This window comes from Lacerta agilis, chromosome 8, assembly GCF_009819535.1.
Source record: "Lacerta agilis isolate rLacAgi1 chromosome 8, rLacAgi1.pri, whole genome shotgun sequence".
NCBI classification, from domain to species: domain Eukaryota; kingdom Metazoa; phylum Chordata; class Lepidosauria; order Squamata; family Lacertidae; genus Lacerta; species Lacerta agilis.
The window spans coordinates 1,067,941-1,188,609 of record NC_046319.1 but is presented as its reverse complement, the minus strand read 5'-3'; the positions used below and the strand labels follow the sequence as shown (position 1 = coordinate 1,188,609).

The 120,669-nt window shown below is 45.0% G+C and overlaps 3 protein-coding genes across 7 annotated transcripts; 2 read left to right on the top strand and 1 right to left on the bottom strand.

Annotated features, from left to right (window-relative positions):
• Positions 1-35,807: 35,807 nt before the first annotated feature.
• LOC117052213 (S-adenosylmethionine synthase) lies at positions 35,808-43,871 on the top strand. Its single transcript, XM_033158997.1, has 8 exons — positions 35,808-35,976; positions 39,156-39,233; positions 39,347-39,469; positions 39,568-39,680; positions 39,791-39,934; positions 40,097-40,315; positions 40,746-40,928; positions 42,056-43,871. The coding sequence occupies exons 1-8, from the start codon at positions 35,895-35,897 to the stop codon at positions 42,191-42,193; spliced, it is 1,080 nt and encodes a 359-aa protein (XP_033014888.1). The 5' UTR covers positions 35,808-35,894; the 3' UTR covers positions 42,194-43,871.
• Positions 43,872-55,023: 11,152 nt separating this feature from the next.
• On the top strand, positions 55,024-80,696 carry VDAC3 (voltage dependent anion channel 3). Of its 2 annotated transcripts, XM_033158994.1 has the most exons (11): positions 55,024-55,052; positions 69,957-70,080; positions 70,998-71,069; positions 72,209-72,258; positions 72,744-72,746; positions 76,285-76,437; positions 77,200-77,252; positions 77,548-77,775; positions 78,631-78,781; positions 79,723-79,780; positions 80,167-80,696. In XM_033158994.1, the coding sequence occupies exons 2-11, from the start codon at positions 70,050-70,052 to the stop codon at positions 80,256-80,258; spliced, it is 891 nt and encodes a 296-aa protein (XP_033014885.1). In that variant the 5' UTR covers positions 55,024-55,052; positions 69,957-70,049; the 3' UTR covers positions 80,259-80,696. The 2 variants fall into 2 exon arrangements, with proteins under 2 accessions (XP_033014885.1, XP_033014886.1); XM_033158995.1 differs by lacking the exon at positions 72,744-72,746 and having other exon boundaries at positions 55,027-55,052.
• Positions 80,697-83,165: 2,469 nt separating this feature from the next.
• On the bottom strand, positions 83,166-110,271 carry IKBKB (inhibitor of nuclear factor kappa B kinase subunit beta). 4 transcript variants are annotated; one of them, XM_033158990.1, is made up of 21 exons: positions 110,166-110,271; positions 108,717-108,811; positions 107,522-107,639; positions 106,600-106,669; positions 105,612-105,700; positions 104,841-104,930; positions 103,923-104,047; positions 102,155-102,262; positions 101,077-101,206; positions 98,345-98,539; positions 97,685-97,799; positions 96,051-96,174; positions 95,022-95,173; positions 94,072-94,133; positions 91,589-91,698; positions 87,907-87,956; positions 87,084-87,183; positions 86,746-86,893; positions 85,796-85,923; positions 83,708-83,798; positions 83,166-83,412 (listed from the first exon to the last, which is right to left on the bottom strand). In XM_033158990.1, exons 1-21 carry the CDS (start codon positions 110,265-110,267, stop codon positions 83,341-83,343), a joined length of 2,274 nt encoding a protein of 757 aa, XP_033014881.1. In that variant the 5' UTR covers positions 110,268-110,271; the 3' UTR covers positions 83,166-83,340. The 4 variants fall into 4 exon arrangements, with proteins under 4 accessions (XP_033014881.1, XP_033014882.1, XP_033014883.1 ...); XM_033158991.1 differs by having other exon boundaries at positions 85,796-85,839; XM_033158992.1 differs by lacking the exon at positions 107,522-107,639 and having other exon boundaries at positions 110,166-110,267.
• Positions 110,272-120,669: the final 10,398 nt, after the last annotated feature.

The following is a 120,669-nucleotide window of genomic DNA, read 5'->3' as shown; positions in this document are numbered from 1 at the left end:
AGCTTCGGCCAGCCTAGCAGTTCAAAAGCACGTCAAAGTGCAAGTAGATAAAGAGATTGGTATTCTTGTCCACTTCCCCCCCCCACTTCTTTTCTTTTTCTTTTCTCTCTTTTCTTCCTTTGTTTCTTTGCTATCTTTCCCTCTTAGATTAGCTTGGCTTTTGTTGTATTTTATGTTGAAAACGTTCAGTAAAAATTGATTCTTCAGAAAAAAACATTGTCCATCCCCAGAAGATTATGCAAGGCACAGAGGTTCTTCCATAGACAGTTTTCTGGGGAAAGGAGAAGGGTCCTGAGGGAAGAATATATCTAATGCACTGCTATAGAGCAACTCTAGCAGATACTTGTTTAGTCCTTTTTGGACACAACTACCCAGGGCCAAGGAACGCGGGTGGTGCTGTGGGTTAAACCACAGAGCTTAGGGCTTGCTGATCAGAAGGTTGGTGGTTCAAATTCCCGAGACTGGGTGAGCTCCCGTTGTACAGTCCCTGCTCCTGCCAACCTAGCAGTTCAAAAGCATGTCAAAGTGCAAGTAGATAAATAGGTCCCGCTCCGGTGGGAAGGTAAACGGCGTTTCCGTGCGCTGCTCTGGTTCGCCAGAAGCGGCTTAGTCATGCTGGCCACATGACCTGGAAGCTGTACGCTGGCTCCCTCGGCCAGTAACGCGAGATGAGCGCCGCAACCCCAGAGTCATCCGTGAATGGACTTAACGGACAGGGGCCCCTTTACCTTTACCTCCATCTTCTCAGGCAGCAAAATGTCTTGAAGCAGCCCTGCAGAGTGGCAGGTGTTGGGCCCGCTGACCAGCGCTGCTTCCATGTCTTGCCCCTTTCCTGAACCTTTGATCTCTTTACCACCCAGAAACTTGCCTACCTTTGACCTATTTCCAGCTGAAAAGAGGCCCAAACAAATGATTCACGCAGCTGGCTATCAAAAGGAAAAAGGAGAGAAAGAGAAAGAGAGAGAGAGAGAGAGAGAGAGAGAGAGAGAGAGAGAGAGAGACTGCATGTACAGGGTCATAAGAGTTCCTGCGTGAGAAACAGCAGCACACAGGAGTGCAATAAGGCCTAATTATACAATGCCTGTCTTGCCTGCCTGCAGAGGGAGGAACCACAATAAGTTGGTGCTCCTGGGCATGTGCTAATTTTGCAAGCGTCTTACAGTATTTGTTACACACCAAGGAACAATCATGTGTTATAGTGCGGGAGGAGCTCTGCTCTGGAACACCCTGTCTGCTCCAGATAATATTGGATTGGAACTTTTGTTGCATTGTTTTAGGTGCCTGCTAAAATTAATTGTGTAGGCAAGCCTGCCCAGACATGCAATTTTATGATGTAGGCCTATATTTGTTCTTAAGCTCTGTAGATTTTATCTCTGTTTTGATCATTTTAATAAGTCTACATATTGTTAAAGCCTGTTGATTTTATCAGTGCTTTCCATATGAACAAAGCACTTAGAGGTTTATTGAGATTTTGATTATAGAATTGTAGAGTTGGAAGGGACCCTGAGGATCATCTAGTCCAACCCCCTGCAATGCAGGAATATGCAGCTGTCCCATACGGGGAACGAACTCACAACTTTGCCATTATCAGCACCATGCTCTAACCAACTGAGCTATCCAGGCTCACTAAACAGGCTATTATTATTATTATTATTATTATTATTATTATTATTATTTAAAAAAACAAATTTCATCAATGCCTGGTTTCTAGAAAATGAACCACCAAATGGCGGCTCATCATCTGATCAGTAAGCACAGGAAAACTGGTCTAGGACTAACATTATCTACAAACATTTGTCAAATTGCTTTAGCTGAAAAGTTGTCAGAAAGAGTGAAGGCTATGAAAGTGGCGGGGGGGGAATCACTTTGGCACAGTTTGGTTTTATTTCATACACTAACAGCTCTAGTCATGGCGAACTGTGGTGGAGACTCTTTCAGGTATACAGGGATGGACTTGGGTTCTATGGCACTCTGTGCAAGGTCAAAATTTGGTGTGCCCCCAGCCCCCAGTCCTCTCACTGCCTTCATAAAGGTGGGAAGGAGGTGCCTAGCTTTGGGAAGGAGGTGCAAGGCTCTGGCAGGGTCCTAGAGCCCCAAAAACTCATTCCCCAAGCTGAGGAAGTGCTAACTACGCTTTGGGGAGGAGGGAGGAGGACTCTAGGACCCTGTCAGAGCCTCACACCTCCTTTCCAAAGCTCACCCCCCTTTGAGACAAGCCCCCTTTCAGTTCAGCACCCAGAGGATGCACCCCACTGGCACAGCCCTAAATCCACCCGAGTTACTCTACTGGACATCACAATGAACACATGTGTGCTGTGATTCTGTTTTATGTTGATGTTTATTATTCGTATGTTCAGAAAACCAATATTTTAAAAAATGAACCACCAAGAGGAGTGACCAAGTCTCAAGATGCTGATGATGAATTTATTGTTATCAGTAGCCCAAAGTCCTTCTTCAGGGACTTTCAATCAAAACTAGACATCAAACGTATTTACAGTGTTTGTAGAACAGTAGTAATATGTTGGTTGTCTGTCTCTTATAGGAAGTTGCTGAAGAACGCCCTGGGGTCAAAAGGTGTTTGGCTGTTGATAAAAATCCCTCAGCATCTTGAAATGTGGCCTCATTGATGCTCATCCTGGTGTTTTTTGTGTGATCTGTAGGTGGGTGGGGACACAGGAATTGGGGCATTTGCCTTCCGTGGTAGAGTTGGTACACTCTCCTTGTGCATAGAGAGACAGTGCTCGGTAAAGCTTTACCTGTTGAATTTCTGCTTATCGTAGAGCTCCTAACAGCACAGGATAGCAACACTATTCCCTTGAAAATGCTGCACTTTGAAGGCTGGTGCATGGAGGCATGCTGGGGCGATACAGTATGAAGGGGAGGGCCCTCCAGGCATGTTCAGAGGCTCATCATCTGCATCCAGATGGCAGAACATGAATCAGAGTTGTATCCTGACAAGGGAGCTGCTCACTGAGCAGAGGCAGGCCTGTTCAGCTTATAACTGACCAGGATGAATGCAAGGTCACCATGTGGGGAGGCCCACCAGGGATCTAAGAAACCACCTGTTTCTTTGCTGACTGCTCAAGACTGCAAAAACGGGGCAGCGTGGAGGAGGCTTCTTAATGTTCAGCTGCCTTTGGTTCCCCCCCCCCCCCGTGTCACAAGGAGGCCCAGCGTGAGGGTGAAGACTGACCTGCAACATGAATCTGGAGGCTGGACACCAAACGGCCCTGCATCTGACGCAGGTGTCGGTTTCACAGCCTCCCCGCTCACACCTCCCAGATCTGTCCTCTGAGCTGCTGGTGCTCCTGGAACGAGAGGGTACAGTAGCAGACGTCACTTTGCCAAGGCTGGCAGATTCCTGGACACGTGCCTTTGTCCTCTCTCCAGGAACTCAGCCTGAACTCTTTTCGCCCTGAGTTGCTTGTACCGTAAGTGGATCCCAGGAATGTGTGTGTGTGTGTGTGTGTGTGTGTGTGACACCCAATGCAGAATATAGCTTCCTGCCACTTCCAGAGTATACCAGTATGTACATTTGAAATGCCAGTGTTCCAGTCCACCCAGGCATTATCCAATAACTTTGCAAGAGCTTGGAGGCTGTAATCAGATTTCCATGTGTTTTTTCCCCCCTTTAGAGCCCCCACAGATGCTCTCTTTGATCAGAGCAGTAGCGCTGAAGGGGTGCATCCTTAACCCTTTACGGAGTTTGTGGGCACAAGGCACCCATAATTTATGGATTTAGTAAGTGTTAGAATTTAATCAAGGTTTGGGGAGTTAAACTGCCAGCACTGAACTCCCAGATCCAGCAAGGATTCAAGGTGGAAATAACTGAGGCCAGCTTCCTCACGAGGTGGTCACCCGATGATGGTCAGGTTCTTAACCTAACAAAAGATGAGCCATCAGAACATTCAGTGCTGGACAGCAAGAAGAAGAGTTTGGATTTGATATCCCACTTTATCACTACCCGAAGGAGTCTCAAAGCGGCTCACATTCTCCTTTCCCTTCCTCCCCCACAACAAACACTCTGTGAGGTGAGTGGGGCTGAGAGACTTCAAAGAAGTGTGGCTAGCCCAAGGTCACCCAGTAGCTGCAAATGGAGGAGCGGAGACGCGAACCCAGTTCCCCAGATTACGAGTCTACCGCTCTTAACCACTACACCACACTGGCAAGGGGAGTGAACCCCACTTTCAGCTGTGTGTTGATGGGCAGAGACAAAAAGGGGTTAGGATTTCAGTTGTGGATGGTGTAGGCTGGGGAGAAATCTTTTTCAGTCTGTAAATGGTGACAAGGAAGAAGAGGGGCAAAGAGCACCACATGGGCCAACTGTGACAGAGAGGGGGGGGGAACACGCACATGGCTGAATTATCTGTTCTGAAACCTAAGCCTGCTGCGTCTATGGGAGAAGCCAGAGACCCTTTTGGAATGTGAATGCTCTGAACTGTCTGCATTTAGACGCAGGTTGTATATAAGTGTAAATAAACCATATATAATAAAGACACCACTGTCTCCACTAGGCTTCATTTCCAAAGGAAACACAGACTCTGGGTAAAGCACGCCTGCAGCCCTTGGAATCTTATGGAGATTGGGAAGGCGTGTAACACTATTTTAATGATCTAAATGCTTTTTAATATCTACATGAAGCTGCTGGGAATGTCACCAGGAGATTTGTCATTAATATGCGGGTGACTCTCTAGCTCTCTGTCCCAACTGAATCAGGAGAGGCGGTTCAGGTGCTAGATCAGTGTCTGGAGGTGGTAGTGAGCTGGAACTAAATGTAGACATTATGTGTTTTGAGTTCTTGGGTCCAAGAGGTGGGGTGGCAGCCTGCTCTAGATGAGGTTTGCACCCCTGGAAGGGGCGAGTGCACAGCCTGGGGTTACTCCTGGATCCAACATGGTCACTGACTGGAGGCTCTGATTGGCCTCTGTAGCTAACAGTGCCTATTTCCAGCTATGACTGTTTCACCAGCTACAGACTCTTTTAGAAAGAGATGACGTAGTCACAGTACTCCATACTGTAGTTACTTGCAGATTAGAAGATTGCCTGTGCTCTTCTGTCCTTGAAAACTGGTGCGGAATGCAGCAGCCAGGTTTTGTTGGGGACAGCTGCTCAAACACATTTAAAACATGTTGTACAGCAGCTGCATTGGTGGCCTCTTAGCTTCCAAGCCCAATTCAAGGGGCTCATATTAGTGTTTAAAATCCTAAATGACTTGGAAAGTAAGGTCATGGATTCAGAATATATGCAAGTTAACCAGTTAGTCATTTCTCACAAAGGTCATGTCCTTTCAACTTCAAACTGGGCAAGGTGAACAAAATAGCAAAAAGACAGGAACCCGCAGGAAATAAACAATGAAGCAAAGGAATAAAGTTGTTATGACACTCATCCAGGAAACCTCCCTCTCCCATCACCATAAATTAATATTAGTCCAAAATAGTACTTAAACCCCATATTTTTAATTGTTGGGTAGTTCAGAAGCTCCAACAGGACCCCCTTTTTGCTGCACACTCTCAAGAACCAGTTTCATACTGCACTGGACAAGGGACCGAGAAGCAGGTGGGAGAGATGCTGTAACCTTCCTGGAGCACAGGCTATTGAAGGGGAGAGATTACTCTCAGCATGGAAGGCACACACACATCGCTGACCCCTGACTTGGATTCCATTTACTCCAGGACAGGTATACCACCCCACTCCCTCTTTAGTGTGGGTCTGTGGCAAGTTGCTGTGCCTACTCTTCAGGCTTTGGGGCAGTTAGGAATTCTTTTGCTCTTAAAAAATCCAGGCATGTATGATTTGCTGCCCACATATCTGTGATGCTGTCTGAAGCAGCACCTGTCATTTTCATTTCAAGCAATAAACCAATCTTTCTTTAGTTCCTAATGTGGGCATAAGGTTAAAGGCTGAAACTCTTGGAAGCAAGTTCTACCGAGTTCCGTGGGATTTGCTCACAACACAAGTAAGTGCACATTGGATTACAGTCCTAGAGTCACAAAGCAAAATTCGCATCCCCTGGAGGCAATGAAATATTTTTACATAACAGGTCCTTTTCTTGTGCACCAGACCGCACCAGATGCCTTAAAACAGCTGCTGGGCCTAAATCAGATGCTCCATGAGCTTGTCTGCAAAGGAGAGGAGGGAGGTTGCTGTGCTGATAGAACAGACTCCTACATTAAATAGGGCCCGAAGTCTGGAATGTGGGAGCTTTCCCTCCCACTGAACATCACCTATGGCGTTGCTGTGTGCAATTGGTTGGCTATGACTCAGCAGAAAATAGGCTTAAACCTGTGTGTGTGTGTGTGTGTGTGTGTGTGTGTGCAGGGAGGAGTTTCCAATCATGATGACTCAAGACGCTGTGCTTTCACTCTCTATCCACTTTCTTCATTTTCACACAGTTCATAATTCTATTACCTCTGTCACGTTTCACCTCTTAGTTCTCTTTTGTCTGAGCTAAAGAGCCCCAGATACTTTAAGCACGATGAAAGGGCTTGTGACACGCTAAAGACAACAGAAAGCTTTTAGCACCAGTCTTCCTTATTAGGAAAGATGCTCCAATCGCTTTATCATTTCCTGTGTGTTTTTTGCTCTCCAAGGTCCTTTCTAAGATGCAGTGGTCAAAACTGTACCCAGTGTTCCGAAAGGGGCTGCACCTTGTAATAACCTTGTACCAACATTATAAGCTCAAGCCCAGCAGCCAGCTTTCTTCTTAAGCAAAGCCAAATGTGCCCTTGCATTCATTATTATGATAATATTTTTTTTTATTTGTATCTCACATTTTCCCCAGACTGGGAAACAAGGTGGCTTTTAGATGAATATGCAGCTAAATTAGAGAAAGCTAAAAACATAAGAATATAAAAATTTAAAAGTAAATCAACAATAATAGAATTAAAATTAAAAGGATCTATTAAAAATAAAAATAATACCAAGAATAAAATCATCACAGCATTAAAAGGGTGTTGGAATAAAAAGGTCTTCACCTGCTGGCAGAAGGAACAAGGAGGCAGCCAGTCTAACTTCTCTAGGAAGGGAGTTTCAAAGTTTGGGAGCAGCCACCAAAAAGGCCCCCTCCCACTTACCTGTGAGGGTGGCAGGACTGAGAGAAGGGCCTCCTCTGATCTCAGAGCCTGGGCAGGTTCATATGAGAAACTATGGCCTTCCAAATAGTCTGGACCTAAGCCACACAGGGCTTTGTTGGTCTGTGTCCGGAACCAGACCATTAGCCACTGGAGCTGTTATAACAAGGCAGGCCTATTTATTCCTATTTAATTGCTTGTGACAGCAGACTGACAGTGTGTAGAATCTCTGGGTCATCTAGAAATATAGTTGGCCCTCTGGCCCTTTGGCGAAAGCCCATAGCCCTGCAGCAGATCACATGTTCTGTATCCAAACATGTCCCATGTTCCATCCCTGCATATCCAGGTAGAATGGGGAAGGATTCTGGCCTCAGATCCTGGAGAACTGCGACCACCAGTGTCACCAATATTGAACTAGATGGACTAATGTTTTGCAACAGTAGAACACATCTTCTTGTGTTTCTATGTGTAATCACATGTGACCTGAAACCAGGCTGAGAAGGAAGAATGGCCACATGCCTGGTACAGTTTTGACCACATGCAAAAGTTTGTGCCACTGATATGAGGGGCTGGTTTACATCATAGAGGCCCTCCCCTGCTTCCTAAAGCAGGGTTGCCATAATTCAAAAAGTGAAAATCCAGACACAAAAGTTGTTGAGGTTTTTTTGGCAAAGTTATTGAGCTTTTTTCCCCCTTCAATATCTCAAAAAAGTAGTTTTCAGTTTTTACCATTTTTGTAGGGAAATCGCAAAAGAAAAAAACCTACACTTCTCATATGGGCTGCCATACACATGAGTTTCCCTGGACATTTTTCGTTAATTCCGCCCAGATGTCATTTTCGACAGATGAATCCTGGCTATGTCAGGGAAATTCCAGACATATGGCAGCCCTACCTGGATTCTTTGTTATCCTGCAGTGTCTGCACTGCAGCATTTCCACCATCTTCTCCATACTGTTACATGGCTATTTTAGAGCCTCTTTCCAGGGCTGGAGGAGAATCTCCTTGCTGCACCCGCCCAGCTTCCCTGTTCAGGCACGGGGCACGGCTGCTGCCAGACTCTGCAATTGTCCCCTTGCAGTGGCCTCCATTGGGAAAGCCTCCCTATCTTATTATGCTGAGCAGGCAAGAAGGAGGACCAGTCGGTGGGAGACAAAGGCATTAACCGCAAGGGGCAGAAAAGAATCACTGGAATGGAAACTGCCACACATGTTCTTTAGGGAGGTGAGGGCCCTGTTTGTGCAACCTCTGCCCTGTGGTTAATCAGAAGTCCAGTTTATTCAGCAAATTCTCAACTGGTCCAACTCTAGTTAGTTGGGCCCACTGAGCTGAGAGCTGCATGTTACTTTTGCAGAGGTTTGCAGCACAATGTTGCAGTGTATCCTTACTCTAGTCAGCTTCAAGCTCCTTTTTGAGGTCCTACAGACATTACCTGGAATTAAGGCAGCTGGAGCAGAGGGAAGCAATATGACGGGGGGTGTACACAACTGGCTGGGTGAACTACCATGATGGTAATTTTGCTTTGTAGGCACAACACAAAGTGCTGGAAAGGCAGTGTTTCTCAAAGTTTTTGAACGGAGGTGTGAGGGCTTCTAAACATCCAAACGGTTAATATTTTACTGGAGAGACACAATTGCAAACTATAAATGTAGGTTTGCACAATTGAAGTTGATTATATAAAAAGCCCAGATTTTCTTGCAATTAGAAGAATGCTCAAAAATGTGGGATGAACAACTGGTTGTCCTTGGGACAAAAATTTCATTTCCCCCTATGTTAAGCACCATGTACTTGGGCTTTTTGTTGTTGTTGTTCAGTCGTTGAGTCGTGTCTGACTCTTCGTGACCCCATAGACCAGGCACGCCTATCCTTCACTGCCTCCCGCAGTTAGGCCAAACTCATGTTAGTAGCTGTACTTGGGCTATATACCGGTAAATAAACAATAGCACCCGTCTCTTATACTTTCCAGTCTATCTCTGAAGGAAAAAGTGGTGGTGAGAAATGTCAGCATCAGTATGTGGGAACTGAGCTCCTAGGAATAAAATAACTGCCAGGCTGTTAAATGCATACCAGCAAATTCAGGTTGCACAGTTACAGTTGATTGGAAGGTAAGGGGGGGGGAGAGAGAAGATTGAAACAATTTGCATTTAAAGGTGAATTTACCTAATTTGCATTCTCTGAAACAATATGAGAACCAAGGCTAGATCTAAACACATTAAAAAAGTGTTTAAGGGAAACGCATTGTAAACCTCGAAGTGGGAAAACACGTTGGCAAACGACGGAACTCCACAGCGCCATCTGCTGTCCCAGCGTTAAACGTATATAAAATGCTTTTTCATTACTAATGCAGCTGAGTCCCCAAGCACAGCCATCCCTTTGCAATGCAACTCTCCAGCCAAGTAATCCGTACATGGATATCCTGGGGTAAATTGTGCCCCCCCCCCCGGGCATATATTAGTGAAAATAATATAGAAAAATGCATAAAAACATAAAAACATAAAAACAACTGAAATTTCAGTCCTGTGTGGAGACAGGCTGCGCTTCCAGACTGCTTCTACTTTCGGGCAGGATTCAGTCACTGTCAAATTCCAGAAGCAAAATTATTGTTTTGCAACAAACCAGGTTCCCCCAAAGATTGGACTTTCCTCAGTAAAGAACAGGGCAGGGAAATGCGCTGGAAAGGGGGGGGGAGAATAAGCCTGGCTTTGGTGCAGCATCTAACCTCCTCACACACAAATCAGGATGAATGCTCAGAAAACAGTTTGGCTGGAAGTGCCCTGAATTATTAACTCAGGTATCTGAAGGTATCCGAAGAAGTGTGCGTGCACACAAAAGCTCACACCAAGAACAAACTTAGTTGGTCTCTAAGGTGCTACTGGAAGGAATTTTTTTGTTTCTTATTTTGTTTCAGGAGGAGAAGTAACAAAACGCTTGCGATCCTATGTATTGTGCAAGGCCTCAATCAGAAGAGCAATTATACCTCTTTGCCCAGATAATTTGTGGAGCAGTAAAAGTGATAGCAAGAAGGAGGGATGGGGACTGGGGAGGGGGCAGATATTCCTAGGAACTGTCTGGGATAGATTGGGCTGAATGCCAAGTCTTAATACCACCTTGTTCTGCCTTTTATTGTGCTGCAAAGAAAACATGTCAGCAAAATTAGGACTTTCTCCCCTCTCTCTAATGTGATTTATTTTACAGTTTTGAATAGGATTAGCCGCAGCCCTTCTGCAAGAGATTAGAATGATCTGCACTGTCAACAGAAGAGAGAGCTCACTGCAACCCCCCCCCTCTTTCCCCCCACCTAGGCTGGCGGCCTCCTTCCTTTTCAGCCCTGCTTCCATAGGCACACTCCAAGAGGCCTTTCAAATCCTCAGTTGCCATGGCAACGGAGATGTTCCAAAGCCTGAGGCTGCTGGCAATGAGGAAGGCAAGCTGGAACCCATGCTGGGGTAGCAAGACGGACATGCAGCAATAAACCTGAGGAGGAGGAGAGAGCTGCTCCCCTGAGTGGACCTGTGATTTGGAAAATGTAAAAGGTGGGGCAATCAGCTAGATGCCCCCTTGGCCTCATCCCGCAGACTCTTCTTATATACCACTTAGTTGTGGCATAAGAGCATAAGAAGGGCCTGCAGGATCAGGCCAAGGGGGCACCTAGCCCAGCATCCTGTTCTCACAGGAGCCAACCAGATGCCTCAGCAGAAAACGCACAAGCAGGACTGAGCTCAATAGCACTCACCTGTCCCACAGTTTCCATCAACTCATATTCAGAACAAAATAAAAAAATAAAAAAATTCCTTCCAGTAGCACCTTAGAGACCAGCTAAGTTTGTTCTTGGTATGAGCTTTCATGTGCATGCACACTTCTTCAGGTGGTGCATGCACAGATTCTTCAGATATCTGAAGAAGTGTGCATGCACACGAAAGCTCATACCAAGAACAAACTTAGTTGGTCTCTAAGGTGCTACTGGAAGGATTTTTTTAATTTTTAATTTTGTTTTGACTATGGCAGACCAACACGGCTACCTACCTGTAACTCATATTCAGAAGTTGAGGTAGAACATGTGAGTTATCCAACCTCATATATCTCACATGCTTAAGTCGAATTAATGCAAGAAGGGGTTAAGACCATAGAGTAAGCTGTTCTGCCAGGCTTAGCTCCCCTTGGGAGCAACAAGGGAATCAGGCCTATTGTTCTCTTCCAGTCTACCAGAGACTTTCAATCTGTGAAAAGCTTTTGAGCTGGTTGCTGCAAGCCAGTAATACCAATAATTTAGGAACCTTCACCACTGTCATGACTGTTAAAATAGTATATGCTTTAAATATGTGCTGTGGAGATGACTTGGGAGCTAACATTTTGAGTGGAGGCCACAGCTCAGTGGTAGAGCATCTGCAGTGCATGCAGAAGGTCCGAGGTTCAATTCCTGGCATCGCCAGGTAGGGATGGGAGAGACCCCCTGTCTGAAATCCTGGAGAGTTTCAGCCAGTCAGCACAGACTGTATTGAGCTAGATGGACCCAGGGTCTGACTATAAGAGTTTCCTGTGTTACCATAAAAAGGTAAAGGTAAAGGACCCCTGACGGTAAAGTCCAGTTGCAGACGACTCGGGGGTTGTGGCTCTCATCTTGCTTTACAGGCTGAGGGAGCCGGTGTTTGTTTGCAGACAGTTTTTCTGGGTCATGTGGCCAGCATGACTAAGCCGTACCTGGCGCAATGGAACACCGAAACCAGAGCAGTGCACGGAAATGCCGTTTACCTTCCCACCAGAGCGGTACCTGTTTATCTACTTGCACTTTTTGGCATGCTTTCGAACTGCTAGGTTGGCAGGAGCTGGGACCGAGTAATGGGAGCTCACCCCATTGCGGAGATTCGAACTGCCTACCTTCTGATCGGCAAGCCCAAGAGGCTAGGTGGTTTATACCACAGCGCCAGTAAAATAGGAAAATAATTAGTAGCCTCCATTAATGGGTAATAAGTATGAATTTTATGAGAAAAGAAATTAATTTTTAAAAGAAATTACGGGGTAGCTTTAGACACATCTTTTGCTTGTTACCATCTTACACTCACAAAAATTGTTGATGGGTAGAAGTGTACCATGACATTATCCAGTGGGAAGATTTATGTGAAACAGAAACTGAAATACAATTTATTTTTGTATGTTATTTTCACTAATACATGCACTTTTATGCATACTTTACCGCAGTATATGCATATAAATTCGCTGGGGAGCTGCACTGCAAAATTCTGAGGGTATACCAGAATGGCTTATGGTTCGCATATTGTTTCGGATATTGCAAATTATGTAGATTTAAATGCCTTTAAATGTGAACTGAATCAATGTTCTTCTCACTATCTGCTCATGAAATGTTGCAGTGCACCAGTGGTACTAAGGTTTGTCTCATGAGCCGAGCAACAGATTCACAATGTCTACTGGAGAGCCTGGCCTCAGCTGGCTGCCTCCTTTCCTCCTCGCTCCGTCAGGGGCCTTTTCCAACCACACTGTGCCTTAGGAGAAAGTGCCTAGGCCAACACCCAGTGGCAAGCAAGTGTCACTGCCAGAATGACACCTGGAGACACCCAAAGTTTTTTAATGTTTGATGTTATATTATGTTTTTATGTGTGTTAGAAGCTGCACAGAGTGGCTAGGGCAGGGGGTCCTCAAACTTTTTAAACAGGCGGCCAGTTCACTGTCCCTCAGACACTGTTGGGGCCGGACTATAGTTTGAAAAAAAGGGTCCCTTCATTATACACCTTTAGGCGTCAGGCAAAAACATTCCATTTTAGCCAGGCTTTTGCTTGATTTGATTGACATCCTATGCCCTTTAAAAATGTGGTTCTTTGGTGGGGGGGGGAGATGTTATTGGGTTGTTATTATTTTGGTTATTTATATATTGTGGTTTTAAATTTAGATTTTGTTCTGTGAACCACCCTGAGACCTCCGAGTATAGGGCATATATAAATTCAATTTGTTGTTGTTGTTGTTGTTCAGTCGTTCAGTCGTGTCCGACTCTTCGTGACCCCATGGACCAGAGCACGCCAGGCACGCCTATCCTTCACTGCCTCTCGCAGTTTGGCCAAACTCATGTTAGTAGCTTCGAGAACACTGTCCAACCATCTCATCCTCTGTTGTCCCCTTCTCCTTGTGCCCTCCATCTTTCCCAACATCAGGGTCTTTTCTAGGGAGTCTTCTCTTCTCATGAGGTGGCCAAAGTACTGGAGCCTCAACTTCAGGATCTGTCCTTCTAGTGAGCACTCAGGGCTGATTTACTTGAGAATGGATAGTGTTAAGTACTCAGCGAAGACAAGAGGCAGAGGCTGTGTTGGTTCCAAGGGTCCTTTATTAGTCAAAACAGAACTAGACTCCAAGTCTAACCCATGCTGCCTGTGAGCCTGCCCGAGCCAGACTGACTAGCTGCTGCTAAACTCTGTTAGTTAACTTGTTTCTGATAGGAGTGTTCGCCCACCAAGCTCGTCTGTAATTGGCTAGGTCGCGCCAGGAGGCGGACCCTGTAAGGTGGTTGAACAGCTCCTATTGGTTCCCATACATAACAGATAGGTTTGATCTTCTTGCAGTCCATGGGACTCTCAAGAGTCTCCTCCAGCACCATAATTCAAAAGCATCAATTCTTCGGCGATCAGCCTTCTTCATGGTCCAGCTCTCACTTCCGTACATTACTACTGGGAAAACCATAGCTTTAACTATACGGACCTTTGTCGGCAAGGTGATGTCTCTGCTTTTTAAGATGCTGTCTGTCTAGGTTTGTCATTGCTTTTCTCCCAAGAAGCAGGCGTCTTCTAATTTCGTGACTGCTGTCACCATCTGCAGTGATCATGGAACCCAAGAAAGTGAAATCTCTCACTGCCTCCATTTCTTCCCCTTCTATTTGCCAGGAGGTGATGGGACCAGTGGCCATGATCTTAGTTTTTTTGATGTTGAGCTTCAGACCATATTTTGCGCTCTCCTCTTTCACCCTCATTAAAAGGTTCTTTAATTCCTCCTCACTTTCTGCCAGAAAGTGAGCAGGAATTAAAGAATTTGAATTTATACAAAGACAACAGGCATAAAATCAATTAATAATTAATAATAATAACTCCGTGGCAGTCCCAAATTCAACCCCTGGCATCCCCAGGTGGCGTTGGGAGAGCCTCCTGCATGAAACCCTAGAGTGCTACTGCCAGCCAGGATAGGCAATATTGAGCAATGGTCTGGCTCGGTATAAGGCAGGTCCCCGTGCCTCCTCCTCCTCCTCCTCCTCCTCCTCCTCCTCCTCCTCCTCCTCCTCCTCCTCCTGCTGTTCACTGGTCTGTTGCAAGAGCTGGTGGCTTGTTGGGCAGGGCTACCCATTTTCTCCGGCTTTGCCTCCAGCCCATGGGATCCCACCCTGCAGAGAGGTAAGCGTTCTCGAGCTGCCATGGCAACCCAGGCACCACGCGGCCTCCACCTCTCTGCACCTGCGACAAGGCGGGTGGAACAGAGAGTGCGGAGCCAAAGGGTTTGCAGTACCATAGCCCGGCTGGCGCCTTTGCCTTAGCGGGGAGCGGGCAACTACGGGGAGGTGGAGGGGTCAAGAGCAAAGTTTCGCGGAATGCTCGAAACGCAGGAGGAGGGAGGGAGAGACGCCGAGACACCCCTCTGCCTTAGCAGGAAACTATGAATCCCAGCATGCAATGCGGCCGCAGAGAGTATGATTAGGCCGAGTGCAGAGTTGTTGCCAAATGTTTTCGTTGCGTTCAGTCAGAACGCTTTGCCACTCACTGTAGGCCGCCCTCCCACGCCCCCCTTCATTCGCCCCTGCCGGGTGGACCGCGTTCAGGACCCTGGAGGGCCGGATCTGGCCCGCGGACTGTAGTTTGAGGACCCATGGGCTAGGGCAACCCAGCCAGATGGGCTGGATATAAATATTATTATTATTATTATTATTATTATTATTATTATTATTATTATTAGGAACAGCTGGGCTCCCCACCTGCAGCATCTGCTGCAGCTGCTCCTTTTGCCTCCTGGTAAGGCCAGCCCTGTCAGGCAGAAAGAATCATCATCATCTACCTCACATCTCCTCTTTAATGAACGGTGTAGTATAGTAATGCTTTGTGTTCTGATTTCAAGATCCACTGAAATTGGTTATTTATGCCAATCACCTGTTCTTACACCTTCTGAGGCAAAGCTTTGTCCATTTCTGGTACTTCTGCTTCTGCAGCCTTTCCATTCCCTTGAGCTAAGAAAGCGAAAAGTGCCATGTTAGCAGAAAGAATCTGAATGGCTGACAATCTGGGTGGATACAAAGGTTCTTCCTTCTACCTCTGTTGATGAATTCCGCTATAAAAATAGCTTTATAGATCAGCAGAACACTTAAAGGGATGGGAGCAAGTATCCATCTCAGCAAGCTGCCCTTTGTACTTCTTGGTGTTGCTGCATTTGATAAACATAAGGTTGGATAGGATATGGTGGTTTACTGAGTGAAATTGTCTGCCAATAATTGCCAGGGCTGCTACTCAACAGGTTTTTTTTTAATAGGTCCACTTAGAGTTTTGTGCAATGGCAATTTCCAGAGGGATTGCTGTGTAAGTTTTTTGCCGCAAAAACAATGAAGATACAATAAAAAAGAGACTAAAAGCACCTTAAAAGGTAATACATTTTTATTGTTGCGTAAACCAGGGGTATCCAGCTTTTTTTTAAGACAGTGGGCCTATCTGAAAAAGCGCTGCGGTGACCAATCACAAAACAACTGTGGAGGTGGATGGCTTAACATTAAAAGGCTTCTGTGGGTGACATGGGCATAGCCAGGGGGGGAGGGGGACAACTGCCCCCTAAATCAATACAAATCAGTGCAAATCTGAGGTTCTGCCCCTACTAACAAAAGCCTACATAACACATAAGACTTCTACATTTTAAGGAGCAGAAAAAGAGATGGTGCCACAAAATGTTGTGGGCATCATGCTCTTGCATGTTGTGGGCATCAACAGGGAAAAGGACACCAACACCAGCTGCCACTGTGCTCACTCACTCTGCCTGCCCTTCTCCTCTGTTCAGAATGGAAAGGGGAGTGCAAGCCGGAACTGAGCAGGAAAAGCAAACTGTATCGAGTGCATTGTGAATTTCTAAGGGGATATTTATCTGATTCAATTCTCCCAATTGAAGAACAGAGTGTTTGAGAACCGGGACATTTGCAGGGACACAAAAATGCTTGTTTACAAAGCTATTGTACTACCAGCTTTACTGTACGCTTGTGAAACATGGACCACTTATAAACACCTCAAAAATAAGTCATGCCAGACCAATCTGATTTCATTTTTTGATGGAATTACAAACTTGGTGGATCAGGGAAATGCTGTGGACATAGTGTATCTTGATCTCTGTAAGGCTTTTGACAAAGTCCCCCACGATATTCTTGTGAGGAAGCTAGTAAATGTGGGTTGAATGAGATAGCTGTTAGGTGGATTTGTAGCTGGTTGACTGACTGAACCCAAAGAGTACTGATTAATGGTTCCTCGGCATCCTGGAAAAAAGTGCCACAAGGTTCTGTCCTGGGCCCATTGTTGTTCAACATTATAAATGACTTGGATGAAAGAATTGAGGGGATGCTCATCAAATTTGCAGATGACATCAAACTGGGAGGGGTAGCTAATGCCGCAGAAGACAGAATCAGAATTCAGAATGAGCTTAACAGACTGGAGAACAGGGCGCAAGCTAACAAAAAGAATTTCATTAGGGACAAATGTAAGGTTCTGCACTTAGGTAGAAAGAAGCAGATGCACAAATATAGGATGGGGGACACCTGGCTTACTAGCAGTGCCTGTGAAAAGGATCTAGGGGTCTTGGTGGACCACAAGCTGAACATGAGTCAACTGTGTGATGCAGCAGCAATAAAAATGAATGCTATTCTAGGCTGCATCAACAGAAGTGCTTTCCAGGTCTTTGTTTACTTTGCATTTTTGCTTTTCTAGCCATGGGGGGTCCCTCCTGGATTGTTAGCAGGCTCTGCATAATTAGCTGAGCTGTAAGTGGAAAGATACCTGTGAAGCTGAAAGCATTTGCTGGTTTGTGTGAGGGCTTATCTTCATTTCTTATTGGTTAGGAGGGAGGGTGGAGAGAGCAAATAAAGCTGGAGACACTGTGCCTGAAAATTATTTGCAAAATTTGTATTCAGCTGACCTACCCCCTGGGAAGCTGTTATGTCTCCACTGGTTGACTGGTATATTCAACAATATGATGATTTATTGCACAGCCCTACAAGTCATGCTGTGCGGATGCCTGATTATTGTCTTCCAAAGCAACTACGCTATTCCCAACTTAAGAATGGAAAGTGAAATACTGGTGGACAACAAAAGAGGTTTAAAGACACTCTCAAGGCTAATCTAAAAAATGTATTATAAGCACTGATAACTGGAAAACACTGCCCTGCGACTGCTCCAATTGGAGAACAAAGGTGTCATGTACTTTGAAGAAGCACGAATTCAGGGCGAAAAGGAGAAACAAGCTAAGAGGAAAGCACATTTAGCAAACTCTCACCATAATCAACTCCACTGTGGAAGGACGTGAGGATCCAGAATTGGCCTCCACAGACACCTATGGACACAATGTTAAGACCATATACATGGAAGACAATCCTACTTGGCTACAAGCGATTGCCAGAGAAGAAGAAGATTTACTAAGAGCCTTCATGAATGCCACAGGAGGTACTGGTTAGGACACTGCCCCCCCCCCAGGGCACCACATTGGCAATTCCTGCTTTTGTGGATTAGAGTCCGCATCTGGTCAGCAGCTACTGTTGTTGGATGTTCCATTCACCCATGATGGATTAAGCAGGGACAGAGTTGGCTTGCATCAGCTTTCCTGAGTGGCTGTTCCAAAGAGTGACCTTTTCCTCTAAAGGAAAAAAAAGTACAAAGTCTTGCGGCATCTTAAAAACTAACCAATTTATTATGGCATCAGCTTTCATGTCTAAATGACTCAAGATTGTATCATATAACCATGAGTTCAAAAGAAGGGGGGAAGAGACATAATTTAGATGAAACAAAATAAAAAAATTAAAAAATTCCTTCCAGTAGCACCTTAGAGACCAACTAAGTTTGTCCTTGGTATGAGCTTTCGTGTGCATTCACACTTATTCAGATATCTGAAGAATCTGTGCATGCACTATCTGAAGAAGTGTGCTTGAACACAAAAGCTCATACCAAGAACAAACTTAGTTGATCTCTAAGGTGCCACTGGAAGGAATTTTTTTATTTTTTATTTTGTTTTGACTCTGGCAGACCAACACGGCTTTGTTGTTGTTGTTCAGTCATTCAGTCGTGTCCGACTCTTCATGACCCCATGGACCAGAGCACGCCAGGCACGCCTATCCTTCACTGCCTCTCGCAGTTTGGCCAAACTCATGCCAGTCGCTTCGAGAACACTGTCCAACCATCTCATCCAACACGGCTACCTACCTGTAACTGGAATAATTTAGATGAGAACATGTTCAGAAGACAGCAGTAAATGACAGAATAGCCTTGGCGAAAGTGTTTGGTGCCATACAAAGTGAGAAGGTAGCCTAAATAAGCTTGCTTCATGAACCTTGCTGGCCCTTGGAAATGTGCCCTACTTTAAAGGGCAGTTTTGTGTTTGAAGACACCCTCTTGTTTTAAGGACTGATCAGTCTAGTTCAGATTAAAGATAAAGAACCTCAGGAAGGGAGAGCAGAGGGGTGGGCCCATCAACAATGAGCAGGTGGCTGCAGGCACACAGCTCACCTGGCCACAGTTTCTTCCCAACTATGGGAAATGTGTTGCACCTCTGTGTACATTATAGTAACTCTATCTAAATGTGAATCTGTATGCTTAAATAATATGCAAACCTGTGTCCTACTTTGCTTGCAGAAGATCTCAAGTTTGATCCCTACATTGATCTCCACATAGGGCTGGGAGATATTCCAAAGAGTTGCTGCCAGTCAGTGTTGACAGCACTGAGCTTGGTGGACCAAGGGTTGGACACAGTGGTGGGAGAAGGCAAGAAAAGACGGAGAAAAGAGACAGCTTGAATTTGTTCAGAAAGAGAAAGGAATCTGAGGTTTTCAGGTAGCATTCTTGGGAGGCTTTAAGTGTGTGCAGTTGTGGCAGTGATGGGTGGGCGGGTGGAAAGACCAGCGCTGAGAAATGAATTAAATAGACAAATACCACAGAGGACACCCTAAGCCCCCAGAATTCTCTTCTTGCATAGAAAATGACCCTGCAGAACGCTTTCTGAAACCACCTACCTACTAGGGAAGGTGAGGGAAATAATATCCCTGGTTGATGGACGCCTCATTTAATAATAATAATAATAATAATAATATTTATTATTTGTACCCCGCCCATCTGGCTGGATTTCCCCAGCCACTCTGGGCGGCTTCCAACAGAAACCAAATACAACAATATCAAACATTAAAAACTTCCCTAAAAAGGGCTGCCTTCAGGTTTTTTCTGAATGTCAGGTAGTTGTTTATTTCCCTGACCTGTGATGGGAGGGCGTTCCACAGGGCGGGCGCCACTACCGAGAAGGCCCTCTGCCTGGTTCCCTGTAGTTTTGCTTCTCGCAGTGAGGGAACAGACAGAAGGCCCTCGGCGCTGGATCTCAGTGTCCGGGCTGAATGATGGGGGTGGAGACGCTCCTTCAGGTATACAGGACCGAGGCCGTTTAGGGCTTTAAAGGTCAGCACCAACACTTTGAATTGTGCTCGGAAACGTACTGGGAGCCAATGCAGATCTCTCAGGACCGGTGTTATGTGGTCTCGGCGGCCACTCCCAGTCACCAGTCTAGCTGCCGCATTTTGGATTAATTGCAGTTTCCGGGTCACCTTCAAAGGCAGCCCCACATAGAGCGCATTGCAGTAGTCCAAGCGGGAGATAACCAGAGCATGCACCACTTTGGTGAGACAGTCCGCGGGCAGGTAGGGTCTCAGCCTGCGTACCAGGTGGAGCTGGTAGACAGCTGCCCTGGATACAGAATTAACCTGCGCTTCCATGGACAGCTGTGAGTCCAAAATGACTCCCAGGCTGCGCACCTGGTCCTTCAGGGGCACAGTTACCCCATTCAGGACCAGGGAATCCTCCACACCTGCCCTCCTCCTGTCCCCCAAGAACAGTACTTCTGTCTTGTCAGGATTCAACCTCAATCTGTTAGCCGCCATCCATCCTCCAACCGCCTCCAGGCACTCACACAGGACCTTCACAGCCTTCACTGGTTCTGATTTGAAAGAGAGGTAGAGCTGGGTATCATCCGCATACTGATGAACACCCAGCCCAAACCCCCTGATGATCTCTCCCAGCGGCTTCATATAGATATTAAAAAGCATGGGGGAGAGGACAGAACCCTGAGGCACCCCACAAGTGAGAGCCCAGGGGTCTGAACACTCATCCCCCACCACCACTTTCTGAACACGGCCCAGGAGGAAGGAGCGGAACCACTGTATAACAGTGCCTCCAGCTCCCAACCCCTCTAGCCGGTCTAGAAGGATGTTATGGTCAATGGTGTCAAAGGCCGCTGAGAGATCCAGCAGAACTAGGAAACAGCTCTCACCTTTGTCCCTAGCCCGCCGGAGATCATCGACCAGCGCGACCAAGGCGGTTTCAGTCCCATGGTGAGGCCTGAATCCCGATTGGAAGGGATCCAAATGGTCCGCTTCTTCCAGGCGTGCCTGGAGTTGTTCAGCAACCACCCTCTCAATCACCTTGCCCAAGAATGGTAGATTTGAGACTGGGCGATAGTTGGCCATATTGGCCGGGTCTAAAGATGTTTTTTTAAGAAGCGGTTTAATGACCGCCTCTTTCAGCGGGGCTGGGAAGGCTCCCTCACAGAGGGAAGCATTCACCACCCCGCGCAGCCCATCGCCCAGCCCCTCCCGGCTAGCTTTTATAAGCCAGGATGGGCAAGGATCAAGGAGACAGGTGGTTGGTTTCACTCGTCCAAGCAGCCTGTCCACATCCTCGGAGGTAACAGACTGAAATTGATCCCACGCAACTGGACTAGACAGGACTCTGGCACTCTCCCGCCCTGGCCCTGCTCCCACGGTGGAGTCTATCTCTTTCCGAATCTGAGCGATTTTATCTGCAAAAAACTTTGCAAACGCATTGCAGGAGATCTTGGGGTCCCTACCAGGCCCCGATGACGAAGGTGGCTCCGATAGATTCCGAACCACCTGAAAGAGTCTCCTGCTGCTAATACCAATAGTCATGGGCCCACATGGGCCAAACAGACATTCTATCAGAATCTATGGGCTTTTTTTCATTCACACCTAGCGGAGAAGACCACTGTACTGTGGACAACTCATTAATTGCTCAATATTCCCGAGTGAAGCATGCACAGAGATAAGTTCTACTAAGGCAGCTTTTCCCAGCCTGGTGCCCTCCAAATGTGCTGGATCACAACTCCCATCAGCCCCAGCTATCACAGCTGGAGATTCAATCCAGCACATCTGGTGTCAAAGGATGACAAAGGTTGTTTTAAGGAATAATCACATGTGGTCTGAAATCTCTCTGCTTAGTATATTTTGACCTTTTGTGTCTGTTTTATGGGGTGTTTTCCAAAGCTTGCTGGAGTATGGGGCAGATTCTGAAAGGAATGTTGCTCCTTTAGAAACAAAGGCTGTCCAACAATTAAACTTCTGACCCTGTAAACTAAAGCACAAGCCATTTCTCTCCTTGAGTCACTTCCGGTCTGTGTGCAGCTGCTTCTCCCCATCTTCAACGTCAGCAATTATAACAAATGTGTTTGCTTGCATTTTGAAGCATGGAACCAAAGACAGTTGCGTATGTATCACACTATGAGATATTTATCTGTACGTACAGGCAGAATTACTTCTCTGATGCAACATGTGCCTGCCAAGAATTAATTTGAAGTATTTCTGTAGTTAAATATTACCTAATCCTTTTTAGTGATGTATACACTGAACAATTGTTATAGAAGCTTTGTTTAGGATGTAAAGAGCAACGCTTCAAAGTGTTGTTGGGTCAAACAAGTATGATTCTTTCCTCTGATGTCTATATATGTTATTTCTTTAGCATGGCCAAATTTCTTACTGCCAGGCTGTCTTTAACAGCAGCCTCACAGGCCAAAATCAAGCAGGATAATATTTTTCTGCCTTTTCATCCTCCACTCCCATGTTGCCAGTTTGTGACCCAGGTATTCCCTCTATTCACATGTGACAATGAACTGGAAAATGCATCCCCCCCCCAGGATCCTTTCTGCACTCTCTTCTGAGCAAGACACCAGGTGTGCCTGCCACACAGCAAATTGGCAACCTTGGAAGTGGAGGCAAAAAAACCCACAACCCATTAATCCAGTGCATTTCCCCATCACTTTCCTAACTGCATAAAGCTTTTTAAAAGTGAATTTGTTGCACCAGGACAACAGATCACTTTAATCAACTGTGACTGTGCTGACCAAAAGTTACGATATGAGTTTGAACCCCTCCCACAAAATACTGACAGTCTGATGACCTCAGTCAGTCAAGGTTTTTATTTATGACCAGTCAGCTAGGCCATTGGAAAACTCTGTAAAACTGTTTTAAACGGAAAAACAACAGAGTAATCATAAATCTAACTGACGTATCGCAATACCAACCTCTGTCAGATGGCAAAAGAGGAAGCCATAACACTACAATTAACGGCACCAATTGTTAGAAAGTATATTTTATAAAACAGGGCTCAGGAATCCATGGCCCTTTATATGTCATTGGACTGCAGCTCCCATCATCTCTGAGCATGGCCATGCAGGGCTGATGGAAGTTGGAGATCAGCAACTTCTGGAGGGCCACCAGTTCCCCTGCCCTGCATTCAAGCTACCTGAGCTACCACAGCAAACATTTGAGCTTGGTGCACTACAAATATGTCATGGTTAGATAGCACATGTGGACTATTCCGTCCATGGCAAAAACTGACCTTCAGACAGCAGGGATGGGGTGGGATCAGGCAATATATGAAGGCAGTACCAGTAATTGGTGCAGCATTTTGACATAGTATCGGGGAGTATCTGGGCTCTGCTTCACTCAAAAAATGTTTTGGACTGGCATTGCCACCTCGGCACCTTGTGTTGCTATATTTTATTTACTTATTTTTAATTTTTTAATAAAATTATAAATTAGTACCTTAGCAATTACTACTAAAAATATATGGTAAATAATAATACATCAATAGTGCAAGATACAGTATATAAATACAATACTCTCCTAAAAGATAAGAGATATCTATTTTCAAGATAAAAAAACTTTGTTTTCCTGAGTTTATAAAAGAGAAAAAGAGAATTGGACACATTGCATGGGTCTTTCAAGCCAACAATGCAATTACCTAATTTTTGCCTTCTTTCCTGACATATTTTAATAAGGTATCTCCAAAAGAAAAAGAAAATAGGGACTGTAATTAACCGGACAAAGTATGGATTGTGAATAGAAACTAATGAAGTATGAGGCCTTGTCCCAAAGCAGTTTATTTATCTGGAAATAGCATTAACACAGCGATCACTAATCTGGTGCTCTCCAGATGTTGTGGACCACAACTCCCATCACTCACAGCTAACATTGGAGGATCGGGAGGGCAAAACATCTATAGGACACCCGGTTGGTGAGTGTGGTATTAACCTGTTCCTGGCTAACGCATTTGGCTGCATGTGGTAGGTAGAATTGTCTCATCCCTGTCATGACCCCAGAGTCCAGAAACAACCAAGACTTGCTGTGAAGGTTGCAGAGTCTGCAGCTAAGGAGCCAGACCGGGTGAAGGGCTCTGCTCCTGGTGCTGGAGATCAGAAGACCTCCATAATTGTAGGGAGAGAGCCTGGACCTCTCCCAACCCAGCAGTGCAGGGAGTGCATTAGGTGAGAGGCTAGGGAAGTAGTACCTTTGAGGGTGTCGAGGAGAAAGGGTCTGTGGGCAGAGGCTTATAAAGGCTTGGAATTCTCTCAAACTTTGTTAGACCAAGTTGCTTGCTCAGAGGTATCCATGATTCTGTAATTTTAAATCCACCTTGCTATGCCACACAACCCACCCCAAAACTTTCCTCTGAGAACAAAAGATTGCATCCATCATGGTAGCTGTAATCTTTTCTTCTCTGAGGAAAGTGTCTGCTACTTTGGTGATTTAATGGATGCAAAAAGTGACAGCTCCATTTCTTGATAACTTATTTTTGGTTTGACCATATGTATGTCACACTGGGTTGAGAGTGCATGACCATTTTGCCAGAGTATAAAAGGTAGCTGCTCCCGACAATTTGTGGCAGAATTGTCACTCAGTGATAGAGCACAACCTTGGGTTGCTGAAAGACCCAGGTTCGTCCTCTGGTGTCTCCAGGCAGGACTGGAAAAAGGCCCGTGTCTGAAACCCTGGAGAGCTTATGTCACTAAGAGCTTATGCCAGTATAAGAGCCACCTCACATGATCCCTATGGTTTAAAAACTGGGCTTGGCAACCTGGCACCTGACAACCTGGCCCCTGAAATGCTACATATGTCAATATTTTGTTTTCTCCTCCGTTCACTGATCTCTGTAAGACCTGGGACCCTGATATGCCACACCCACAAGCATATAATAAAAAGGGGTCCCTTCCAAAGCATATCTGGTACCACTCCATATGATGAGAGTCCTGTTGCTCAAAGCTTAAGAACACAAGACGATAAGAATTAGTTTGAGGGCTCAGAGCAAGCAAGACCCAGCTAATCTGGTGCTCTGCTTCCAACTGCAGTCCACTGGGTGCCTCTAGGCCCCCTCAAGCAAGGCAGCGAAGGGAAGGCACTCCCCCTCTTGATCCTCAGCACCTGCTATTCCATATCGACTTCCTCTGTGCTTGTTTGCCTCACTCTTAAGCTGCTTACAGGGCTAATACGTATGCTTTCACCACACTAGACCTGCATGACAGTGTCCCACCTAACAGGGTCAGACTTTGGTCTTTCAAATTTCAGTGGAGCTCTGTGGGAGGACAAATCCCCCCCCCCAACTCTTGCCTTCCAGTCTGTACATGCGCTAGGTCATAGTTGTGACACCCTGTGGTGCCTCACTTGGCTTGGCATCCAGTGCAGACGAAACGGTCGTGCTGCCCTAAATCCGCCTCTACACCTAACCAAACTCCAGAGGCAGATTTAGGGCAGTGCAACCAGTTCTGCCACATTGGGCACTGAGCCTAGGGAGCGCTGCAGGGCACTGCAACTATGGTGTATTGAATTGAGCAGAACAGAATGTGAGAGGCAGGCGGAGGTGCCAAGTTTTGTCCTCGCACAGGGCACAGCTGAATGTTGAAAGTCTTCCCCTGTAAACACAGAGCACCAAACATATGTTGTGGGCCCTCTCAGATACTTGAGGCAAGGGCATTTCCTTTGCATGGAGAAGTTTGAGGTTCCATCTCCAGGTAGGGCTGGCAGAGGTCTCTGCCTGAAACTCTTGAGAGCCGCTGCCAGTCAGTGGATAATACAGACCTAGATGGTGGACCACTGCTCCGAGCTTCCTGGATGCCTGCTTTTCCCCTTTAAGGCAGCAAAAGCAGGAGGTCAGCTGTGTTTGGCTTGGCAGGGCACAAACAGTCCAGCCCTGTGCCAAGAGAATATACACAATGGTGTAAAATAAGATTTTGTGGAAGGTACCATAATCTTTATGGGCACACAGTGGTGCAGCTGGATAATTTTAGTTACAGAGGAGCCCTTTACATGGTAATGCCATTTAAAAAAGTCAGCAAACTAAGGTGCCTCCAGCCTGTCACTATTTTGCATGACAGATTTTTTAAACAAACAAACAAACAAACAAACAAACAAACATTTTTATTGATTTTCTTTTCTCATAACAAATATTCAATATCATCACTTAACATTCATTTTCCAGTTTCCCCCTCCCTGTTGACTTCCCCCAACTTCCATTTCTGGTTTGTTACACCAAATGTTACATTCTGCTGTTTGTACATAATGTTCTGTTGTCACCTGTTATATTTCTTGTTCTCTGTAAATAAAGTTGTAAATGTTTCTTTAAATCCTGCCAACGAGTCCATGTTTTTTTTCTTTTGCAAGTCAGTTGTAAAAGGTTCCCGTTCCTTTTCAAAGTCACTATTGTCCTTTTCATGCAGTTTGTCCGTTAATTTTGCTAGCTCTGCATAGTTCATCAGTTTTTCTTGCCATGCTATTTTGCACATGCTGGAAATGTTGGTTTGGGCAAGTAGTACTTGAGTACTTGAGTAAAGTAAAGTACTCCATTGTTCTGCAAAGCAAATCCACTTAAAAAAAACCAGAAACAGAATTTTTGTGAAAACAAAATAAAAAAATTCCTTCCAGTAGCACCTTACAGACCAACTAAGTTAGTTCGTGGTATGAGATTTTGTGGTTAGGAAAGAGATGAGAAAATACACTGAAAAGTATGGGACAAGCAAATGATTAACAGGAAAATGTGTAAGCACCCTGCAAGCAAATCGGGGTGAATGGTCATTGTCACATAACCTCCCTGCAAAATCAAAACAAATGTTCAATAAAGACTGGTCATAGTCTAACCACAGCGTAAGCTTTGTGCAAGCAAATCAGGATGAATAAGCAGGTCATGTGGAGCAGCCCTTTCTAGTTGCATATCCTATTGCTGGTTTGAAAACCTTTTGCCTCCCTGTGCTGGGCTCCTATTGCTCTTTACTCATTGCCTGCATATGGCAACAGTTATCCTGTCTTACATCAGCCCAGATGGACTACCTGCATTGCCTCAAGGTATCCTAACCTGCCTACCATGGCAAAGCAGGTCTGTCTGCTTCTTTGAGATCTTGCAGACGCTACCTGGAACTAAGGCAGCTGGATCAAAAGGAAACAATTTGTCCAGGGATGTATGCAACTGGATTGCCCTGACCTATTTTTGCTTTGTGGATGCAACAGAAAGTGCTGGGAAGGCAGAGGCAGTTCTTCTCAAGCTTCTCAAAGAGGTGGGGGGCGGGGGGGGGGGCTTCTAAACTTCCTCTGCTTTCTGCTTCCCAACCCGAACAACACAGCACCAATCATAGATGCTCCACAGGACAAAGTACAGTGGTACCTCGGGTTACATACGCTTCAGGTTACAGACTCCGCTAACCCAGAAATAATGCTTCAGGTTAAGAACTTTGCTTCAGGATAAGAACAGAAATCGTGCTCTTGCGGTGCAACGGCAGCGGGAAATCCCATTAGCTAAAGTGGTGCTTCAGGTTAAGAACAGTTTCAGGTTAAGAACGGACCTCCAGAATGAATTAAGTTCTTAACCCGAGGTACAGAGAACTTTATACTGTACACTGGGAAAAAGTGACAAGTGGGGTGCTGCAGGGTTCTTTCCTGGGTCTGTTGTTGTTCAACATCTTTATAAACAACTTGGACAAAGAAATTGAGGGGATGCTCATCAAATTTGCGGGTGACACCAGGGGCATTGCAAGGGGGCAGGGGGGTGGGCCACCCCGGGTTCCATAATGGAGGGGGTGACAAATGATCTAGGAACAAATTTTTTTGGGAAAAAAATGTTTTTTTGAATATTTTTTTTGAAAATGCCTGCTCCGAAGGTCTTATCTTACTCTACTAAGGATTATATAGCTATATATGAAATTTCATGCATATCGGTTAATATCTTGACCCTCCTCCACCAAAATAGCTGTTCACTTGGCTGTTTTCCTATGTCGTGAAGGCTGAAATTTCAGTTCAGAGAACACTTACTGTTGTTCCCAACCCTAACCCTGTGGAAAGCCATCTAATTAGACTTTAATTTGATTTTGAGATGTTTTTAGGAGGTAATTTAATTATTGTTTGATTTTATACCAATGTTATGTATCTGATGTTAGCCACCCTGAGCCCGACTTTGGCCGGAGAGGGTGGGATATAAATAAAAGTTTTATATTATTATCACTTGTTATTATTCCTTTGTAAGAAAATATGAAATAACGTAAAACCATTTTTGCGGGGGGGGGGGGAATCAATGGGGGGGTTGACAAGAAATTTTCTGCACCGGGTACCACCTGACCTTCCCATGCCTGGGGGGGGGGGCAAAAATTTTTTTTGCCCCCGGGTACCAATTTAGCTTGCTACGCCCTTGGGTGACACCAAACTGGGAGGGTTAGCTAATGCTGCAGAAGACAGAATTGGGATTCAAAATTACCTTAACAGAGTGGAGAATTGGGCCCAAACTGACAAAATGAATTTCAATAGAGACAAATGTACAGTTCTGCACTTAAGCAGGAAGAACCAGACGCACAAATATAGGATGGGGGACACCTGGCTTACTAGCAGTACGTGTGTCAGGAACTGGGCAGAAGAGGAATGATGGACACCGACCGCCTCCCCAGCCTGACCCTTCCAGAGAAGAAGACAGTTCAGAATTACATCAGGGGTTTGAGGGAAGTCACAGCTCAGAGGCAGATGAGGGGGGAAACTGGGAAAGTAGTGGAGCAAAGGGCCCTCAGTGCCACCTGTGGGGGAGATGATGACGAATGAGGAAGTGGGAGAAAAGGGGGGGGAGTACTTCAGGGCAAAGCTATTATTCCAAGAGGCTGCATTCCAAGCCTCTGTAAATATTGAATAAAAAGCAGACGGTAAGGACTTTTCCTTGTCTTATCCATTCCTGGCAACCTGCCATGGGGGTTCGCCTGACAACACATGAAAAGGATCTGGGGGTCTTGTAAGGTTACTAGATTTTTTTCAATGAATCTGGGGACACTTTTCAACTTCAATGGATTTTGTATGGGGACTGATTTGTAAATCCAGGGACTGTCCCCGGGAAACGGGGACATCTGGTAACCTTATCTTAGTGAACCACAAGCTTAACATGAGTCAACAGTGTGATGCAGCAGTAAAGAAGCTATTCTAGGCTGCATCAACAGAAGCATAGTGTCCAGATCAAGGGAAGTACGGTAATTGTTGTTGTTGTTCAGTTGTTCAGTCGTGTCCAACTCTTTGTAACCCCATGGACCAGAGCACGCCAGGCACCCCTATCCTCCACTGCCTCCCGCAGTTTGGCCAAACTCATGCCAGTCGCTTCGAGAACACTGTCCAACCATCTCATCCTCTGTCGTCCCCTTCTCCTTGTGCCCTCCATCTTTCCTAACATCAAGGTCTTTTCCAGGGAGTCTTCTCTTCTCATGAGGTGGCCAAAGTACTGGAGCCTCAACTTCAGGATCTGTGCTTCCAGTGAGCACTCAGGGCTGATTTCTTTAAGGATGGATAAATTTGATCTTTTTGCAGTCCATGGGACTCTCAAGAGTCTCCTCCAGCACCATAATTCAAAAGCATCAATTCTTCGGCGATCAGTCTTCTTTATGGTCCAGCTCTATGGTCCAGGGAAGTAATAGTCCCATTCTATTCTGCCTTGGTCAGGCCACACCTGGAATACTGTGTCCAGTTCTGGACACTACAATTTAAGAAGGCTGTTGACAAGCTGGAATGTGTGCAGAGGAGGACAACCAAGATGATCAAGGGTCTGGAAACAAAGCCTTTTGAGGAAGTTCAACAGTGGAAAAGACTCCCTCAGAAAGTTGCAGACTCTCCTTCCTTGGAGGTTTTCAAGCAGAGGTTGGATGGCCATCTGTCATTGATGCTTTAGCTGAGATCCCTGCATTGCAGGGGGTTGGCCTAGAACCTAGATGACCCTTGTGGTCCCTTCCAACTCTACAATTAGATGATTCTGTGATTCTAGGGTGCTTCCAAACTGCCAGTATTTTACAGGAGCAATTTAAGTGCTCACAGAAAAATTTAGGTTTGTGCAATAGAAATTGATTAAGGTCTTGGTCACCCTAGCACAGCAAATCCACTTAAAAAAAATCAGACTTTTTTGGCTATTTGAAAGTGACAGGAACATGCATTTAAATGTGTGGGATTAACAAATTGTTACCGGGAAGACACAGAAACACCCCACAAGCAAAGAGGATGAATTGCTTTTGTAAAATGGATGACTGCAAGATGAATGTTCATTGTCATATAACCTCCCTGTAAACAAATCAGAATAAATTCTGAATAAACACCAAATATAATTTAACCTCCACGGAAGCTTTGTGCAAGCAAATCAGAAGAAAGGTCAATAAACAGATTGACAGGAGACCACAGTGTTATGTACTGATTCTACAATGTTCAAGAGGCTGTCAACTGGCTGTTGCATTTCTAGATTGCTGCCATTTTCAGGTGGGATTCAATCACATATCAGCAAATTCAGGTTGCATATTTACAGTTGATCTGGCATCATTGCACAACAACCCTGATCCCACCCACCCATTATTGGAACTTTTTGCAATGAGAAAAGTCATGGAGAAATGTACTGGAAAGTATGGGATAACAATTGTATAACCTCCCTGAAAACAAATCAAAATGGATGCTCAATAAATAGTTCACATTGTCTAACCTCCCTGCAAACTTTGTGAAAACAAATCAGGATAAGTTCTTGATAAATAGGACTATGGAAGCAACCCAAAGCTGCATGCACACAACACATTTAAAGCACTGTCCTCACCAAGAATTGGAGAACTGCAGTTTATTGCTCACAGAGCTAGAATCCCCAGCACCCTTCATAAACTAAAGTTCCCAGGATTCTTTGGGGGTGTGTGTGTTTTTCTTAAGCTTGCTTCTTCACACATCATGTCAGGATGGTGGGAGCATAAGAATCCCATAATCACCATAAATCCCACTTCAGTGCACTGTCCAAGAGGCATTTGGTCTGTCCACTTTGGGCTGATAGGGAAGGAGGACCCTCCCTCCCTCAGGATCCTATCCGTCTTCAGGAACTAGACCCCTCCCTTCCAAATGCCCCTTGTCCAAGGTAGACCTGCCTCACAGTTGGAGAATAAGTGTGGTAAGGCAGAGGCTCTGTTGCATCATATGGGACAGCCTGACATGCCCCTGAGGCCACACCACCACATCTCATAAACAAGCATATGGGCAGTCCTTTCTCTGATCGGTTGGCCTTTCCTGTCACATGCCAGGCTGACTCTGTCATAAGTGGGTCTTCATTAATTTAAAAGAGGGAGCCAACCCACGCCTTGGGTTGTGCTTGCCAGAGGCAAGTTTAATGAAGGAGTGATGCTTCTGTCACTTGAAGAGTCTGTCTAAGAAAAGAACATTGGATCTGTGCTCCAACCAAGTGCCTGGCACTATCACAGCAGACAAGCAAGCAGGACTGCTTAGCTAGGGTAACTGCCTGCAAATGAGAAAAGCAGAACCCTCCTTATTTTTTGAAATGGTAGTGTAGGAGAGCAAGGTTCATTTGACACAGCTTTCCTTGCATGACAAGCTGTACCTCTTTAAGTCCTGGCTGTGTATGTATCACTAGCTTAAAATGCAGATAGGTTGTTCTTTTTCTCAGTTTGCATAAAATTTGGTTGCAGGGGGACACACACACGCACACACATCAAAATGCAGTATTTCCTAAGTCACAACAGGCTAGGAACATAAGAAGAGCCTTCTGTGTCCATTTGGTCCAGCATCCTGTTCTCACAGTGGCAGCAGCAGGACCCAAGCACAAGAGCACTCTTGCCTCCGGAGATTTCATTCTAGCAGCTGCCATTCAGAAGCATACTGCTTCAGATTGGGGAGGCAAAGTATAACTATTGCAGCCAGTAACCACGGATAGCCTTGACCTCCATGAATGTGTCTCTTTATAAAGCCATCCAAGTTGGTGGCCTCCTGTGCAAGTAGTTCCATCGCTCAGCTGTGCACTGTGAAGTTATTTCTTTTGTTTGACCTGCATTAGATGTCCACAAGTTCTCGTGTTCTGAGAAAGGAAATAAATATTCTCCCTATCCACTTTCTCCTTGCCATACATAATTCTACACCCCACTTTTATGTATCCTTGTACTTGCCTCTTCTCTAAACACAACAGCCCCCAATGCTACAATCTTTCCCTCTTGCTCTGCCCTTGCTTCCATCTGCCATGTGGCCCCTGACAAATTGTCTCTAAGGAATATATGAATTTATTTTGCTAAATTTAATTCCACTTTATTTTAATGAAATTTCCAGTTGATTTAAAAAAACACAAAAAACTCATTAGACATTAAAATTATAACAAAAGACAGGTATTTGAAAATATTCAAAACATACTTCAAATCAAAGGTAAGCTAAAAAGAGATTAAAGCACATGTCCACATTCTGCATGTCTGAGTAGGCTTGCCAAATAAAAATGTTTTAAGCAGGAGCTGGAAAGAGTGAAGCAAAGTCACCTGCCTGATCCAGTAGGCAGGGACTTCTAAAGTAGGTGCTGCAACTGCAACATTAAGAGATCAGCTTTTTACAGCTGACAGCTGTGCAGATTTGGTGGGCATACATGGGGTAAGGTGATACTACAATGTAGTGATAAGAAAATGTAGTCATAAGGGGGAGAAAGTTGCTCACCCTTGGCATAAATGAACAGATATATTTGACATTTTCAGCAGCTTTTTGGTATCTTAGCTTCAGACTACCTGATACCTCCAGCATCTATGGAAAAGCAATGGCTAGCTCACCCACAGCAGAAGACCCAGAGGGATCCACCATGGATGAGGTCACCGATTCTGCTGTGGCAGATTCTTCGCCTGCAGAATCAGAGGACATTGAATGAGCTCTCAACCCCATACATACAGCAATGGTGTCAGAAGGTGGAGGCAAAACTAGCTGTCACAGATCTTGGTTTACTGAATTCCAATGCAATGCTACCCAAACACACTTACGCAGGAGAACAATAATATAAATCACCACTACTGTATTTGAACCGCTGAATTTATGTTTTTCATTCACTTGCTAACATAGACAGAAGCACTCCTATTTAACTGTACTAAAAGCCTTCAGTTTTGATGAAGATGGGTGTAATATTGTTGAGATGGTTGTTAGGCAACATTTGTCAGACAAATATAGGCAGCCCTGGTTTCACATGACGCCAGCAAGGCTCTTGTCCAATATATTGTGCTGCCTGGGGTGGTGCAATAGGTCAGCCCAGAAGGTTAACCAGAAGGTGGGTGGTTCGAGCCCACCCAGGGGACGTTGTGGGCAGGATTCCTGCATTGTAAGGGGTTGGACTAAGTGGAGTCCCACCCAACTCTACAATTCAATGATTCAGTGAATAGAATCTGAACTGGCATTCTTCCTGCATCTCACCTCAAAACTGCATCTCACCTCAAAACAGTGTCCTCCAGTACACTTAAGAAAGCAGGCTATCCTAGGGCAGGATGTGTGGCATGCACAGAGCTTCATCCTGCAACAGCTTGCTTGCTGCCACTCATTCACCTCTCTACCTGGAGAATGGCTCCCACTGCTGCCCCCTCCTCACTCTGCCTAATGGCAGCTTTCACCTTCCCTAACAGTGGGTAGAGAGCCAGCTTCTTCTGCCAGTTCAAGCAGCTGGCAAGATCCATTACAGAATTCTGGAAGCTTTTATCTCTAAAATTGCATTTCTAGCCCATCTGGAAAACATTTGCTTTTAAACAAAGCCATGAAGGAAGCTCAAAAAGTTCTCCTGATACAAAACTCTTCTGTTTTCCTTAAAATTCCCCGGTTGCTTTGCTTGAGCAGCAACATCTAAATCCCACTGTTTTGTGGTGAAATTTGGTGTGACTCCATTAATTTTAGTGCCCAATGCTAACCTCATTCTCTTATTCCTGTTGCTGAGAGAAGCATCTGCTTAATAGAGAGGGATACAAATAGTTTAAACTTTAAACAAATTCAATGTGGCTCCAAGCCCAAGAGTCATTTTAAAAATGCATTTAAGAATTAAAGGATCCCTTGTCCCCAAATCAGCTTCTCATGTTACATCGTATGGAAGCTGTTTTCTGTGAACCACCCTGAGACCTATGGGTAGAGGGCGGTATAGAAATTCAATTAATAATCATAATCATAGTAATAGTTTCTAAGATATTTTTCTCTTTTAACCTGCCTCTTCAAGTGGCTAGGGCTGAGGCTACTGTAGCTAGGTATTGTCTGGGAAAGAAAAGGAGCCTGGGGTGTGATTGATGACCTTATGGATTGCGTATGCAGCAATTTGACACACATGTAATATAAAGGTGAGATTGATATAGTTTCCTGCATAACTAACATCTACTGCATTGTGGGCGTGGGGTAGGGTGAAGGCTAGTAGCTGAATCAATCCCATCTAATGCTGTGTGATGGGTAAATTTGGTTTTGTTAGCTTGGAAGCTGATATGCATGACTTCCATTTAGCCCAAAATGACTTTTCAATTTTGTTGGTTTGCTCAGAATTTGGTGTTCCAGGCCATTTTTTTCTGGAATATCATCAATGGGTCAGAATTGGCATCCGGGTGGGTTTTTCTTCTTCTTTGGTGACTTGCTGCATTAACATGATCTAGTGACTTGTGCATCTGCTGTTTGGCTAGCTCAGGAGTACAATAAATGTTTTCTATGGGTTCTGGGTGTGAAGGGGTCAATACAGCAGCATAGCATAGGTTGCCAGCACCCGGGACAGGCAAGTCGCTGATGCCACCAGAGCGCCCCCCCCCCAGCCAAGTGGTACTATGCTGTGCCGTCTGACCGTGCAGGGGGAGCCCGTCTGGTTGACGTGGCCCTTGGTGGAAGAATCCCCCCTCCGCAAAAGGGGGTTGTGCCTCCTCACAGGGGTGCCCACTTGAATAAAAGCCCCACCACACATAATCAATCATTTGAATGGCACTGTCCATCAGCTTGGGGGGCAGTCCTCTCAGATATTTTATTAGGCAGGGCAAAGACCCCCTTGGCTCCATGAGTTGGTTCCTATGCCACCTCAGAATTTTGTGCAATGTCCATATTTTCATTGGAGAAATGCTGGGAGGGTATGGAGTTACCTGACCCATGAGTAATCTGAAGGCAACCCTGTAAAGGGAAGGGTTTTAAAAAAAATGTTAAGTGCGTTGTGTGGGGTATAAATAGTAATACAGTATTATCCTTATGGAATGGGACGTCCCTATTTTCATCAGAGAAATGTTGGAGGGTATGCTGTATTGGAATGACTTCGGTTCTAAAATGCTGCTCTCCAAGGACTGTAAGGTATCTCACTGCTTCGGGCATCAGTTTTATTGAGAAAGGAGGCCTTCTGTTCCGGCCTTTCTGCCTGGCCCCCGCCGATCCGATGCTTGTTTCCTCTGAAGCCCCATAGAGTTCATACGACGGTGGCATCCTTTCAGCCTACGTCTCAAAACACCAAAGCGCTCTATACTTGTGGATCGAATGTCAAATTTAATTGAAAATGTGTTTGTCATGGAGGCGCACTCTCCAGTATGCTTGCTCCGAGAGAAGGAAGCGCCCTGTTTTGCGGGCAAATAAGTGGCCAACTGAGGCGAGCGAAACTGGGAGCGACGAGCCCCGTTCAAGATCGCCCTCGGGACAATGCGCTCGGCGAGCGCGGCGCCCTCAGCGCTGCCCTCGAAAAAGGCGAGGGAGGAAGGGACCCGCGCGGCTGAGCGGAGGGAGCCAACATGGCCGCCCTGCCCCTCCCCTCCCGCTGCAGGCCTCTCCTCCTCGTCCTCGTTGCCCGCGCCGGCTCCCTCGGGGGGGGGTGGGCTCTCTTTTCCGCGCAGGGGAAATGCCAAGCAGGCCGGCGCCGCCCTGAGGAGGTTCGGGGAAGGCGGGCGCCGCGCGGCAGGAAGAGGGGCTGCGCACGCGCACGGCTCGAGTCCCCGTGAAGGGCGGCGCCAGCGGGAGCCGCTTCGTCTGGAGGGAGGAGGGAGCAAGAGGGAGGCGGCACCCCTCCCCCCGGGCAGAGGAGCAGGAGGCGGCGCTTCGCCGGGAGGAGGGCGGGGCCAGGCGCTATAAATGCCCGCGCCGGAGGGCCGGCTCCTTCATTCCGGCGAGGGGCCAGAGCTGCTTCACCTTCGGGTCACCGGCATTCGCTTGCTCGCTTGCTTTGTGGGCTCTTCTGCCGCGGCGCGCTCCTACCACGCTTCCGCCTCGTTCTTCTCAGCGACTCTCCTCCGGCGCGATGATGAACGGTTTCCGCGACAGCAGGATCGATGAGGGCACCTTCCTCTTCACCTCAGAGTCGGTGGGGGAGGGGCACCCAGGTGAGCGCCCTCGCGGCAGGAGGGGGGCGCGCGAAAGACCCGGCTGTGGGGCATTGGGAGGAGCAGGGGGCGCGCGCGGGCGACCGCTCTCTCGCTGATTGGCTGCTGTGCTGTGGCGCGTGCCCCCCGGCTGCCTGCCTGCCTGGCTCGTGTCCGGCTCTCGGAGGCCCGTTTCGGCGGCTGAGGGAAGGGGAAGCGCCACGAGGGCGCGCGGGGGGGGGAGGGGGAGGTTGGAGTCTCGGGCGTCGCTTCCAGGCTCCGCTCGGCCGCCCCGGACAGGAGCGGGAGGTTCCCCGCTGCCCCCCTGGATTGCGGCAGTGATGGGGGGGCAGGGTAACAAAGGGAAAGTGCGCGATGGCGGCATGGGTGGCAGACGATGGAAGCGGGCTCGGAGCGCGCGCTCCCGCCCGGTGACGGGGACGCGCCCCGCATTGCAGGCGACCACGTGGTATCCGCATGGCGCGATCTTGGGAGGGACGATGGATGGTAGGAAGGGAGCAGCCCCTGAGAAAACGGATTTTGTGTGTGTGTGTGTGTGTGGAAATGGAAGAAAGAAGCCGGAAGCCCAAAACTGCAGCGTGGGTGCGTGTGTAAAAACGGGGGTGGGTGAGACAAGGGTCAAGCGCCTGCCTTTTAAATACAGAAGCAGGTACGCCATGTAAGTACGCACAATCACGTATCTGTCTACGTTACACAAAGTCAAAAAGCAATTCAAAACTACCCAGAGCGGAAGTATATTCGTTGTCGGCTCCAAACGGTCTAGATGCCCAACGATGCTGGAGAAGGAGGAGGAGACTTGCGCTTTCATTGTCCTTCTCCGCCATGATGTCTGGGCAGAGCCTGCAGCATGGATAGAGGGAGGGCTGGAGTTGAGAAGGCTGCCTCCGAACCTCGTGTGCTTTTTTGCACTGTTCTATGGAATGCCCTTCTAAAGATAGCCTTTGCCAGGAGGCTGCATGGAAACAAGGACGCTTTGATGCACGGGAATTCAGCTTTGGCCATTTCTTTTGCTGCAGGAAAGGGGGGGCCCCCATCACTGCCGCACCTCTGTTTCTGCCATGTGGTGGTTGAACCCATGTGGCTCCATTGAAGAATAGCACCTTGTAGTGTTTTCATTGTGGGTGGGGGACAACTGCTGGATAGCTGGCTTCTTTTTGCCTGAGTAGTATGCAGAGAACAGGGCAGAAAAGCATTGTTGGTGCTTTTTTATACTGTTTTCCAAGGCACAGTGAATGACACCTGTTCTTCTGACTTCGAAATCCACAATTCTAAGTGCCTGTTCTTCATACCATCTAGACCTTTGTTCCCTCTGTAACTCATTCCCTTGGGGAGCTGTTTTTGTTTCTTGTTCAAAAGTTGCCCACTATTTTTATGTGCTTAAATGTCTTTAAAATATTCTGATTTGGGCTTTCTGACCATGTTCAAGTTCTTTATACTGTGAAACTAGTCAAATGGGTACGCCATGCAACTGAACTTTATGTAGATTAGGCATTTGTATTGACAACCTAATACCTCTTGACAGAATAAACATTTGACTGACTTTAAGCACAATATTCACCTTTGGCAAGACTGCTAAATCTGCCGTTAGAGCTGCTTCTTTTCTGGCTTAGGTGAACTCCAAACTGGAGATACATTTTATAATATTGTAAAATGTTCATTTGGTACTAACGGTGTGTGCACTGATGTGGCAGCTGCATATCTTCTGTCTCAGACTTAGCCATATTTAGGAATACTGTGCTGGTGGTAATTTATCCTCACTGCCATCTTGTTCTCTCTGGATTAGATATAGGATGACACTAGTCTGCATTTATAGCCTGTAGCCATGTGTATACAGACAATGCTTCTGGCAGTAACTGGTTCTACACATTAAACAAATTGACGGCTTTTGAAGTACGCCTTAGAGTTTCTGCTAAATAAAGACTGGCATGTTGGGGCCTCAGAGGTACCGAGATGGCCAAATCCTTACCGTTGAATGAAATGATAGATCAGATCTGAAGAATGGCTGTGTCAGGCTGTGTTGATCCCTGAAGCATATATAAGTGGTTGTAAAGCGTTTTGGCATTCCAGACTTGAGTGCTCTATAATAAATTTCATTACAGTGTGGGTTGACAGTCCTGGTTGAAAGCAATTCTAATTTCAAAATGGCAAGTACAGTCGTACCTTGGAAGTCGAACGGAATCCGTTGTGGAAGTCCATTCAACTTCCAAAACATTTGGAAACCAAAGCACAGCTTCTGATTGGCTGACTTGGATGTTTGAGTTCCAAAGAACGTTCGCAAACTGGAAAACTCATTTCGAGGCTTGCTGCATTTAGGAGCCAAAACCTCTGAGTACCAAAGCATTCGGGATCCAAGGTATGACTGTATTACTGTAGATCAAATTTAGGGTTAGATTATATAGAGTTCTAGAGAACTGAGTGGGTGTTTTGTAACCAGGTGCTTTCGTTGTCCTTATAAAAACTCAGTCATCAATGCAGTATTGCAGCAATTGAATCTTTATGCCAGGATGCATGGTTGGGTGTGAGGCATCATTTGTAAAGGGCAAATATAAGGGCATCTTAAACAGTGCACTTTCCATGTGGAAACCAGCGGGTAGGAAATACAGAGAGCTGCAAGGTTTAGTCAACCAAAACTAGCTTGAGATCTGAGGGGCACCTGTGCAATTCTGAGGGTAATTTTGTTCGTGTGCCTAGAGGGAATGGGGAAAGCTTGAACTTGTGCTATCAAGCATTGGCAAGTTTTGCTTAATTATAATTTCCCCCACTTCATTCATCGCTGCCTAATTACTTCACAGGGTTTCTGCTGAACCATTAATTGTGAATGCTGGGTCTTTTTGTTGTATTGTTGGTAGAAGTCATTAATGTCAAAACTAGCAGTTGCAACAGGTCAGCACGAACCAGTGGCTGTTCCTAAACCAAGGTCTCCTATAAAGTCCTCTATCCATGTCTGTTACCAGAAAACAAGCAGATCAAGCTTTCCTGGGAAGGGAGTTCCATATTAACACAAACAGCTGTTTTTTAATTGGTTGGTGGTGCCAGGAAAAAAGTGGTAAAAGGCTAGCCTTAACCTGCATGTTGTATAAAAACATCAAACCTGCATGGGTGTTGGCTGAACACTTTAACACGTGAAATAGTGGCAACCTTGAGGTCTGAAAAGTAATGGAAGCTGTTTCTGATTTTAGATAAGATCTGTGACCAAATTAGTGATGCTGTCCTTGATGCACATCTTAAACAAGATCCAGATGCCAAAGTAGCATGTGGTAAGTTCCCTTGACAATTATGGGAAGAAATGGAATCTATTGGGAGTGTAGTCAAAGAACTGCAACTCCTCTGTACTTTGAGTTGACAGTGCTGGTTCTGTATTATTTTGCAGAAACTGCTGCAAAGACGGGAATGATCCTTCTGGCTGGGGAGATCACATCTAGAGCTGCGGTTGACTATCAGAAAATTGTTCGTGAAACAATAAAGCACATTGGCTATGATGATTCCTCAAAAGGTAAGCAGATTGGATTGCTTCTGGCTGTTTTAATTTTGAATAGAAATGTTGACTGTTAATAAGATTAAGGACTTACAAGCATTGTGTGTGTGTCCTAGGTTTTGACTACAAGACATGCAATGTATTGGTTGCCCTGGAGCAGCAGTCCCCTGACATTGCTCAGGGAGTTCATCTTGACAGAAAGGAAGAAGACATTGGTGCTGGGGATCAGGTTAGTGTTATAAGAGGCTGTGGATTACTCAAAATTTGTTTGTGATGTGCATTCTTAAAACTTCATCTTAGGAAGCTGAAATACATATCTTGGTTTGGTTACAAAAATAGGGCTTGATGTTTGGCTATGCTACGGATGAGACTGAAGAGTGCATGCCTCTGACTCTTCTCCTTGCACACCAGCTGAACGCCAAACTGGCAGAGCTTCGTCGTAACCATACCTTGCCCTGGCTACGACCAGATTCTAAAACTCAGGTAAATGTTTTCTTTCACTTACGTTGTCTTAACGTTGAAAGGTCTTGAAAATGGAAACCATAGTCAATCTTCTATTGAGGCCTTTTAAACTACAATCAAAGTGAATGAAGAACTTGGACATGAAATGATGCAAAATTTACGTTTTCCTTGATTCCCTTTTAGGTGACCGTGCAGTACAGACAAGACCGTGGTGCAGTCATCCCTATTAGAGTCCATACAATTGTTATTTCTGTTCAACATGATGACAAAATTGGGCTGGATGAGATGAGGGATGCCCTGAAAGAGAAAGTGGTCAGAACTGTTGTACCTGCAAAATACCTGGATGATGATACTGTCTACCACCTGCAGCCTAGTGGCCGTTTTGTAATTGGTGGCCCCCAGGTATGATGAAGGTTGGATTCTTGTCCCTTGCTTAATCTGTACAATTGTTGGTACCTTATTGGAAGATCTCAGCTACAGCATGACAGTTCAGAAGCATCATGCTTTTATGACAAATAAAATGCCTTTGCTGCATATGCCACCTAGAGTTCTAGTGTCTACAAACACAGCAGAGTCTTCTGTTTCTGGTAGCTTTGCCTTGCTATAGACTAGGGGTGGAGAGCCTCTGAGCTGCCACATGTTATTGGTCTAAAACTTCCATCCTCACCTGATCATGGGCCACGTTGGCTGGGGGCTGGTGCGATTTCACTATCTGGAGAGCTATGGGTTCCTCATTCCAGGCTTATAGACAGGTGGAACTGTGTCCAGTCAGATGTGATCGACTCTGCAGGAAGGTTGGCAAATAAATAATGAAAAAAATTACCAATTTCAGGGAGATGCTGGCTTGACTGGCCGGAAGATCATTGTTGATACCTATGGTGGCTGGGGAGCTCATGGAGGTGGTGCTTTCTCTGGTAAAGACTACACAAAAGTTGACCGTTCAGCATCTTACGCTGCCCGCTGGGTTGCAAAGTCCCTTGTGAAGTCTGGTCTCTGTCGGAGAGTGCTTGTTCAGGTATGTTCAGTCTATTGGTTCTGGGCAACGAGATGCATTTTCCCAAGATTTGCAACATTAGTGTTTTCTTTAAATAAGTATTTGGGGTTTAAGATGTTAGACTTTGATAGTGTAGTTGCACAATTTATTTGTTGTTTAGTCGGTCAGTCGTGTCCGAATCTTCGTGACCCCATGGACCAGAGCACGCCAGGCACGCCTATCTTTCACTGCCTCCCGCAGTTTGGCCAGACTCATGTTAGTAGCTTCGAGAATACTGTTCAACCATCTCATCCTTTGTCGTCCCCTTCTCCTTGTGCCCTCCATCTTTCCCAACATCAGGGTCTTTTCTAGGGAGTCTTCTCTTCTCATGAGGTGGCCAAAGTACTGGAGCCTCAACTTCAGGATCTGTCCTTCTAGTGAGCACTCAGGGCTGATTTCTTTGAGAATGGATAGGTTTGATCTTGCAGTCCATGGGACTCTCAAGAGTCTCCTCCAGCACCATAATTCACAATTTATTAGAAGCTGGGAAGTGTGTAGAGTTAGCACTTGCATGGTTTTTAGGCAGCTGCAGTGCAGCGGAGATGTAAATCAGGTGCTGGTAATGCTCAGCTGTGTAACAGCTGCTTCTGAAAAATGTGGTCCTTGTATTAATACACTCAGCATCTCCATGATTCTTGCACCTGTAATCAATGCCACAGTAAATCTCAAATGTGGCCTTGCAGTGGCCAATGCAATCCTTGCCAGGTTTATTAAGACTACAGCTCCCATCATCCTTGACCATTGGCCATGGTTGCTGGGACACATTTCCAACTCCTGCTCTAGCAAGAGTTACTTGGTTGCCATGTAGTATTTGCCAACTTGATGTGTGGCTGTACCATTAGGTGTCTTTCCAAAGCTTTGGTTCTAAAATAAACACAGTAGGAAAGGTAAATTGGATGAAATAAGCATTCATAATTCAGTCTGGAGATACAACTTAAGGATTAGTAGTAAAAACAATTTGCCCAGGGAGTGTGGGTTGAAAGGAAAGTTGAGAGGAAGATATTGGAATAATGGTGTGTGAAGAGGGAGAAGAGAAATGGGATACCCTACAAAGTAGCCGAAAGTACACATATTTTAATGCTTTTTGTTTATATTAACTTTGCTCTTAGGTCTCCTATGCCATTGGAGTGGCCCACCCACTGTCAGTCTCCATTTTTCATTACGGCACCTCCCAAAAGACTGAGCACGAGCTGCTAGACATTGTGAAGAAGAACTTTGATCTCCGCCCAGGGGTTATTGTCAGGTAAAACATGGTGGTGCATGCACATAATATTCAGACAGATAAAAAAGAGGTAATAAGGATGGGTCTAGGCATAAACAAGGCATTACCATTTGGCAGTCTGCCCTAAATGTACAAGATGTTGCACAATCTCCGACCATAGATGCTTGCCAAAACACCTAGTCTCCTGGGGAGTGGTGGTCACAAGTAGTGGAGACAGTTCCCCAGCACTGCTGTAGAAGAGCTTTGGGGTGGTTCATTTTTCTAGAGATAAGACAAAGTAGTGCTTGCTCTTTAATATGTAGTGGTTAAAGCAGAACGGTGTGCTAGTCTGTGCCTCTTTGTCACTGTATAGTAAGGCAAATTACAGTTTATGATGTGACATACCAGGGGAAGCCACAGAAAATGAAAAGTATCTTAGAAGAGCACATTTTGGGGCAAAGGTGGCTGATAACAAAGGAGCTGGTTGCTGTCTGGCCATGATCCCAGCCAGTTTGGGGAGTTGGGAGTTGCACCATTGGCATACATACCCAAGATTGAAAAGCTATTCTTTTTCAATGCAGCAAGTAATAGATACAGTAATATTAAATCCACCCTTGCAAAATGGCACAGCCCTTGTGGCTCTTGCACTGATTTGGATACCCCAAAGTATGGATAGTGCAGGGATATGAGGATTTCTGTGAGTTATTACAGACTTACCTTGGGCACTTCAGTCATGTGCTTTTGAGTATTAAAGCTCATTTTCCAGAGATCTTCTGGGTATTTTGGCCCAACCACTGACACTCAAGGCCAGCTACGTTGTACTGTCCTGGACTCAAAGTGTGAAGTTGTGGGTGCTTAGCTCTGCAAACATGGGTGTTCTGAGTGGTGCTGCTGCCTACATTGACTAACTGCTTCTAAAAGCTCCAAGCTGGAAGTAGGCAGGTTTGGTTGTAATATGAGCTGATTATTCAGATAGGGAATACCATTCCCAGTGGAGAAACTTGTGGTGATCTACAGTTGGATGTAGCCACTCATAATGGAGGGTAAGTATTCTGTAATGTCAGTTGAGCCCAGGGGCTTAGTTTCCTTGGGATGTATTTGCATTGGCACCCAGAATTGGGAGCAAATGGGTCCCATCTACTTCTGTGTACAAAGTAGCCGTTGGTCCATGTCTTGGTACTACATATAGCATTGAACATCAAGTGGCCCCTTCAGTGTAGCTGGTTTTTGCTTTGCTTGATAAATGCCTTGTATTGAGTTACGGACTTGTATATTCCAGGGATCTGGATCTGAAGAGGCCTATTTATCAGAAGACTGCAGCCTATGGGCACTTTGGTAGGGACAACTTCCCATGGGAAGTTCCCAAAAAGCTTAAATACTGAACATGTTGGGCTTCTTTCCCCAGACCTGTTGGTGTACATTACAGAGAAACCTCCAGGCTTTTCTGTGGGAAAGAGCCCCATTCCCTAAACTGGTCCTGTCCTCTGCTCTTAATTTGGCACATTCTGTCCATTGCCATGAATACTAGTCCTCCGGGGACCGCAATTGCACTGTGCTTTCTCCTCTTCCTGGTGTGCTTGACGTATGTGTAGAGCCAGTTGAGCATAGGCGCTATATGTAAAACAGAAGAACAGGCTGTAGTCAAAACAGTGCTTCAGTCTAATCCTTTGTCTTGCCCAAAGGCTAACGAGAATTTCCTTTCAACAATGAGCAAGATGTCCCCCCCCCCTAATGTGCACTGCGTGGTTTCATAGTCTCTGTCCAGATATGTAGAGCAGGATGGTGCAATGACTTGGGCTCCCCCCGCCCCCCGTTGATCTCTTGTGGGTGAGTCATCGCCGCCTTAGCAGATGTCCCTGCATGCTCCGCAAGTTCCATTTTGGAACTCGAGTCCCGTGTGGTTTTTTAATTGAGGCAATTTTGGTCCCACAACTCATGGTAGTATTCTCTTAAAATCAGTCAGCACCATACCTTAATCATTTTCTGCTCTTATCTTCTTGGGGGATGTACGTAATAAAGGTGTTTTTTTTTTAAATCCTATGCACAGTTTTAGCACTAGCCAAACCTCACCATCTTTTATTAAGCGGGCTCTTGGCCAGCCTTGTGATGTACTGCAGAGAAGTCACAGGGTTGTACCTGAGGTCTGTAGGCTGCATACTTTTGGCACCTGGAATTTTTTTCTGTAGAAGAGCCAAGAATTTCATGTTGCACAAAACTCCCAGGGTTTATTTTCAAAGCCAGGTCCAAACCATTCTGAAGTACTGGCGTAGCTACAGAGAAGCCAGTTCCCTTCAGAGTGTAAATGCATTTGGAAAGGACGTGGGGGGAAACCCTACATACTTGAAATTTTTTTAATACTTGCTTATTTATTGTGTTTGGGACAGGGTGTGAGTACAGAGAAGCCCTGGTCTCAAATGGCAGCTTTTTAACTTTATTTTGACACCATAAATTCCTTGACAGTACCCAGCATTCCCTGATAGGCCAAGGTGTCCTACAGAAAAGCCTTGGATCACAACCTGCAGGGGGTCTGGCTTGTGTAAAACAGGGGAGGGCAGTGCTCAGGATAACTGGCCTTGGGAGAGGCTGACTTGGCTGGTGTTGTACAGAGAAACCAGCTTGTTTACCTGCCCATTCCATGGCAAGTGTCCTAAGCAGGAAGTGCCTTTTGCGTTCCAATTTTTTTCTGGGCGTTTATTACGTATGTCTGGTTCTTGAAATTCCAAGTTGATTTTAAAGTTCTTAATAAAGTGCTAGGTTCTATCTTACTGTGTTGTGTGTCTCTGGTTTGAATGTCAAGGTTGAAGGTGTACTAAATCAGGAATAAGAGGCTCTTGCTATAACTTGCATTGTATGCAGAAGAGGGGAAACAAAAGTTGAGCAGGATGCATTTTGGAAGTTTCTTGAATGCACACCATTCTTTATGAATTCATTAATACTTGACTGAATCCACACATGCAGAATGCACACTGTGCTGTTGTCAACTTGTGCAAAATTGGTTATGTGGGTGGCAGCTTAAACAGCTGTGCAAGCAACAAACATAAAAAACTATGGCCAAGTAGTTATGCACATAGATCACCTGGAGCTGTAAGGGGGAGGAGCTAAGCTTCATGTACTGCCGGTAGCACCACCACCATTGTGGCAGCAACTACTGTACAGAGAAAGTAACGAAGGTGAGAAGAAAAAAGGGTGTCTGAACAGACCACTTGATTTGCAGGTACTAACCAACTTCCCAGATACCACCCACTTTGCTGGCCTATTCTGAGTGTTTGAAATGTTGCTATTCCATTCATATTTTTAGAGCGGGTTGACTTGGAGTTGACTTACTCAATATGGCACCAGCCTGCATATGGTGGGGTGTGCTGTCTAGCTGCTACTTTATTGAGCTCACTGATGCTACTCTCCAGATAGCCAGAAGCTTTCTCGGATTGAAGTTTTATTGCACTGTACAGCTTGTTCCCTCCTGCAAACCTGGTGCAATAAGGGGTGAACATTCTGAGGTGCATTTGGGTTGAACATTCAGCTCACTGCCCAAGCCCATTGGTTCTGTAACTGACTGGAAAGCACATGCAGATCTTTGCCAGTATTCTGCAATGCAGGAAGATGGTTGAGATCCCTGACACTTGCTGTCCTGCTCTATTTCGCCAAACTCTTTTCTTTTGTGAGCACTTAATGGGCTCCTATCCTGGCAGGAAGGTTCAGATTTGAGCAGGAACAGTTGCCAGATGTGTCTCCTTTGTCGCTGTAAGGCATCATTCAGCCCCACCTTCCTGTCATCTTAGATCTAGGGGTCCCCTCCAGGCTGGTGTTATTTTGTAAGTGTGTTTTGAACATGCAATAGTAATGCATTAAAGATTTGTTTTTGGACACGGTTGCATTTTCTTCTGCAGTCTTTCCCCAAATTGCAGCATTATTGCTGCTTGGAGGTTTTTTTTTTTACCATGTTCTAGACGCAAGTGGTACATTTGTAGTATAAAACATATTCCATTCAGAAGCTTCAGGACAAGCAGCATGTTTGTTGGGGATGGTGGGAGCTGTAGCCTCGCACCATCTGGGGACCCATGCTTGAGAAACACTGGACTGTTGGATTACAACTGATGCATTTGACTCCACTACTGGGTCACAGCCTCAGCTAAGGAGAGGTACAAAAGTGGTGTTGTAAAAGGCTAATTTTGGTCAAGGCAGTCTGCAAAGGCACTAGGGAGCATCCATGAAAGTAATGTGGCCCAAGGCCGACTGTTCAAAACTATTTGCCATCAGAACAGTAGTACAGGTCTTGAAATATGTATCGGGTGTCGAAGGCCCTGAAGAAGTGCATTTTCAGCACGTGTCAGATGCTATACATACAATAATCATTAGGTGCACCTTTGTGGGGAAGGATGTTTTCTCCAGTCCGCCATTCCCTGTGCTAGAGGGCTGTTAACATCTGAGAGTTTGTAGGGAAAGAGACATGGTATCTGAAAGGGCTTCTAGTATAGTTGCAAAAAGGCCAGTGTGACATCAATGCGGGGGGGGGGGCAAGTAATCCCTAGTTCCAGGAAGGCATCGTGGAGAACAAGGCTGTTGGCTGCAAGCCATGACTGTACTACCTCAGCTATATGGATGTGAGCCTCTTGAATTGGGCCTAGAAGCAAACGGGCAACCAGTGTTGCTGTTTTAAAAAAGGGCTCATTGTTGTGGGAGCCTGTCACATTGTCGGCTGAGCCCAGTCCCTGACCTACTGCCTGTGTAAACTGCTTCCTCAGCTAAAGCCTTTAAGCTGCTTCCCCACAGCTACCAGTCTGTGGTCCTAAAGTGTGTCAGGCAGGCCTGTGAGATACTTTCTAGGCCTTGGTGGCAGCTGTCAGTCTGAACAGCAGCTTTGTAGCTGTGGTGAGATTTTAGTGTGAGTGCAGGAACATGCAGAAATACTGTTTAAGCAAACTCCATTGAAGTATTTCCGCTTTGCCTGGCCTGTAAATTGATCCCTCCTGGTTCTAAACTGCTGGAGTGTGAACTAATGAGTGATCTAAATACATTTCTGTATCATGGGCTCCATACAGACCTGGGCTGAGTGCTCTCCTTCCTTCTGGTGGATTGTGGCCTGAAGCTGCAGTTCTGAAATAAGCTTCATTGTAAACTAATTTTGTAGTTAGCCTTTAAAATAGAATGTCGGTTATTCATTCACACACTTCAGTGCATTAAGTATTCATAGCATTCAATTTATTCTATTGTTTTTCAGACCTCATTTGCAGCATTTTAGTGAAACAAAATGCAGTTGCAGTGCTAGGCTGTTGCACTATAGAAAGGGCAAACTGCTCAGTTTTAGGACTAGTGTCTTACTGACAGATTCCTCCTCGCAGGTTATTTTAATATTTTCCGTTCCAATGTCTTGGGGATTAGTTATAATTTGCCCTTAACAGTTTCCTTCTGTCAGCACCCCCTTTCCCCCTTTTATAGCAGAATACCTCTTATTTTGCAATTAAGAAAAAATAATACTGAAAGGGAATCTAAGATTACACCTTGCCCAAGCAACAAAATTAAGCAGCAATTGATTGCTGTATCACAGCTATTCTCATCAGGGAGCAATAAGATGGGTTCAAGCTACAAGTAGGAAACTCGCCATTGCTGTAGACTTTGCTGAATAGGACTTAATTGTGAGCAAATGTAAGAGGATCTTGGCTGTGAGACTTGCTTGATAATACAGAGCTATTTTAAGTGCTGTCTAGAGCCTCCCTTGTTAATCCAACTTGCTATGAAAAAGCACTGCCGTGGCCACACTAGAAGAGAGCAGCAGTCGTGATGGAACGGGTTGCATGGGATACACTTGGTTGAAAACAATATAGGCACCTGCTGTTAAAAACTGAATGACTCTTTCAGTGACCTGGGAAATGCATTGACCTGTAGCTGTGTCAGAGTTAAGTCCCCTCTGCTCTGTAATCACTTGGTAGTCTTGGGCAAGACCCTCCAGCCTTGGCCTCTCATCTGCCATATAGAGGTAATGTTATGGCCTGTCTTACAGAGTTGGTATAAGGATTATAAGCTAATCAATATGAAACACTTTGAGCACACAAAAGCAGCAGAGAAATTCAACCGTGTGGATATTTATAGAACCACTGTTGCTTGGCAAATCTCTCCAGATAGGGAGTTCCATACATCAAGAGGCAGTGTTGATCAGCTCAGTTGCTCATTCACAGAAGGTACCGGTAGATCACTGGACAAGGCCTCTTCCACTGATTTTAAGGGAAGGAAACAAGAATTTTGCTTGCTTGCCTGTGTATTAAGTGGAGCTGGGAGCAGCATTTTAAAAAGCCAGAAGAAAGATTCAGCTCAGAGTATCTCCATTGGCAAGTCATTCCATAGAGTGGGTGCCATTCAAGCAATAAACCTGCTCCTTGTGGCTGCCCACCATTCTTCATGGTGTGTAGTGTTTCAGATGTGGAAATGAATGGACAGGGGTCCCAGGTCATTCAGGCTAACACCAGCATCTTGAATTGACCCTGCAAACTAGGAAGTGGTGTAGATGGAAAAAAAATGAGGCATAGCACTTTCCAGGTAAAAAAAACATAAACAAAACACAACCCCACAGCCACTTTGATTTGCTACTGTAGTTCCCACACTTTTCTCCTTCCACACTTGGTAGCCATCCACATGTTGGAATCCAGTTCCCATCAGCCCCCGGCAGCCAGCAGGAAGGATTGCCAGGAGCTGTGATCCCAGCACTGCCCTTCGGCTTCCTTCAGGAAAGTTTGCCAGCAGATGGTTTTTTTTGCGGCTTGATCTGAACCATATTAAACAAGAACACCTTGTTGCATTTAGTGGGGGTTATTTTTTAGTCTGCATAGGTTTGCAGTATTTATTATTTACTTGTGGATTTATATCCTGCCATTTAACAAAAATTCAAGCAATGAAACGGGTTGCTAAAAGGAGCAGCAAAAGTGAACCTGCTAAGACTATACACTCCTTTGGAAGAGGCACTGAATGGTACAGGCAGGCATAGCGTGTCGCCCAAAGTATTTTGTCCCCTTTCCCCAAGGTATTGCTGCCTGAGTGCTCTTGTCAAAACACTAATCTTGTTCTGCCCACTGAAAGTAGTGCACAGGTGAGTGCGGCGGCATGTCAAAGAGGCAATGCATATTGCGGGACCCCTGCACTGCCCCCTGGTGCTTAAAGGAATAAGTGTTCAAAAGATTCCTTTTTTTAGGGCACGGCAAACTCCCAACTAGCAAGCCCATTTACTATCAAAGCTCCAGCTTTGAGCCTGACTAGGGGCACAACAGGATAAGCGGAGCGCAGAGACTGGGGCTTACTGACAATGATTTCCTAAACCTGAGATCTGGTGGCAGCCCCACAGGGCCACAGGTCCTTGGGGCCAGAGAAGTGGTGTGAAAACTTCAGCTGAAATTCCACAAAACCTTCATACCGCAAATGTTCTGGGTCCCCCCAAGTCTTTTGCACTACAGCTTGTTCAGACAGCAATAATGTGGTAGTATCGGGGAAGTGTCACAGAACTAATACAACATAATAATTACCACCCATGCCTTATTAATATGCCAAGAACAGCAACAATAATTTATACCCCTTCCCTAAGAGGTCAGCCTTCAGGTGTCTTCTAAAATCATAGTTGTTTATTTCCTTGACATCTGATGGGAGGGCATTCCACAAGGAGGGTGCCACTACCAAGAAGGCCCTCTGCCCAGTTCCTTGCAACCTCACTTCTTGCAGTGAACCACCAGAAGGCCCTTGGAACTGGACCTCAGTGTCCAGGCTGAAGGATGGGGGTGGAGACCTGCATACCAGATGGAGCTGATAGACACAGAATTGACCTGCGCCTCCATGGACAGCTGTGAGTCCAAAATGATTCCCAGGCTGCACACTTGATCCTTCAGGGGCACAGTTACCCCATTCAGCACCAGGGAGTCCTCCATACCTCTGCCTGCCCCCTATCCCCCAGAAACAGTATTTCTGCCTTGTCAGGATTCTACCTCAATCTGTTAGCTGACATCCAACTCCAACCATCTCCACGCACTCACAGGACATTCCCCGCCTTCACTGGTTCTGATTAAAGGAGAGGTAGAGCTGGGTATCGTCTGCATACTAATGAACACCCAGCCCAAACCCACTGATTATCTCTCCAGCGGCTCCATATAGATGTTTAAAAGCATGGGGAAGAGGATGGAACCCTGAGGCACCCCACAAGTGAGAGCCCAGGGGTCCAAACACTCATCCCCCCAACACCACTTTCTGGACATGGTCCAGAGGAAGGAGCGGAACCACTGTATAACAGTGCCCCCAGCTCCCAGCCCCCTCTAGTTCTCCCTAACCTGCTGGAGATCACGACAGCGTGACAAAGGCAGTTTCAGCCCCATGATGAGGACTGAATCCCAGTGGAGGGATCCAAATGGTCTGCATCATCCCAGGCATGCTCAGTCGCCTTGCCCAATAATGGAAGATCTGAGACTGGGCAATAGTTGGCCATATTGGCCATGTCCAAATATGTTATTTTAAGAAGCGGTTTAATAACCGCCTCTTTCAGCGGGTCTAGGAAGGCTTCCTCACAGAGGGAAGCATTCACCACCCCGGCAGAGCCCATCACCCAGCACTCCTGGCTTGCATTTATGAGCCACGATGGGCAAGGATCAAGGAGACAGGTGGTCCGTTTCGCTCCTCCAAGCAGCCTGTTCCACATCCTTGGAGGTAACAGACTGGAATTGATCCCATGCAACTTTGACTAGACAGGACTCTAGTACTCTCCTGCTCTGGCTCTGGTCCCACCGGTGGAGTCTACCTCTTTCCGAATCTGAGCGACTTTATCTGCAAAAAAACGGCAAAATCATTGCAGGAGATCTTGGCGTCCTTACCAGACCCCACTGATGAAGGTGAACCACCTGAAAGAGTCTCCTGCTGTTTCTGCAGATGCAACAGAGGCGATGAAGAAGGTCGTCTTCGCCATCACCAGTGCCACTTGGTAGGCTTGACGTTGTCCAATCCGATTCAGAATGAGTTTTCCACCATCGGCGCTCTAGCTGTCTCAGCAATGTTTTCATTGCCCTCAGCTCCGGGGGAAACCACGGGGCTGTCCGGGCTCCATGCAATCAGAGAGGGTGCTTTGGAGCCAGGCAGTCGATAGCCCTGTTAACTCCACATTCCAGTGGGCCACCAGGGAATCAGCTGAAAGGCCATCGCATGGGATAAAACATCCCCTACCACTCTCTGGAAACCATTTGGATCCATTAAAGGTGGGCGCGTACCATCCAAATCAGTCCACCTCCCTCCTAGAGGGGAAGGTTTGCAGAGAAGTCCAGTTGCACCAGGAAGTGATCCGACCATGGCACTTCTTTTGTTTTGATTTTACTTAGGTCAGATCACCTACATCCAAAGAGGTGAACACCAGCTCTAAGGCATGTCTGCGACTATGAGTTGGGGTCAAACCTACTCAAGAACAGCCCCATGGAGGCCATGCTTTCCACGAAGTCCTGAGCGGCCCCTTGTAAGATTGTGTTGGCGTGGATGTAAAATCCCCTAGGACAACCAAACTAGTGTCTCCAGGAGAACATCTGCCATGACCTGAAGTAGCTCAGGCAGGGAATCCTTGTGTGCAGCAGGGAGGTTGGTACACCAAAACAGAATCCTGTACTGCCCCGATTGCCCAACTTCCAGAACATGCAATCAGAAAACTGGGTCTTCTCAATAGGATGCCTGGTGCAAGCTAATGACTTCCCTCAATAAATCACTGCAAACCCCTCCCCTGCCCATATGACTTGGGTTGCTTTGCGTAAGAGAAACCTGGTGGACAAGCAGTGCAAGGACAGGCCCATCTGCTTCATCCAACCAAGTCTCTGTTACACATGCCAGGTCAAGTCTTCCATCCACGATCAAGTCACCCCCACACACGAAGACACCAGTCTGGAGAGGCCCTGTCTATATACAAATATTTCAGAAGAGCAGAATATAATAGTGGGTATGGAGTTCAGATTGCTGAGTGTCTCAGCTTTCTATTATTAATAAACAAGTTTCTAGACCTCATAGCTGTGAAATTGCTTGAAAATATGGGTCATGCATGCTGAAAATCTCTGAAGCAACAGAGATGGTTTAAGATATGTTTATGTTCTTGCATTTCCCAGAACTAGCAATATCAAAATAAATTATGCGAAATAGTAAACATTGCAGAAGAAATTTCAAAGAATACATTGTGGAGGCTGGTCTGTTTGGGCAAATGGAACACAGCCCCAGAACCTCAGTCTGGGTGGGAGCGCTGTTGCACTCAGGTCCTGCTTGTGGGCTTCCCATTGGGGCATCTGGTGGGCTCCTGTGGGAATGGCATGCTGGAGGAGATGGGCCTGATGCACTCTTCTGCTCTTGCAATCTCCTGCCTCCTTATTAACAACCAGCCATGGGGTGGCCCTGGCTGCCATGTCCTCCTCCTCCTCCTCCTCCTCCTGTGTCAGTGTGGCCTTGTAGAGCTCAGCAGCAAGGAGCAGGGGCACAAAACTAATAGTTGGCTCTGCCTCTCCTTGGCTGATTCCATCTACCATTTCCCTGCCCCCTGAAATCTCCATTGTTTGCCCATAAAATCGTTGTTGTTCAGGAGTCTCAGGTGTGTCTGACTCTTCGTGGACCCCATGGACCAGAGCAACGCCAGGCACGCCTATCTTTCACTGCCTCCCGCACGCAGTTTGGCCAAACTCATGCTAGTTCCACTTCAAGAACACTGTCCAACCATCTATAAAATCATAGGACACAGTATATTCCTAAATGATGTTGACATGACAGACACACCTCTGCAAATACCCTTCGGATGCCTGTTCTATAAATGAGGTGATGGGGCTGAAGTGTTTGGTGGGCTATACCACTTCAAGACTGCTAAGATGGATTAGGCTGTGAAGATAGTTGGAGCCATTCCTGAATTGGGATAGTTTGACACAACTGTCCATGCACTAGTAATCTCAAGGTTGGATTACTGTACAGTAATGCGTTCTATATGGGGCTACTCCTTGAGGTTGGACAGGAGGCTTCAGCCAGGATATAAGGTAAGGTAAAGGTAAATGACCCCTGGACGGTTAGGTCCAGTCCACAGACAGCTTTCTGAGTTGTGACCAGCATGACTAAAGCGCTTCTGGCACAATGGGACACTGTGACAGAAACCAGAGCGCATGGAAATGCCATTTACCTTCCTGTCACAGCAGTACCTATTTATCTACTTGCACTGGTGTGCTTTTGAACTGCTAGGTTGGCAGCAGCTGGGACAGAGCAACGGGAGCTCACCCCATTGCATGGATTCAAATCAACCTTCCGATTGGCAAGCCCAAGAGGCTCAGTGGTTTAGACCACAGTGCTACCCGCTCCCTCCTGCCAGGATATTTATTAAACCATGCTTTCAGGATTTGCACTGCCTGCCAATCTGCTGCTGGCCCATGTACAGGGTGTTGGTACTAACATACAAAGCACTAGCAACTCAGGTAGTTTTGTCAAATGAAGAAAACAAAAACACAAAGTTAGACAAATCAAAGTAATAGGCCTTCTTAAAACTGACAGATCACTAGGTCTGGATGGCAAGCACCCAAGAATTCTTAAATAACACAAATGTGCAACTGCTGATCTTCTAACAAAAATATTTAACCTTTGCTAAGAACAGCCTCCATATCTGAGGACTGGAAAGCAGTCAAGGGAACATATTTTTTTTAAAAGCAATCCAGGGGCTTTTTGCCGGAAATTACAGGTTGGTTAATTTAATGTATGTTCCAAGAAAACTAGTGTAGAGTATTGTTAAAGATAGAACTACCAAGCATATGGTTAAACCACAGAGCCTAGGGCTTGCTGATCAGAAGGTCGGCGGTTCGAATCCCCGACAGGGTGAGCTCCCGCTGCTCGGTCCCAGCTCCTGCCCACCTAGCAGTTTGAAAGCACGTCAAGTGCAAGTAGGTAAATAGGTACCGCTCCGGCGGGAAGGTAAATGGCCTTTCCGTGCGCTGCTCAGGTTCACCAGAAGCGGCATAGTCATGCTGGCCACATGCCCTGGAAGCTGTACGCCGGCTCCCTCAGCCAGTAACGCGAGATGGGCAACGCAACCCCAGAGGCGGACACGACTGGACCTAATGGTCAGGGGTCCCTTTACCTTTACCAAGCATATAGAAGAAAAACTAGTATAACTTATGTAAGCGTTTACTATGTCTTGTTAACCTATTAGAGCTTTTTAAGAGTGTCAACATGTGTATAAAGGTGATCCAGTTGACACTGTGTACACAGACTCTCAATTTTTTTGGACAAAGTAACTCACCAAAAACTCCTAAGCAAGCTTAGAAGTCATGGAACAACAGTTCTCCTGTGACTCAGTAATTGGTTAAGAAACAAGACAATGCAGAGCAGGAATAAATGGACAAATGTTGTTATTGTTGGTATTATCTTTACTGTTCTCTTTTTTATCTCTAATTCATTTGTAACTGAAAATCAAAAACAAAAAACGGGGGGCCCAGTCTGTGCAGAGTGAGACTCTTAATCTCATGGTTGTGGGTTCGAGCCCCAAGATGAGCAAAAGCTTCCTGCATTGCAGGGGGTTGGACTAGATGATCCACGGGGTCCCTTCCCCTTCGACAATTCTTTGAAGCGCCGGCGGCAGCGCAGCAGCAGCAGCAGCAGCAGCAGGCGGCGAAGGAGCCCCTCCATTGCGCCTTGGAAGGAATCTATGCGCTTGCGCAGGGACTGAGGATGACGCGAGAGAAAGAGAGGCGGGGCAGAGGCTAGTGACGCGCCTGCGCCTTGAGACGCAAGCTCCGGCAAGGGAGGCGGGGCCAGAGCCGGTCCCCGAGCGTTACGCCTGCGCAGTGCGCGGAGACGGAGGCGAGACCTTCAGCTTGACAAGGAGGGACGGACTGACGGAGGAGGCGGAGGCGTCGGGCTGAGCGGCGGCGGCGGCGGCGGCGGCCCTTGAGGTGCGCGGCGAGGGAACGCGAGGGAAGCCGGCTCGCGGCTGGAGGAGCCCGGCGACGCCCTCGCAACGGTGGTGGCGGAGGCGGCGAGGGGGGCCGCCTGAGGCTTCGGGGTGGAGGGCGAGGCGAGGGCCCGGCTTGGCCTGGGGGCGCCGAGGGCCTGTGGGGGGCGACGCCCCGCTTCTGCCTCGCTTCTCCCTCGCCGCCTCCGCCCTTCCTGGGCTGCCGAGCGAGGGGCTCCTCTGAGGGAGGGCCTCCCGGCCCCCGCCCGCCTGAGGGCTGTTGCCAAGGCCGCGCTCGCAAGGGGAGGGGGCGGCGGCGGCGGGGAGACGCTGAGACACCCCCCCCCCCGCCCGCGCCCCAAAAGCAGGCCAATCTGGACCACCGCGGCGGCGTCTTATTATGTATTGGGTGTTGTGAACCGCCCTGCGATCTTCGGGTGAGGGTGGGGCGGCATACAAAATGAACAGAATAAAAACCAATAAAGAATTTGAGGCAGTGGATCCCAAGGGAGAGGCTGGCAAGCGGGGCGGGAAGGTTCAAGGGCAATCAAGGAAACATCTGAACATTTCAGTGTAGTATGGCATCAAAGTATTTTTAAAAAATTACTTGCGGAATATGAATAGTTTCCTCATGAGAGCAGAGTGTCAAGTGCTACCAAGGGCACTTCTAGTCTTGCTTTCCAATGTATTTCTCATCAATAAAAACATTGGTGTGGGGCCAGCAAATTTTTATTCTGCAAGTGTGTTCTAGAGAAAAAACTTTGAGAGCTGCTAGTGTTGCTTGGGGAAGCCACAGGTTCAGTTCTCTGCTCACTGGATGGCTTTGGGGATTCCTCCCCTCCTCCATCTCTCTGCGCATCCTGCTTCACAGGGTTGTTGTCAGGTTAAAGTGTGCAGGCTTGTCTGCCATCTCAAGCTATTAAGGTAGTGTCAGAAACCAAATGGCTCATTAAACCAGGTTATAGTCACCAAAACAGAACAGCTGGTTTCCATTTGGGGCAAGGCAGCTCTAAAGTCTTTATTTTTCAAATGATGGACTGATCATGATTGATTATCAGTTAAAACATCTGGCTAACAGATGACAACCTTGAGCTAGGTCCAGGCTTCCTCAACCTCGGCCCTCCAGATGTTTGAGATTACAATTCCCATCATCCCTGACCACTGGTCTTGCTAGCTAGGGATCATGGAGTTGTAAGCCAAAAAACCTGGAGGGCCGAGGTTGAGGAAGCCTGAGCTAGGTTAAGAACTTTGAGAACTTAAAGAAGGAAAGTTACTTTATCCAGGGACAGGTCCACATATATATTGGCCTATTTCTAGGGTGCCAGACTTCCAGATTTCCTGGACTACTGTAGTTGGAAGTACTGTCCCGGCGGAAACGGGCAAAATGTCTGGGAAAATCTGGATGTATGGCAAGCCATGTCGGCAGTGTCATTTTTGCTGATTTTCCAAAAAAAATAGCTCAAAAGTGACATTTTTTGTGTTTCCTGATTTTCACATTTTTGAAATATGGCAGCTGTAGCCTATTCCAACCTGTTTTCATAATGGTAACAGACTATTCGTAACATAATATATTATTCACAACTGTGAACCGTGGGTTGGGGTAAGTGAAGGCAAGCAACAATTCACTATAACATTGTTCACTGCTCCTTCTCAGGCTGCACAGAAAAAGCACATTGGTTCCTGAAATTCATTCTGATTGTGCAGATAAAATGTAACTGATAGAATTCTTCAAGGAGTGGCATTAGTGTGTGAAAACAGTTAAGACCCAAAGATTCCCAGGTATGCACTTCCAGATGGTGGTATGTCAGGCACCATCCTGGCAGCACTCAAGCAGCTTCACTTGGTCACAAGTGGCCAATAGTCTGGCACCTCGCTAATTTTGAACACTGTTTGAGAGCAGGTAGTGATGGTGGGGTGATAAAGATGCAATTAATAATTACATGCAGTTTATTGACAGGTGAGCTATGGGAATGTGTGAAATTGCTTTGTGTGGGATCGGGTTGTTTATCAGTCTAGTTTGGGGCTAGCCAATGTAGTGGCATCCGGATGTTGCTGGACTGAAAGTCCCATCAGCCCCAGCCAGCATGGCCCATAGCAAGGGGTGATGGAGCCTGATCTAGCTCATCATGGTCTCCTCTGACTCATAGCAATTCTCCAGAGCTTAACACTACCTGCTTCCTGATTCTCCTTTTTTGTTTAAATGGAGATACCAAGAAATTGAACCTAGGACCTTTGCTGTGCAAAGCACAAGGTATTATGGTTTCTTCCTCTTTGAGCAGTGTTCAAAGTTAGCCAGGCATCAGGCGCATTTTGTGAACTGTGCAGGTCCAATTGTGACCACATGGAGATCTCTGGATCCAGGTTGGCAACTGACATCCTCCATCTGGCTGGCCCCTCCAGCTTTCTATGCAGGTAGGCAGAATAATTAGTTATTGCATTTATCTCCCACCTTTCCCCCCACCCCCAATTAATCCCTACTATGACTCTGTGAGGTAAGTTAAGAGGCTGTGACTGACTCCCATGTTCACTCAGGGAGCTTCATGACTGAATGGGGATTTGATTTTTTTTTATAAGAATTTATTATTTCTATTAAGACAAAGAAAACATAACATAACACCAACATTTACAGTACAGAAATGCAATACATAAACACAACACAAAAACACAATCAAACAGTTACAATAAAAGAAACATATACAAACCTTTAAACTAACACTTATCCTCTTACTTTTCTTGTTGCTATCTTCTCTATTTTAGGGGACTTCCCCATTCCCTCCACTGTCTTCAAAAACATATATATCTTCTAGGTAGCTTTGTATCTTATTCTATTCACATTGCTCAATTTTTAATGTGCTTTACTTTACTTAATTATATCTTAACTTAAACACCAATCTTAACATATTTTCTAACAAATAAATCTTTCACACAAAAATATCTTGCTAACAATTTTATCTAACATATACCTGCTAAAGCCGCTGTTCTATTTAATTCTGCTCAAATATTCAATTTTACTGATTTAACTAGATAGTCTTTAAATTTCTTCCAGTCCCGTGAAACCATCTCCTCCCTCTGGTCTCGGATTCTGGCGGTCAGTTCTGCGAGTTCCATATACTCCATCATCTTCATCTGCCATTCTTCCACCGTTGGTATCTCTTCGCCTTTCCATGTTTTTGCCAATAAGATTCTAGCTCAGGGGTCTGCAACCTTTAAGACCAAAAGAGCCACTGGACCCGTTTCCGAAGGGGAAAAAAAATCTGGGGAGCCGCAAAACCACTGCGACATTTAAAACAAATATACACTGCATTTTATTTTAAAAAATCCAATTTAAATAAAAAAATATCCAAGTTAAAATAAAAAATCCTATTTAAATAAAAAAAATCCATTAAAAAAAAAATCATTCATTTTATCCACCCTGGGACCACTACCAGGTCACAGCTGATCCAAGGTGGGTTGCAACAGCATACAAATATTTGATTTGGTTTTTTTTTTTTAAATGAGTCCTCAACTGCACACTTGTGTTAAATGTTTGTCCCATGTCTAATTGAAGACTGCTGGCTTTTACAATAATCTTAGTGTCTTTTACTCTTAATATTTCAGACCAGAGGCTATGTTCACCTCTTCCAACCTCCTCTCTTGCTAAATAAGCACAGAATTGCACCAGAGAAGCCTGTGATGTTTGTGCTGACTTGCATACAGGGGGCTGTAGTAGTTCGTAGTGTTCAAACCTTTTTAGGGGAGTTCCCTGCCCCCTTAATGACAGTGGTGATAGATTTTGCACATGAACACAGATCCAAGTTAGGACTCCTCTCTCCACGCCAACAGGTGCTTTGTCAAGGCTCCCCTAACACACACTCAGGACAGAGGAAAAACTGCAAAACGTCCCGGCCTTGCTCCGGGGCGGAGAGAGACGCGCGCCCGGCGAGAGCGCGGTCTGATGCTGCGAGCGGAACCAGGAGCGAAGGAGGCAGCGGCAGGGAAACAGGCACCGCTTCCTCGACCATTTTTAAAAAGAGGGCTTCCCCCCTCGCCCTCGCCTGCCACCCCGCCGCCCCTGGCCCAGCCCACAGCTGCCTACCTCGTCGTCGCCTCAACGCAGCAGCCAGCAGCCTTCCGAGAGGAACGCGGCCAGCCCGCCCCCGCTGACCCACGACCCAGCCGAGGAGTCCTGGCCTCCAGTGCCCGTGCGGGCACGCGTCCAAAGGCCCCCTTCCTGCCCCCATCCTGTCCCGCCTCCCAGGTGCCTCTGGATGCCGCGGGGTCCCACATAGCTGCCGACCCCGGAGCTCCCTGTCTGCCCCAAGGCCGCCTCCCACGCTAGGAAGACTCCCGGAGCTGGGCAGGGTTGGTCCCGCCAGGCAGGCTTGGGGGGGGCGGCCTCTCCCATGGACGCCTGCTTTTGAGGCGGGGTCTTCAAAGTTCCCCCTCCCGTCGCCCAGCTCCACCTCTTCCCGAAGGAGTGCGCGCCAGAGCCCTCAGCTGAGCTGCGCCACCTCTACTGCGTCTCCACCGCCTCCGAGCCCCGCTGCCCCGCTGTTCAAGGCCATGTGATCCTGGGTACGCCCCTGAGTGCGCGCCGAAGGAGTCCCCGCCAGAGCCCTCAGCTGAGCTGCGCCACCTCCACTGCGTCTCCACCGCTCCGAGCCCCACTGCCCCCCGCTGTTCAAGGCCATGTGATCCTGGTACGCCCCTGAGCAGCGCCCTCAGCCTCCGGAGGGCGGGCCGCCGGCCAGCTGGAGGGCGGTCGCTTCCGCCTGGCCAGCTGGAGAAGTGGGCGGGCTTATCTGCCCCGGAGCCGCGGCAGCCGTGTAAAAGAGCCGCATGCGGCTCCGGAGCCGCAGGTTGCTGACCCCCGTTCTAGCTGCTGTTGTGGCATACATAAAAAACACTCTATCCTGACTGGTATCTCTCATTAGTTATGCTCAGAAGAAATGCCTCTGGTTTCTTACAAAAGGTAACCTTCATTACCTTCTTAAGTTCGTTATAAATCTTATCCCAGAAGCATTTACCGCTGGGCACAACCACCACATATGAAAAAAGGTACCTTTCGCATGTTTACATTTCCAACATACATCTGACATTTTGGTATTCATCTTAGCTATCTTAACTGGTGTCAAATACCATCTGTAAACCATTTCATTATATTTTCTCTTAAACTATGACAAGCAGTGAATTTAATACCTTTTTGCCACAATCTCTCCCAGTCATCCATCATGATATTATGTCCTACATCTTTCGCCCAGTCTATCATTGACGATTTAACCAGTTCATCTTTCGTATGCCACTCTAGCAAAAGATTATACATTTTGGAAAGGTTTTTAAAATTCGATTCTATCAGTTCTGTTTCCAGTTTTGATTTTTCTACTTGAAAACCAACTTTTTGTCCATTTTAAATGTTTCATATACCTGATGATAATGCAGCCAGTCGGGGACCTGGCTTTTCACTTGATCGTAGCTTTTTAGCTTAAAAGAGTCCCCTTCCTGCTGCAATATGTCCATATATCTTAACCAGTTTGCAGACATGTTCGGTCTCTTATAGGCTTTGGCCTCCACTGGAGAAATCCATCTAGGGGTCTTTCTCTCTAACAAGTCTTTATATCTAATCCAGACCTGATACAAGGATTTTCTAACTATATGAGACTTAAAGTTCTGTGGATCTTAACCTTGTCATACCAAAGGTATGCATGCCAGCCAAACATATTATCATATCCTTCCAAGTCCAATACATCAACGTTCTCTAGTTTGAACCAATCCTTTAGCCAGCAAAAGGCCGCTGCTTCAAAGTAAAGTCTTAAGTCCGGCAGGGCAAAGCCTCCTCTCTCTTTAGAGTCTGTTAAAATCTTAAACTTGATTCTTGGCTTTTTGCCCCTGCCATATAAACTTTGATAAGTCCTTTTGCCATTTCTTGAAACAATCCAGTTTGTCCAAAATTGGTATGGCTTGGAATAAAAACAGCATCCTTGGTAGGACATTCATTTTTATCACGGCAATTCTTCCCATTAACGACAATTTCAATCTTGTCCATATCTCCATGTCTTTCTTTATTTCCATCCATAGTTTTTCGTAGTTGTCCTTGTACAGGTTCAAATTCTTGGTTGTGAGATTGATACCTAGATATTTTACTGTTTTGACAAAATTGAGGCCAGTGCCTTCCTGTATTCTTTGAATTTGTTCTGCACTCAAATTTTTTCCTAAAACTTTGGTTTTCTGTTTGTTTAATTTGAAACCAGCTACAAGTCCAAATTGTTCAATTATTTCCAAGGCTCTGGGGACACTGCTTTCCGGTTCCTGCAGGGATAACATCAAATCGTCTGCAAAGGCGCGTAGTTTGTATTCTTTCTCTCCCACACGAATTCCTTTTATCTGTTTGTCCTTTCGTATCATATTTAGGAGGACTTCCAGGACCGTAATAAAAAGTAAAGGGGAGATAGGGCACCCTTGTCTTGTTCCCTTTTCAACTTCAAACTCCTCCGATATCACACTGTTTACTATTACTTTAGCTCTTTGTTCTGTATAGATGGCCTTAATGCCATTCAAAAATTTTTCTCCAACTCCCATCCTTTCCAGATTCTTTTTCATGAATATCCAAGAAACTTTATCAAATGCTTTCTCTGCATCAACAAACAGTAGTGCCGCATCTGTGTTTATGTTTCTCTCCAGTTTTTCTAATATATCCACAATAATTCTCGTGTTATTACTAATTTGTCTTCCTGGCAAGAAACCTGCTTGATCTCTGTGTATATAATCTTTCAACACTCTTTTCAGCCTTGTAGCCAATACATTTGCAAAAATTTTATAATCCACATTCAAAAGGGATATTGGACGATAATTTTTCATTTGGGTCTTGTCAGTATCTGGTTTTGGAATCAGTGTGATAAAGGCTTCTTTCCACGTCTCTGGTGCCCTATCTCCTTCTAGTATTTTGTTGCAAATTTCTCTTAGCGGCTGCGATAGCCAGTCTTTCAATGTCTTGTAATATTTTGCTGTTAATCCATCCGGTCCTGGAGCCTTCCCCAATTGCATGTTATTTATTGCATCTTCTATCTCCTGTGTCGATATTGGGTGGTTGAGAGTAACTAGTTTTTCCTCTGGGACTTTTTGCAATCCATTCTTTTCCAGAAATCGGTCTATTTCTACTTCATCTATCTTCTCCTCCTTGTACAGTTGCTTGTAGAATCTTTGAAAGCACCATCTGATTTCCTCCGGTTTCTCCACATTTTTTCCATTTACTACCAAATTATTGATGACATTTGCCTTTTGTCTTTTCTTCAATTGCCAAGCTAGTAGTTTTCCACACTTATTAGCCGATTCAAATGTTCTTTGTTTCATCATTTTCACTTTCCATTCGATGTCCTGATTCATTATATTAGCATATTGGGATTGCAAGTATTTAATTTCTTTTTGGATTTTAACACATCTGGGATGCCCTCTCAATTCTTTTTCCTTTTCTTTGATTGACTTCAACAATCTCTCCATTTCTGCATTTTGTTGTCTCTTCTTTTTTGCTTTTTCACTAATGAGGAATCCTCTCATTACAGCTTTACTTGCATCCCAAGCAATTCTTTTCTCCACTTCGGAACTCCAATTTATCTGAAAGTATTCTTTCATCTTTTTCGCCGCTCTTTCTACTAGCTTGGTGTCTCTCATCAGAGCGTCATCCATTCTCCATCTAAAAGAATCCTTGGAAATCATTTTTAAATTTAACTGTACCGGATTGTGGTCTGAAAGAGTTTTAGGGCCAATTTCTGCCTTTTGTATTTTTGGAGCCAATTCATTCGAAATCCAAATGTAATCTATTCTCGACCATGACTGCTGAGATTCACTAAAGTAAGTTGCCTCTGTATCTGTAGGGTTTTTTAATCTCCAAGAGTCCACCAAATTCAAATTATCCACCATTTCGAAAAAAGTCTTTGGGAGTTTCCCATCATTCGTTAATTTAGTTCTTTGAGATCTATCCATTAATGTGGAAACTGCACCATTAAAGTCTCCAAGGCAAACTAATTTGTAATCCAAATAGTCCAACAGCAGATCATGTATTTTCTTATAAAAAATTGACTTTCCATCATTTGGTGCATAAAGTCCCAGAATCAAAAGTTTTTCGCCTTGTATATTAATTTCAATTGCGATGTATCTCCCTTCTTCATCTTTAAAAAGCTGTCTTGGGCTATATTTCTCCTTTGCATATATCACTACTCCTCTCTTCTTGACCTTGTCCGATGATATAAACTCTTGGCCTAATTTTTTGTTCTGTAGTAATCTTCTATGACGTCGGGCTATGTGGGTTTCCTGTAGACATATTATATCCAAATTCTTCTTTTCTATGCTGTAAAACACTCTGCGTCTCTTTGGTCTCTGATTCAATCCCCGGACATTCCATGTCATTAGCTTGAGCGCCATTTTCCTTTCTTTATTCTTCTCCTCCAGTTGCTTCTCCTTTCTTGTCTTTCTCTGGATCCTGGCTTGAACCTGGTAAACTTAGTGGTCCCGGCGGTGGTGGAAATTCCGCTGGGAATCTGTATAATTGTGCTGGGTCGAGTGGTGTGCCTTTAAATTGTTCCTGATGCTTGTCCAAAAACTTTTGCTTCTCCGCCAAGGACCTTATTCTTATCTTCTTTCCTTCAAACGTAAATGCCAGGCCTTCTGGAAATTCCCAACTGAAGGGAATTTTTCTTTTCCTGAGCTCAGTCACCAAGTCGTTGTAAGGAACTCTTTTGTCCAGGAAAAATCTGGGGATGTCCTTATAAAAAATTACTTTATTCTGCTCTACCACCAGGTTGTTTCTATAGTGCAAATCCAGAAAAAAGTCTCTATCGTGTCGGTCGTGTAGCACAATCAAACAGTCACTGACTGTTTTGTTGCTTTTCTTTCCTCTGGAACCTCTTGGACCAAATCTGAAGGCCTTCACTATGCGCGCTGAGACGTTAACTTCTTCTAGCTCCCAATATCCTGAAAATAACTTCACAATATAAGCTTTTAGGTCTTCCCCTTCCAATTCTGGAAGACCCCTTAGACGGATGTTGCCCTCTCTCTGATGTAGTTGCAGAAAAGCGAGAGACTCTTCAACAGTTCTCTGTCGTGTTCCAATATTCTCTATCTGCTCCAAATCCAAATTGTCCAATTTTTCCTCCACCTTTTTTATTTTTTCTTTGACCACTTTAATTTCCTCAGAGTCCTTTTTCAAGGTGGTCACCTCCTGCCCAATTCTATTAATTTCTTCTCTGTTCTTCCTTACGTTCTCCTCAATTTGCCCAATTGATTTTTCCAGGGTCTGCGTAGAATTTTTAATATCAGCTTTTATGTCAGCTTGTAGTTTTTCTATTGCTGAGTTCACTGCTGTATTTCCTGATGAAACTTGATCTTGTGTTTGTTTCAACCCTTCAGTGACGCTTTTCAATCCTGCTGCAATTTCTGCCACGCTAACAACCAATTTCTCCATTTGTTCCTGTAGAGTTAGGGAAACAGAGCCTCTTTTTTGTGCAGAGCTAGAACCAGCTGTTTTTGATCTAGTGTCCATCTCCTGTGGGCTCTGCAATTGTAATCTCAAGGTCACTCCGGTTGCTGTGGTAACAATCTCAGACATTCACAGCAGAAGGCCAACAGTCCCAAAAGTAAACACCAGGTGGCCAGCAGCTCAATTCTGAGAACAAAGAGACTGCTGAGCCAGGAGCCCACACCAGTCCCAAAAATCCAGCTTTTAGGCAAAGAGTTTAAATTTTCCACAATATAAATTCCTTACAGCCAAGAAGGGTATGTTTTCATATAGCCCAAGTCAGTAACAGTTTCTAACTTGCAGTGTTACCACCAAAGTCCAAAAAGTAACTTGTATCTGGTTACAAAGAAGTCAAAATGTCTCCACTGGTAAACAGTCACTGAAACACCAACAAAGAAAAAATGGCAACAATATATCACAGCCCGCTACTGACCCGGAATCCTAATCCAGAGGGTGAGGGGCTTCTTCTTTTGCCATATCAACTGTTTTTAAGTCTTTAAACATCCTTTAAACAACTTTTAATCCACTTTTAAAAAGTTTGGCAGAGTTCGCAAAACTTTCCCGTTAGTCGCGGCTTTGATCTTTTAGCGCTACCAAGCTCGCGCAAACAGTTCAAAGGGAACAGGCTTCCTTTTGCAGTTTCCTCTGCAAGCAGTGCTCTTTAAACTTGTAAAATAATCCAATATTTTAACTTACAGAGTTTCTTTGGAAGTTTCTATGTAGGAAGTGCCGGGTGCTCAGGTCTGGCGGGATCGCTGCTTTGATCCTCCGCAGGCAGTCGCTTCTTCAGTCCCGTGCTGGGGCTCCGCTCGCCTGATTTTCCCCCTTACGAGGGTCAATCAGGAGCGGAGACAGCACGTCTGGGACCCACGAAGCCGTCGGTCCACGGGACGCTCTTCCCGTGGCTTTAAGGGACCCGTGGCGCAGGCACGGAGATCCCTATCGCCTAACGGAGGACGGAGCCGTCGGACTCCCGTCCGCCATTGACTCGGCACCTAACCGGAAGTCGACTGAATGGGGATTTGAACCCTGATCTCCCAGTTCCTAGTCTGACACTCTAAGCACTACCCCACATGGGCTTCCTAAAGTACTTCTGCTATGGGGCAGCTCTATAAATTAAGTAGGTAAATAAATAGGGGGAAAGCAAAATGTCACTTAGAGAAGAATCTGAAATATTTTTCTTGAGGCTTAAATTTGTTTTATTCTGGATTGTTTTATTTGATGTTTTAATGTGTTGTGTTGTAAATCATTTTGAGATTTTTCTTTAAAATGTAAAGCGGTATAGAAATAAAATTAATAATAATATTAAAAAACTGGGGGGGGGGGTAGTGCTTAGATATTTTGTTGTGGCAACCGTAACCCAGGTTTAAGGTGCCATTTGGCAATTAGTTTACATATCTGCGTTTCTAACTCTGCTTTTGAGTAACAGCAAAAGGGAATATGTGACAATAAAACCACAGTTAAAGGTGGTTGGTACTTGCATGGTGTCAGCAGTTGTCAGTAGGCTTATTGGAATTCAGTGGCTTGGTTTAAAAATGTGTTGACCTTCCTCTGAAAAACGTAGATTTTAAAATCTGCACAGAGAGAGTCTTGAGATGGTGATGCTCATTTGTACATGCATGGTATTTTCTGCTTTGATCTCTTTCAAAGAGCTCAGGATAGCTTGTATTGCCCCCTCATTTGGAGGGGCATGATTATCCAAAGAGCTTTGAGGCTGAGCAAGAATTTTAAACAAGGCCTCCACTATCTATGTCTGACAAACATGCTGGTAAGTTATGGATGTAAGAGAGAGCAATGTTTAACTGGATTCAAAAGTAAATCTTTGCAAGCTTAAGCCCGAGCAATAACTGAATTAGAGAATACACAGAATTCCTATTCATCCATCATTAAATAGACGCATGAGAGCTGTAGATAGTCATACAACTTTTGTGAAATCTCCTGAGGTGTCACATTCATGAAAATGTCAGTGGAATCGCTCAGAATCTCAGCAATTGGGCATTTTATTTTATTTTATTTTTAACTAAAAAAATATTACTATTCTGATGCAGAACTAAGGGTGGGAAGTTCCATACTGATAATTCCACAATAAGTGCTGTGGCCAAACGGCTTTTTTGTGTGTGTCTGTGATACCTCCTGAAATTTATAGTAACCCCACAATGATTGTATTGGGTGGACATAGGGGTTGCCCCACTCTTGGCTTCCAGGACTATTGTAAATCTGCAGGTGGAGTGCATTCAGTAGCACCTCTCAGTCTTGCTCAAGTGAATATATCTATTCTTGCAGTCGTGTGTGCCCAGGTTCATCCACACGTGCTCTCTTCTTCATGATCATTCTAGTTTTGATTCCTTGCAAAGCAACTCCAAAGAGGGAGCTGCTGCTGCTGAGAATGAAAGGGTAGTATGCTTAAACCAATGCTCATATTGCTTTGGTTTCCTTCTGAAATGCCAACCTTTTAAAATGTTATCACTAACAAGGAAGTTGGTTTAGAGCTATAGAAAACGTTTTGAGTGGCAAAGATAATAGGAGCATTGATTGGATGGGCAGGCAGATTTGCCAGGAGAGGCCGATACTACATTATCATAGTTATAGATATCAAAGTGAATTTTGTCACTGTCTCAAGGAAGCAATTTTTTTACACCCAAGATAGACTGGAGAAGTGGGTGGGTGGTTTTGAGTGCATACTTTAAACCCTGTTGTCTGGAGAGCTGTAAACAGGCAGGTCTTAACTCAGCCTTCGCCAGCCTGTTGCCTGTCAAGACGTTTTGGACTACAACTCCCATCAACTCCAGACAGCATAGCCATGCTGGCTGGGGATGACAGAAGTAGCCTTTGAGCTTCTCATAGTCGTGTTATGCAGCCAGGTGAGTAGCCACACACTAAGTATGCTGGATATGTTGGCGCCAGCACTGAACTTGGAATGATTGATGTCTGGATGTCCGCCATTCGACTGCAACTTCTTGAAAAGCTGCAAAAGAATTGCATTTTTGGAATAGGAAAATCCAATCCATGTTTCATTCAGTATGTGGCATTGGCACATACAGAAATGGCTGAGATGTGAATCAATACAGGCTGGCTGAGCACTACACCTGATGGACGTTAAGCCTGTACAGACCCTGGGAGGTGGTAGTCCGAAGGATCGGTTGGAGCACAAAGCCTCCACATAACTCACTACTGGTTTCTTACAATAACGCCTTTTCTTCTGCTTCAGCTGAAAATTAACCAATTGGGAAACCTGTTAGAAATAGCACATTAATTGAAAGTAGAATGGGCTTCAATTTGAAAACTTAAAAAAAATATGAATGAAACAATATGTTTATAAAAGCCAATAAATTAGTACTCTGGTTTTCTCTCCATGGATCTCTTAGTCTCAAAACTGCAACACTGCAGATCAATAATGCTAAATATGTTAGAATTTAATTTCCTTAAAAATGCAATCTCTTATTTGAGGCAGGGGGTGGAAGAAGCCAAGATGTAATTAAACTTTATTATTATGATGGTGATTATTACTACTATGATTGGTGCTATTTTAATGTTTCTTGCTGTTACTTTTCTTCTCTTTTCCTCTTTCTTTACTTGTTCTCTCTCCTCTCTTTTTTGTCTTTGATACTGTTTGTTCTGAATACAGTTTTATTGTATTGTGAAAACTTTTTTAAAAATCTTGGGAAGAGCAAAAAGAAAAGAACAAAATAATAATTATTGCATCTAATGCTACATTTGAGAACTATTATCTGTCTACAACAATACAATTTGTTCTAGTTTCTTATCTTTCCTAAAGTGCAATACCACAATGTACATGGATGGCACACAGTAGGTCAGTATCTTTCATTGGGCTGGCTTGGTGGTAAAACATATTAGGCTGAAATGATGGGTGCACAGTACAGAATTTCACCAGAAAAGGAAGGGTTGGGGAAAAGAAAACTCTGGTAATTAGTAGCTTTGTCTTTCTTGGAAGTATAAATGTCTTCAGGCATTTGCTTTTTCCTGCCTTGCATTCAGTTGGCAAGGGTTTTTATAGGCACCAATTAGTATAGATCATAATTTCTGAAACTGAGGACTCGGGACCACCATTGGGCACTAGCCCACTTCCAGATCAGTGTTAGCACTACAGCCCACCCCCTCTCCCAGGGGACAGATGCAAGCAGCAGCTCCAAAAGCCATGATAAACTGGGAATTGAGAGGGTAGCTGGTATAGGAGGAAGTGAATATACAAGGAGCAGGGAGGAGAGATGGAAGAAATTGCCTATACTTGGGGGTGGGAATAGGGCACAAATTATATGTGAAAGCAAAAAGGAGAAGAAATCGAAGGGGGGTAAAAAATACTTTGAGAGGCATATAGGAAGCAAGCAGACAAACATAAAATAAAAAGCCATCTCCACTTGGAGAGTCCAGATTAACACATTCTGCCTAAAATGGGGAGGATGAGTTGAAAAACCTCCAGAATCAATGTTAATTTGACTTGAGGAAAGCTTGGAACCATGATTTATTATTGAAAGAATTAGATACAGAGAATGGTAAGGCTTAGGTTGGATCCATGCTTTATAGAAAGAATTGACTCACCTGAGAGAATTGAAGAGCTGGATTAGGAATTGAATGGCTGAGTTCAGAATGCACTACTGCCAGTAATTACAAGAGCTGACTGCATACAGATACTCCCTTTCATCCCAGGCAGGAGGCTTGGAGCCTCTATAGCTGGCAGGCATTTGATAATGATAATCATTCTGAGTTTATACCTGGGATAGCTCAGCTGGTAGAGCATGAGACTTAAGCCCATGGCCGTGGGTTTGAGCCCCACGTTGGGCGAAAGATTCCTGCATTGCAGGGGGTTGGACTAGATGACCTTTGTGATCCCTTCCAACACTACAGTTATGTGATTATTTGAGGTCCTTATTACAAAAATAAAAATAAAAAAAGAATTCTCAATATTTAAGAAAATTAACCTCCTTAAACAATGTAACTTTTCATTCCCTCTGCCTATTCCATGAGTTTAAGGTTGTTCCTGAATTCTTATAGGTGTCATTCCCTTTTCCAGGGGAAAGGTTGTTTTGATGTAGACTAAGGTAAGGGTCCCTTCAAGTAAACCTGTCTTATGTGAATGTTATGTACAACTTATTTGAGAAGGCAGTTGTAAACAGTTTCCCAGTGCACATGCCAACATATACTATCTCCCTGTCCCTATCCCCCACACATTGCACATACATGCTTTTCATACCTCTAGACTTATATGAAGCGGCTCCTTCCCTTCAGGGGTTAAACCTAGTAGGGTAGTGATATTAATGTGTATTTTTTTAAAGTTTGCCTGTCATGCTGTCCTTGAAGGTTTGGTATATATTACAGTGAGTATAAAAGTAGTGGTTGCAGGTATTCTAAGTGATAGCTTTGATCTCTAATGATTCATGCATTTCCCCCCATATTTGACAGGTGTATATCAAAGAGCTAGAGGAGATTCTTATAGGTTCACGTTGAGAAGTAAATGATTTAGGAGCTAAATTGTGAAATAAGAAGTCTGCAACCATGTTCGGCTGTGGTCCTGCTAGACCCCCAGGTATCTATATGTATATGGAAGTTCAGATATTAAAGATAATTTTTTAGAACCTTAATACTAAGGTGATGTGTTTAAAAGCAAGAGTTATGTTATCCAGCAGCACAAAGCTGGCTTGCTGATATCCCACATGTCAGACTTGCAAAGCAGTTCTGTGTTTTGACCGCTGCTATCTTCCTGAAGGTGACATTGGAGAGGAATGTGCCAAGAATAGATTTCTTCTTCAGCAAAGTTCAGAACTCCTGCTATGCTTTGGGGGGAAAATGGAAATAGAAGCTTGAGAGTAGCAAGATAGCTATGTATAAGCTATGGTTCTCTGTACAGCCCAATAGGTCAACACCTCATAGGGTGGAGTCAACAGCCAATTTAGTTTCTATCACTAAATTTATTTCCTTAAGACAAGGTTTTCCAGTACATGGAGTTGGGAATAATGCAACGAAACTACTCACCCAAGTAATCAAGCAGCAAGTATCTTTAGTGGAGTTTGGCTTTGCTGTAAGAAAACTTGTCACTTCCCACAGGCCAGGCAATTTTCTGTGGCTGGTGGTGGGTGGGGGGAAGCCAATATGAATTTTGGATCAAAGGCTTTTAAGGTTGATGAGGAAGTTGTTGATACAAAGGAGCCATTCTGTTACTCTTGGAACCAGACACAAGAGAAATAAGTTCTTGGCTTAACAGACTGTGCCATGGAATAAATACGTTGTTGAACTTGAACTATTAAATCTTTCTATCAAATTTTGGATTAGTTCTTTGCCCCTGAAAAATTTCCTGATAGTCGGAAAGGAAGATTTATGAATAGACTCATGGTTCTTCATCATATGTGACGTGTAAGGTGGTGGCAAGAAATTGCTGAGAATGGTGTTCATACTTGCTCATTTATTTCCAAATATGTACTGTTTTTTTCTTTTTGCTTCTTCCAGACCCCATGGCTATCCCACCATCCTACTGTGACCTGGGGAAATCTGCCAGGGATGTATTCAACAAAGGATATGGTAAGCAGGACAATGGCCACAAATATTCGCATTATGCATATATTTTCTAAATATTTTGGAAATCTGTTGCTAAAGGTCTTCAGATGCATTAAGAATGGCATATTTTTGTTCATAGCTTTGAAGTGTTCTTGCTCCTTCGCCTGGTTTATCCTTCTTCACTCTATCAATCTGTCATCCATCCTTAAGAGTTTTTATTGGATTGATGGCCTTGCTTTCATCCCTTGATGTTTTAGTTAATGCTTATTTTATTTAAAGTGTATATTCATTTTCTCCAGAAATGCAACACAACTAGCTAAAAACTAGCACTAGCAGGAATGAAAGCCCATCTCTTAAATTCTCAGATGAATCAATTGGTTTTGAGCTGGTGCCTGCAGTTCTATAGCCCCTGCAACGCTTGCATTTCAATCTTCTGCTTTCTGACTCTCCTCATCTGACTTTGTCCATAATCTCTCAAGATGGACAAGGGCCTGTTCCAGAGGTCTCCATTCTATGGTGATTGCAGATTTCACAAACTGGCATGGAACTTCCTTTTGGCTCTATTTAGGCTTATTAAAGCGGGCTCTGCGCCACATATTGGCTTGCATATTCAGCTCTGGGATTGTCTCTGCAGCAACGCTGCACTTTAGTGGCATTTTGAGAATATGAAGTGTGGCATAACATAGATGAGCCCCATACCAGTTACCCTGAGTTTAAACGGGTTTGTTGATTGTCTTTGAGCTGTTCTTTGGAGGTACTGTACTTAAAATGCACCCAAAATGTCCAAATCTTAGCATGATTCCAAAGTGTGAGCATGTACTCACATCCTGTTTGTGGCCTTTCCATAGGCATCTTTTTGGCTGCTGTGGTAGTTGAGTGCTAGATCTGATCCAACAGGACCCTTCTAATGAGACGAGAAGCCATTAGTTCCTGGAATCAGAATTGTTCAGTCAACCAGATGTTGCCAATGCCTGCCAAAATCTGTGGGTCTCTGTCAAGTGATTCCTAGAATTACCATTAGAGCTAAGCTGGCCTCTCTTTTTATTGGTGCTCATCACAAGCACCTTTTAAAGGCAGATGTACCCAATTTGTTACTTCTTGGGCTTTGTTTCTCATTCATTTATTGTAGTGTGAATAAGAAACTAATGTTTTGGCAATTTCAGGGTTTGGAATGGTCAAGTTAGAGTTGAAGACCAAGTCTTCCAGCGGAGTGGTAAGTAATGAGTACTTTGAATTATTGTTGCAACAGGAGAGTTTGTGGAGCGCTAATATTACCTTTACAGCACCGGCAGAGTCAATGTACATACCTAACATTCTGCTTCTCCTGTATGTTTGGAGTGTCCTGAAGGTTATACCTAGGACCCTTTCATGCAGTATTAGCTTTAGTGTTTTGAGGCTTGACTCCTGAGTGCTTGACATCTCATAGAGCAGCTGTTAGTAAACTGTGAAGAAAGGATTTGGGCTGGTGACAAATGACCTGTCCACTTGTCCGCTATGTTCAGAATAGCTGTAGTGGGAGAGGTGATCATTTGAAGGAGTTTAGAGCTAGAACTATGGCTTAAACATTCTGACTCTGCAGGTGGAAGTGGTGGTATGGATACTTTGATTGATTCACCTTTACTGACATACTAAAGATGCTAACTTCTAACATGACTTCTTCCTTTTCCATGCAACACTGGTTTTTGGATGTTTATTCAGCTGGTAAGAGAAGCATGTATTTGCTTTCTTGTTATATATCTCTCCTTCAGGTTTGTGTACTTGGACCATGACCCACTGCCATTCCTAATCCATTCTAATGGCTAAGTAAATGTGGTTAACCAGACACTAAATGTTGCATTGTGTACAGCTCCATAAGTCAGTAGCATTTGCACTTGAACTGTCAAAAGAATTGGAGACAGCAGTGTGATCACAGGCATGGTATTTTTGAAAGCCTCAAATTTAGAAGTTAGTATTTCTGAGTAGTACCACTTGGTGACTAAATCTCTGAAGCAATTGGTGAGGAACTGGTGGCTCCTGAAGAGCTCCCCATCCAGCCAGTAGCATCCCTGCTCACCTTGCAGCAGGACTTAAGCTTTCTAAAAAACCTCCCCTTGGAATCCTAACTGCTGTGTGTGTGTGTGTGCGCGCGCACGCGCGCGTGCTGTGGCTCCCAGAGAGGATGACCCATTACCCATGTGGAATGTGGTCCTTGGGCTGAAAGAGGTTCACCCCCTTTCTCTTAAAAGGGGTGTTCAAGGTTTGGCAGCCATTGGCCCCTCCAAATGTTACATGTGGAGAGGAGAGAGAAGTGGCCTTCACATGCTTGGAAACATCTATGATTTTTTCCAGGGCTAAGCTTGTGTACGAAAAGAGGATAGTCCTGGAAGTTGCAGCAGTTTAATGACATGACTTCTTATGCATATCCATATTGCTTACTGTGAAACCTCAGGCATGAAATTCAGCTTCTTGAGAATGTCTGGGGAGTTAAGTTTTTTAGCTGCTGACTCTCACACTTTCTGAGAAGCCTGAAGATGTGTGAGCAGCATCTTCTGATGGCTCTTAAGTGCAGGGATCTTGTGAAGACTTTTTAGTGTGGTGTGTTGCCCTCCTTGGAGCTCTATTCCTTCCCAAGGCGTTAGTTGGTTGTCATGTGCCACCCCTTTCACCATTAGTATTCTAGTTCTGCCCAATTGTTTCAGAAAATTTATTTCTGCAAACTGCACAGTACAGGTAACTCACATCTTATGCAGGGGTTACGTTCCTGGCCATCACGTGTTTCAACAAAATCATGTAAAGCTAGAAGGTCTCTATGCTGCGGTGGCCTTCCTTTTCAATCTGTCTGACATCATGAAGACTTAGAACTTCACCTGGATGTGCTGAGCTGAAATGTCACGTCAAAAGCAGAATTGTGGGGTTGGCTCAGATTAAGTGGTGTTTGGCATTCCAGACATATGGGGTCTAAGCAACCATCACATATGACAGTTGTAAGATGAAAAGTAACATACGTTGTGTGCACTCTTGCTTTCCCTACTCAGATCTTGTTGCAGCTGCCAGGAAAATCCTGGTCTGATCATATGACTGCAAGATTTTTTCTTTTCTCCCCACTCAGCAAACAAAGAAAGTTAAATGAAATATTTCTCCTCCACTGGCGCCAGCTCAACCTTTTTAAAGAGGATCTAGGAATTATTTTTAACTGGCCGCTACACACACACACACACACATACAAAGTTACCCGAGATGTCATATCCTTCTTAAGCCACGGGAAATCTGTGTTTGAAGCTGAATCAGGTTTCTGAACTAAAATTGCCTTCTTCTTTTATTTTTTCCAATTGTTTCTCTTCCTCATTAGCTTTTAAGCTGTTGCCAGGCTCTTGTATGTGTGTGAAATTGTACAGTATCTAAGGCAACATTAGCATCTAGCACCAACATGCTAACCCCTGTACATAAATAACCTAAAACGATGGGCTGTGCCCACAGACTCATAACTTTAGATTAGGCAGTTGGCTATTTATAACCCTGATCATCAGCTACTTGCCTGATTTCCTGTGGCACATAAAAATAGGCTCTAGGTGGCGACAAAAGCTTATAGGTGTCTGTGTGCCTCTTAGGCTCTAAATAACCAACAAAGGCATACTGTAGGCAAGTAGACCAGAAGGGTTTTTTGTTGAATGGTAACATATATAGCCAGACATGCAAGGCTCATTTTAAAAATAAGTGGTTTATAAATGCTTTTAAATAAGTAAATAAACAGTAATGACCCAGACCAGAGGTTCTCAAATGGTGGTCTGCAAGCTTCATTAAGATGGTTGATGGAGCAGTTGCAGTACTTGATCTTGCACTTTCTTTTTTCTTTCTGAGACTACAGTGGAACCTCGGTTTTCAAGTGTCTTGGAAGCCGAACGATTCGGAACCCAAATGCTGAAAACCAAATGCGCCTCGGACGTCGAATGGCTTCCAAGGCGTGTTTCTCCATTTTCTTAATGGAATTTGCCGACTGCCCATTGTGCCTCAGTTGTCGAACATTTTGGAAGTCAAACGGTCTTCCAGAATGGATTACGTTTGACAACTGAGGTACCACTGTATTAACACACGTGGACTACTGTATTTTAATATTTTGTTGGAAGTCACCCAGAGTGGCTGGGGAAACCCAGCCAGATGGGTGGGGTATAAATAAATTATTATTATTATTATTATTATTATTATTATTATTTATTATTTATTATACATGCTAACAAGCCCCTGTCTTAAGGGCTATGATCTTAATAATCTGGCATTGGTGCAGTCTACTAGTTTCCCCTAAGTGTTTGCTAGTTGAAGGACCCCTTTACACAGCCCAGGCTACGGCTTGTCATTTTCAAAATTCAGCATTGGTTTCAGTGACCACACTTGATGGCAGAAGGCTTCTTTATTCAAACACAGGTCTGCCCTAATGGCACCTTGATAGCAAAGTTGCATGTGGGGTGCGGGTGGGGGTGGCAAGGAGGTGCGGAGGTGTCAGACCTTTTTGTTGCTCTCTTTTGTTGCCTTTTCTCCAACCTGGGTTTACCTGTGGTGCTGCAGCCCAGCTGAAGGGGAGGAGAAGTGTTTGGGGACATCAAGGGTGCAAGAGAGCATTTCAGGGGCAGGGGAGAGTCAAAACCTTCCACCTGCAAGCCCCCCTTGGCACTTTATGAGGCAGACAGCTTTGCCACCACTGTGTGTAGTTTGGCCTTACTGTCACAAAATGAATCTGAAATGTTTCTGGTAGTACTTCTCCAGCTCTTCTAGATATGGGGTTTATGAGTCTTTCGACACTATTGAAGAAAATAAGTATTAGCCTCATGTAACACAATTTCTATGTTGCACACTAGATTAAAAATCTGCCGTGTATTAAGGTTCCAAATGTGTAATTCTTTTATGCACACAAACTGATTACTTAAAATAATATTTGGAAGTAGGGCAGCATATTGATCAGGAAAAATTGAAACTGTATTATCAGAGAGCCCTTCAGTGAACATTCTGGTGGCTGTATCTAGCACCCAATATATTGTAACATTTTGTACCTTATGAAGCGTTTGTTGTTAAATTGTTGGATTCAGACATCAGAAAGGAGAAGTTAGATGTGGTAGGACCATGAAAGCCAGTGAAGATGTGAATAAATGTTGCAGGGTGATTATAATGCATATTGTGTAGGCGGAACTAAAGCTTGCATGATTTGCTGGAATTGCATATTCATTTTAAAACATGATTTCATTGTAATTCAAATGTGGTATGTTTACAGGAATTTATCACCACTGGTTCCTCCAACACAGACACAGGCAAAGCCTCAGGCAGCCTAGAGACCAAATATAAGTTCAAGGACTATGGACTTACGTTCACTCAGAAATGGAACACTGACAACACCTTGGGGACAGAACTGTCCATGGAGAATAAGGTAAGAGGAAGTGGAATCATGACTTCAGCAGAGCAGGTAAACTAGAAGAAATTAAGTGGAGGCTTATGGGGGAAGAATGAGTTGTGTGAAATCCAGATTGAAATAGATTTTTCTATATTGTGGGGAGTTTTTTAAGTGGGGGTGAGGGATTCTGAAGTTAGTGGTGGTAATGTAATGTAGATTATATCTGGAGATACCTACAGACTACAGATAGGCACCATTGCTGAAAAGGTCCTCTCACCATTTATTAGCCACCTTACCTCTGAAGGTAGGGAAAATTGGTGTTCTGAATATACCTTGACCGTAAAATGGTGAGACTGCTTTATAATCTGACAAAGATTAATGCCTAGATGTGTTTTTGTGAGTTCTTGAGTTTCAATCCAAGAAATATAATTAGTATGCCAATGAATTCACATATGCAGAAACAACAAGTACTTGGGCTGCTAGTATGGTATTTGAGGCAAAAAGTGTGTGAGATCTTTTCAGTTATATGTAATTTGGGAACCTTCCATTTGATCACAGGTGGCACTAAATAATGAGGTAATGTAGAATGAACTGGTTTTCAAAGACTGTAACATTTGAAAACTTGATTCTCTAGGATTTCCATCATACATTTTGTTTCATTTTTCTGTGCTGTAGTCTACCATAATTTACAAAGAACAAGAAATGCTAAGTAGATGCAGTTAAAGTAGGAAGAAAATACTACTTATTAAGTAATTATTTTTTAAAGACAAGTACTGTATTTTTCTTTTTTCACTTCAGCTGGCTGAGGGACTGAAGCTGACCCTTGAAACCATGTTTGTACCAAACACAGGGTAAGTATTCATCCCTCCAGAGGGCTACTTTTAGCTGGGTGCTTTCCTCATAGGTGATGGTACCACTTGCAGACTTGTACTGGAGCTGCTAGCTCACATAGGAGGTGCTTTTCTATTCTTTTGCTTAAGGCTGTCTTTAAATGAATGTATTGAAATGTTGACAGTGACACTGAATCAATTATGTAACATCAGGTAGCACGCAGGGGTGATTCATGCCCAATTTTCTGCTAAATGTATGCGTTTGTAAGGTTATAGATGGGATTAAACTTGATTCCCTGTTCTTACCCCTTCCCAGGAAGAAGAGTGGAAAGTTGAAGACATCCTATAAACGGGAGTATCTAAACCTAGGTTGTAATGTTGACATTGACCTCGCTGGACCAACCATCCATGGCTGGGCTGTTCTGGGCTATGAAGGTTGGCTTGCTGGGTATCAGATGGCTTTCGACACAGCCAAGTCCAAACTTTCACAAAATAACTTTGCATTGGGATATAAGGCAGCAGACTTCCAGCTGCACACAAATGTGTAAGTATTTCTTTGTGGTCAGGGGGCCAGAATGTACAGAAACCAGAAAACATAATAAAACATAATCAGTAAAATATGCAATATAAAGGGATTAAATTTGAGGTTGTATTGATGGTGATCTTTGCCTTCAGTGTTGAAGGTCACAAACCAAGTCTTGGCTGACCACCTATGGTTCTTTCCCTGAAAGAGCACAATTCTTAGTCTCTGTAGATTTCTAGGGCATTTGCCAGGATCCAGGAACACATTAAAGAGGAAATACGAATTACTTTTGGTTCTCTCACATTATGCTAGCACTGGGGCAGTTAATTTGCATGAAGCAGGATATATTCCATCATGAAGGCACATGCTGAAGCTAAGAAGATCCGGATGGGAAATGGCTCCTTCCAATCTCCATTCACTTGCTCTAGCATTCAGAGTGCAGTTTAGAAAGGAACATTTTAGCTTATATTTGGTCTTTCTGCTTTATATCAGAAAGTGCTTCCCTCTCAGTCCAGCTGGGGAAAAAATACCATATGCTTTTTATTATTTCAGATCTCTCCCTATTCCAGCTGATAATTGGTGTATCTTCATATAACCTGTGTCTAACTTTAGCTATAGAACCTCTTAGTCTAGTAGGAAAAATGTCAGGACAAGAAGGGAATATATATGGATTTAACCATATTATTCAAAATTGTTGTCAGCTGCTCTGAGCCCTAAAAGCAGAGTGGGGTGGGGACGGACTAGAGAAACAGAAAATCAATACAAGCTAGAATAAGGCTGGGGTAGTGGTAAAGAGAATAAGGGCAAATATTTGCAATTGTTGAAAAACTTCTATAAAGGCAAAATGGAATCTACATTTGATCTCTTAAAAAATAGGAATGATGGCACTGAATTTGGTGGCTCCATCTATCAGAAGGTTAATAACAACATTGAAACATCTGTCAGTCTTGCTTGGACCGCTGGCAGTAATAACACTCGGTTTGGTATTGCCACCAAGTACCAGTTGGATGATAAAGCTTCTGTCTCGGTAAGAATTTTGCCATCTTCTCAGTATGTTATGCACATGTGCTGATAATTTCAAGTTAATTGTATAGCACTGTCCCATTTTCCTTGCCTCTTGGCTTTATGCCTCAGATGTCTTTGGAGCAGTCTTAATAATAGCAAAAGTTTTGTTAACCTTTTGCTTGTGATTCTAGTATGAACCCTATATGGAACAATTTCAGTGATATGAGTTGTCAAGTGAAAGTGTCAGTATGGATTAGTATCATACAAAAACAAATTCACTTGTTTGTTATATGCTAGCTGTGAATTGTTTGTGTAGAATCAATTTAGGGAGTAGGAAGACTTTCACTATGGTGTATTTGGCAGTGGTATCAATCCTATGTATTGAGATCTCATTTGGTAGGTAAGTCTTCATCCAGGTCCAACTTCAGGTGGAGTGAGTGCTCTTATTGAATTTCCTACATGTAGAATATGTCATCTGGGAGAAGGGTCTGAACGTAGCCTTTCTGCATGCAGGGTATTGTTTGATATGGAGCAGCATTCCACCTGTAGGTTGAGGGCTTAGGTTTATCATCTCAGTAAGAATGAAGCCTTTTGTGTTCTTGAGGATTTTTTGTACCTGAGCACCCTGAGTTTTGTTTAACATCCAGTCTTCCTTTCTTCTGGGTAATGTTGACTATATTGCATGTGATCATTTCCTCTTCGTGACACACAGGAGAATGGATTTTGACTACATTGATGCTTAAGGGCAATAACGTTAATGTTTCCATTACTGTAGGCACCATTCCTTTACCCAGGACTGGTGAAGGAGGGACTTTCTATGTTCAGAAAGCAGTTGCCAACATAGAACTACCAGCGTCTTCAATCTCTTTGCTGATAGATCTAGTTCTAGAAGACTGCTGACTTTCTCAGGAAAGCAAGTAAAAACTGGTAATGCTGTTGAATGTTCCTTTTTTTCCATTCTAGGCCAAAGTCAATAATGCCAGCCTCATTGGACTTGGCTACACTCAGACCTTACGACCTGGTATGTAAACTGCTGAATGTACTGAATGCATAACTTAATTTTGATTGCATCTTGGCTGTAGGACAAAATGAGCTAAAAAATTCCAGTGATGCTTCCGGGGCATCATGGGGTAGTGGTACCAAACCCTGTGAAGAGCACTATGCGCCACCCTATTTTTGGATTATGCCTTGAGTAAATCCTGCCACAAAGGGAAGCTAATGTAGTCTAGCCAGTGTGTGTCTAGAGAGAACAACTTGCCTGAGAAACCTTGGTGTATGGGACCTTGAGATCTAGCACATACTGGTTCTCTCAGCTGCGAGTCTTCTCTTCTGACTTTCCCCCGTGTGCTCCCTGACTGGTTGATAGTCTCCTGTATTCTCTTAATAATGGCACTGTGTTTCTCCCAGGTGTGAAGTTGACTCTCTCTGCTCTGATTGATGGCAAGAATTTCAGTACTGGCGGCCATAAAATTGGGCTGGGATTTGAGCTGGAAGCTTAATGTAGGTTTTAATGAAGTATTAGATCTTTATTGGGAAGATGAAGGAGAAAACAAACCCCACATGTTCTGGCCTTAAACTCTTCCGTGAAACTTCAAAAAGTGTGAACTTGATATTCTTCCAAAGAATTGTTGTAACCCCCAACATTGAAGTCTGGAGAGTGCAAACCTACCATGAAGGGCAATACTTGAAGGCATGCATGGAAGTTGTAATGGTTGTGCTACATTTCAGTTCAGTTCCTCAGTTTCTTTAAAATGTGTTCCTCAGAAGACAGCATAGCATCTGGTGAAAGGAAATAATCTCCCACCCTTCTGTGTTCCTACATCACATCCTGCATGTCCTGCACCTCACGACCTTTTGTATAACTGGTCTCTGTGCTGTAGTGAAAGCTTTGGTTTTGCATCAAAGTGGAAATAAATCAAAATCACATTTGGAAGTTACTCCTTGTATGCTTACTGTCTCTTTTTAGCACACAGGTAAAAAGTCAAAAGACTAAGCTACAATAGGGAGACGAGAAACGAGAGAGGGTTGTATTACATTTTGCTCTCATATCTAATTGGAGGGTGGCTGTATGTAAAGCACATTGCTCTGCTAGACAAGTGCAACGCCTAGCAATTAGAGAGGGACATTTGCGTTACTCTGAATGTTCATTCTCTTCAGTAGATGGAAGGGAATCAGGCAACTGTCACTCTCCTCACTTGCACTGTAGACTGGCCTATGCTAAAGCATTGGACTAAGTCCTGTCTGGTAGAAATAGCCCCCCTCCCCTAGTTTCAGCATGTAATTCAGCTGAGGTGCTTGGAGGTGGGGGATCCAAGCAAGGGTGGTGGGCTAGCCTTTCTGCCATTTTCTTACTTGAGTAACAAGACTGGGGGTGCCTTTGGGGAGGAGAGTACTCAACTGATGTTTACCAAAGTCAAGTATGCCATCAGTTCTCTTTGGTGCCTGTGTGCTTTAGACAGAAGGATAGGGACATGGGGTCATATCCAGTGCTGCTGTTTCCCAAGTGCAGCAGACCTGCTTCCACAACAAAACTCTCCCCTTCCCATACTTTCAAAATCCACTCCAGAAGATTGGAGCAGGTTTAGAGGGTGTGGGGAGAGGAAGGGGCAGTCCTGTTCCATTAGTGGAACTCTGTGTGTGTGGTATTGGACACAATCTAGATACTCCTGAGGTGTATGAAGCAAAGTTTTGACCTTCAGGGTGCAGGAAATATTACGTTTAGTCAGCACCAACTGATACAACAACAAGGGCTGAAATTTGTCTGGCAAATGTTATGACAACTAAGAACAAGTATTTCTAGGGCAGCAACTTGAGAGGAAATTTACTTGATTGGTTCAGTGTCTGCCTGGTCTGAAGTTCTTTTAAAGATCTTGGTTGAGTTCTTGTGCAGCAAGATGGAATGCAAAACTCCAATAGCGCTTCAGATGAGGCATTGAAATTCCTCCCCCCCCCCCTAGCTAGGGCTTTCTAGCATCAATAAGTATTTGGGTATAGTGCATCACCCATTGCAGCATGGCTGAAGCAAAACCTGCATTGCCTGAGAGATAAATGTTTTGGGAGAACATTCAGTAGTTTCTCATAGCTTTGGACAGAGACTTGATCAGGTTGATCATAGTAGTTCTGTAACCCAAGTTCTTCAAGACCAGTGAAGCAGCAGCACCAGAATCGGTTCTGCTTTCTTTTAACTGGATTTGACACAGTATTCTAGATGGGAGTGTTGACAGTGGAAGTGTGTATAAGATACTCTAAGCCCAGTTCAGTCAGAGTGCATCTCTAACACTTGTCACATTTCTACAATCTTGTGAGAATCTGCTGAGCTTTTTAATTTAGAGGAAAATTTTAGAATTATAGCTTGGGTAATGAATGCCAAGGTCTGAAGAGCCAGTGCTCCAAATCTTAACTTTAGTCCATCCTTGAGTTGTGAACCCCTTCAGATGCTTCAGTCAGAAGTATACTTTGGCTATGGAAAAATGAGGGCCTAACACTTCTGCCTTAAGTGCAGGAAAGAACATAATTTTGTCCTTTGAAAGGCCATCTTGTTATTATCTCTCTCATTATGATCAGCGTGACCCCATCCAAAAACTGGGATCCTACCAGCTTTGTTCTTCAAGGCAATGTATTTCACAGGATACAGTAGTTATATCAGGGACAGCCAACATGGTGCTCCCCAGATGCTGCTATACAACATCCCTCAATCCTACCTCTGGCAAATCTGTGGCGTTTAAGTCCAGCAACTGCTAGCAGACACCACACTGGTTACCCCTAAGTTACATGGTCCTTAGGCTTTTAAGCCAGTATGTTTGCAGCTGCATGCCAAACCACATAACCTGCCTTGGCTGCTTGAACTTTATTGCCTAAACCAGTGTTTTTCAACCACTGTTCCACGGCACACTAGTGTGCCGCGAGATGTTGCCTGGTGTGCCGTGGGAAAAATTGAAAAATTACTTTATATATAGTCAATATAGGCACAGAGTTAATTTTTTTAACATTTTCTAATGGTGGTGTGCCTCGTGATTTTTTTCATGAAACAAGTGTGCCTTTGCCCAAAAAAGGTTGAAAAACACTGGCCTAAACTAGAGCTGGCTTTGCCTCTGCTTGCACTTGGTACTGTACAACTTGCAAGGTATGGGATCCTTTGAAGTCAGCATCACTGGAACACCCCTACCTGGTGACCATTAAGTTCAAAGCTAATTGCAGAGACCAACTTACGATACAAGTGGAAGAGGTAAGCCTCCCTGAATTGCTATCCTTATCTGTAATAGTGCATACTGACCCATATCCTGCATGTATGCTATTTCTAAAACTGTTTGCTTCCAAGTCAGAGGTTTAATAAATACCAAGTGGGAAGTGGTTAGAGTGGGCAATTTACGCTTTAGGGAGGTCTAGAGAGAATTTACACTCAAACATAGTACACAAGTGGTATATTTTATATATACAGATGATTAAGAGTAAAAAATGAATACAATCAGTCAGTGGGCAATAGGCATAGATTTCTCAACAAGGATAGCAGCCTCATTCATAGCAGGCTACCAACTTTTAAGATGTTAGCTTTTAAATGATTTACTGTAATAGTGGCCATTTTCACATCTGGGTTTGTTCTAGGCCTTTTCCTCTTTCTTCCTCTTGAAGTTTCAACCAACTCCAGTCCAGAGCCTAAAAACAAAACAAGTGCTTATTGAGACACCTCACTCATAAAAACTGTGTGGCTTCCTGTCCAATTCCCTCCAAAGTATTTTTCACCTCAGGTTAAATCCTCTCTTGTGTGACTATACGCTAGTCTAGATAAGAGTGCTTTCTCACTGGCTAGAAACAAGTTAGTGGTGCTGTCATATGGGGAAGGCCACCTACCTGTCAACCATCTAACATCAGGTGTTGGAGAGAGGGGCAGTGCCACCCACTGTCCACTCCCCTCGCCCCAGTCACTTTACAACAGAAAACAAGATGTTACCATAAAGCTGTGCTCTTGATCCTTCATTGTGTGGTGCATCACATTCTCTAGCTGACTGCAGAGACTTCGAGATTCCACCAGTAACTCCTCACTAAGAAACAAATCAGAGAAGATTTTTAAGAGTATCACAATAAAAGGAACTGGCGTAAAGGAGGTCCATTTTTTTCATCACGGCATACTTTTGCCAGGATTAGCAGAGCTGCTTCATGCCTTCACTAGGATAGTGGGAACCTATTTTTGTTGTTTTGTTTTTAAAAGGTGAATCACAAACTGCTTTAACTGCCCTCAGTTTGACAGTTTGCTGTGTGACCAAAGGGGTGCTCTTCAAAGGAAGTGTAAAGCATGCTTCCTTTGGCTGAATCTGTGAGAACAGATAATAAAAAGGGTAACTAGCGATACAGTGCATGCTTAAAAAATAATTCATTCCTTGCTTGAAAAAAAGCATGTATATTGCAATGCTGAACAGAGGAATGAATCTGTTTGTCTTTGAGAACATGTATCGGAAGCCAGTAAAGTATTTCCTTGTGAAGTCGGCCAGCTCCAACCAAGCAAGCTACCAGCCACACACCTTTCTTCTGTCATGATTATCCATCACTGGTGTCAAGGTGACCTGTGACGAGCATTGCCTATGGGTTACAGCACATATGTAACATACGTAATGCAACACAGGAACTTCATACACATTTAGTCTATGCATGTGCTTCTGAATCTCCATGCATCTTTCACAGCAGGCCTCTTGAATCTTAAGGACAGGGCCGCCTATCTTCTTGAAAACTGGCACTGGTTTTAAGGGTCAGTATTAAGGTGTTCCAGGCAGATATTCACTGCATACTCTAGCATGTACTAATTCAAGTGAAGTAGTGAGAGATGAGTATGTCTGCTGGTTCTGTAAAAACATGGACACAAATCGACTGAAGCTGCTGTGATGGCTTTTGGGAATGCTGGATAGCCTACTGTTCCTTTCAAGCACTGGGAATCTGCCAATGGCTCAGCTGGACAGCTTTTCTTCTTCACCAAGTTGGTTGGTTTATTCTGAGACCTTTTCCACTTCTGGCTTTGCTTAACTGTGTTCCTTTATATTGGAGCTACATATAAACTCTTCCTCACACCTTTTTGAAGAGAATTAAAGCATAGTGACTGAAGTAGAGACTGTATGCCAAACTGAATGAAGTGCTTTTTTGGGGTGGTCATAAGAAACTTAACAATGTTGAATTCTGTGATGTCACAGTTCAATGGTAAAGTGCATTTAACATGCTGAGAGTTCCAGATTCAATTACTGGGATCCCAGGTTTAAGAGAGTTGCAGGTGACGAGAGTTGCCTCCCCCTGAGATATTGTAAAATTGCTGCCAGTCAGAGTAGACAATGCTGGACTAGACAGACCAGTTGTCTGACCCTATGTGGCACCTTCATGTGTTAAAGGCAAAAGCACAAATAATGTAATAAATTAAACACGTTAGTACTGAATTGTGAAAGGAGAAACTGCTGTTGTGAAGTTCTTCATCCAGGCCTCCAGTGTCTCATGACCCTGCATTGTGCAGTGTGAGACCATGTCCAGACTGTTTGGGTTCTGTCTACATCTAAACAAACACTGTTAGAAAGCAAAATAAAAGCAGATTCCTAATGGTAAAGATTGGCAGAATTAGGCAGTTCCTTTCCCTGCAGAGTGATTTACACCACCACCACCATACCAAGATATTAAAAGTGTACAACATGTACCTACCTAACCCAGGAGTAACTTAAATAGGAGCTTCTATAAGCCCAATTTGTGGTTGCAGTATGTATCTTTTACTTTTCCAGTTTCTCAAACAGCAAGGGAAAGCATTACCCAGTTCAACTAACTGCAGACAAAAGGGTAATGCAGAACAGGTACCTTCAATCTTTTCGGACCCAGTACACACTTTTAATCCAAACATGCAGCTGGGGACCCAATTCTTACTCTTCTACCATATATTTGCACGGTGCTGCTGCCCTTGTTATGACCCACCTTGGACCAGGCTGTGACACACTAGTGGTCCCAAACCACCTGCTGAAGACCAGTGCAGTGGTAACCAATAACTATGAGAGCAAACCATTGTCTTAAATATTACCTTTTAATCCCAGAATCCTGTAAACTACTGTGCAGGGCTGGAACCTGCAATGAGAGTTGACCAGGATTACTAAGGCGTGATGCACTTATGCTGTCTGGGCTCCCACTGACAGGCCCACGCACCTTGCTCTGCAGGAGAGGAAGAACACAGATTCAACAATTCAAAGTGTTGGTGCTGACCTTTAAAGCCCTAAATGGCCTCGGTCCAGTATACCTGAAGCAGCGTCTCCACCCCCATCATTCAGCCCGGACACTGAGGTCCAGCGCCGAGGGCCTTCTGGCGGTTCCCTCATTGCGAGAAGCCAAGTTACAGGGAACCAGGCAGAGGGCCTTCTCGGTAGTGGCACCTGCCCTGTGGAACATCCCACCAGATGTCAAAGAGAACAACAATTACCAGACTTTCAGAAGACATCTGAAGGCAGCCCTGTTTAGGGAAGCTTTTAATGTTTAAGACTATTGTATTTTAATATTTTGTTGGAAGCCGCCCAGAGTGGCTGGGGAAACCTAGCCAGATGGGCGGGGTATAAATAATAAATTATTTATTATTGTTGTTGTTATCAAGCTTTCTACATGCAAAATGAAGAAATACACTATTTTCATTTAAAGGCATTGCTGCCAGTGATTTCCAAACAGCTCTCAGGATCCCTGAAAAATATCAGTAATACAATGTTCACAATGCAGAGGGCAGCAACAGGAAAGGCTGGAGCATGCTCTAGGATTATACACTCAGTTAATGTGAGGCCCAACAAGTCTGGCCAGTGGCCTAGGGCCCTCCTCAGAATTTGTGCAGCCCACTGGTTTCTTAGCAGACAAGAAGATGGGGAGAGGAAAATCTCAGAAGATTTTGAGAATTGGAAGGGAGCCGTGGGCACAGTTAATGCTACTTGATGTTCACCAGATGGAGAAGAATCTGATGTTCCTAACCAGAAAAATATCTTCCACTTTACTCACACAGGCAATTTTCAACAGGTTCCACAGCTCTTTCTGCCGTTTATCCTGAAGCTCAACAACCATTTTCTCATCCTCATTCATCAGGCTCATCACTTCATCCACTTTAGGAAATAACTCCAGTGCCTTTTGCTTGCAGACAACGGTTTTACTGTAAAGAACGAGATAGCCTTCTAGTCACGTGTCATCAGCTGTACTAGCACAAGGGGGGGGGGAGACAGAGAACTCAGAGAGGTGTGGGGCAATGGCAGAGTTCCACTAAACAGTATTCCCCCCCCCACTTCAACTTTATTCCCAGTAACCAGGACAACCTCACTACAGTGGGTCTTTGGGAGTCCTACCTGAGCTGAGCATAAAGGAGGCCGACTTTCTTTTCAAAGGTCTGGATTGCTTGCAGAAGTAGCCTCACGACTTCTTGGCTGTCTCCGCTAGTCCTTTGGTCTAGACAAAAAGTATGCAGAATCAAGTGGCATGTTAGACAGAGGGAGGGGGCAGAGGCAGGGGCAAGACAGCTCCTAAGAGACATAAAGGAATCAGCCCCTATTGCTGTGACTGTTGGGATGCTACAGGCAAAGAAATTAAAACCCTTGAACAGCTTCAGCAAGATTGGATCTATTCTAGTTAAATTAATACCCCTCTCTGGATTTGGCATCACTGCCACTAATGCAGATTAAAATCACCGCTCCATATTTGGCGGCATTCTTCAACATTGCTCAGTAAAACTTGGAGCCAATTGGTAACAGCTAGTTCAGCAGAGTGAGGTGTGAAGGGAATACCAAATGCTACTGAAGTGGTTGCCAGAAATGCAAGTCACTGCTCTTTAGTATTCATCCCTCACCATGTCCACAAAAAGTGGGGCAAAAGCATGTTGAGGGGTAACAATCTTCTCATTATTAGTAACACACTATTCTGTGTTGTGTTTTGTACTAAAGAAGTCTCAAAGGAGATGGGTGGGGGATGCTGATGCTAAAAGAACTGGGATTGTACACATGCATCTCCACAGCACTGTCAAGGAGCACAAGGCTGGGGAAATGGTGAGATGAGAAAGCAGTGCTAGCATATGGTCTTGCGGCAATTCCTCTCCTGTGCCCAGCTGTAGTCAGTTTCCTTTGGAACAGATCATGCTGCAGCAAAATTCCTGTGCTACAAACGCTTTTTTTTTACCTCTTGGCTTTTCTCTCAGTCTCTGGTACAAGTCCTTTGCTTGTCCCTCTCTATAAAAGAAACAGGAAATACAATTTTTCTCCAGCACTTGTGAGTGTAGAAGCAAGACCACCACCACCCCCACTCCATCTTCAGACCAACTGAGTGCTCAGCATGGTTCAAGACCTTCTGCGTGGCTTTGGGCAAAAATCGCTCTCTTAGCCTGTAAGAAGTGAGAATCCTAGGGACTTACACACATTACAATTGGTAAAGCACTTTTAAATTGCAATGATAACTTTGAGCATATCCCCTGTACAGCTTGCCTTCCTTTCCCATAAATCCCATTTGGCTACAGTTCAATGCTCTACTTATTTACAAAATAAAATTACTATAAAAAATCATTTAACAACAAAAAAGAACAAACAGAATACTAACAACATAACTACATCAGCATTTTCCTCAGTGCCTCTCCTGCTCCCCCCCCCTTTTCTAGGACTCCTCTCTTATTGACAATGGCACTCTTCAGTATGGAGATGGAGAGGGGGGAACAAGGAGCAAGTCAAATTCTGTGCCATATGATCTTGCAGCCTCTCAGTGGAGTAAATACAGATCTGCTGTTCATTTGCCAGTTTAGATTTAATCCCAAGGATTAACAAGACCCAGAAGATTCTTAATCTAAAATGTAAATTTCCTTAGCCAGCACAAGGTTCAGCTATACATTTCTTAGAATAAAATGGAAAACCTTATCCCTTAACATTGCCACTCCAAGTGACCAGGAGGATGCCTCCCCCAGCCTGTTGCCTTCCAGATTTGGATGACTTGCACCAGCCTTTTCAACCTGGCTATGTTGTGTGTTGGGGTGGATAACTTCCTTTGGGCCGCATGACAGCAGCAGGCCTGGGCACCAGCCCCCCCCCCATGAGGAGGTGAAAGTGATTGCCCCTCCCAGCTCATCAAATGGCTGCTCTGATGGCTGGGGGAGGGGCCATTTGCCTCCCATATTCACCAGGCTACTGGGCAGGGCAGAGAGGTTTCAGCTGTGCCACCCACTCCAGCATGGGGTCTACCTTAATTTTTTCTTTTCTGCCACCACCGACAAAATTGGTGGAGACTTTTTTAAAAAAAACTATTTTATTTTCCTTTTGCATGATACAGAAAAAGAAGAAAAAGAAAGAAAAAGAAAATACAAACAAACATTGCATGAGGAAAACACCACACACCATGCTTTCTTCACACACCCCCCCCCCCGTGCTGACTTCCAGCCTTCCCTATATTGCGCCTTTATTGCCTCGTTCCTCTGTATGCCTATGTCTGTATGTCTTACCTTCCACCTGTTTGTTTGTTTGTTTGTTTGAGCCATCACTAGTCTGCTAAGAGATCAGCTTTTTCTATGTAAGTTGATACGCAATCTTTATTTTTTTTTTTTTATAAGAATTTATTGGCATTTTTCTGTAACAAACATATACCCACACCCACACCTACAATTAAACAAATGCAAAACAGATAAAACAAATGCATACAATGTCAAGCTTTCTTATTGCATCTTTCTAGAAAAAAAAAATTTTCTAATTCCATATCTTGACTTTTGACTTCCCCTGCCTTTTCACCTTCGAGTTTGTATCCTTGATCTATTTTATAACCATTTCTCCTACAAAAAAAAAACATTAACTTCAATTGTATAATTACATTCAATTATATCTTCAACATTTACTAAGAATGCATCATCAAAATAATACCTCACCATTTAATCTTCTAAATCCATAAACTTAATCCACTTAAATTCACTTTGCTTATACTCCACCTCATAGATCTTCGCAAATCATTCGCATCTAATCTATCTCTTCTATCCTTAAGGTTGCTGCTAGTAACGTAAAAACTTGAAATATCTCCTTTCATGTTCAAATAAAAAATATAACAAAGTGTTGTTGACAGTATTCACCCTCCGATTTCAATTTACCATATCAGGCTACTTACAGTTTTACTTAATGCTTCACCCCACACCCCCTCTGTCCATTATTCTTCTCCTGATGGCATCAGCACTGAACTTCCATATCTCTTCCCTCTCCAAGCGTCCACAGATCCAGGCACAGTCCAAACCTCTCCTTGCCACGAGTTCAGAGGTGTCCCTCTCATCATCTCTCAGCTTCTTCGGTTCTTTGTAACATTCCTTTTCTTCTTGTAAATACCTTAATTCTATGTCCCTGGCCCCCGAGCTCACACCTCGGGGACTGGATATACGAAATCTTAACGTCGCCTTGGGGCTGCCACCCCCAAAAGGCGAATTTCTTCTCCGAAGTAGCTCATTCATTTCACTCCATCTTTGCATCCATCCTCTCAGCTCTTTGGCAAGGCTTTCTTCTAAAGTATCAAAAGTTTTGTAAGCCTCCTCTGTGGGCAATTGGTTCCATTTCAGACCCCCACACAAGACTTTGACTTTTCTATAAAGCAGTTCCACCTTCAAGGCAGTGAGTCTCTGTTCGTCCGTTAGTCCAGAGTTCAGTGCCAGTTCAAGGACGAAACCCAGCATACTGGCAGAGGAGGAGGAAGCGGGTGTCATATTTCTACTCCCCTCTTTGTTCATCGCCATTTTCCTGAGCTGGAGCGCAAATACCGCAACTTTAAAAAGAGATATTTTCCTCTAGTTAACTTCCCAAAAGAAAAGTTTGCCAGTCTCCTGTGTCAATTTTAAATACATTGTAACCAGTTCTGTAGCAGCAATCACTCAAATTGGTTAGATTCTTGAGCTCGAAGGGAGGGAGGGCAGGCTGCCATTCTCCTTCCCCCCGGATCGTTCCAAAAGCACGATTTCTAATCAAATTCTTTACTCACGACCACCGGGTTCTTTTAGCTCCGTTCTTCACAGGTAGAACTTGGACGCTCACCGCGGGCTCTGTCGCCGCATTTGCATCCCGGTTGGGGCATGTCCCCGAAGCCCGGCTCCGGTTGTCCCTTCACCCCCACTCCCCCTTTACAGGGGGGGCAAGGGAAGGGTTCAGAGCCTCCGCGGGCGCAGCCGGGGAGCCCAGGGTGCGGGACGCTCTTCCCGCACCCCAACCGGAGCCGCGCGCTGCGGTAGCGCGGCTCCTAACCCCCGGGATGGACAAGGCGCTTCGGACCCGAAGCAGCCTTCGACCACCCGGCGATGGCGTCGCCGCCGGAAGTCCGATACGCAATCTTTAAATGGTTTCCGTTCTTTATTTATTTTGCCTTAACTTATTCCTTTAACTTCCTATATTTTTGTCGCCAAATTAAAATATGATACCATTTTAGTTTGCCAATCTTCTTTACTAGGTGTTCTTTGACTTTTCCAAAAATTGGTGGAGTCTTGAGGGGCAGAGGGCATAAACATTTGCTTGTGGGGCTGAATCAGACCTGGCTGGGTTGGCTGTAAGTGCAACCTAGAGAAATGTAAGCACCAAAAAAAACTAAAAATCGATTTTTTATTTATAGGTATATTTAAAGTGTTGTGCCACTGGATTCAGTGCCTTAGGTGTGCCTAACTTTCTAAGTCTCCTATACTGTCCTTTAAATATAGGGCAACCCAAATGAAAGCTATCATGTTTGACGTGTTACACATGCATACCTGACCTCTTCCCAGGGTACATGACTATCCAACAAAGGATGTGATTTTATGCTGCCCCAGGATGATGGATACTGGAGAGAATGGTATTTAGGAAAGGGCTAAAACAACCAAACTACTTACAGGGCATCCAAAGAGCTCCCTTGTTTCGGGCCCTGTGGGATTCTCTGCAGGTCCACAATGTCTGTCTGCAGGGCCATCGTCTTCTTCACCAGCTGCTCAACTTCCTCCTCCTTGGGAGGCAGAGGAGGGGACAAGGAAAGGACAGCAAACCAGGAAAGGTTTGGTCATGTTGCAAGGCATTATTTCCAGTAGCTTAGGCTGCAGGTAACCCAACTCTTTCCAGCCAGTCTTAAACAATCCCAGGCTGGCAATGAGACAGTGGTATCATGCCCAAGGAGGCTGGAGGAAATGCCCTTTTTTATAGAAAATTTATTATATTTCAGGAATAACAAAAAGAAAAAGACAAAATACAAAAATACAAAATACAAACACTACAAATCCAAAAAATAAAAACTACACTTAACTGAACAACAAAAAACTAAAACACCAAAAATAAATCCTAAGCATCCTTATACTCATTTAATTCTTACTTAATGGACTTCCTCCCATCTTCTATGCTGCGTTCATTACAAATTTACTTTAGTAACTTTATAACAACTTTAAATCATCATTCACAATTAATCTATACCTTAGTTATCTATCATCTTATCTCTAACTTTAACAACTTATATCATTCCTATACACCTTAGCAATTCTAGCAATTATATAGAGGAAATGCCCTTTTAATACCAGGCACCTGCGCTCTGCCTGCTGCCATCGAGTCAAAATTCACAGCCAGAGCTGGTGCTGTGAGGGGCTTGCAGTTTTGAGCCCACCTGCTGACTTCTCAAGAGCAGCCTTCACCGACCTGGCACCCTCCAGATATTTTGGACTACAACTGCTGTCAGCCCCAGCCATGACATCGGGGCTTGATGGGAATTGTGAAGGCTGCCTAAGATCCATCCAGGAAACAAATTTCAAAGGCAACCAACCAAGCAAAACAAATATACAGATATTTTGTTGCCACACTGTTCGTTTTTGGACAACACACTGGAAGGTATAATTTTCAGAGCCTTTAGACAATACTTGAAGTTCTACCTCTGAAGCCAGCAAGAAAGACAATGGTGCTGGCATAATTTTAGTACCTGAGTCAAGAACTCTTGAGTTTCAAACCTAGCAGTTCTCACCTGTGTGCTCGTCTTGCAAAAGCACAGCAGTTGCTGAAAAGAAGGAAATTTGAGTTCTGGCCTCCCTCTTACGGCTTGCCCTCTGCAAAGAGGCTCATCTGGCCTCCACATTAACATCTTTAAGATGCCAGGCTCATGCTTTTGAATGTTGTTTAAGGTCTTATTGCTGGTGGGTATCTTTTTAGCCAGATCAGTTTTAATTGTGATTGTGATTATTATTATTTGGACTTAGCTGTTTCAAAAGTCTCTCTAAATAACTTACAAAAAAGAGCCAAAAAGAATACATTACAGTAAAGCCATCACAACCATCACAATGGCCCATAAAAAGACATAGCTAAACTTCAGCAGCTTGGGGGATGTGACTGAACTAGTTCTAATGATTATCTTAAGAGTTACGTTTTTATGTTGCTCATTTTTTAACAGATAGTTATCACAGTTTATTCATTGCTTTCCCTGTTAAGTCACTTGGAGACTAATAAGCTCTGTAACACAGTCCGACTAAGTGGCCTTTGGCAAGCCCTCACTCTCAGCTTCAGCTCTCCATCAACAATATGGGTGTTTAAAGGGCTGGCACAAGGGTCACCAAGACAAGGTTTTTTTAAAAAAAAATACTTGGAACACTTTAAAGCAGGGATGGGGAGACATCAGGCTTGGGGATCCACTTTGCCTTTTACTAGAACACCAAGATCCACCAACCAGAACCTGATGCAAAAGATGCACAATGAAGAGAATTCTTAGCTCAGGAATTTACTGTATGTTCCAGAACAGGATGGAGCTCAGTCTATCTGCACTGTGGCTGGCAGTGACTCTTGAGGGTTTGGGACAGGGTTCTCTGCCAGCCCTATCCAGAGATGGTATTCGAGATTCAATCTGAACCTCTACCATTGAGCTCCAGCCCCTCCCCATGCTATTTTCATATCAAAGCTGCTTGCCTCAAAAGGTTTTCATTTCAGCAGTATAATTTAGGACAGGTAGGGGAGAGTCATTTTGCTGCTGCAACTGAGAGTCAGAAATGTGTTCTGATTTACTGCAAATCACTCATAGAGATCCAGCCTCTGCCCACCTCTGCTCTCAAGTACTTGTTACTGTTTATTGTTACTAGGTCCTCTTATCCTCTCTCCCCCTGTGACCACACAACGCTAGCTGTTAATCTCCAGCCCACAAGCTCTGAAAGAAATAAGGAACATCTTGGGTTTATTCCTTGTCCATTAATCTGCTGCTTCCCAACGTCCAGCAATTCAGACAGGAAGTGCTCCCTCTTCCCCTGCCAATAAATTGATCCCAGCCACCTATGGCCTGGTAACTCTAACCATCCTGCAAGAGAGCAAGGGAAACACTCATCCGAGTAAACAAAAGATGAAAAAAGTCCAGCCGTACCCGCCCACAGAGCTCCACAGTCTGCTCCATTTCCTTCCATGCAAGCAGCAGTTTCTCAGAAGCTGTAAAAAGAAAAGAGCTCTGGTTTTCAAGAGACCCTGCCTGAATCAGCAAAAGTATCCCTTTGAGCCTTCTCAAGGAGCCACATTAGATGCTGTGGCTGGTGAAAACCAAGTCTGATAGGGGAATACAGGGATTTAGGGCAGGGCTGACGCAAGGCAGAAGGTTCCTCCTACAAAGAGGCACTACGTTGCAGAACCACTCATTTTTACAGGAACCCTTTTCTGAACTGAGCTAGGACTGAAGGGGTCTGTTGCTGTGGTTAGAGAGCTCTTAGTGTACAAGAGCTGACGGGCAATATAATAAAGGTGGGAAGTCCAAGATCAAAGGCCGTCCTAGAAGTCAATGAATGGGAAGCCTTTGAGCCACCAGACAAAAGAAATGCTTGTAAAAGCAGGGAGCTGTCCAAGAGTATTCAGATTCCCATCAGACATTGAAAATGGGGTGGGAGCACATGGGGCACAACTTCTGTCACTTCAGGGAACACCAGGGGTGGGGGTGGAGAGCAGGCCAGGAACACCAAGCTATGAAATAACGCAGGCAAGAAGATAAAACATAATTTCTTAAGCCTATAAAGCAAATAAGCACTATTCAAATTTTGTTGTTTGTTTAAATTCTCTCTCCCTCCAAGAATTCCCTGTACAAAAATTATCCTGGCAGGTCAAGAAGGAGAAGTTTAGCCTAATCTCCTGTCACCCAGCCCATGCTTTCTGCCCTGGGGAAGGATTCAGACTTGCAATCATTTCTTAGCTGTCTCCGGTGGTCCAGTCGAGGAAGAACCACAAAATTTGGTACTGCAGGAGCGTGACCTGGCATCGAGGCAAACAAAACCCAGGGAAGAGGCCTGTCCTAGCAACTGCTTTCATGTCATTAAAAAAAGCAAAACTCACTGATTCCAAATTCAGTTTGCTCATTGTACTTCTCCAAGTCAATCTGGATACTGGCTCTGAAGAAGTCCAGCTTTGCCTTCAGCTGCTGCGATAGGGAGGCCATCGTGTTCTTCATCTTGGAAAGGGTACTGTTGTGGCGCAGAAGGTTCCTCCTACAAAGCCAGGGAGAAAGAGAGAGAGCAAGTTGCCCCCTTGGAGGCGCAGCTGACTAGACCTTGCCTGCTCCCCTTTGCTTGGGCTCCACAGCCATCATCCCCACCCAGAGTCAGCACAATGACATGGCACACCTTTTAGCTAGTAGTTCTTTCTCAGTCTCAAAGACAGTATTGTAAATTTATATGACCGTCTATCTATAAATATTCCTGGGGTGGCCTACTAACACTGCAGTGTATAATAATTTAAACCAACAAAAAGCAATAAAAAACCAGCCAAGAAAAAACAAGAAGAGAGACAGCATAAAACATTTACAGTCCGGATTAAACTAGAAACGCAAAAAGCCTTGGACAATAAGACCTTGGCACAGGAAAAGCCAAAGAGGAGCCAAGCAGGCCTCTCCCAGGAGCCTATTTCATATAATCTGTATTTAGAGCGGAATGCAATCCACACAGCTGGGGTACCCAAGTGTGGTTATTGAGGGCAAAAAATTAGCCCCTTGGTAATTTCTGTGTTTCTTCTGTCCTTTTTAAAGCAAGGCTTCTAGCCCCAATAACTACAAGCATAAGCAGAACAACACTGAGGTTCCCTCTCAAAGTTTCAGAAGGAAGGACTTCCAGCCATGGCCCCAGACTCTCTGCACCCTCTCACCCTGGGCTAGCATAAGAAAAATCTATTGGGCAAATAAATATAATGCACATTTGCAGAAATGTTTAATGCTTTGGAACCGAAGCTTCTCTGGGCACAGAGCTGGGAACATTTCCTTTGTGGTGCAGACTTCACTTAGGCTGCTCACAGAACAGGCCAGCGAGGCCTGAGCCCGGTGGACAGAACTGGCAGCCCTCCGCCCAAACGCAGCAGGATCCCATCACGCACATGGCTGCCCGCTGCCCGTGCTGGAGCTGGTGGAAGTCCTCATTCAGCCTTCGGATGGTATGCCAGACCTGCCCCCACACTTTGCGCAGCTGGAGGAAGGAGAGGTTCTTCTTTGGATCCTGAACTGCAGAAGAAAGAAGAGAAGGGTCGACAGGGAAGATGGACACAAACACAAACCCTCAATTTGGATTTTGTATGCTTTACATGCCAGTGCTGGTTTCTACAAAATTAGAATATCTCTGGACTTTTTCAGGATATCTCAGGACTTGACTGGGTACTAGCCTGGTCTCTTAATTAGCTGCATGCCACAAAAAGCTCTCTCAGGAGTCAAGTCAAATCCTCAGTTCTGCAACCAGCAAGCCAAAACTACTCTTTCAGCCCCTTCCTGCATGGTGAACAGAATAATTAATCTAGTCAGTCACAGGGGTGGGTTCTACCGCTGCCACAGACACCACCTGCTGGCTCATCTCCTGGGAGATGCAGAGACAGCCAGTGAATGAGAGACCACCCGTTGTCTGTGTCTTACACGGTCCACCTGCCTGTCATCACACAACTTACAAGTGTCCATTAGGTTTTGAGATAACTAACTTTGTCTACACAGGCAAGGAATTCCAAAAGCTCCTTATCTTGCCAGCATTTCCTGACTCTTTCAGTTCATTCCAACTTCTGCAGTAAAAACATCAGGGGCTGAATTAATTTGTTATCTCAGTCTTACTGATCAATACAAATGATGTTTCAAAAAACCAAGCAGAGCTTGGGGCTCACATCCGTCATGGGTCTGTGCGCTTTGGAGAAATTCACTCCTTGGCTTGGGAAGTAAAAGACTCAGCTTCTAATTCCCACTTAGCCAGGAAGATCATTGGTGGCTTTGGGCAAGCCAATCCTCCTTAGGCTAAACTAGCTCACCAGGTAGCCAAGAAATTATACAAGAATACATTTCCTACGATGAAAAGAACAGCAGTGTAATACAGAAATTGTGGAATGACACACTTAGAGGCTGCCACCGTGTCGTCTTGTGTTGAGTGTGGTATGTATTCTGCAATTCATATATGTACAGAAACCTGAATTGTCATAGTATGGTGTCCCGAGTTCTTTAAAAAAAATTTTTTTTAAGCAAGTTCCTAGCCCATACGGTTACAAAGATAAGCTTGAAAGTGTGTAGGCAAAACCAGGAAGAGTCTCACAAGCCAGACAAGACCTCAGCTGTATGAGGACTTCTAGTGGCTGGAGGAGTGCTCAAGCACCATGTGGAGCTCACTGCCCCTCCTCAGGACTAGCAAAAGCTAGAATAAGGAAATATAGAACTTTATGCTGGAAGTTTTAATGCCATAAATTGTTATTTTATGATACTTCATTTTCAACTGTATTTTATCATTTTATGCTGTAACCAGAATAGAGAATGATATATTGGGCAGCTTTTTTATAAATACAGCAAATAAAACAAGGTGCTTAATTTGTACATGTTACACGTTTCTTGGAGCAGAATTTGGATTATTGTTTTTGTAAGCACAGAGCACGCATATATTTCCAATCTGTCACAAAGGCAGCAAGTATTCCTCACTATATATTCACCTGAAAACAATTAACTGTCTTTTCCCTCCCAAGTAGCACTAAAACACAGAAAAGGTTCTTACGAATACTGTTAATGCTTTCTGGATGAGGTCGGGGAGAGATCTGAGGCCTGTATGTAACTTTTCGGTTGTCGAACAGGAAGAAGAGGCCTGTGTCAGCAACTGTGGCATCATTTAGCTGCAAGGAAAAGGAAGCACAAATCACTTATCGTGGGGCCTTGCAGATCTATTACTTGGATACATCTACTACAATCATGCCCTATCCTAAGGACTAAGAGCGGCCAGCGGAAATAGGATATTAATAGCTAGTTCTCCAAAGGAGTCACTCAAATTCATTCTCCCAAGTGTTCTATCTGAAAGAAATAATACTATGTAGGGGAAAGATGCAGTGTTTTTAAATTAATTTAAATTTTAAATTAGTACCTCATTCATTGCTACACAAGTCCTGCTCCTCATCCCTCAAACCTCTTCCGTTTCCCATGTTTATCTTTCCTTGAGTGGTTTCCTTTGCTCACAGATTTACTCACAACCAAATCATCTCCCACAAAAAGGGGAATCCATGCCCATATTTCTGCATGCCCCACCCCTTTAAAACAATGGCAATTCCTTCCAAGGCTTTGTAGTTAAGGGAAAGGACAAAACTGAAATTCCACTAGCTGGGAGTATTCCAAAAGCAACAGGAGCTAATTTGGCACCAATGGGTGAGAATGTTATTGGACACACCTTGATGTCAGCCAGATACTGAATGGCTGGTTTCTCAGAAATTAATGCCAACCCTCCTTCCTGAAGCAGCTCCTGGTCCTGCTCTGGGATGCCAGTATCTGCCTGGATCTTGGCTTTCACACTCTGTAAGGTCTCGTCCTCTGCCAGAGGATACACGTGCACGGTGCCCGTTACCATGTCTAGGATATGCACCAGCTGCAAAGGAAAAAGAAACCACAAAGCAGAGAGAAACTGGAACCAGTACAGGACACATCCCAACTTGCTCCAGTTCGAGAATTTGTCCAGAAATAAAGCCCAACAATAGCAAAACCACCCTCTCTGCCAGAGTAAAGGAAAGGATAATAGGCGGGGTAAATTTTGCTTCAGAGCAACTCAGATTCTGGGACTCCGTGCATAGGGAATTTTTTGGGCAATAACAAGCCATTTCCCACCTGCATTCTGAGGTGGTGCAGCTAGATGGAGCACAGCACCAAATACAGTGGTGCCTCTGGTGGCAAACGGGATCCGTTCCGGAGGCCCGTTCGCAACACAAAAAGACCACAACCTGAAGCGCCGTATCTGTGCATGTGCGCGGCGTGATTCAGTGCTTCTGCACAATGCACAAAGTGTGATTTAGCTTTTCTGCGCATGCGCGAGTGCCAAAACCCAGAAGTAACCCGTTCCAGCACTTCTGGGTTCGGTGTGTTCTTATCCCGTAGTGAACACAACCCAAGGTATGACTGTATTAATCTACATGACTAGTTTCTCTCCCTTTCTGTGCATCAGCCAGAAAACTATCTTTCGACACTTTCGACACTAAGTGGCTTATAGGGAAATTTCAAACCTACTTCAGTAAAGCTGTGAAACTACCACTAAAATGTTTTCACACTTATCTATGTTTAAATATTTGTCATGCCTATTTCCAAAGAATCATAGAATCAGAGTTGGAAGAGCCCCCAAGGGCCATCCAGTCCAACCCCCTGCCAAGCAGGAAACACCATCAAAGCATTCCTGACAGATGGCTGTCAAGCCTCCGCTTAAAGACCTCCAAAGAAGGAGACTCCACCACACTCCTTGGCAGCAAATTCCACTGCTGAACAGCTCTCACTGTCAGGAAGTTCTTCCTAATGTTTAGGTGGAATCTTCTTTCTTGTAGTTTGAATCCATTGCCGCGTGTCCGCTTCTCTGGAGCAGCAGAAAACAACCTTTCTCCCTCCTCTATATGACATCCTTTTATATAGTTGCAGTTACAGGTGGGTAGCCGTGTTGGTCTGCCATAGTCAAAACAAAATCGAAAATTCTTTCTAGTAGCACCTTAGAGACCAACTGAGTTTGTTCCTGGTATGAGCTTTCGTGTGCATGCACACTTCTTCAGATACACTGAAACAGAAGTCACCAGATCCTTAAATATAGTGAGGGAGTGGGGAGGGGTATTGCTCAGAAGGGTGGTGGGAATGGGTGATCAGCTGATAGGTGTGGAAAACCTGTTGACGACTCTTAACGGCTGTAATTAGTCTTGCAGGGAAAGGCAAGTGGTGAGATGGCTAAAGATAGCTTTGTTATGTATAATGAGATAAGAAACATTGGATTCCCTCACTATATTTAAGGATCTGGTGACTTCTGTTTCAGTGTATCTGAAGAAGTGTGCATGCACACGAAAGCTCATACCAGGAACAAACTCAGTTGGTCTCTAAGGTTTTATATATTTGAACATGGCTATCATGTCACCCCTTAACCTAAATCTCTGATAAACGTATTGCACAGTAAAAACAAAAACAAACCTAATATTTGATACATTGTAATATAATATACTGACTATAGTAATGCAACTCAACAAATAAATTTTAAAAAGTTAATAGTCAGTTTAGCTAATTGGTGGCACTGAGTAAATAAATATATCATTACCTTTCAGAAAAAGAGAAAATGCATACACATATAATTTATATGAGCAATTATATAGTATGCTACAGTGAGGGGGGAAAGTATTTGATCCCCTGCTAAATTTGCCTGTTTGCCCTCTGATGAAGAAATGACCAGTCCATTATTTTAATGGTAGGTTTATTGCAGCTGTGAGAGACAGAATAATAACAGGAAAGCCCCCAGAAACCCAGAAGAGAAAAGTCAGAGACTTTTATAATGTGCATTATAATGAGTGAAATAAAATAACATTTTGAAAGCCAAAATGTGAAAAGTATGGAAGTTAATGTGAGATTTTTTTTGTAATGTTTGCATATAAAATTAATAAAAAATGATATTAAAAAGGAAAGGCAAGTGTAAAACGAAAAGCTTTTAGGGCCTCCCTGAATGCCAACACGGAAGGAGCCAAATGAATATTAAGTAGAATAAAGTTCTGCAACTGCAAGGCCATGACCTTGTCTTGGGTGCTCACCAACCAGCCAAATGGATTTCACCAGCAGACACACAAGAAGGACCTCGAGCACAGATTGTGATTGTGGGGTTTTATAGGAGTGGGAATTCTTTCGGTAATTCAGCTCTAAACCATTTATGGCCTTAAATGTTAGCACCAGCTCTTTGAATTGAGCTTGGAAGTGCAGCAGCAGCCAATGCAACTGGCACAAAAGTGGTGCCATTTGTCCAGAACTCCTGGTGCCCATTTTGCAGCAACAGAAGTTTCTGTACCACAACTGCCCAATACGCCACTTTAGATTATTCCCTATTTTTTGCAATGTCACATCTAAAGGAAATAAAGCGAAATCTACAGGCACACACCCCCCCCCATTAATAACACTTACTTTTAAATTCAATATATCATCCAAAGCCTTGAAACAACCATTGGGGCCGTATGTGGGGTCAGTGCCTCTCTGCCGCGCATGCCACTGGAGCATCAGCTGCAGCCATTTCTCCAGCCGCTCAGCCAAAACACTGAAGGAAAGCAGGAAAAAGGAAGCACTGGAATGAAGGAAATGCTGAGGTGGGGGGTGCAGGGGATGATTCAAACATCTTTTCTGCAGAGGAGAGTCCTAAAAGTTATGTTTAAGAAACATGACATAGTCTGCAGACTTGCTATTCTCTCTCCATGGCTTCCACTCACCAACAGGATTGATCGCGTGTGATTCCAACCTCCCCAATTCCCTCAAATGAACTAGTAAGCTTTTGGGGCCAGGGATCCTTTCCCCCTACAAATGTTATTCCAAAAATGAAAGTATGCATTGATGGTGGCATGTTTTAATTATAATTGTTGTTGGTTGCTGCATAAATTGCTGGATGTGGGGTTTGGAACAAGGAAAACCTCTGCTTAGCTACAAGACTCAGTAGATGGCCTTGGACAAAACATTCACTCGCCTAACTTGCCCCACAGGGAACAGAACCTCACTGTGACCCACTTGGAGGGAGGGCTAGACTGAATTACAATAAATAGGCCAACTCTTTTTCCTATCATATCTCCTCCCAGTCTCCTCTTTTTCAGGCTGAACATACCCAGCTCCTTCAACCGTTCCTCATAAGGCTTGGTTTCCAGACCCTTGATCATCTTGGTCACCTTCCTCTGAACACGTTCCAGCTTGTCAACATCCTCCTTAAATTGTGGTGCCCAGAATTGGACACAGTAGTATTCCAGGTGTGGTCAAGTGGGACTATTACTTCCCTTGACCTGAACACTATACTTCTGTACAGAATAGCATTTGCCTTTTTTTGGCTCTAAATACATTCCTGAAGTCCTGGTTGACCAGTCATAAAATAAGCAGTGGAAGTTTCTTAACAACAACTCATTTGCGTAAATTGCTGTCAGTTCATAATTGTGATTTGGGAGTTGCAGAACCAGATACAAGGAAAGTCCCAGCCAGCCTCCAAAATGGGTCAGTAGTTCCTTACCAGTTCAGGTTGTTGGGGTGTGGCAGCTTACTAGAAAATTTCACTTCTCCCGACAAGTCTTCATAGACAACAATATCCAGCTCACTTTTCTGACGGACTTTTGCATGCCTAAGAAGAAGCACACATTGGGCAGGTTCAGACTTTAGCTTACCCTCATAACTGCACCAAGGCCTTTTGCTACAGCAGAGGAGGAATTTAGGAGCTTTTGATCCCATTTTAGATTAATCACAGCTTGCAGTGTCATCCAAACCCACACAAATTGGTTAACTGAAACATGCCAACATCAAACCAGAGTTTGTGAGGATGGCTTACCTCAACCAGCCATACTGAACATTAACCAATTTGCCTGGAAGAAAAGGCAAAGCTGGGGTGAATCTAAAATGGAAGCAGAAGCTTTCAAATTGCCCCTTGTGGCCACTCCAGAGGAAATGGGAGGGAGGGCAAGAGCCCACAGCTCACCAAGGCCCTTTCTGGTAACGCTGAGCCATACCTTGACCCCAGAAGTCCAAGCAGGGGGGTCTTCCAGATTGGATCACTACAGGGCACTCTATGTGGTGATGAGGAAGCTGCAGTTATTTCAGAACGCTGCGGCACAATTGTGGACAGGAATGAGGCCTTGTCAAAAGAGTGCAGCTCTGCTCAGAGGTCTGCACCGAGTGCCCCTTTGCTACTGGGCCAAGTTCAATGTGTCACTCTTAGAATATAAAGCCCTGAACAGTTTCGCACCTGTTTACTCGTGGGATTGCCTGGCCCTTCACGAACCCACCTGACTGCTCCGATCTGCAGAACGAGCACTGCTGCAGCTAGCAAATAATATCCATTCCGCATTTGTAAGAAATCAGCATTTTAGTGTGGCAGCACTTGAGTCTGCCGCTCCCTGCCTACTGGCACCAGGCATGTGTCTTCACTGCACTCTTTCCAGCACCTGCTTCAAACATTTTTTTAGGCAAGCCACCCAGACATGTAAACGAACGCTACATGTGTTTTAATCTGTTTTTAGCTTACTGTTGATTTTCAGTAGTTTGGAATGTTTTCTAAATATCTATTTTCAACTGTCTTTTATTGACAATGGCAATGTTATATTTTTTGGAAACCACTTCGAGGTTTTGTTACAATCAAACAGTATGTGCATTAATGAAATAAATGCATCTAAACACACTCGTTGCCACACACAGCAATTGTCTCTGAGGGGGACTGTGTCTAAGAACTTGAGGAAGAGTTCTCTGCTTGAAGCCGATGGTGCGGTGCAGAAGACCTCCTGGCTTGGCACCTGCGACATAATCAACACCCTTCTCTCCAGCCTCTGGAGTAGATTTTCAGCTTAAAAAACAAATTACTGTTTTGATTTTGTTTTGTTTTTAATCAGACACCATATGATTGTACAATTATACATTTAAACCATGGATGGGGACCCATGGTCCTCCCATCAGCCCCTGCCTCCAACGGCATCCGGAGGGCCAGTTTAAATCAGAAGTCACAAATGTAATAGTGAATAAAGCAAGTATGTCAAGAAGAAAGAAGACACCCACCAGAGACAGGCAGGACAGCCAAACAGGTGAGGAAATCAGCACATGAAGCTGGAGCCAGGCTCACCTCTTTTTATACACAGCTATAGAAATTATTAAGTTGTTTCTTACAGATCACCCTGATCAGCATTAACTCCTCCTCTCACCTCCCTGCCAAGAAAAATACTAACCGTTGTATTTATTGGTGTTCAAGTGAAAATGGCACTTCCTAAGACCCTCACACCAGAGCCAGAGTTACTCACCACTGCACGGGTTGCCAGGAGGGCAGAAAAGGCCGGAATCCTGTGATGCACTCGAAGGCCAGTGTGCCAAAGCTCCAGTAATCCACAGTCACGGTGTATTTCTGCTGCTCCAGAAGTTCCGGGGCCTGAGAACCAGGAAAAGGCTAGCAGTGCAATCCTTTACCTGTCTACTCAGAAGCAAACACCTTTGAGTCCACAATGGGACTCACTCCTGGGTGGAATGCAATCCTACACCCCACAAGCTCCCAGCTTCCTAAAAAGGCTCCCTCGAACCAAGGCAGAAGTTGAGATATGCTCCCTTCCCTCTGCTTCCTTAAGGCAGACTTTATTTAAAATAGCATTTTAAATAAATTTTAAAATAGCAATGTCCAGGTTGAGAACTAAGGACAGGAAGGGCTCCATGACACAATGTTAATCTGTTGTGGAATTCACTAACACAAGATGTGGCAACAGATACTAGCTTGGACAGATTTTTTTGGTAAAAAACACAAAAAACCCTATTCTTCTTATTAATTACATTTACAGTATATATCACCCTTCACCTGAGGATCACAGGGCGGTTTACAGTATAAAAATAGGTTCATATCGGTTCAAGGTCTGTCACTGGCCATGGGAGCGAAATGGAACTGCCATGTATAGAGAGGCAATATACCTCTAAGGATCAGATCCTGGGGACAAATAGTACTGAAAGGCCCTCACCTCCCTTGTCCCACTCAGAAGTGTCCAGATGGACCCTTGGTCGGACCCAGGAAAGCAACATTTTTGTGACTCATTTGAAATGCTTATTCGGGATACTGGCTCTGGCTTCCTGGTTCCTAATAGCTCAGCTTCCCATCCACGTGCTGCTGCCATCCACTCCTCCTGCCTAATTGTGCCCTCCTGGGTACAAGCACGCTATTTGCACTTGCAAATCCTTACCAGATACTGCAATGTCCCAACGAAGGAAGTGCAAAGGCTGCCTTGATCCAGCTCTTTGGCATACCCCAAATCAATGATCTTGTGTATTAGCTGAGAGAAAGCAGAGAGGGCAGTTGTGGTAAACAGAACTAGAACCTGAGAGCTTTGGCAAAAAAACCAACACCCAAATGGCTGATAAATATATAGCACGAGCACAGAGTTGGATGATCTCTACCTAACTGAGCTTGAACGGCTGCCCACGACTGTTTGATTTAGTTTAGTTCAGCTCTGGACCCAGCACAATATCCCACTCATCCTATCTCTGTGCTTGGAAGAATCGAGGACTGCTAAAGTATTGTAAGTAGTGTGATCAAGTCTGGAGAGGGTTCCAAAAAAAACAGCCAGCCCTTTAGAGCTGAGAGGGACTAAGCCCTATAGCCGACAACTTTCCCAAACAGAAAACCTGCCACAGCCCACCAAACCCCACGATTCACACCACAGAGTGCCACAACCAGAGAGTAGCTGTGCTGCAAAGGGATGTCTGCACATCAACAAATTCAAAGTGATTCAAGCAAGACCACCAGAACATGCTACGCCGCTGCAGGAAAGCAACTCACACCACTACAGCCAATTTAGTCTTTTCTTTTATAATTAAATATGCTAGATCAGTATCTTAGCCCAAGCACACCCAACCCCTATTCACTGAGTCTTTGGCAGGAGGGGTGCAACTCTGCCCAGCACCCTGCATTAGTGGAGACAGGTGGGGAAGCTTAACAGAAGAATATCACCCACCCTCTCTTTTCCTTGTTGAAGGACAATGTTTTCTGGTTTCAGGTCTCTGTGGATGATCCTGTTCTCGTGAAGGTACCTGAGAGCAGAGGCTGAGACGGAAGAAAGAGAGAGGAATGTATTGTCATCACCAAAATCTATCCGTATTAATTAATCAATTAGTGCATTTTGTTTTTAACACAGAAAAGCAGCACCAGCACTGTAAAGGCTCAGAGCCAGTGCCGCATTTACGTATAAGCTAAACAAGCTCTAGCTCAGGGCCCCACTCTCTTGGAGGCCCCCAAAAAATTAAAGGGGGGAAAAACTGGATGTACATTTCCAAAATATAAGATAAAAAACAAATAAAATAAAACCTACATACAGCAACAGTGACAAATGGCTTTAGATACGTATTAGCTCCATAAATTACCATCTAGTATATATTCAACACAAAAAAACAGTGACAATTTGTTGTTGACAAAGGACAGCTGGACATATAAAGGGCCCCATTACCTTCAGGAGCCTCATCAAACCCTCAATCCGGCCCTGTTCAGAGCACCAGAAGTGCAGCGTCTGTCATTAGAAGCAGAGCAGCAGATTTCGCTTGTAGCAGCAAGAACACACAAGCACAAGGTGCCGGAGCCTAACAGCTGGGGCCACCCAGACCAGGTGCTAGAGCGCATTTCTCCTGAGAATCTGTTTTCCCCTGCCCCGATTTCTAACTCCTCCTCTTGCCAAGGTATAGAAGGAAAAGCCCTTGCATGGATGAGAACATACTTTTTTTTTATAAGGACATATTCAAAAGATGAGATAGTCCCCCAGACATGAAATCTGATAGACCACCCAGGGGGCACCAAATCCTCATTGAAATGAGTTCTTGCACACACCTGTTCATTCCAGTGCGCTTGTTCCCTGACAGGTGTCTGCATCTCACTATGCTGTCCTTAATTCCACTCAAAACCCACTGTCTGAGGCTCCTTACCTCCACACAGGGTCACCTCTGGTCACTTACCAATGTCTGACAGCAAGATAAGGATAGCTCTCTCCCGCAGGCCACAGCAGTTCTCAAGCTGATTCAGGTGCTAAAAGGTGTGAGGAGAGGACATGAGAAAGGTCTCTGTCGAGCTTCCATTATGTGGTAAAACGGGTTTTTATATTTTAAAAAAAACCTTAGACTGAGTTTTAGCACACACGAAAAACTTAAAACAAATCCTTATTTCCTGATGAATAGCCTTTGGACTATAATGTAACTTAAATAGAAAACTATCTTTAAAAAGATTTTTTCTCCAAAAGCATTTATTTATAAAAAAATCTGATTTAAATCAAGAAAATCTGATTTAAATTTTTAAAAATCCATTTTTTAAAATTTTCTTTAAAAATTTATTGATTTTTATCCACCCTGATGGGGATTGTACCTGAGACCTTGGGATTATCAGTACCACACTCTAGCCAACTGAGCTATCCTGAAGGCACAATATTGATACCACATCAAGGAGAAGAACACACTTTTCAAACTAGCTTTCCACAGGCTTTCCACAGAGAAATTGATATATTGGAACTTTCACTCATGCTATCCTCCACCTGCATTCTTAAGTAATGTAAGTAGAATAATATAAATTTAGACATTTAGGATTTCAATGCAACAAATAAAAATATTTGCCTCTTTCCCCATAAGAACATAAGAGCAGTCCTTCTGGCGTCTCGTCCAGCATCCTGTTTCCCCCCGTTTCTCTACCCTCCTGCAGAAACCAAGCACATATTTCTAGCAACCTTCTCTGGGAGCAAGACGGCAACTGCAGCAGGAAGGTATTCAAGCAGAATTCACAAAAAGTGTCCTGCTGGATCAGGCAGGCGGCCCATTTAGGCCAGCGTTCTGTTCTCCTGCGGCCGCCAACCAAATGCCTCTAGGAAGCCTGCAAGCAGGACTCACTCACCCTCCTGAGATCTCCTCCCTGGCAGTACTCCATAGCCAGCAATGGCAAGTCATTCAGTGCCAGGTTTTGCATCCCTTCTGGGACATCCCGGGCAGCCACCACATTGGGGTGGTTTAGCCTGAGGAAAAGAGAACACAGTAAGATCTCAGGTGGATCTACCTTTAAGCAGTGGCTTTCTAACTTTCCGTGAAACACTTTCTACATTGGCCTGTCTTGCTATGCAATTCCTGAATGTCCACCATGGAACATTTGAGTGTAGAAACGGATTCTGGAGCATCTTCTTCAGAACAGGTCACCCTGTTGGGCCGAACAATCCGCCCCCCCCCTATGTGAACTGACAGTGGGCTCTAAAACATTCTCCTGGAGCTTCACGTTGCAGGAGGTTGAGGGGTTTTTTTTTTTAGCTATTTAAAATCAATGTCCTTATCATTCTCATCAAGAAGACAAAAACATGAAACAAGATTCTGCATATTAAACTCTTTGGAGGAAGCATTGTGTTGAGCAGAGATCCAACCCGCAACTCCAGAGTGCAGCCAGTCCCACTGTGGCCTGCTGTCACTGCCAGTCAGCTGATTGGTACGGACAGCAAACGTCCCTTGCCACTTTAAGGCTCCTGGCTGTCCTCTCTACCTGTGCTTCCCTTAACGCCACATATGGCTTGGGCAGGTGGGAAGTTTGGGCGAAATGGTGGCCTTGTGGACCAGACTGGGACCTGTGCAGGGCCTGATTTGGCCTGTGGACCAGAAGTTCCCCATCCTCACTTGGAAAACCAAAGCCTGGATTAATGCTGTGTCACCTTCCTACTCTTGGGTTCTCAAGATGGGGCAAACTGAAAGGTAACTCTGCAAATAAACAGGATTAAAATCCTGGTGCTAAATGCATTTACAGTCATACCATGGGTTATGGCCGCTTCAGGTTGCGCGTTTTCGTGTTGCGCACCGCACCGAACCTGGAAGTACCGGAACAAGTTACTTCTGGGTTCGGGGCTCGTGCATGCGCCTTATCACTAAATCACACTTTGCACATGCGCAGAAGCGCCGAATCACGACCCACACATGCGCAGATGCCGCACTGCGGGTTGCGAACGTGCCTCCCGCACAGATCACGTTCGCAACCCGAGCATCCACTGTACTAGAAGGCAAAGTTCACTGGCCATGATATTTACACAAGCCACACATTTTCCAATACTGCTCACCGTTTCATGATTTGTATTTCTAAGCACCATCTTTCTCTGTTGCGTGGGCTGAGCTCCTGGCGACACTGTTTGATAGCAATTTCTTCCCCACTCTCCTGTTAAAAAAAAGGGGGGGGTTATTCATGCTCTGACCTTCAAACTCTCAGCAACCCTGACAGCGTTAGTACTGCTGCAGATGCTACAAAATTCCTATGCCATTCTTATATGACTCTGAGGAGAAAACCAAGTGCAGACTCTATCAGGATTATTTTTACAAATGGCCCTTTTGTTGTGTATGCACACACGCAAGTTACTGCAGCCAATCTACTCAGTAATAAATCTGCCAATTGTTGGTCAATTTACTAACTTGCCCTGTTTCAGAAGCTAGTGCTGGAGCAGTTATTGCAGAGATAATGAGCAGAGCATGGACTCAGAGCAGTTAGGAAAGAGACAACAGCACTGGACATTGTTCAGCTTGGAGTTATTTGTGGTATGAGCACAGAGGTGTTCCAAGCGTCCTTGTGTGAATCTGTAAATGATGGGTGGTATGCTCCCTGTATGTACTTTAGTAAACCCCATGCATAGAAGCGACACCCATTATTATGTGTGGCAATTGGCTTTAGCTCAGTGGTGCAGCAGCTGCTTTGCATGCAGAATGTCCCGGGGTTCAATCCCCGGCATCTCCAGAGCGAGCTGGGAAAAAGAGGCTCTGGTCTCAAACCCTGAAGAGCGGCTGCCACTCAACTGTACACTGAGCGAGGCGGACCAATACTCCCACTTGGTGCAGGGCAGCTTCCTATGTTTTATGCACCATCCATCTGCAGCCTGTTTTTTATTATTAAAAAATCCTATATGGAAATACCTCGCAGGTAGAAATGTTGCCATGTGAAAGATCTCCTAAAAACCAGAGTCCACACATTCTGGACCCACATTGCTGTTTTAGGCGAAAGGGGAATCTTGGGTGTCTTGGCACAGGGCTGCCCTGAAGCACAAGCAGAGGCAAAGGGCACCTTCAAGTACCAACTGTCCATTTCATCAGGCCGATGACATAATTGTGGATTACACATCACACATCGGGCGAAGCTGCCTCTTTTTAATACTGTGGATAAGATGACGAGGCGGACTCCTGCCAGGGCCGGCTCCCTTAAAAGGAGGCTGCAGCGGAAGAAGCAAGAGCAGGAGGCTGAGCGAACTTTTCATTTCCAGGGCAGCAAAGCCAGTTTCTTCCGAGGGGCTGTTTCTAGGATCCTGTTGCTCTCCAGGACCTGGACGCGGCCGCCCGACTTAAGAAGCGGAGCGGATCCTGGAGGCCTCCGAGGCTCCTCTTCTCCGCGTCGCAGGACCGGAGAGCCGCGCGCGGTGTACACGTGTGCGTGTGCATGCGTGCGTGCGTGCGTGCGTGGGTCCGAGGGCGCGTTCCCCCCTCCCCGAGCCCTGGCCCGGCGGCGGGGCTCCTCTCTTCCCGCTCACCTGGTTCTGCCAGCGGAGGACGTTGCCGAAGCCTCCGGTGCCGAGGCGCTCGCGCATCTCCCAGGGTCCGCAGCTTCCCTGAGGCTGCAGGGGAGGCGCCATGGCGGGCGGGCGGGCGGGCAGGTGGGGGGCGCGCAAGGCCGAGGCCTCCCTCCCTCGCTCCCTCCCTCGCTCGCTCCCTCCTTCCTGGGCCTTCCTTCCTTCTCGTTCCCCGCCGGCGCCTTCCGCGTTCGCAGGGAGGCGGGAGGAGGCCGGCGCTTAAAGGGGCCGCCGCCTCCTTCTCGAAGGAGGGCGGACGGAGGAGGAGCCCGGGCAGGCAGCAACCCCCACCCGCCGGGCCAGGCTCCTCCCCTTTCTCTCGGGGGCCGCGGCTGCCTGGTCTCTGCCCCGCGGACTAATTCAAGGGGTCCCCGGAGGAGGAGGAGGAGGAGGAGGGGGGGGGGTCCGGGCGGGGCTCACAGGCCGGGAAGGGAGGTCTTCAGCTCAACTCCTCATGGGCTACGTAATTGCAGACCTCGCCCCTAAGCTGGAAAAACCAGAATTCAATTCAAATGCCTGCTGGAATTCAATAAATAAATGCATACATCTTCGGTAGGATGCAGAAGTTCAACAGGGAGGGGGACCGCCCGGCCTCAACGGGAAGGCAGTTCCCTAAAACTGGGCACCCCGCGCTGCCCGCGTGGCTCCCGGCGGGTGACAGACCCCCCACCCGACCCACCCCCGAGCGCGTACGCTGCATCTGCTGCAGATCCCTGAGCAGCCAGGTTGCCCTCTCTTCCTCTTCATTGAAACTTTGTTGTTGTTGTTCATTCGTTCAGTCCGACTCCTCGTGTCCGACTCTTCGTGACCCCATGGACCAGAGCACGCCAGGCACGCCTATCCTTCACTGCCTCCCGCAGTTTGGCCAAACTCATGTTGGTAGCTTCGAGAACACTGTCCAACCATCTCGTCCTCTGTCGTCCCCTTCTCCTTGTGCCCTCCATCTTTCCCAACATCAGGGTCTTTTCCAGGGAGTCTTCTCTTCTCATGAGGTGGCCAAAGTACTGGAGCCTCAACTTCAGGATCTGTCCTTCTAGTGAGCACTCAGGGCTGATTTCTTTGAGAATGGATAGGTTTGATCTTCTTGCAGTCCATGGGACTCTCAAGAGTCTCCTCCAGCACCATAATTCAAAAGCATCAATTCTTCGGCGATCAGCCTTCTTGATGGTCCAGCTCTCACTTCCGTACATTACTACTGGGAAAACCATAGCTTTAACTATACGGACCTTTGTCGGCAAGGTGATGTCTTTGCTTTTTAAGATGCTGTCTAAGTTTGTCATTGCTTTCCTCCCAAGAAGCAGGCGTCTTCTAATTTCGTGACTGCTGTCACCATCTGCAGTGATCATGGAACCCAAGAAAGTGAAATCTCTCACTGCCTCCATTTCTTCCCCTTCTATTTGCCAGGAGGTGATGGGACCAGTGGCCATGATCTTAGTTTTTTTGATGTTGAGCTTCAGACCATATTTTGCGCTCTCCTCTTTCACCCTCATTAAAAGGTTCTTTAATTCCTCCTCACTTTCTGCCATCAAGGTTGTGTCATCAGCATATCTGAGGTTGTTGATATTTCTTCCGGCAATCTTAATTCTGGCTTGGGATTCATTCAGTCCAGCCTTTCGCATGATGAATTCTGCATATAAGTTAAATAAGCAGGGAGACAATATACAGCCTTGTTCTACTCCTTTCCCAATTTTGAACCAATCAGTTGTTCCGTATCCAGTTCTAACTGTAGCTTCTTGTCCCACATAGAGATTTCTCAGGAGACAAATGAGGTGATCTGGCACTCCCATTTCTTTAAGAACTTGCCATAGTTTGCTGTGGTCAACACAGTCAAATGCTTTTGCATAGTCTATGAAGCAGAAGTAGATGTTTTTCTGGAACTCTCTAGCTTTCTCCATAATCCAGCACATGTTCGCAATTTGGTCTCTGGTTCCTCTGCCCCTTCGAAATCCAGCTTGCACTTCTGGGAGTGCTAGCGTGTGAAATGAGCACAATTGTGCGGTAGTTGGAGCATTCTTTGGCACTGCCCTTCTTTGGGATTGGGATGTAGACTGATCTTCTCCAGTCCTCTGGCCACTGCTGCGTTTTCCAGACTTGCTGGCATATTGAGTGTAGCACCTTAACAGCATCATCCTTTAAAAATTTAAATAACTCAGCTGGAATATTATCACTTCCAGGTTTTCCCCCCTTTAATTTTTTGGGGGCCTCCAAGAGAGTGGGGCCCTAAGCTAGAGCTTGTTTAGCTTATACGTAAATGCGGCACTGGCTCTGAGCCTTGTTATTAGCAGTCCTTTCTAAGGCCCATTTGACTTCACTCTCCAGGATGTCTGGCTCAAGGTCAGTAACCACACTACCTAGGGTGTACGAGACCTCCATATCTTTCTGGTATAATTCCTCTGTGTATTCTTGCCACCTCTTCTTGCCACCAGCTTAACTTTTATATGCCTGTTGTCTTTGTCCATGGAGTTTTCTTGGCAGGGATACTGGAGTGACTTGCCACTTCCTTCTCCAGGTGGATCACATTTAGTCTAAACTCTCCGCTATGACCTGTCCATCTTGGGTGCCCCTGCATGGCATAGCTCATAGCTTCCCTGAGTTATTCAAGCCCCTTCGCCACGACAAGGCAGTGATCCATGAAGGAGAAACTACAGGCCACCAACTCCATTCTCAGCAACTTGGCCTGCATTTGTAGGCATGGAGAGGAGTACAGCTTGGCTCCCACTCATCCTCCAGGAATCCCAGGAATTTATCTAATTAGCTGGCCACTTGTGAAGGGAAAGCAACACCCTTTGGCTTAGGCTGGCATTGGCAGAACCTACCAAGGGAGACAAGAATGCATCAGAGAAAGAAGCAACAGACAGCTAGGGTAGCCTTGCAGGGGGTGCGTGGGTGGGTGGGTGGGCACCTCCTCAATACCCAACATATTTTGGATACCTCTGATTCAGGAAGAATGTGAGGAGGGGGGTACATTTCTGCTGGTAGCAACAGGGTATTTCTGCCAAGTTAGGTGTCTTTGTGGTCAATGGGATCCCGGAAGGAGACCATGTGCAGTCAGGGTGGGGACAGTAGGTGATGCTGAGAGCAATGAGTAGTTCTGGCAAGAGCTGTTTGGGATCCGCATTCACTGAATAGGTACAAAAGTTCCACCCACAGCTGCTTTCTCAGGAAATTGTTCAAGCGTCTCTCCCATTCCAGCTCATAAGACACAATAATCACATGGCACTTGGGTAACGTGTGATAAATGAACACCTGCCTCAAAACTTTTGTGGGCAGAAGCATCACCTGCCTGTATGCTACTCAAATATCTTTCAAATAAAATGGCAGTGTTTTCTTTGACCATATTACAAAGCTAGAAGATGCAAAGGCTCAGGGGCGGAGGAAGGGGGCAGTGGGGGCAGTTCGCCCTGGGTGTTACCACTGGGGGGGGGGTAACAAAATGCTGGGCGGCACTCACTGCAGGGCCTGCAGCATGCCCAAGCCATGCGTCTCTCCTGGGAGTGATGCAGTGGCTTGGGCGCCTGCAGGCTCTGCGCTGCCCCAAATGGTCCGCCCACCGCCTTCCCCTCAGCTGTAGGGTGACTTCGTGGGAGGAGGCAGGCAGGCTCCTTGGAGGCCCTGCGGAGCGTCCTGCTCCAGCTCACCCTGCGCTGCAGGCGGCTGGCCCCACCCATGGGCACAGGGCACGTGCGCCGCCCCAGGCACCCAATCGGCTTGCCCTGCCGCTGCAAAGGCTATAATGTATGACTTGGCAAAGGATTTCTAAATGAAATTTGGATCGTTGGTGGAACGGATGGTCAGTCTGCACAGGTGATTATTGGAACAGATAATGTATGTAGAACCTACCAAGCTGATGCAGCAGCTAAAAAAGCCAATGCAATTCTGGGCTGCATCAATAGGAGTATAGCGTCCAGATCAAGGGAGGTAATAGTACCACTATATTCTGCTCTGGTCAGACCTCACCTGGAATACTGTGTCCAGTTCTGGGCACCACAGTTCAAGAAGGATACTGACAAGCTGGAACGTGTCCAGAAGAGGGCAACCAAAATGGTCAAAGGCCTGGAAATGATGCCTTATGAGGAACGACTTAGGGTGCTGGGTATGTTTAGCCTGGAGAAGAGAAGGTTAAGGGGTGATATGATAGCCATGTTCAAATATATCAAAGGATGTCATATAGAGGAGGGAGAAAGGTTGTTTTCTGCTGCTCCAGAGAAGCGGACACGGGGCAATGGATTCAAACTACAAGAAAGAAGATTCCACCTAAACATTAGGAAGAACTTCCTGACAGTGAGAGCTGTTCGGCAGTGGAATTTGCTGCCAAGGAGTGTGGTGGAGTCTCCTTCTTTGGAGGTCTTTAAGCAGAGGCTTGACACCCATCTGTCAGGAATGCTTTGATGGTGTTTCCTGCTTGGCAGGGGGTTGGACTGGATGGCCCTTGGGGTCTCTTCCAACTCTATGATTCTAGGATTCTACGATTCTATGTTTTTATTGTTACCCGTATTTTCACAGCAGGGAAGGGCTGTAGCCCAGTGTTAGAGTCACAGGATTTAGCAAGGATATTGTTAGCCCAAAGATGGAAGCAAGAAGAAATGCCAACTAAAGAAGAGTGGCAAGAAAAATTGATGAACTATGCTGGGATGGCGAGATTAACCATGAAAATTCGGAACCAGCAGGACCAGACTTTCCTAAAGGAATTGAAGAAGCTTTTGACATATTTGGAAAGTAACTGTAACCAATTGACATCTCTTGTAGAGTTAAAAGAAGTTTTGTAAGGAGTAATATATAAATTATTGTGAAAAGAATTAAGAATAGGTATTAAGATTTGAATTTATTTTTAATTTGTAGTAACAAAATGCATAATTAGAAAGGATTTTAGAAAACCATCAGTTAAGGTTGAAGGAAGTCTTAGGCTGTGAAAGCCTAAGATTTTGAAATGAAGTTTAAAAGGATGATATGCTGGAAAATATGAGTAAAAACCAATAAAAATTATCTGTCTATCTATATGTAAATGTTCCCATTGTGTGTACGCAGGAAACCTATGTTCTCCGTAACCGCTGCACCAAACAGCATCAAATTAGGATAAAGCGTAACTTGACCATCAAGGAAGGATCTGGCATCATAAAAATTCAAAAAAAACCCACACCTGTCATGCCTAAAATATAGAATAAATGCAAAAAATTGGCGCGCCTATTATACCTCACCAGCAAAAGGAATGAAGACTCCAACAGCATCCAACAGAAAGGCGGATCGCCCGTCGACATCATCAGACCTGGCCAGAGCAATGCTGGGGGGTGGGGTGGGGTTGGAGGTTGTCCCCAGTGCCCTCACCTAAAATGGCCGCCGCAGCTTTGCATGCGCCGAGAAGAAGAAAAAAAGACGGAGCAGGAGGCATGCCTGAGAGGTCGCACTGAGTAAGACCAGCTCTGAGGGGATTGTCGCTGGGGTGCGTAATTTTGGGACTAGGGTGGGGGAGAATGCTCTTTAAGGTCCCCAGTGCCCTCACTTAAAATGGCCGCCGTGCTGTTTTTATATGAGTAGAATGTGTTATTTTATGTAATGGGAATCAGTGTGTTTTTACATGAGTAGAATGTGTCCTTTTATTTAAAATGCATCTCTGGGTTATTTGTGGGGGCTGCCTGGTGTTTTTACATGAGTAGAATGTGTTCTTTTATGTAAAATGCATCTCTGGGTTATTTGTGGGGCATAGGAATTAGTTCACACCCCCCCCAAAATATAGTCTGGCCCCCCACATGCTCTGAGGGAAAGTGGACCGACCCACGGCTGAAAAAGGTTGCTGACCCCTGCTCTAAAGGGACAGGGAAGAATGAAAACAGGAGCTTCCAGAATACTCTCAGGGTCAGCAGAATTTTAAAAAGCCAACCCCCCCCCCCAAAAAAAAAAACACCACAGCAATGCGTGGCCGGGCCAGCTAGTATAATATATATATATATATATATATATAAATAGAGTCACAGAATTTAAGAGTTGGGACTGACCCAGAGGGTCATCTAGTCCAGCCCCCTGCAATGCAGGAATCTCAACTAAAGCATCCATGACAGATGGCCATCCAACTTCTGCTTAAAAACCTCCAAGGAAGGAGAATTGACAACCTCCCAAGGAGTCGGTTCCACTGTCACAGTTCTTACTGTCAGAGAGTTGTTCCTGAGTTTTAGTTGGAATCTCCTTTCTTGTAATTTGAAGCCATTGGTTGGGTCCTTCCCTCCAGAGCAGGAGAAAACAAGCTTGCTCCCTCTTCTATGTGACAGCGTTTGAGATATTTGAAGATGGCTATCATATTTCTCTCAGTCTCATCTTTTTCAGTCTGAACATACCCAGCTCCTTCAACCATTCTTCATCAGGCTTGATTTCCAGACCCTTGATCATCTTGGTTGCCCTCTTCCGCACACACTCCAGCTTGTCAACATCCTTTTAAAATTGTGGTGCCTAGAATTGGACACAGTATTCCAGGTGTGGTCAAGTGGGACTATTACTTCCCTTGATCTGGACACCATACTTCTGTATAGAACAGCATTTGCCTTTTTTGCTGCCGCATCACACTGTTGACTCATGTTAAGCTTATGGTCCACTAAGACCCCTAAATCCTTTTCACATGTACTGCTGGCAAGTACCTGTTTTGCCTGCAGAAGGCCCCGGTCAGGGCCAGCCTGCCCATTAGTCTCAATGAAGCAATTGCCTCAGGCAGCAGGCTGGGGACAACTGGGAAGGGGGGCAGATCTGGGTCCCCGAGGAGCACACCTGTAAGGTTTTCAGTGGCTGCTCATGAGTAACCAGACTGACTCCGAGGCTTCTAAAACTAGGTTTCTTTATTGTGCAAATATATACAGTGCAGCAACAAAAAAGACGTCCAGCTCATCCTTCGGCAGAGTCCGGAAATGACCCCTTCCGGTTCTTTGCCCAGCATAAAAGGCACTGGATGCGGAACCCCCGCCTACCCCCTCTGCGTCTTTCCCCCCTGCGCAAGTGGGGAGACGGAAGAGGTGCCTCCCCTCCAGCCTCTGCTTGGTGTGCGGGCTCTCTCTCCCTGTCAGAGCCCTGACTCCTACTTACCAGTCCCATCTCTCCCTCCCCACTAGAGGGATCACTGCCCTCCCCACTGGAGGAAGAAGAATTGCTCAGCAGTTGAGGCAGGGGCTCGCGATACTGATAAAGCCCTGGCAACTCCTTGCCTTGCGGCGAGGGCACCCCCCTGACATCCATCCCCCCTCAAAAAACCCCTCCCCCCTCGGGCGGCGGGTTTGGGAACCTCCCCCTGCTGTGCGATCTCCCCAGGATCCTCCCTGGGCCCCAGTGGGGATGGCGGGAAACCTCCGAAGTCCTCTTCGTCCTCGTCGGTGGGTGCGAAAAGTTCCTGCAACCCCAGTGGCAGCCTGCCCCCCTGTGCCCCCTTCTTCCCGCCGGGGATCCGGAAGGGCCTCCCCATCCCAATCCGTTTCTTCAGAATCACTCTCTTGTCCCCCTCCCAATCGGAAACCCCCAAACTCCTCCTCGCTCTCGTCTGTGGAGGCGAATACCTCCTCCCACACCCTTCCCGCCGGCTTTGGGGGGGTATTTTCTGTTTTGCCTCAAGCAGCAAAATGTATTGGGCTGGGCCTGTCCCAGGTCTGATCCTTGACATCTTAGGTAGGAAATGTTCCAGTCTGCAAACCTGGAGGAGAGTCACTGCCAGTCAGTGCAGGGCAGTGGTTGTCAAACTTTTTTCTCTGGGCCACACTTTCAGAATACAAATTTGCTCTCACCACACTGAATATATTTGCATCTTATCTTTCACTCGTTTTTTGACATATGATCGTTGGCATTTCTGCTGTTCCAAAAGCCTTTCAAAATATGCATGTTTGCCAGATTTCCATGTTTTGATGTATTTTCATCTTGTTTGGGCCCATATTGGACTTTGAATGCTTCTTACCACGGATCAAACCCATAGGCTGAGGGACATTGTCATCTCCATTCTACCTGAAACTGAGACTCAGGTAGCTATCCACATATTGTTGACAAACTTCCTTTTTTCGAGGTTTGCTTGGGTCCGCTACTGGTGTTGAATAAAACGGGCCTCTCCAGCACTCTGTACGAACGGTGATTCTGGATCATAACTAGGATGCTTCTCAGTATCACTTGGTGCTCCCACTCTCATTTTGAAAAGATACCTGTCCATATTCTGCAAATAAGTGTGTGTACTATATTATACTACACATAAATGTTAAAATGTTTATTTGCTTGTCCTTGAATCTTTTTGCCACACTTGCCATCTTCTCCTGCCACACCCTTTGAGACCCACTGGTGTAAGGTAAAGGTAAAGGGACCCCTGACCGTTATGTCCAGTCGTGGACAACTCTGGGGTTGCGGCGCTCCCCTCGCGTTACTGGTCGAGGGATCCGGCGTACAGCTTCCGGTTCATGTGGCCAGCATGACTAAGCCACTAAGGGAAACATTGTTTACCTTCCCGCTGGAGCAGTACCTATTTATCTACTTGCACTTTGACGTGCTAAATTAGAGGGACCTGTGCTTTGAATTGATATAAGGCAGCTTCCTAAGTACCTTAAAACGGCCAAAGTGTGTGTTTCTGAAACTGATTGAAGAAGAGTTGCAAGGGGAAAGGGGTTTCAACCTTCCCCCACAAACAATTGTTACTCAAGTTGATATTAGAATTGGGGGGGGGATACTTTTTTCCCCACTGAAGGTCTAATAATCTTCCGTGGGAGCTGCCTAACGTGCGTCCGACGATGGCGGAGACCAAACAAAACAAAAGAAATCAAAAGAAAAAGGAAATAGAAGAAGAGCAACATCTGGGCCGAGTCATGAAAATATACATATTGAAAGCATGTTTAATGTCTAATGTAATGAAGAGATTAAAGTGGGAAGCCCAAGGGAGAGATTATGTACAAATTCAGCCTTACTGAAGTGAACAGGAGGCTAGAATGAAATTATATTTTTAAAGAGTTTGTGTAATAAAAATTATTTGGATGAAAATGTATATGGAATTAGATTTATATGTGTAGGTGTGTTTAATGTGTATTTGTTCTATGTGTATGTATATGTATATGTGTATGTATATGTAAGTTTGTATTTTGATTAATAAAAATCTTCAGAGAAGGTGTAATAACTATCATTGAGAGTCTAATAATGGCTTAGAACAGTGTTTTTCAACCTTTTTTGGGCAAAGGCACACTTGTTTCATGAAAAAAATCACGAGGCACACCACCATTAGAAAATGTTTAAAAAATTTAACTCTGTGCCTATATTGACTATATATAAAGTAATTTTTCCATTTTTCCCACGGCACACCAGGCAACATCTCGCGGCACACTAGTAGTTGAAAAACACTGGCTTAGAAGTCATTTCGGCAAGCAAACTGTATGTAACTTAATAAAGAATAATAACCACAACCAATTTAATTCAAAAATGTTGCAAAGGAAATGTTTTGCCTTGCTCCCCTGCTGCCCTTGCTCCAATCAGATCTGGATTAAATGCCATACCTGCATTGAAGGTTAAAAAACGGACTTTGGGAGATCCAGTCACCGGACTCCTGCATCCTATGTGGTTTGCGCCTCTGCTTAGGCCAAGCGCTCATGTTTATGGAAAAGGTTTCTCTTTGAGGGCTGTCCAGGCTGTTGTCTGCAGGAAAGCACGAGGGAAGGGATTATTACGGCTCCACAGCATATCTTTCTTTCCTCTCTCAATAGCAGGAAGGCTCCCACCTCGCTTCCAGCTGTGACTTTTGTTCATTCCACGTTGGATAACATCACATGCCAAATGTTGGTACAATTTCAGTTTGGGTTCAGCTCAGAGTTTCTTTATGGTGGGAACCATAATTTGGAGTACCGTGAAGTTAAGGTTGTCTCACCTCAAAAAAGATATTGTAGAATTAGAAAGGGTTTAGAAAACGACAAGCAAAATGAGGAGGGTGGAGATTACCCAGCTAAAACAAGTTCACACCTCTCATTGAGTTTGTCTACATACCTAAGATACATATTGTTACGGAAAACACCGGGTAGAGGCTGCTCTGCTCCCGGTCCTACGGAAGAAGCCCGTGGTTCGCTGCGGAGTCAACGGAGACCAGCCAGAGATTGGAGCAAAAGCAAAGGAGTTTATTGCGCAACAAGGTTCCGGCGGATCCGAACCCCGAACAAAGCGTGTCATGAACTTTTAAAACTTCCCGCTGTTGCCCAGAATACATTGCAAAATACATCATAGCTACGTCAGGGAAGGGAGGGGAAAAGAGGAGGTCCAAGCAAGATTTACATACAGGTAAACAAGTTTAACATATCAGGAAGGGTGGCAGGAACTAGTGAATGGATTTAGGGTGGGTACAATATACATCCAGATCTTCTACCGGGCGAGAACAATGGGGAAACACCTGGAAGGATGTCTGCCACCATGGCAACAGATTGGAGGGTGCTTGACTGGATCACCTGGGTGGGGGCATTTCCTGCAGCACCTGGTGTGTATGTGCTCC

Coding starts and splice junctions, on each gene's coding strand:
- LOC117052213 (XM_033158997.1), top strand. CDS start 35,895: ATGATGAACGGTTTCCGCGACAGCAGGATCGATGAGGGCACCTTCCTC. Junction 39,470..39,567: donor CTATGATGATTCCTCAAAAG/GTAAGCAGATTG, acceptor TGTGTGTCCTAG/GTTTTGACTACAAGACATGC. Junction 40,316..40,745: donor TTGTAATTGGTGGCCCCCAG/GTATGATGAAGG, acceptor TACCAATTTCAG/GGAGATGCTGGCTTGACTGG.
- VDAC3 (XM_033158994.1), top strand. CDS start 70,050: ATGTTCGGCTGTGGTCCTGCTAGACCCCCAG. Junction 76,438..77,199: donor AACTGTCCATGGAGAATAAG/GTAAGAGGAAGT, acceptor TTTTCACTTCAG/CTGGCTGAGGGACTGAAGCT. Junction 77,253..77,547: donor ATGTTTGTACCAAACACAGG/GTAAGTATTCAT, acceptor ACCCCTTCCCAG/GAAGAAGAGTGGAAAGTTGA.
- IKBKB (XM_033158990.1), bottom strand. CDS start 110,267: ATGGCGCCTCCCCTGCAGCCTCAGGGAAGCTGCGGACCCTGGGAGATG. Junction 104,048..104,840: donor TTGGGACATTGCAGTATCTG/GTAAGGATTTGC, acceptor CCTGGTTCTCAG/GCCCCGGAACTTCTGGAGCA. Junction 101,207..102,154: donor CACCCCAACAACCTGAACTG/GTAAGGAACTAC, acceptor GCTTTCCTTCAG/TGTTTTGGCTGAGCGGCTGG.